Here is a 144,179-nt window from a genome sequence, read left to right on the forward strand (position 1 = left end):
AAATTTTGATTGAATGACCTTAATTGTTGATAGTCATTGCAAATATTGTTTATGAACAAATTCAAAATCCTCTCCGCGTTTTTCTAGTATAATCATATTCTCTGATTTTACCTACGTGAACCATAAATGTGTACAACATCGTAATCAATTATAACATGGTTTGTATCCAGCTTTTTACGAGCGCTAATGGCCGCCACAATCAGTCTCGCTTTCTGATAGGGATCAAACGATCTGACATTTGGGTTGGGTCGGATGACAGCTAATCGATAAGTTTTTGATCGATCTTATCGATTTGCTATCAAATGACCCAAGCCAAATGTCAGATCGCCTAGTCCCTACCAGAAAGCGAGCTTCTTTGTGGCGGCCATTGGCGCTCGTAAAAAGCTGGATAATTGTTTAATGAAAATGTGCTAAATAAAAATTGTAACATAATTTTAAAAGTTAATTCTCGCATAATCTGAGATAACGCCCTAAAAGCCATTGGTAACCACGTGTGTAGCTCGTTGTTTCTGAGTAAATGAATGAATAAGCATCCAAACCAACACCACCGGCAGGTAGAGAATGATCCTTTCTTCACCATAGAGTTGTTTAATAACGTGTAAATCTATTCAAATGCTCAAAAACAACGAGCTACACACATGGTTACCAATGGCTTTTAGGGCGAGATCATAAGTTATGCGAGAATTGTTTTCTTCCAACTACGTCATGGGTCAAGAAAGGATTGACAAAACCCTTTTTTATTTAAACAAGAACAAATGAAACAAGTGTGTGTGATGTGAATTTACTTAAAATTGGATCTGTAGTCGATCTAATTGAAGTAAGTTTCTTCCACGCGTCTTTATTTGTTTCATTATTTCTTATTTAGATAATTTATGAATGCTTCCATAATGGTATAATTATAACAGAACAGTGAAACAAAGGGTTGAAATACTTCAAATTACCGTAAATCAACAATTCTCGAAGACTTATTCAAACAGACTCAAGTCAGAAAAGTTAGCAAACTTACTTTATCAATCCTACGTGTTTCGCAGACGAAATTCTACACGTTCCGCTCTAAACCAACTCGATTTTTCTCTTTTAGAACGTTTAATTTCCGGATTTACAAAACGACGAATGTAAGATTCTCCACTTTCGCAACCTAACCGCTACTTTCGCCGCTCTGTTGTATGGGAGACAAAGTGACTTAACCACGAATCAAAACAAAACACTACTTGAGCCGATTTTACACTGGTAGAAAAACGTCGAAAGTAACTGAATGAAACGGCTTATCATTTTGTTATAATTATTTTTGTGGGAAATAATAGAAACTACCTAGTTTTTGAACGCGAGCTGATTGTATGCTAAATTTAAGTGATGTACACGGCGAAAAAATGTTAAAAAGATGATTCATTTTAAAACGGTATAAGAAAACAGGTTGTGATTCTTCTTAATTAATTTTCTCAAAACCGTATGAAAGTTACTTACGTCGATTTGAAAAAGTAATCGAGAATTACACATACGTTCTTCGCTTTCTTTCAAATGTATAGTTAACCTGTATCAAAACTGTTTGCTTTGCAGTGGATTGGACCAAAAATGGACAGTAAATCGACAATTACACAAATTGTGAACGTAAAATTTTGTTCGGGAAAATCGGCGTTTCTGAATGGTTACATGGGCGGGATGCTCTGGCATTTTTTTTTCCGTCCGTAGGGAATAATGTCAAACGTATTCCCAGAAGCTTTGATTCATAACATGTCGGCCAGGGTAGACGCGTCACGCGAAGCGACGCGAAAATCGCATGGGAAGGAATAACAATTATTAATAATGAAATGTCAAACTCCAAAGGATTTTCACGTCGCTTCGCGTGACGCGTCTACCCTGGCCGACACCAGAGTCTATGAATGGAGAGTTACGCGAAGAGAACTGGCAACAAGTTCCTCAATAACAAAACATTTAATTATTCTGGCAACCTACTTTACTGTTCGCGCTTTCCAGTGACTTTACTCAAATGTACTCTCAGCGCGAATGTTTGTTTCCAAAGTGTCGAAGACGACCAAAATTTAATATGATCTCTGGTATTGTAATGGATCATTGAAGGTAGTTTTTGTCAGTGCTCGCCGCATCAAAACAAAGGCGCCACTGTATATGGGATTTAACATTGTGACAGCATTGCTGTTCTATCAAACACACAAGGCTACGGTGGCGCTATCTATGCTTTCCAAAGCGACCGTTTTGGTTATTTTAATGATCCATTGAAAAGTAATCACAATGATTGTTTAGTGGAGAATTGGGTCCTAAAATTTGTAATGAAATCTTGTTTTTATTTAATAACACGAAAAAGCATGTTACTGTAACTACTTTAGCAATTTTTCCCGCTCAAATAATGGCTATATCATGTTTAAACTTTAATTTAATAATTTAGTTCATAAATGAACCTTGACACTTTTGATCATGTTTGACGTTCGCTTAGTCGACAAAAACACCACAGGGGTTTTAATTCGACCACTGGGGTTGTTCCTATCTGACATTTCGTGAGGGACACGGAAAACAAAATACACCCAAAATTTGAGTTTAAGCCAAAGGATGTGACAAAAACTAAAAAAAATTTTTTTGGGCTTAAACCAACGGAAAACATTAGAAAATTGAGTAAACATGTGTTTTTGGCCTAAACTTAAGCGTTTGGCACTAAAATTGGGACAGGGCTTTAGGACCCTATTGCAACAACATATACGACAAACACCATGTACTCAAAAACATGAGCTTTTATCAGTTTCCTCGCGGTGAGCAACTAAAAAAAACAGTGAATTTCTTTTGCCGCTCGACTGGGAATTGAAACAGCCGCATCTGCGGCGTATGTCTGGATTAAATAATTATTGCGGCGCTTATATTAAATCCACATCCAGCGGCGGCGGTAACGCGCAGAAGATATGCGCGCAATTCAAACGCAACGTCAAAATTCAAGTAGGCTTGGATTTTTTCGTCCTTCAAGGACACAAATGTTTCAAATTTGTTAAATCTGAAACATTTGGTGATTTTCATTATCACTACGACGGTATATCGACATTTTCAGATAATCGCATTACGTGGATTTATCTTGCAGAGCACAATATTATTTGTTTCCAAACTGACTAATTTTGTATGGTTTATTGAATTTCAGTTACCGTTCAACTATGAAACGGATTTATGTGTTTCCACTAATGGAGGGAGATTACTCACATCACCGTTAGGGTTTATTCACAAATTTTATAACGCTGAAATTGGCCAATTTTGACGCCCACCCACCCCCTCGTAATACTTTTTGTATGACTATTTTACAAATAATGTATGAGCTGTAACATCTGAAAGACACCGACCCACCCCCTTCAGCGTTATGAAATTTGTAAGGGCCCATGTAATGAGAATAGGATTCATTCACAAATGATAGGCCCTAAAGAGCTATAATTTCGTTACATCATCGTATTACACCGCATCCTAAAATGTACATTAAATAATCTTTTATTTTTACTTTCATTACGATAGCAATACTCCTCTCGTCCCAAAACGTGTTTGTCTATTTTGCTCGATAGGTAGACGATTTGACAGTTCTTTGCGCAACTCTCCATAGGCCTTTTCATGTGACAGATCCGTCTATGCATTTGTTTACATCGGTGGAGGACCGGTGCTAGCACGGGCCTGTCATTTTCATAGAACAACTGTCAAAGTGCTTCCCGATCAGCTGATTTGAGACGTCATGTGAATAGGCCTATTCATAAACTCTGAGTTCACTGCCTCTCATGGGAGCAGTGCTGCCGGAACAGTTATGTTCACTCAGAAATAAAAATAGTCACAGAATTATTAAAGTTCATGCATTAATGGCTATTTTCTATCTGCCTCTCTTTCATTCTGCTGTGAATTTCTACAATGAATGTCATTTCGCCTGGGTTGAAGCTTAGAGATGCTTCATCCCAGGTGAATTGACAAATAGGATAAAATTCCCTGCAGAATGAAAGAGAGGCAGATAGAGAATAGTCATAAATTACTCAAATTTAGTAATTTTGTGACTACTCGTGTTTCTGATTGTTCAGTCTGTGCAGCCTATGGCTGAAGACCGTGTACTTCAATTGTCTTTTAAAATGGCGCCGTGGACTGGTTGCGATCCGTGAGCCGTATCTTGGGAAGCACTGGCCTAAATAGTTAAGAATACGAAATTTTTGCACGACACATATGTTACAATTCTGCAGAATTGTAACAAGACTTTTGGCTGAAAACGACTTTTTCAATACAAAAAAGCATATGAGAATCGAAAAATAGGTGATAACACTGTATTCAAGTGTATTTGACAGGTGTGTTTGACAGAACATGGACATTTAAGGCCGCACGGGACGGTATTATAATCACCCTATCCCTTTGAGGAGGCAAATCTCAAGTACCACTGAATATCGGTGCGAAAAATGTATCACTATAATTCTATATACGTAGTGCACAACCCAATACATTTTCAGCTTAATCGGTTCACTAAAACTCGAGATTCGCTTCTGCAAAGTTTCGATGATAATTGTTAGGGCTCATTCAAAAATGTCATAACGTTAAAGGGGGTGGGTGGGTGTCCTCAAGATGTTACGGCTCATACAAAATTTGTAGAATGTTCATACAAAAAGCGTTACAAGAGGGTGGGTGGGTGTCCAAAATGGCCATTTTCAGCGTTATGAAATAAATGAATGAACCCTTAGAGTGAGACAAAAGATAAGGAAAATAACACGGTCTCCCGTGTCACCTTGATTGTTTTTTAATTGCAATTCCGTTTAAATTTCATTGAACATTTCAGAAAACCGCGTTTTTTCGGCTTTGGGTGCATTTTATGTGCCTGCTATTGTATTTTAACACTTGAGTCGTCGCGCTGTTGTATTTTGTACAACAGTGGTGAAAAACCCTCGCTTATTGTTCACAGCATCAGCGTGGTGGTTCTGACGGTGGCAAACCGCGCGACGACTGAAGGGTTAAAACAAAACCCCACTGTATCACGATACACCAAAGCCTGCGTTATGCAACATTTCCCCTTTGTCGCATCAGACGTGCATGCGACGCTTGTAGGTAAATGTTTCACCTACGACACGTTACAAGTGACTTCGGTAACATTTATGCATCTTCTCCACTAAACCAAATCCAACCATGGCCGGCGGTAGCTGTTTTACGTGCGCCAGAAAACCGGACAAATTCTTCGAAATCGAAGATCGTACGGAGGAATCTAAGCCCAACATCTGTCTCATTATGTGCCAGCATTTTTGGTTCAAGGTGAGAGAAATTGTGAATTAGGTAAACATTTGAGATATTCACCGGTTTATGTTCCAGGGCGAAGACCTTCTGAAAGCTATCATCTGTGAGGTCTGCTGGGATAAAGTCGAGCAATGGCATAGGTTCTACCAGGAGGTGAAGGACCTGCACGAGGATCGGCAGGATTCGAAGCCGCTGTCGGTTTTCATCAAAGAGGAGGAGGATGAGATAGATGAGCATTTGATTCGAGGAATTTGTGCGGATGTTTCGTTTGAAGAACCGATGGACGATAAGGAGGACTGTAAGTCTGAAATCGACGATCGATCGGACGAAATGCCATCGATGGTTGAGGATAGTCCTCCTACAACAAGAAAGCTTCGAAATACGTCCAAAAAAACTGCAAAGAGTAAGGTATCTGAACCCAAAACCGTCCGAAGGAGGAGAAAGGTGCCTTTGGAGCAGCAGAAAGCAGAGGACGATTACATCAAGCAGCATAGGCCATTTGTATGCGAGGAGTGCGGCGAGGAATTCGAGGGATTTGATACGCTTCGTAAGCACTCGATCAAGGATCACGATAAGCAACACATTATGTGCTGCAACAATCAGTTCAAAACTCGAACATTACTCCACCAGCACGTTCAGAATGTGCTTAATCCGCAAGAGATCAAATGCGAAATTTGTAACAGAACGTTCAAGTTCCAGAGTGGATACAATCGCCACAAGGAGGAGGTTCACGCTGATGAACATCTGCTGATATTCAAGTGCGATCGGTGCCCAAGGAGTTTCCCGAAGCAAAAGCTGCTAAAACGGCACCTCAAGGAGCACGAAACACTGGAGAACGAGAAGGCCAAATGTGAGGTCTGCGGCAAGTGCTTCCGGACGCGAATCCACATGAAGCGGCACGTCACACAGGTCCACGATAAGACTTTCGAATTCATGTGCGAGATTTGCTCCAAGGGATTCATGAAGCATTCGGAACTCAAAGCGCACCGCGAGTACCACGAACTGTCCCCGGAGGAAATGAAGAAGCAATGCCCCGTCTGCAACAAGTGGCTAAAGAACCTGAGATACTGGAGACGACATGTAACCCGACACCAGAATGAGGGAGCGCACAAGTGCGAGCACTGCAGTCACGTTTCGGTCAATTTGCTGTCGCTGAAGCAGCACATCGAACGCAAGCATGGCCCAAAGATCAAGAAGTACGTGTGCGATCTGTGCGGCAAGGAGTATTCGCGGCCGGTCACCTTGAAGGAACACATCGCCAATGCCCACACCGGGAAGCCCTTGTACCAGTGTCAGTTTTGCGACAAGAGTTTCTTCTCGAACGCCACGATGTACGCCCACCGGAAGAAGGACCACCCGCAAGAGTGGCTGCAGGATCACAAGGCCAAGTATGCTACTGCGGAGCAGGGCGATGGAATCGATGGAACCGTGAACTAGCATTTGTCATGGGTTTAGGTACCTGCTTGTTGAGGTATCATTTTTTTTATTTATCATTAATATTACATTGAATAAGAGAAAAATGTAGGTGTTGATTTTTAAGCACATAAAAATGAGTTTTATTGTTATGCGGAACAGCCGAAACACGTCATGTTTGTTTCACAGATTTTGAGCCAGAATTATATCAGGCCTGCCCAACCGTTTCGCAACATGGGCCGAATCTCAGCAATGATATTGGATGGCGGGTCAATTTTTAAAAGTGTACACCATACTTCTTCATCATCATTATCAATCATTTTTGTAAAAGTCGAACGAAAGGTTTTTTCGAAAGAACTAAGATAATATAATTTTTGCCAAGCATCCATTATTATTATCTTTTTCAGAGTTGATTTACGCCCTTGACGAGTTTATCAGTACCGTAAAATGGGGCGAATAGAAACACTCTCCAACATGTTTGAATGTGTACAACTTAAACTGTGTGGATAAAAACCAATTTTATTAGCCTCAAATATGGGTCGCCTCTACCTTTGCTAGGATCCCGATTGCTGTTAAAAAATAAAAATTATATCTTACAAAGATTTATAAAAATGTTGTATAGAAACTAGAGATGGGCAAAACGATCAAATAAGAGAGCGAATCGTAGGTGACTCACTCACAAAAGTGAAAAAACAATTTTTGAATGATAATATTTTTTGTACAACAACTTTAACTATTATCGATATTGTTTGATTATAAAAATTTCATGTCCGAATTGTTTGATTATAATAATTTCAACTCGAAAATATGATTCCAAGTAACTTTTTAAGCCCTCTTTCAAAATATTCGGTGCAAATGAATCATGACTCTTTTGAAAAGAACCGTAATTCATTCACTCATTTTCGAAAGTCGACTCCTTTGAATGATTCGTGAGTGAGTCGCCCATCTCTAATAGAAACACTGTTCAGTAAATATCAATACTTTTTCATTTTAATGGAAAAATAAACACTTTTTCAACTACATCCTGAAGAAATATCCAAATGTATTTACTTAGCGAAGAAAAAAATGAAAATTATTAAAAATAATTTCAATTTTTGAGCTTGTTGGACAAAAATGGCGGATGTTTCAAGCTATTGAGATTTCAAGGTTCAAGGTTGAGATTTCAAAATTTTCATCTTAATTTTTTTTATGAGAAAAGTTGAAAAAATTTCAATTTGACAATAGTCTAGCGATACTCTGTTGCTATTGAACTAATGGAAAAAAATATATTTCAGTGGGTTTTAAAGTTTAAAGTTTATCATAATACTCGCATTTCTAACTGTAGGTCGCTTTGTTTCTATTCGCCCTACTTTTTCTATTCACCCCGTTTTACGGTAATATTCTATTTTGTGATAATCCGACTATGTGAGGGTTGTTTTCAGAATTACTTTAGTATTTGTTCCACAATTCCCTGGACTCTGTGAGATTTTATAATTCAAAATTCTGACTGATATCCATATAAGATTCTGTCAGATTCCCATTTTTTAGTATTAAGCTAAGTATGCTGTTTCGCTCAAGAAAAGTAAAGAAATTCCTTGACGAAATGGGTCAAGAAATTTCCTACAGAGAGCCCCATTTGAAATGACATTTCTTCTCAACTGCGTACTACGATCAGAAAAATGTGATTTTCTGGACCATTTCTGGAAAGAAATTTTCCACGCATCGAGATAGGTGATTCCTTTTCTTGTCAGTAGCAAACCAGCCTTTATATGGAAGCCAATCCAAGGTTCTTTAAGAATCGCATCCCGGTCTTTTTGCGACAATCTTCAATGGTTCTATGAGAATTGTCCCCAAGATTATGTCAGAGTATCTTCCATTTGTATCAATTCTGTTCTAAAACTGGAGATTTTGATCCTGATTTTTTAAGAATCGTTAACCCTCCCCATGGTTATGCAACCTTGCCGCGATGGGAGGGCATAATCCATTAGCCCATATGATGGAAACCAAAGGCGTAACCTGTAGTGGTGGTATCACATTTTGGCATTTTTTGCTTAAAGCCGCGTCATAATTCATATGGCATAGACGCAATAATATCTCGGATGTGATCCAACGGACGTTCTGTGTCGTTGATAGCATTGAATCCCATTTCAAATAATTAATCTATTCGAAGTGGACATTAATACTATTCGAGACGTTCAGTTTGCCTCTTGCTAACCAGAATGATCCGTAGCCACTCTTACTATTAGCTAGCTAGACATCGTTATCATGTACGACGTAGGGAATATTACTCTGAGGAAAATGACTAGTAGATTCACTGAGTAGAAATAAGTGGCGACAATCTTTTTTAATATGGTTTTTACATTGCCATAAAAAGAAATATGTACCTCTTTTGTAACAAGGGTATAAATTGTTGGAGAGCAGGTACATCACACACCCTGTAGTGGAGATGTCGATGGGTAAGAATTGTAGAGGTAGTACTTTAAGTGAATGAATTGTAGATATCTTTACCCAGACATGAAATAAAAGAGAGGTGCTGACATGGTAGCAACATCAGTCAGTAGCCTGCGGTATGGAGCGGAATAGCCTTTGCGTAGTTTATTTCAACAGGTTATGGGCCCAGGAACGCCTGGAAGACGCTGAGGCAGCTTCAATGAGGGACCACGAGGAAGCACCTGGACGAGGAGACACGGCCTAGACGAGGAGGCAGAATCTCGGTGAGGAGGTAGAGCCTGGACGGAAGGTGGAGTCTGGACGGGAGGTGGCTTGGACGAGGTGCCCAAGAGTTGGAGGCCAAGATGCCGAGGCAGGTGCGGATACTGGCTGATCGGACGACGAGCTTGGAAGAGCTAGAGGAACTCGAGAGTCAGGAGGAACTCGTAGGATGGCGCAGTTGACCACGAGGACAATGGTGCAGCTGGCCAGGAGAAGCTCGACTAGGAGGAGTTCGGTAGCTGGAGCTCAGTGCCAGAAGGAGCTTGGTGGACAAGAGAGCTCGGGTGGCAGATGGCGGTTTGAAGGTTGTGTGATGAGGAGGAGTGTTGGAGAGCAGGTACATCACACACCCTGTCGATGGGTAAGAATTGTAGAGGTAGTACTTTAAGTGAATGAATTGTAGATATCTTTACCCAGGCATGAAATAAAAGAGAGGTGCTGACGTGGTAGCTATAATGTTCAAATTTTGGGGTTTTCTCGTAGCACTAATTTATAAAACACAACCACTAGGTTTAACGTTCAAAGTACAAGAGACCGACAGAGGCCTGCGTTTATTGTAATAACCGGTACATCGTATTTTATCGTTTTATCTCTCATCTCTCAATTATCGTTTACATATTCGAATTCATAACAAACATGCTCTTAACTTAATATCCTATAACTTTGAGCGCCAAATGTCTGACAATGAAATACATCTTTTTTTTTTCTTGTTGGCATGCTAGAAGTTGTAATCTCTGAATACAAATCCCAGGACTCAATATCAATTCATTGCTACTGGGGCTTTCAATTATTTCGATTTTCTTCTTCATCCTTCTTTCTTTTCGATCGCGAAAAACTTCGCGTTCTAATGGGGCTTGTCCTTGCATGCTTTTGTTTCGTATTGTCAAGATCCTTCCTAGCTGCGTTCGTCTCGTCCGAAAACCCTAAGAAGTCATCCTCAGAGTCAATAGACTCCCTACGTCGTTTCTGTCGCTGTATTGGTAGTCGTATTGTCGACCTAGATTGTCGCGGACTCACAATCTTTAGTTGATTCCGATGTGCATTGCAATTGTGCCTGCAATGGTGTGATTACGTTCTGCTTTTCTAACGAATCCAGATGACCAACAACCTTTTCTCTCAATTTGAACGGCACGTCGTAAGCTTTTTTAAATATGGGTCTATCCTCTCTCAGAACAAGGTCAGCTTCATATCCTGTGATAGGGTGTGAAAAATCACCGTCAAAAACTTTTGGAAAGCGAGATTTTATGTCCGATTCAATATTACCCATGTCTAGCTTCAAACTATTGTCAGCATCTTTGTTCATAGCATTGATTCTCATGGTATTTCCAAAAGTTTTCCTCCAGCTAGGATAAAAAACGTCTATCCAATTTCTGCCGAATAACGGGACAAAACGTCTTGTGCAATCAAGTATTATTAAAGTCATCTGATGCTGAATCTCATTAACCATCACCTTAACCGAAATTTCGCCAAAAATTGATAACTGCTGCCCGTCTACTACGACCAAACGACTACTGCATTTAGAAACCTTAATGTGGCTGAAATACATTCTATATACTGATAGACTAACAACTGTGACTGCCGCACCGCAATCTATTTCCATGCTTAGCTCAATCCCTTCTACTATAACCTTCACAAGACACGGCTCGCTAAAACGATTGCTTGCTATCATCATACAAGGATAATCATCATCTTCATCTTCTGAATCTCTTATCTGTAACCGCTTGAAATCGTAGCTATTGATCTCAACCGGATCAGCTTCCACAAAATTTACATTTTTGCGATTTTTCAATTTATAACAATTACGTTTTATATGACCTCTCATTTTACAAAAATTGAAAATTACATTTTGATGTGGATTTTCGTCTCCTTGACCACGATAATCTGAATAGCTGTTTCTTGGTTGGTATTCTTCGCGTTGCCGTTTGTAGTAATCATAGCGATTATGATTGAATCTCGTACGCTCACGATCCCTGCTAGTACTTCTACTTCTATTGCGAAAACGCCTACTGTAGTTACTTGAACCTTGCCTTCCATCTCTATTCATGTCATTGAAATTCGACTGACTTCCTAAACGGTACTTCACTGAGTTCACCTCTCTTGGATCCTCATTCTTTTCTTCTAGTTCTTTTGCACGGCACTTAGCTAATTCAGTTCGAATTACCATCTGCTCTACCTCTTCTAAAGTCATATCATCTTTCATTAAAAGCTTGTGCTTCAGATCCTGATCCCTTAAACCAAAAACAATTTTGTCCTTGATTGCTTCTTCTCTGTGTGCACCAAAACCACAATGACTAGCGAGTAATTTCAAAGCTAATACATAGTTTTCAGCAGGCTCATCAACACCCTGCACACGTGCATGGAATTTGTGCCTGTGCATCATATTAGGCTGAACTTTGTCCAATCTTTCTTTCAGTTTACTGATCATGTCACCATAATCAATATCCGCAATGTCTATTCCCGGGTAAATAAGTTCTATTTCATCGAAAATAACTGACCCACTTAGCGCCAAGAATAGGTTTTTCTTGTTATTATCTGTAACATTGTTCAACTGGTAAAGGATATTTATTCGTTTCATATAACTAGCAAAGCTTGAGCCCCGCACATAGTGATCAATGCTTCCGATTAACGCAGACATGCTGACGACTTCGATAAACACACCTGAATGAGATGAAATGGTCTAAAATGACTTACTTGATACACAGCTTAATACTCTTTTCTGCTCACCACAATCGAATCGTCTCACGAAGCTCGTCTCACCAATGTTATTCAAATGACTCTCGTCTCACCGATGCTCGTCCTAACCAATGTTGGTCTCGCCGGCAGTCCTCTCAGCCGTTGACTTCCAAATTCGCTCTTTTTTCTCACTAATTCAGCTGCCTGCAAGCTCTTTATGTTCTTTTGGTGTTCTCACTCTCTTCTATCACTTTGCTGCAGATCTCTCAACCACACTATATCACTGATGATCTCTCGATTGACTATGCTCACAACTGCCAGAACAAATCTGTGTTGTTTCGACAGTCGCTACACTCAGCTAAAACAGCCGTCTGATTTCAACCACTCAATATCACTTATGTTTCTTATACAGTACCTTTGAGTTCCTTCGCTCACTCTCTCTTAAAGCAATTCAATTAAAGCTCAACTCCACTTCTACACCTTGAAATGGCGGACCAAGCGGGACAATGAAAAATTGCAATGGCTATTTTGCTGAATATAGACCATGTGGCACAGCTTCCGTCCAATTTTTCTTTACACTTTTTTTTTTCGCAACAGTTTTTTTTTAACTTTTTCTTATGCCAGCTGCATTAACTACAATTCCACCCAGCTCACTGACTTTCCATACTGCCTGATACTATGGTTGTAAACGAAAATTATCTTCGCTGCACGGTCCACTAATGCACGCTTCCTGCTTTCACTGACCGATACGGAAAAAATGTTTTACAAAAGCTTCAATGCTTTCTGTAATGAAACTTTGAAACAAAAATCAAAAAAGTTTTCTACTCGTCGTCCACTTATAATGTTCAAATTTTGGGGTTTTCTCGTAGCACTAATTTATAAAACACAACCACTAGGTTTAACGTTCAAAGTACAAGAGACCGACAGAGGCCTGCGTTTATTGTAATAACCGGTACATCGTATTTTATCGTTTTATCTCTCATCTCTCAATTATCGTTTACATCCTTTCTCTCTGAGATGGTCTTGGCTATTTGTCCGAATATAACAGTAGCAATATCAGTCAGTAGCCTGCGGTATGGAGGAATAGCCTTGTTGTGTTTTTGTCGTAGTTTATTTCAACATAAATAATCCAATTCCAGCTTCATTTTCGCAAAATTTACAAGTAGAAAGTAGGCGTTGTGAAGCATTGCATTTGCCACCGAAAAGTGAATCTTGTAGGAGACTGTAATAGAAGCCTAAGGTAACTTTACTCTTTATTATTCACTATAATAATGACTATTGAAAGTAAGACGTTGAGATTGATCATTAGGTTACACTTGCTAGTTTCGAGAAATTGTTGAACAGACAAGGAAAGTGACTTTTTTTAAGGATATATGAACGTAATGGCCAATAAATACTTTTAACAACAAAAAACGAAAAAAAAACTAGAACTACTACTAAACAGCCAATTGTGTTAAGACTTAACGACAATTGACATTTAAGATTCTAATCTTACGTAAAAGACAGGAGTAATAAAAATAGCACTTAAATGACAAATTATTCAAAACCATTTCGACCTGACAGTATTAGTAATGTAAGATGTTGTAACGCCCTTTTCGTAATGTACCGCTTCTAACACAACCCTGGAATAAATTTGTCAGATCTAGTACTCCTTCCACTGCTTTGTCTACAAATCTCTCCACAACTCCGAGTGAGGTGTCACCTCTGCGACTTACCCTGAACTCATCCACTTTCGCTACAACCAGCCAACAGGGTTGCCACATATACAGATTTATCTGTATTTTACAGATTTTCGTGAATATTTTGTGACCAAGAATCTGTATATACAGATTACAGATATTTTCGAAAAATACAGATATACAGATTCTATGTACAGATTTTTACCAAAATTATACAGATTTTTGAGCAAATATGAAAATTAATAAAATTTGAGCTTAGTTGTGACTATTCAGCATTTTAAGTACAAATGTTAATTATTTTCTTGAATTTCTTGTTGAATTCTCATGATTATATAAATTTTCAGGGATGCAGATTTAAAATACAGATATTTTGCTCCAGGATACAGAAATACAGATATTTCAGGGAAAAAATACAGATTTTAATGTGGCAACCCTGCCAGCCAACCGTTAACAGCTATTGAGTGATAAACAAGTAATGACACTACTACACTACTATTTCAAAAAATTCTGATGGAGCTGCTGATTTTCACAATGCTTCCTTTTCTCAGAAGCAAGGGAATATGGGTATTTTTAAAAAACTACCACGTCACAATACACCCGATTCTGTTTTTGCACGGGGGATGCGTACCGTGCAAAAAAAGTTTTCAGTTCAAAATTTCAAAAACCGTGCAAAAAAAGTAACACCATTTCTCGACGTTTCATGCAAAAATAAGGTTTTGGGGGAAAAAAATGTATGGAAACTTTTTTTGCACGGCCGTGTAAAAAAAAATCCGTGCAAAAACAGAATCGGGTGTACTAATAAAAAACAGTGAGGGGAAACTTGGCAAAAGCCAGACCGAGGGTTCAGCCTTGACAAGTTAATCTGCCAGGCAGCTCCAACTGATAAACCAAAAAAATTAAGAATCGTTTCAGAATTCAGTAACCTAAGATTTTGTGAGAACATTGTTTTGGAATTCTCTTAAAACTTTTGTAAAACATTTTGCTCAAAGATCTTTGGGAATCTTTCAACAAGTTTTCCGGAAAAAAATCAATTCTATGAGAATCCGGCTATGTTGGATTTGTTGGAATTCTATCTTTGAGGCCCCTATCAACTAGTTGAGAAATCTACGAAAGAAAAAATATTCTGGTAATTATTGTTTTTGAAAATTAACTTTATAATTCAAAATTATTTAAATTTAATACATTGGACAGCCCTGATCTAGATTTACCGACAAAATAAAGAAATCTTTGACACTTTTTCAAGATTACGTTGCTACGAATTTTCAAGCAAGCTTCAATGGCAGAACTACACAAACTGAAGTGATTCCCAGAGGATTTTATGGATAAATGCCTAAAGAACTGGTAGCAAAACAAATGACCTTGAAAATAACAACTTAAGAAAAGTTTAGGCTCCAAACCGTAACCCAACAGGAATCAAATAAACAGAAACCAACAGGCAGATAAAAAGTTTATAAACATTTATCTGACAATTCGACCAGTTGTTTCATTAAGGATACTTCTAAGAAGTGTTTTCTAATTTCTTATGTTATTACAACAATTTGGGTGAATTTACACGAATTTCTCCAGGAGTCATTTATTCACCAGACATCTGAAACTTATTCAGGTATTTACCTATTTTTTTCCGATATTATTCATTCATCCAGTGATTCTTTCATCGATTTCCCAGGATTTGTACCAATAATTTTGTTTAAGCATCTTCAAGAATTCAAACAGTGATTTCTCCAGATACTTCTCCAGGAATGTCCTCTAAAATTGCCGTTCATGATTCTTTTAAGATTTTAATAAGAAATAGCTCTGAGGAAACTTTCAAAATTTATTATGGAGATTTCTTCAAATTCGATAAGTATTTCCTAAACTGCAAGGCCGATGTAAGCGCCATTGACGATTTTAGCATTCTGGCATTATTTAGTGTATATGCTTAAAAACATGCTGAAAATTTCAGTAGCGTTTACATGGACCTAGTATGCGAACCTGGACAGTAAAATAATCTATATAAATAAAAATGGAATGGTGTTTGTATGTCACGAAATAGCTAGAGAACGCGTCTACAGACTCACCTGATGCTTTCACTGTTGGATTCGATAGGGGATGCGACGTGTTCGTGCGTGAGAAAAGCTTAGGAAAAGCGCCGTAAAATCGGAGAAACTGGATAAAACTGAACTGTCATATTGTATGGGGTACTGCAGGGCATTTTTCAACAGCCTACTTGATGGCAAGACGAAGTTTGCCGGGACCACTAGTCTTCAATAAAATTGAATGATGAACTCCTGCAAGCATCTGAAAGAACTCCTCGATTCTCATGGAAGTAAGGCTGGGAAGTAAGTTTCGTCAAGGTCTACCCCCTTTCGTTGCGAAAACCCTTTGATCACAAGTCGCGCCTTGTGTCGATTAAGGTTTCCATTGGCATCCAACTTCGTTTTGTAGATCCATTTGCAACGGATCGCCTTCCTACCCTCAGAAAGTTCCGTCCAGGTCCACGTTTCGTTCGCCATATGAGCGTTATACAACCTTCCATCTGTCCGAATCGTCTCGACTCATTGCTTCTTGATGCATGGTGGACATCGCTCAAGGACATTTCGCTTCCTTAATCCTTGCAGACGGGCTTGAGTGCAGCGGTTCCTGTTCCCTCAATCTTCATAGCAGGCTGGACGACTTCACATTCTGCAACAGAGCCTTGCTTTGTGTCATGTGAGTCGTGGCTACTGAACGAAGTACTAGTCAGCATCAATGGCGGTTTCGAACGTAGACATGACTGTGCAGTAAGCGTACTATTTTCGTGCCCGTAGTTGTGACACTTCCTACATTTCGGTCCTTTCGATGATGTGGATTGCTTCGATTGATTTCCACGATTGTGGATGCGTATCGAAAACACAGGTACAGTTAATTTTTCATTCGTGATCTGTTCGAAGTGTTAACATCGTTTTGTTTTAATAAAGTTATCATTTTCTTGAAATCTGTTTTTCGATTAATTCTCGATGAAGATGGCCACCTAATCGACACTTCTCTCATGAGTATCTCTTGGGAAGGTCATCAATAGTAAAACTCCTAGCTCCGTCAACACGTAATTTACAATCAATAGCAGATCTTTATATAAATTACCTATACTCTACTCAATGTGACTTAATTCGACTTACCCACTGACTGCTTGGTTGCTTGCCTTCCTACCGTTTATGGAAGCGACTGGCCACCTTTTCCGCCCACTGCTCCGGATGAGCAACCTTTTTGTGGGTGTACATGTTGGAGCTAGAGTTACACGTTCGGGGACAGTATTCACATTTATACAACAGATCTCCGGTGTGACCTGCTTCGTGTTCCTGAAAGTTGATGATCACTCTAGTTAGAAGTTTGTTGCATAACTGATCCTTACATACCCTCAACCGGAGCAATCGCTTGAACGGTTTCGCACAGAACGAGCACGAGTACATCGGGGCGTTCGAGTGGACAAACTTCTTGTGACTTTGCAGCGAGAACGCATTGGAGCACTCCTTGCCGCAGATGTCGCAACTGACCGGGTCGGACTTGCAGCGCTTCAGATGGCTCCGCAAGCTGCGCACGTTTTTCATCCACAGGCTGCAGTACTTGCACTGGGCCTTCTGGGCCGCCCGTCCCTCTTGGGTGTGCTGCTGCCGGTGGAACTCCAGCGCCGACTTCAGCGGGAAACCCTTGGCACAGATGTCGCACACCCAGCTGGCACTGAGACCGTGCACGGTTTGCTCGTGCGATTTCAGCAGCAGGCTCGTCCCGAAGCTGTAACGGATAGGAATCAGAGTCAGAAAATTAAACTGCAGTTAGTTATGTTATTCTGTCGAAAATCATATCAATTTTGGAATAATTATTGAGCTGAGGTTTTCAGTAGAGAATTTCTACGGGATTCTAACATTGCTTTTCTCGCATGATTTTCAAGAGAATTTCTGGAGTAATTTCCCAGTATTCTAAGAGAAATTACGGGTTGTATTCTTGAAGAAAATCGAAGGAAATCCCCGGAGGAACTTCTGAAGAAATTGCTGGTTGGGATCTTAAAGATGTTTTAAACAAAATTCTTGTGGATCTCCTAGGGAAATCGAAGGAAGAATCACTGGATATATTTTTGGGAGACTGGACACTCTCTTGAAAAACTTCTAAAATATTTTTTGGAGGGCTTTCTGGTAGAATCTCCAAGATAGTTTCTGGGATTATCCTTGGAAATGATCCAGATACCTGCCATTCTTGCATGGAATAGCCAAAACCTAAATAGGCATACTCACAACCGATCGCACTCCTTGCAGGCGTACTTCTTCTCCTCCAGCGCCAGGTGGTACTCCATGTGCTGCTTCAGCAGGTAGTCCTTCCAGAAGCGATTGCCGCACACGTCGCACCGGAACGGTTTCTCCGAGTCGGGCGTGTGCTTCCACATCATGTGGTTCGACAGGCCGAAGCTGTTCTGGAACGTTTTGGCGCACACCTGGCACTTGAAGTGGTCCGGGTTCTCGTGGACGCAAACGTGCTCGTACAGACGGCTCTTCTTGCTGAACTTCCGCGCGCAACAGACGGCGAAGCCCTGGGCGTCGTGTTCGTTTTTGTAGTGGACTTGGAGTTTGCTGAAGGTGGGGCCTATGAAGTCACATGATTCGCAGTTTAGCGAGCAGTATTTGCGGATTAGGTCGTCTTCGACGACCGATTCTTCGGTGGTTTTTCGACGGATTGGCTTGGCTAGTTCTTGAGGCTTTTTAAAGGATGAGTCAGCTCCATCCGGGATCTGGGATTCATCCACTGAGTGTTGCTCTTGTAGATAATTGACGGCTTCCGGTTCCGTTTGATAAGCTTCCGGATCGAGCAACTCCGGATGATGAGTCAACGTATGATTCTCCAGCATTTTAGTGTTGGTGAAGTACTTATTGCACTTGTGGCAAATGATGTTTTTCGGTTCCACGGTTGCGTGCCAGTTGAGGTGACTCGTCAGAAGCAGTTCCGATGCAAAGGCCGTGTCACATTGATGGCACCTGAACCGTTTCTCTTCTTCCGGCGTGTGATGCAACAAATTGTGCATGTTTAACCCATCCACGTTCTTGAAGCATCTGTCGCATTCCTTGCAACGATACTTGAACAGATTCTTGTGCCGGCACACATGCTGATAAAGCCCGTTCAGCTTCTGATACGCCCTATTACAGCAAACCACATTGGGCGCCGAATCATGCTCCTGACGGCAGTGCTTTTCCAGCTTTCCGAAGCTATCGAATTCCTCGCTGCACTGATCGCATCCCAACTTTTCCAAATGCTGTAAAATAACCGCATCCTTCTGTCCCTGAGTGGATCGACGACCTCTTCGCCTTGGTTTCTTCACCTGTCGGCGTCTTGCCGCAATCGGCTTCGACGATTCCTCATCTGATTCCTCCTCGTCGTCCTCTTCACTTTCATCATCGTCATCCTCCGACTCTGCTGCCACAGTTTCCCGCTTTATCTGCTGATGTTCCACCGCAAAAACTTCCCGTTCCTCGAGGTCCGGTTCCGTTACTTCAAGCTTAACGTGCACTGGAACGGGAAACCCTAAATCAACGGCCGGCGGCTTCCACTCCTCGTCATCATCTTCCTGCTCCTCCTCAACCGCCTTTTTGCGTTTCCGGCCACGCTTTTTCTTCGTCTCCTCGCCTTCGACTTTGACGAAATTCAGCGCATCCACTTGATGGACATTGGCCACTTCGCAGTAAAATTTGTGGAACTCGTCGATCTTCTCCCAGCAGCTGGTGCACAAAACCGACAGCTCGTACTCTTTTCGCTGGAAATTGGAAACAAACATTAGTCCCAGTTTGCGTTTAGTTTTCCTGTTACTCACCTCGAACCAGAAATGCCTGGCCAGGATCCGATCGACGCTTTCGATGTTCGCTTCGTCACAGATGCGCAGGAAGTTGTCCGTCTTTCGCATGCAGGTGAAGCAATCGGACAAATCGGAAGGGTCATCCATCGTCGTTTGACTCGATTGTGACTAAAAACAATAGAAATTTTGGCTTAATCTAGCAAATTCTTGGGAAAAAATCTGTCTGGAAGTCTACGAAAACAAACACGGTGTGTTTACACTTTCGCGAGATGCACCGCACGATGCATTTCATTTTGACAGCAATGCATTTTTATATGCACTGAAAAAAAATATGCACGCCATATTTTTTATACTAGAGAGGGTTTTCCTCCCGGGAAAACACGAGCACGCAATTTGGCATTTCACGGCGAAATTATCTCTCTTTCGCTCTTCAACAAAACTTGAAAACAATGGTGACAGGTAGAGTGCCTGTAAACAAGAGTGACGTCATGTTCCAGTTTTGACAGCTCTCCTGCTCGATTGCACGGAGAAAAACGAAAATACTAGTTAGTGTACGATATATTATTTTCTCAAAATAATACTCTTTTAATCTTTGAGAAGCTTATTATTTTATACCTTGTCAAGCTTATCCGTGATTAATTTTTTGTCGTGCTTATGTAGTGAAACACGCTACCCTTGGGACTTTTCAAAATTTAATTTCATTTTGTTAGGTTCGGTATCAGAATCACATTGTCTTTCTTAGCATATCCTCGAGTAATACGAGTCCAAGCAAATTATTTTACATCCGAGTGTTGTTCAAAACCAGCATTCTATGTCCCAAGTGAAGCCCATAAAATAAAACCAGAATGTGGAGAAAATAAATGCTCGCAGCAGATCAGCACTCAGCTCTTATCAGAGACGCCATCCCCAAAGGAGATTTGTCTCAGGAAATTTGCCGCAGGAAGAGATTGGAAGCTCATATGGAATTACGATCATGAAGGTATGTTCATTTATCAGAATCGTATCGAAGTTTCGTCATCATCCAAAATTTTGCAGATTATTTTGTGAGAGAGCTCCATTCCGGTCGCCGTAATCAAGTCGGAAACAACTGCGATTTTGATCAACGCAGATCAGGTTGGAATAAGCATTAACCATGAGTTGCAGAGACACATTCACCAAGATATAATTTATATGAAAATAAATGAGTTGCATGTTAAAATTGTTTTTCTTACATTTTCATTGTCTTTATTTACTAAAATTAAAGAAAAATGGCCTTTATATTAATTGTGCATGATTTTAGAACTTTAAGCATTAAATGCATAATTCTCGAAAAATCATTTACCGATATAAAAACCGTTTATACTAAGCAAAGCTTAATACATTAAAATGCATGTAAATGAGTGAATAGACCGAATATGGTTTTAGAATGATATTTAAGCTATCTAGTATCTATTTTTTAAGCGTGTGGAACGCGGGTTTGTATGGAAATGACATTTCGCCGCTGTTCCAATTTTGATATTGACGCCACTCGTATCTTGATCTACTCTGGTGACAGGTATGAGCCATTTTACGAGACGTTTCGGAACAGCTGATCGCCGCAACGGCGTCAATTGACAGGAGACGTGGGATTAAATCCAGCGTTATTTTCAATAACGCCCGAGGGGGGCGACACATCCAGATTTGTTAAGATTTCAGAACATCATCATAAATCATTCACATTTCTAAACCAATAAAACGCAGCGCACTATATGTTCATCATCTGTGTTATCTCCATGCATCTTCTCCATCTTCTCGCATCTACTTTTTCGATGCGTATCCTGACTGTCACTAGTGCATCTTTCTGTTATCGCATCACCAAAACAACAAAATGTTTTTCATTCGGTCATACAAGTGCCTTCGAATTGGAAAAATACTAAATTTATGAGAATTGTTGTTAGTTTCCTCGTGAATAGTAATTGAAAACGGTCCCAGACAGGTCATACATAGGTTGTATAATTTGAAGGAGTACCGAATGCACTAGGTAAGTCGATTCATCCGTATGTTTCAGTGAGGTTTTTGTTTTCAATTTGATTTTCCATAATCTTTCAGACACTGGATTACAGATGATCTTCTAGGAGCCTTCACCGGATTACAGATCGAACCAGAATATGAGACGAAATTTTCAAAAGAGCAGAGGAAGAGTAAAAACATTCCTCTCGGATTCATAGACACGCAATTGATGATAAAGGCTTGACATGACATGAATGTCCCTGAATTATATTCGAAACATTGGTTCCCACAAAACTATTTTTTATTGATTAGAAATGCAGCAAACAAATGAAACAACTAATTACTCGTTTGTGTCTGAAATGTTTCAGCAATAAATTTCTTTTCCTCGAATGTGTTGACCAAAAAGTCCATTGCGTATTTCATCAGAAATATAAACTGGGTTTCAAGTTACCCATAATTTGATCACACCTATGTATGACACCATCAACCTTTTGGTGTTACGTCTCAACTGAGACAGAGTTTTCTTTTCAGCTTAGTGTTCTAAGAGCACTTTCACTGTGATTTGTTGAGAGGCTGTCTTGTGGTAACCTATTCCCATGCCACTCGGATTGAATTAAGTGAATGGAGTTAAGTGCCAATATGAGAGGGTGGACATATGGATACTTCATCTTCTTATTGGCATTACGCCCTCCGGGACGGACCGACCGGGAATCGAACCCAGACACCTTCAGCATGGCTTTGCTTTATAGCCGCGTACACTAACCACTCGGCTAAGAAAGGCCCCAGATACCGAAATTTGTACTTTTTTTCCTACCTCATTTCCCCTCCACATCCATTAGGGCTACTCATCCAGTGAGTAGTTTATTAATTCAAAATTATTTACATTGCATTGTATTACATTTTTATAGATATTGTAGAGTCAATCCGATATTCCGTATGTAGTCCTAACCGTGGTTCCGTAGTTCTAAACCTGGTCGATAACAATTCTTCAGGTTCTTCAGTCTTTGAATCGGTTCCGGTTCGGTTGAAGTTATCTGGAATGTATGTAGCGAATATTTTTAAATTCAACTAGTAATAATGCTTATAATAATTACCAAATGTGTCTGCCTTTTTCATGGTCTTAGCCGCTGGGGCGGATTATGTACAGTGCTCTGCTGCGATGGTTTGATTGCCATCGAAGATTTAAAATGGTTTTCGGACCAGGTCGATCGTTGCATTGTAAATATTATACTGCCGCTGTTTCGCCTAAAACAAGAGAATAATGTTTTGGCTAAATGCTCATTTTTGTCTCAGATTGCATGTTACTTACCAGATAAATTTTCTTTTTGTGGATTGAATTTACACGAGGTTACTATCATAAAAGCAGAGTGACTCTTTTCATTGGTTCAATTTCAACATAGATGCATGTCATCTGTTCCATCTGTTATAGCATCAGTGCACATCTTTTTCCATCCCATCCATCCCATGCATCATACGTCAGCGTCGCACAGGTAGGTGAAGATGCATCGATCCAAATTATCGACTTTAATCATAACGAACGCTAAACGGTGGATCTAGATGTGTCGTCCCCCTCGATAACGCCTCATCTTACCAAACGAGGACATGGAGAAAATGACAAAAATGAGATCCAAAAATGTTGGTTACTGCAACATTACACCTAGTTATTGTATCAGCTACCTCTTTGTTACCCATATTGCACATAAAAAAGCACTTTTGTGATCAGAAATATTTTAATAATTTTTCTCCATTTAAGTTTTCGCCTGGATGAAAAGCTACGCTAGAAATGCGCACAGTCATCAACCATCATCATCGCGAAAACTGACGCTGATGATTGAAAAATCCCAGGTCTCCTGTCATTTGACCAGGCTTCGTAAAATGGCTTATTAGCACTGCTGTTTTCAGATTTCCCGAAGGAGGGAAAGAGAGCGATTTTCTGATGACGTCACCGTGCAATGGGCAATGGGGTCCTAGAGACCTGTCCAATTTCAATATCAAATGCTTAAGTTTAGGCCTGAAACACATTACACCCGATTCTGTTTTTGCACGGGGGATGCGTACCGTGTAATAGTACCACAGACAAACAGACGTCACACTCTCATCGCTGTCTATCGACCAACTTTTTAACGATCGATTCAAATATTGGGTAGGTGGTCAATCGACCACCCGCAGCGCTCGCGTCGTTTTTGTTCTTGTTTGACGTTTACACACTACCACCACCTGTTGGTCCATCGGCCAACTACAGTGTTTTTATTAGCATTGGGCGTACATGATTTCGCGACTATGATTTTGATCGAGATTTGTTCTAAGTGTTACGTCTGTTTCTCTGTGATAGTACTTTACAGAGCAAATTGCAGAATGATGTAGCACGCGTCGTAGTCGAGGCTTGCCGAGTAGGATAAGTACGACGAGTGCTGTAAAAATCGAGTTCTGCAACGAGTTACGTACAACATTTTTTGCAATTCCGTAGAGGACCTTGAGAGTATCAGAAATTATATCTTAATGCAATCTTCTACATTATTCTACAATAGACCATTTCCGTCAGACCTTACCCCCTATTTTTATATTTTTCTTCGAAAGACGATTATTTTTAATGATTATTGACGCTTTCAGATCTAATTTATATGCACTCCTGATTTTATTGTAAATTTTTGAAAATTCGAGAATGTACCACATTTTGAGTAGTGCGGCACAGTTGTTTCAACCCTGTGGGTAAACAAAGTGGAGATTTTCCCACAACTTTCAAAACCCCTGCGCTGAGTGTTTGTAGATATGACGAAATGTCAATGTCAAATCAAGCACACGAGACGACACGACAAAATGGAGAAATCTGAGAGAAATCTGAGGTCCGATGGGCAAACCTCGTTGTAAATGAAGCCCATCCTTTACTATTGTACTTATAACAAAAACTTTTACCGGAAGACGACTGCTAATAGACCGTTTTAAGCTTAGAAAGTGATGGAATTCTCCTTGGAAGCATTTCTGCAACGCTGCGGAACGTTTTCTACAAGAGGGGCATATTGGCCGGTTTGTTTTGAAACGTCAAGAATTGGACCGTTTGCAGATAACGCCTTGTACTCGCTTTAGAAGCTACCTGGCAAGCAGGGATGCCAAGTCAATTATTCAAAAATCTGGAAGATTTTGAAAATTTGTCTGGATAAGTCTGGATCGCTTATCTCGTATATAGAGAACCTTACAAATTATTTACAAAACCTTACAAATTCGTTTCAAATTTCTAGCGTAACATTTGAAAAGGGCCTAACTGCAAAATGTAAACAAACTTGATTATTCATTATTCGTATCATTTTTTACGTAAATTACTCCTACATACTCTTACGGGCATGCAAAATGCATTATTAATGGTAATTTTATTCAAATTTAAAAGGGCCTATCTGAAAATGATAAAACTAAGAGGGCCTAACTGGTCATAAGAGGGCCTAACTGAAAATTTCCATCAAAATCAGATTGGCCCTTCCCTTTGCATTTTTAATTTTCCTCCATATTTTTCAATATTTAGCCATTGTATAGTGTTTTTCTCACATAGTGGAATCAGCATAACGTAAAAATTGAGAAATGCTCGATTGAAGATTCTGTAACATATTGATTGTTACTATTTTAAACTCATTGATATCTAATAGTTTGAAACTTTTGTTCGACACTCATAGTCTATTACTGGGCTCTAACATCCAACATAACATAAAAACTAGTAAAAAATGTTGAATTCAAACATCATCGGCAGATAGGCCTTTTACGAGTCTTCAAACCAGTTAGGCCCTTTCAATTAGGCCCTTCGATTGGACATGGTTTCAGTTAGGCCCCTCCAGTTAGGCCCTTTTATTTAACATAGTTCCAGTTAGGCCCTTTTGGAATTTGTTAATTTTATTGATTATTGAATAGATTTTCAAAGTTTTAGAACAAAATCAATCGATTATGTGAGAAAATCAACATTGAATATTGGAAATTCTTTATTGAAGATTCAGTACTATATTGATTATTCATAATTCAAATCCTTTCTCCTATTTACTAGTTTTATACTTGTGTTCGACACTCATGATAGTCTACTAGGTGACCCATAACGTTTTAAATCTTAAATAACAAAACAACTCGTGAAAATGGTTGAATTCAAACATCATCGGCAGATAGGCCCTTTTACGAGTCTGCAAACCAGTTAGGCCCTTTCAGTTAGGCCCTTTGATTGAACATGGTTTCAGTTAGGCCCCTCCAGTTAGGCCCTTTTATTAAACTTAGTTCCAGTTAGGCCCTTTTGGAATTTGTTAATTTTATTGATTATTGAAGTGATTTTCAAAGTTTTAGAACAAAATCAATCGATTAGGTATGTGAGAAAATCAACATTGATTAATAAAAATTCTTTATTGAAGATTCAGTACTATATTGATTCCTATTTCAAGCCCATTTTCTTTTTTACTAGTTTTATCATAATCTTAATGCGAAGTTAGTTGAAAAACTGATTTTTTATCCTGAAAAAAAAAAATCAATTACATTAAAAATTTTGAATAATTTTTATTTGTGAATTTTTATTTGTTGCCTCTAGTTGTGGATCGAGTTCCAAAAGTCGCGATTTTCACAAAAACAAATTCGTTTGTTTTTGTAACAGACCTGCAAGAATTCTTCTTATACTTCTTCTTGGCATTACGTCCTCACTGGGACAGAGCCTGCTTCTAAGCTTTGTGTTCAATGAGTACTTCCACAGTTATAAACTGAGAGCTTTCTTTGACAAGTTGCCATTTTCGCATTCGTATATCGTGTGACAAGTACGAAGGTACTCTATATTCAGGAAAGTAAAGGAAATTTCCATTACGAAAAAACCTGGACCGACCGGGAATGGAACTCAGATACCTTCAGAATGGCTTTGCTTTGCAGCCGCGGACTTAAACTGCTCGGCTAAGGAAGGCCCTCAAGTATAAAACAAGTAAAAAAGTGAATGGGTTTGAAATAGATATAATCAATAAGGAATCAACCGAGAATATCCAACATTTAGCTATTACATTGTTTTTCTCTCACTTTATTTTATTTAAGAACTATGAAAATCACTTCAATAAGCAATAAAATCAATAAATTCCAAAAGGGCCTAACTGGAACTATGTTTAATAAAAGGGCCTAACTGGAGGGGCCTAACTGAAACCATGTCCAATCGAAGGGCCTAACTGAAAGGGCCTAACTGGTTTGAAGATTCATTAAAGGGCCTAACTGCTGATGATATTTGAATGCAACCATTTTCACGAGTCGTTATGCTATTTGAGATTACTAACGTTCTGGGCCACGTAATAAACCATAATGAGTGTCTAACACAAGTATAAAACTAGTAAAAAAAGTAAATGGGTTTGAAATATCAATAATCAATATGTTAATGATTTTGTATAGAATAGTTTCCAATATTTAGCTTGTATGATATTGTGTTGTTTTCTCACATAATCATTCAATGTTGTCGAAGAATTATGCAAATCACTTCAATAATCAATAAAATTAGCAAATTCAAAAAGGGCCTAACTGGTTTGAAAATTCGTAAAAGGGCCTATCTGCGGATTATGTTTGAATTGAACTATTTTTACAAGTTATTGTGCTATTTGAAATTCAAATCGTTGTGAGCTATGTAATAGACCATTATAAGTGTCGAATACAAGGGGTTATCCGAAAATGACGTCCATCAATTGGGGCCTCCTCCAATGGGGGGATGTACGAAAATGTGACAGTGCATGGATTGGGTATTGGAAAAAGCGTAACAGAGGGGGTAGAAGGGTTCTAGAAATCCCGAAAAACGATGGACGTCATTTTTGGATCTTCCCCAAGTATGAAACTAGTAAAAAGCGAATGGGTTTGAAATAGGAATAATCAATATGGTACTGAATCTTCAACCGAAAATTTCCAATATTTAGCTATTATATAGTGTTTTTCACATAATCGCTAAATTTTGTTCAAGATTTATGCAAACCAATACAAAAATCAATAAAATTAGCAAATTATAAAAGGGCCTAACTGAAACCATGTTCAATCAAAGGGCCTAACTGAAAGGGCCTAACTGGCCTAAGATTCATAAAAGGGCCTATCTGCCGATGATGTTTGAATTCAACAATTTTTACGAGTTGTTGTGTTATTTGAGATTAGAAACATAATGGGCCACGCAACAGACTTTAATGGGTGTCGAACACAGGTATGAAACTAGTAAAAATGCGAATGGGTTTAAAATAGGAATTATAAATATGGTACGGAATCTTCAATTGAGAATTTCTCAATGTTTACGTTTTGCAGATAGGCCCTTTTCAAATGTTACGCTAGATTTTATCTGGATCTTCCAGATTTTTATAAAATGGGGCCTCAAAAATCTGGAATATTCCAGACAAATCTGGAAGGTTGGCAACGCTGCTGGCAAGAGAAAGTTGCATGCAAAGCATGATTAACTAAGTAAATAACACTTTGACACCAAAAACTGTATAAGTAATGGATTTGCCACTGCGATAGAGCAGTTTTTCCTTAGGGGGGCCTATACCTGTTTACGCTACCGTTTGATATCTGCTGCTTATGTCGTCAAGCTGTTCCGGAACCATATGACCAATGGATTATACATACTTCCCCATTTTACCACTCTCGTAGGTCTCCCCGAAAAATCTGCAAACGGTCCAATTCTTGACGTTTCAAAACAAACCGGCCAATATGCCCCTCTTGTAGAAAACGTTCCGCAGCGTTGCAGAAATGCTTCCAAGGAGAATTCCATCACTTGCTAAGCTTAAAACGGTCTATTAGCAGTCGTCTTCCGGTAAAAGTTTTTGTTATAAGTACAATAGTAAAGGATGGGCTTCATTTACAACGAAGCTTGCCCATCGGACCTCAGATTTCTCCATTTTGTCGTGTCGTCTCGTGTGCTTGATTTGACATTGACATTTCGTCATATCTACAAACACTCAGCGCAGGGGTTTTGAAAGTTGTGGGAAAATCTCCACTTTGTTTACCCACAGGGTTGAAACAACTGTGCCGCACTACTCAAAATGTGGTACATTCTCGAATTTTCAAAAATTTACAATAAAATCAGGAGTGCATATAAATTAGATCTGAAAGCGTCAATAATCATTAAAAATAATCGTCTTTCGAAGAAAAATATAAAAATAGGGGGTAAGGTCTGACGGAAATGGTCTATTTCTGAAAAATGGTTGTGTTATGATTCATTTCGCAAAGCAAAACAGTTGTGTAATGAGAAAGCGTTGCGCAATGAATCATTACAGCACTAATTTTAGTTGTGTAATGACTATTCTCGCACTGCATACTTCAGGGTAGGAAAGTAGGTCGTTTCATGACAGATTGGCGTGATGAAAAACAGCCTATTTCGATGAGAAATTGTAAAAAAAAGTTTTCAGTTCAACGTTTCTAAAACCGTGTAAAAAAGTGACACTGTTGGGGGGTAGTTTCGGACCTCGTTTTTGCAGCACGTCTCTTAGGGGTTAGACTGAGCTCAAAAGCTGTAATTCATATTACGTATGATATAAACATGATTAATTCGAATTCATACCTTATTTTCTACTTACAATTTTGGTAGAACACTAATTTCTCCTACCAACCAACAATTATAACTGTAGATTGAAATTCAATTTAACTCTGTCTTCTTCGTGACTTGAGAATAATGGATTGAAGATTTTGCCAATCAAGTTGTCACCACGCTTCGACTCAACTGCTGTCAAGTGAATGCAGCTGTCCGACTTCATCGGACAGAGGCGTAGTGCACCAAACATCCCCCGAACCGTAATGATGGTCAATGGTCTTCGTTTGTCCTACTTTACCAAAACCATGTTGCGAACTCTTATCCTGGATTTCCAAGATGGCAATCTTCGAAGTGGGTCTCCGTCAAGGTCTCCGTAGAACTCCGTAGTCTACGAAGTCTTGACGTAGGCTTGCCTAACTCGTCCATCGCATCCTTTCGCCACCGACAATACTCGTCCACGAAACCATCCATTTCTGGTAGATTCATCCACCACGATTACAGACTTGCCCTCCCTTAACTCTGGGGTTTTCAAACCACTTCGGGCGGCCAGCAATAGTTGGCAAGTACTCCTTTATCCAGTGGTGCCAGAATTCATCCACTAGACTCCTCATTAACGCAAAATTGTTGTGCAGAGCATCTGGCCGCTCAATGCGTGGCTCTGGACGCTGCGTCACTTCTTGAGAACTGAGCAGGAGAATATGATTATGATTGTCTTATCGTTAGGGTTTCTGGTAATTGATAGTGCAGTGAAAGCAACCTTTACGGAGCGAACCAGCCGCTCCCAGGATCCACCCATATGCGGGGCTGACGGTGAATTGAAAACCAACTTTGTGGTGGCATTGGTGAACACTGCTGACAGCTTCACGTTCATCTGATTCATCTGTTCTTGTAGCTCGCGGCTGGCACCCAAGAAGTTCGTCCCGTTGTCGCTTTAAATTTCCAGCGGATAACCGCGACGTACTAGAAAGCCAAGGCCACTCACCTCTTCACCAAAGAACGACAACCTTAAATTGAATCGGACCAAAATAGTCCAAACCAACGTACGGAAATGGTCGAACGAAAGGGCTCAACCTTGCTTCTGGCACAGGCGCCATTAGAGGGACAGAAAGCTTCGCTTTCTTTAATTAGCACTTCATACAGAACTTCGTAACTTTTCGTACCTGTGTTCGCAATGATGGAACGTGGAATCGCTGCCTCACTTTATTGACGATGGTTTCGTTGTTTCCATGAAGATAAATAGGTTCTGTGAAACCAATCCAACAAAAGGTTCGTCAGTGGATGTTTTTTTTTTTTTTGAAGAACAATCGGGAACTGGACGTCAAATGCAAGGAATTTTGCTGCACGAAGTCGAGAGTCCATCCGGATCACACCGTGTTCATCCATACATGGCGATAATTTGTAGATGCGACTCGGCTTCATCAGTTTCACTGACCGATTGTAATCGGCTGTCTTCTTCAGCAAAGCCACTTCATCAGGAAAAGCGTTCTCTTGAGCCAAACGCCACAGGCTGTTCTGAGCTTTGTTCAGCTCCTTTCGTGTAAGGCCCCAAGCACAATGTGAACGGCAACGCGGTACAGCGGCAAACCGGCACGCCCATTTTGATCTACACTTTACTTATTGTTGCCGAACTCACAGGGCACAAAAGTGATGCTACTGTCAAGTCCCCCGAACGCGGGTAGATCGAGGAATAACAAGAAGCGTGCATGCGGATGAAAAGGCCGCCCTGTAGCTAAATCACAATTTAGATAAAGTTTGAATCAGAAATCATTGGATTATACGTTTAGTTGATTAGTTTTCGGTAAAGCAATGAAATGAATTCGGAGAATGTGTTCGATACTTATTTTTTTACTTCTTTAAAATCACTTAGATCAAACTTGTTTGGACGCAGAAAACATAACCTCAATGTCAAAAGAATTCGAAAGTCACTGAAAATGTAAGAGTAAAAATGAAGGTTCTGTAAGTAATTGCTAACATTTCTTTAATAAAATTTCAGCTTTGTAGCTGCCGTACAAGCAACTAACAAATCGGTGTCCTTTCGAATATCGCAACAAACTACAAAGATTTTCAACCCTGTAGTAGGAGTGAAAACATTAGGAAGGATGCAAGGTGCATCTGGAAAAAACAAGCATTGCAAAAGGTGCAATAGGCCAGACGAAGCCGAAGACATGGTCTGTTGCGATGCTTGCGATGCTTGGGAACACTACGGATGTGCTGGTGTATCCGGTTCGATTGCTGGCTCGGACCGTTCATGGATATGTGAAGAGTGTCGGAGAAAATTACTAGCTGCGGCCGACTCGAACTCGGCACCATCGACGTACACATCCACATCCAGTAAGAAGTCTAGGCAAATCCAGCTTCGGTTGGATCTACTAGAGCAGCAAAACCAAATCAGGATAAGGAAGCTAGAGGAACAAGAGAAGTTTTTGAAGGAAAAGTATGAAATGCTAATGCTGCTAGAAGAAGAAGAGGCACCTAGCAACAGAAGTAGAGTAAGTGCAAGATCCAAACGCGACAGATTGGAAAACTGGCTGAACAACGAAAATAACGAAAATTCCGCCGGCGAGTACGAGGCTACACACACTGTTATGCCAGAAAGCGGAGTCCAAGAACAAAATGTGCTGGCCGCCGTCGTCGGGCTATCATTGACAAATCCTGCCTTGGAAACGCAGTCAGTTTCAAGGAAGTTGGAAGCTCCCGTCATGTTTGAGTTGAAACCAGTTTCTAATCCGACTCCGCTGAAGATTACATCTCATGCTGAATCCAGCTTGGTTCCTTCGTCTTCAAAAGCAACACGGCTTGAAGAACCCAGGCAGCAATACATTTCCTCAGTACAAACAATCAGACCCAGTGCGTCTGTCAGCAAGCCTTCCAGAACTCTCGTGCAAGAACGAACGAATGACGCTATTGCCTCGTTGCGAAAGGTATCGCACGAAGATAGCCAGCAAACGTGTAAGTATCGCTTGCCAACCGGTCCTGTGGAACCCGACATCGCGCAGTTCGGTCAGTCATCAGAGGGCTTCGCACCAACACAACCGATGCCTGTATTGAACCAAGACTTATGGCACAACCAAAGGAATTCCTACGTTGATCCAGTATTGCCTTGCCCCACAGCATCTCAACTCGCCGCTAGACAAGTCATGGCACGAGACTTGCCTGTTTTCTCCGGTGACCCGGAAGATTGGCCCATTTTTTATAGTAGCTTCAAAAACTCTACTGCGATTTGTGGCTATAGCGACGCCGAGAATTTGGCAAGACTACAACGAAGCCTTAAGGGGAATGCCCTCGATACAGTACGAAGTCGTCTGCTGATACCTTCGGCAGTTGCCAGTGTAATAGACACTCTCCGTATGCTATTCGGGAGACCCGAGATTCTTCTCAACTCACTCCTCAGACGTGTTCGATCCTCGCCGGCTCCGAAAGCTGACAACTTGAAATCGATAGTGGACTATGGATTGTCAGTTCAGAACTTGATTGATCACATGGTTATGTCGGAACAGCAAACCCATTTGACAAACCCGCTACTCCTCAACGAGCTTGTGGAGAAGTTACCTACGCACTTCAAACTACAGTGGAGCAGTTTTAAACAGACACAGGCAGACGTCAATTTGGTAACATTCAATTCTTTCATGTCGAATCTTGTCTCTCTGGCATCGGATTTGCTTGTAACCTCGGAAGCGTATTATGGAAGTACAAAGGGATATCGTCCGGACAAACATAAAGAGAAGCTGTTTGTTCACTCTAACGATCAGTCGGACGAAGCGAATGACGAAACCACAGAACGAAATCAAGAGCGCTCAATTAAAGGATGCAACTATTGCGAAGATGAGAGTCACCAAATCTCGAATTGTCATGAATTTCGTTTACTGTCTGTTGACGCTCGCTGGAAGACTGTTCGATCGAAGAATTTGTGCAGAACATGTCTAGTGCCTCACCGGAAATGGCCTTGTCGGTCGAAGAAGGAATGTGGTCTGGAGAATTGTCGATCGCGTCACCATCCTATGTTACATGCGCAGCATACACAACACGAGCAGATACAACCGCAAGTTGATGCCAACGTGCAAGCTCACCAAAATCACCACGGATGTCATTCAGCCTCGTTATTCCGTTACCTTCCCGTAAAGCTATTCGCTAATGGTAGAACCGTCACCATTTTTGCGTTTCTGGATGAAGGTTCTAGCTCCACGCTTCTCGAGGCTGAAGTCGCTGCACAGTTAGGGCTCGATGGACCATCAGCATCCTTTTGGTTAACCTGGACCGGCAATATCAAGAGGGAAGAAAAAGGTTCAAAGAGCGTTAGTCTAACCATCGCTGGCGAGAACTCGAAACAAAAATATGCCATCGACAACATTCTAACGGTCGAAGATCTGCATCTACCGAAGCAATCATTCAATTACGAAAGCCTAGTGGACCAGTACCCGCATCTTAAAGGAATACCTCTTCAGAGCTACTCAAACGTAGCTCCTCGGATGATCATTGGTTTGGAGCACGTGCGTCTGCTTACCGCTTTGAAGATACATGAAGGAACGAATGAAGGGCCAGTCGTCGTCAAAACCAGGCTAGGGTGGTGCGTGTTCGGAAAGGAGTCCAATAATGCACAGCTCGTTCACCTGAATCATCATGTTCAAGAAACCATGACGAATCAGTCGTTGCACGAAGCAATGAGAAGCTATTTTGCGGTTGAAGAAAGTGCGGTGACGGTTAAACCGGAGGCCGATGAAGACAAACGTGCAGTTCAGATTTTGGAGCGAACAACGATCAAGAGAGGCTGTCGGTACGAAACCGGCCTCTTGTGGCGGGTCGATAGCCCATCGTTTCCTGATAGTCTCCCGATGGCGAAAAGCCGTTTGAAAAGCCTCGAAAGACGCTTGGCGCGTGATCCTGAGCTGGCGAAGAATGTACAACAACAGATCGAGAGCTACATTGCAAAGGGTTATGCACACAAAGCTTCATTGGAGGAACTACAGGACGCAGATCCACGACACGTGTGGTACCTTCCATTAGGAGTAGTAGTCAATCCCAGAAAGGCCGGAAAAATCCGACTCATTTGGGACGCAGCGGCAAAGGTACAAGGAATCAGCTTCAATGATCTCCTTCTCAAGGGGCCAGACATGCTGGTTTCGTTGGTGGCAGTAGTTCTTCGATTTCGAGAAAGGAACATCGCAGTTTGTGGTGACATCTGCGAAATGTTCCACCAAATCGAAATACGATTGGATGATAAGCAATATCAGCGGTTCCTGTGGCGCAGTGATCCAAATAGCGAAATCGAGGTCTACGTTATGGATGTCGCCACATTCGGTGCTACTTGTTCACCCTGCTCGGCGCAGTACATAAAAAATGTGAACGCCGAAGCACACGCTGCGATGTATCCACGAGCTGCCAGCGCTATCACGAAAAACCATTACGTTGATGATCTTCTCGATAGTACCGATACGGTAGAGGAGGCCATAGAACTCGTGAACCAAGTAAAGATCATTCATTCTGCCGCCGGTTTCAAAATCCGGAAATTTAGATCAAATTCACCGGAAGTTCTCTTGGCCATAGGAGAATCGGAAGAGTTGTCAGGCAAACCGATTAACTGCGACAAGCAAATCATCGGTGATCGTGTTCTAGGATTGCTTTGGGATCCAGCAGAGGACGTATTCACGTTTGATGCTTCCAGCCTAAATAGTCAGCAGCTACTCAACGGTAATGTGATCCCCACCAAGAGACAAGTGCTCCAGCTCATAATGAGGATATTTGACCCATTAGGATTTGTATCCCACTTCACTATTCACGGAAAAATCCTAATGCAGGAGATTTGGAGGGCAGGAACGAATTGGGATGAGCCGATTGCCGAAAACCTTCTTGATGCATGGTATCGGTGGTCAGAGCTGCTGGCACACATAGGAGAGATACGTATACCAAGGTGCTACTTCGCAGACTTTCCATCGAACACACTACAACAGCTGCAAGTTCACATATTCGTGGACGCGAGTGAATCCGCCTACGCTTGCGTGGCATATTTGAGAATAGACTGCTCTGGCGGGAGGAGATGTGCATTTGTGGCCTCGAAAACTAAAGTAGCTCCTCTAAAACCCCTTTCTATCCCGAGAATGGAGCTGCAGGCCGCGATGATCGGAGCACGCTTAATGCAATCATTATGCTCTTCTTTGAGCCTGGCAATCATCAAAAGATGCCTCTGGACGGATTCATCCACCGTGCTAGCTTGGCTTCGTTCAGACAGCCGAAAATACCACCAGTTTGTTGGATTTCGCGTGGGTGAAATACTTTCACTAACCACCCTCGAAGAATGGAAGTACGTACCATCTAATTTAAATGTCGCGGACGAAGCAACGAAGTGGTCGTCCGGCCCAACATTCGACAACAACAATCGTTGGTTTTCCGGACCCGGATTTCTTATCGAGGATGAAAATGAATGGCCCGAGGAATTGCGTGGATCTTCGAAGAGCATCACCAGCGAAGAGCTACGTCCTGCGTTTTTGCATCGGTGCAGTATAATGGTTCCATTGGTGGATGTTACCCGTTTTTCCAATTGGAAACGTCTGGTCAGGACTGTAGCGTACGTTCATCGTGCGGTGAGTATCTTACGGCAAAAAATTCCAGCTGGCGAGAGAGGATCGCCACTAAAGGGTACCGAGATCCTGACGGCCGAATTCACTTTGCTACGACAAGCCCAGGCCGAGGCGTATCCTGATGAAATAGCAGCTCTAATCAATCACGAACCTGTCATTACATCTAGCCCTCTATACAGACTGAATCCGTTCATGGACACTTGTGGTCTCATCCGTATGGGGAGTAGAATCGAAGCGGCTCCAGAAGCACCGTATTCTGCTAAATATCCTGTGGTACTGCCCAAACAACATTCAATCACCACGCTCGTAACTGACAGCTTCCATCGACGCCTACTACACGGAAATCATGAAACAGTCCATAACGAAATGCGCCAGCAATATTACATCTCTGGTCTGCGTAGCTTGATTAGAAAGGTGTCACGAAACTGCCAATTTTGCAAAATAAGAAACGCCACTCCAAAGCCGCCGATGATGGCACCTCTGCCGAAAGTTAGGCTTACACCCTTCGTGCGCGCATTTACCTTTGTTGGGGTTGATTATTTTGGCCCTGTTGAAGTGAAAATAGGACGAAGCTTGGTAAAACGGTGGGTAGCTCTATTCACTTGTCTTACTGTAAGGGCTATCCACCTAGAAGTTACTCACAGTCTATCAGCACAGTCCTGCGTAATGGCCTTTCGGAGATTTATTGCGCGGCGTGGTGCTCCACGCGAGGTATATTCGGATAATGGCACGAATTTCGTGGGCGCCAACCGCCAGCTGACAGAAGAACAACAGAGGATGCAACAGATCAATCACGAGTGTGCTTCAACTTTCACTAACGCACATACCACTTGGCACTTTAACGTTCCAGCAGCCCCCCACATGGGTGGACCGTGGGAGCGGCTAGTAAGGTCGGTTAAATCGGCGATGAAAGTAATCTCGGATAGCACGCCGCATCCTAGTGACGAGATGCTCGAGACAATACTACTCGAAGCGGAAGGAGTAATCAACTCGCGACCCTTAACATACGTCCCTTTGGATCAAGCAGATAGTGAATCCTTGACTCCAAATCATTTTTTATTGTACGGGTCCACCGGGATAACTCAACCAGAAATCGCTTTCGTAGACAAAAGTAGCGGATTGCGTGATATCCACAAAGCTACACAAAGGGTTGTAGACAAGTTCTGGGCTAGGTGGGTGGTAGAATACTTACCTATGCTAACGCGACGCACAAAATGGTTCGAAAAGGTTAAACCACTCGAACCAGGTGACTTGGTGGTAATCATTGATGAGAGAACGAGAAATAGCTGGACTAGAGGGCGGATTTTGGAGACGATTACTGGAGCGAACGGCCAGGTTAGGAGGGCTAAGGTGCTAACCGCCAATGGAATCGTTTCTAGGCCGGCTGTTAAGCTGGCGCTTTTGGATGTAAATTCAGAAAAGACCAACAATACGGATAGCTACTCGGGGACTCCAGGAGCTCACGGGTTGGAGGATGTTGCCGAACTCACAGGGCACAAAAGTGATGCTACTGTCAAGTCCCCCGAACGCGGGTAGATCGAGGAATAACAAGAAGCGTGCATGCGGATGAAAAGGCCGCCCTGTAGCTAAATCACAATTTAGATAAAGTTTGAATCAGAAATCATTGGATTATACGTTTAGTTGATTAGTTTTCGGTAAAGCAATGAAATGAATTCGGAGAATGTGTTCGATACTTATTTTTTTACTTCTTTAAAATCACTTAGATCAAACTTGTTTGGACGCAGAAAACATAACCTCAATGTCAAAAGAATTCGAAAGTCACTGAAAATGTAAGAGTAAAAATGAAGGTTCTGTAAGTAATTGCTAACATTTCTTTAATAAAATTTCAGCTTTGTAGCTGCCGTACAAGCAACTAACAAATCGGTGTCCTTTCGAATATCGCAACACTTATCAATCCAGTGTCGACTAAATCCTTTTCAACATTGACTTGACAAGTAGAGTGTTGCTCAATATGGGCTTGCCGTTTTGCCGTTGTACCGCGCTGCCGCTCACATTGTGCTTGGGGCTTAAGGTGGCCAACGTTCGGTGCCAGTCCTAATCGTTTTCTGCGAAAGTTGCCAACCAGAGAACCGGCCCCAATCGACGCCAGGAAAATACGCTCGCAGTAGCCTGACCTTCTTGAGATCCTCGAATAGTTCAGTCCATCGTTTCCAGCGCTCTTGTATTTCTTCTCCAACAGTATCATCCCAGGCAGCCTTCGTTTTCCAGATGTCCTGGATTATTACACGGCCGTGGATAAGAAAATGTAATCTCAGTGGATCGTACTGACTTATAACGCAGCGAAGAATGTTCCACTTGGTGGGAGTAATTGTCGACAAATCCAATGCGGCTGCATAGACGAAAACGTCCAACCTGGGGTCCCACAGCATGTCAAAAACTCTCTCCGTTTGACTGGTTTTGTCGGCACCAACCGCCATCTGACGGCAATTGCTTGTTGCCCCGACCCGTCGCAGAACCTCAGAAGAATTGGACAACCAGTTCCGGTTTGTGAAACCGCCTCTTGAATGGATTGTCCTCACCTCTTCCGCTTACACGACATGCTTCGTCTTCATCGTCGAAGCTGTTGAGATAATCGTCAACGTAATGTCGACGCTCGATGGCCTCAGCTCCTCTCGGGTACTCTACCGCATATTCCCTTGCATTGAGATTCTTAATGTATTGCGCCGAGCATGGCGAACTAGTGGAACCAAACATAGCTACATCCATGATGAATACCGTAGGCTTCTCAGTTGGAGTTTCTCGATACAGGAAACGTTGTGCTTGCCGGTCCTCAAAGCGTATCTTTACTTGATGACACATTTCTTGCAGATCTCCCCCAAGAGCCACTTGCCGTTCTCGGAATTCATACAAAACAGTTGGTAAAGGCACGACGAGGTCCGGTCCCTTCATCAGCATACTATGTAAAGAGATTCCATTCACCTTTGCTGTCGTATCCCAAACGAGACGGATCTTGTTGGGATTCTTGGGGTTCTGCACTACACTCAATGGGAGATACCAGACTTTGTGGGGTTCCGCCGAATTCAGTTCCTCTTTCACAGCTTTGTGGATATATCCCTTCTCCTGGTATTCACCAATTTCTTCGATTTTAGGGTTCGCCTTCAGACGTCGCTCGAAGCACTGTGCCGTCGAACTGCCATTGGGTAGTGTGAGGAAGTAATGAACTGTAATTGAATTGATAAGCAGGCTTAGAGATATAAGAAATAAGCAGGCATAGAAAAATAAGAAACAAACAGACTATCAGTTGTTGGTCTAATCTTGGCTCGCAAAAACGTTGAATTACTACATTGGCGTAGTTGGTAGAACGAAAATAATCTTATTGACAAGTATCGAGTAACAAAATTCCTGTGAAATGATTTAAAAAATCGTCTCCAATGGACATGGACGAAGATGAAAATTGACGGTTTCTGATAGGAATAGGCAGAAACCAGCAAAAAAGGTCTCTGATGGACAAAGGCAGAGAACCGAAAACTTGGATTCTGACGGAAATGGGCAGAAATCCTGTATTAAACTGACCTCTGGTTAGACAAAGAACATCGATGAATGAAATCTTGTTTTGAACGAGAGAAGAAGATATAACCTTAATTCGATAAACATATTTGAAATACTGAGAGTTTTTTAAGTTTCATGATCAACATTTACACGACTGCAAGAGACAGCCCAAGTAACCACAAGCATTATAACATTGCACGTATTCTACTGCATATCAACACCATTGATGCAACATTGCTTTTATTCAACAAATTTCAAGAGCTGTCAAGCAATAAAGCATTAACCCAACATTACAAATGTATCAATGCACTAACATCACTTTATAAATTGTACTGCTGCATTAATATTACTTTATAAGTTGCTTCATTGCTTTATCGTCCTTTTTGCATTAATTTAACTGTAAAAGTGCCCTTTTCCACTTTTAAACTACTTTAATGGTAGGCTTACGGCAATGCAGCTGCATTATATATGCAATTATATAATGCTCCATGGTTTCTTGGGAGTCCCTTGCTGCACCGGTCCATATACTGCCCATCCATTCCGGGTAACCGAACCCGTCGAAGGTGCTGTAGAGCTCGAGTGTACACTGAGAAATAAAAATAGTCACAGAATTACTAAAGTTTATGCATTAATGACTAGTTTCTATCTGCCTTTCTTTCATTCTGCTGTGAATTTTCACACTAACTGTCATTTCGACTTGGTTGAAGCTTAGTGATGCTTCAACCCAGGCGAATTGACAAATAGGAATAAAATTCCCTGCAGGATGAAAGAGAGGCAGATAGAAAATAGTCATAAATTACTAAAATTTAGTCATTCTGTGACTACCCGTGTTTCTGAGTGTAGAAGTGTATGATGGCGAAGTTGACACCCTCGAATCTCTCTCTCAGGGTTAAGGCATCGCTAATGACGAATGGCGAAATGACGTATAAATTCACAGCAGTACGAAAGAGAGACTGATAGAAAATAGTCATCAATGCATTTTTTTTTGTAAATCTGTGACTATTTTCATTTCTGAGTGTTCACATTCTGCAAAACGTGTTCCGAAAAATAAAACGCGTCTGATTTTTGGTTCCACCCTAATGCTTTCTTTTGATAATCCCGGGAACGGAACCCATCTGTCAAAAATCGCCCGATCCGCAGGTCACACGTCATTTTTCTGTGTTTTTCCTCCACCTCCTCATCCAGAGTGCAGAATAATAAACATCACACACTTTTGTTCGACGACGACGAAATCCACCGCAGAAAAGTTGAAATTCCTGCAAGAATAATCGAAAAGTTGGTGGAAGTGAACATATTTTCCGCGTTAAGAATCGAAGTGTTTCAGATTCGGTATCGAATAGTTTAAAAGACCAGCTTCCGAACGCTGCCATCGGTATTTCGCAGCAGCAGCTTCGAGAACGGTAAGAATCGTTTTGGGGAAAAATCAACAGATTACGACTGATTCTCTTCTTTCTTTATCAGCAGGTTTCTCTCCCATCCAATGGGTGGTTGAAGTACACGTCGCATTTGCAGTTATTGGAAGTAATTGGGGGGAAGCCGGAAGATGAAGGCGGGTTGGGTTCTGTTCGGGGCGTTTCTCATCCTGGCCGGAGAGGTGTGGAGCGAGTTGGAACCTCCACAGGGACCACAGGAGACGAGCGCTTCCGGATCCGTAAGTAGTAAAAAGCGCGATGCTGAAGCAGAGGAGGAGACAGGTGAGGTGAAGGACGGTTCGAACCAGAGGAAATCGGCGGAAGGTTTGCTGGAGGAGCTGGTTCTGGAGCAGTCCGGGAAGAAAGGGAACGAAAAGGCCGAGTTTGACGGCTTCAGCGATGAGTTGCACTTTATGCGTTCGACGATCAAGATTGTGAAGGCACCGGATTTATCGCAGGATAAGGAAAGCAGGAAGATGTCGGAGATGTTGAACGAGCTGCTCGATAGTCACGAGCGGATGATCCAGAAGATCGAGAGCGAGATCGACGAGATCAATCGGCTTTCGCCGGAGGACGAAGGGGAAGTAGTGTTGAGTCCGGAACAGTTGGAAGCCCAGGAAGCATTCGATAGGGCGATGGTAGTGCTCAACAGGACCAAGGTAGACAAGCTGCAGGGCCATAAGTTGATGGTGGAGGCGGCCAATAAGGGTCATCCACTGGCAAGGAGTCACGTGGCTTGGGCTCAGCTGCTTGGTCATCCGGTGCACATGGACACGGAGGCTGCGAAGAAGACGTTCTTGGAACTCGCCGAAGAAGGACTCCCCGAAGCTCAGATGGGCCTAGGGTTTATGTACGCAACGGGAATCGGATTCAACGTGAGTCAGGCCAAGGCCCTCGTTTACTACACTATGGCAGCCCTGGGGGATAATTCGTGGGCTCAGATGGCCCTCGGTTATCGGTCCTGGGCCGGAGTAGGAGTGCCGAACAGTTGCGAAACGGCGTTGGATTTCTACAGGAAAGTAGCCACGAAGGTGGCCAATCAGGTGACGTTTGCAGGAGGACTAGCTGTCCACCGAATCCGGCTGCTGGATGAGATCGAAAACACGGGCCCAAGTTCCGGAATCTTGGATAACGACTTGATCGATTACTACCAACTGCTCGCGGATAAAGGAGACGTGCAGGCTCAGGTGGGATTAGGGCAGCTGCACTATCAAGGCGGTCGCGGCATCTCGCTGGATCACCAAAAAGCTTTGCAGTACTTCAGTCAAGCTGCGAATGCGGGCAATGCCGTGGCCATGGCTTATCTGGGCAAGATCTACCTGGAAGGAAGCGACAACATCAAAGCGGATAATGACACCGCATTCAAGTACTTCAAGAAGGCCGCAGATCTGGGAAATCCAGTTGGACAGTCCGGATTGGGCGTCATGTATCTTCACGGCAAAGGAGTCCCCAAGGACACCGTCAAAGCGCTGAAGTTCTTCACGCAAGCTGCCGACCAGGGTTGGGTCGATGGCCAGCTGCAGCTCGGAAACATGTACTTCAGTGGCATCGGCGTGAAGAGGGACTTCAAGATGGCCAACAAGTATTTCAACCTAGCGTCGCAATCGGGTCACGTGTTGGCCTTCTACAACCTGGGTCAGATGCACGCCGTGGGCCTCGGAATGATGCGTTCCTGTCCCACTGCCGTCGAACTGTTCAAAAACGTGGCCGAGAGGGGGAAGTGGGCGGAAAGGTTGATGTCTGCCTACAACGACTATCGGTCCTACCGGTTCGAGGAAGCCTTCATGCAGTACACTCTGATGTCCGAGTTGGGCTACGAGGTGGCCCAGAGCAATGCCGCGTTCCTGCTGGACCGAGGGGAAATCAATCTGTTCCAGAACCGCGACGAAGAGCTGATACGGGCGCTGCAATTCTGGGGGCGAGCCGCAGCTCAGGGCTATTCGGCCGCGCAGGTCAAGCTGGGCGATTACCACTACTATGGACTGGGCACGAGCGTCGACTTCGAGACAGCTGCTTCCCACTACCGGTAAGATTTTTGTTCATTGTACACGGTGTGTCCATTAAGCGTTATTAACAAAAAAAATCTATTCTGCACCCACCATAGGAAAGATATGGTATCATAGCATCCACCCAATAATTTGGAAAATGTTTCATCGAGATAAATGAAAGTTATATTTTGAAGATTAGGGGCCATTTTCAAGTGATATTTGAACCCTTACATAAGGCTGGTGGCAGGCCTTTTTTAAGAGAGTTGATCTTTATTTCAATGCAAGCCTCTATTTTTAGTAGAAGGTTTTTGAAGTCTCTTTTTTAACAAAAATGGTTTTAACAAATCTTCGACTTCGACTTCATCGAGTAGAGTAGAGTCTAGTACACGACACTGAAGACGGCCTTACAGTTGAGGTCGAAATACGCGTATCTGTCAAAGGATACAAACTCTAGTGGAATTAAATGGTATAGCACTAAATTCGGTTTTTTCATCTACTTAAAAATGGTTTTTCAAGTCAGTATTTTGCTTCTCTCTTAATTTTTTAAATACTATTCTAGGATTTCTTTCAGAATATTTCCATCAACAATTCCGCCGTTTTTCCCAGTACATAGTTACTAGACCTGTTCATTTTTGAAAAAAATGTCTGGAAATCTTCCGGTCAAGAAGGAATCCGAATTCTCATGCTAAGAACAATGTCTGGTCAAATTTCCAGCTCATTTGATAGAGATTTAACTATGCTTCAAGTTGAAAATGTGTTTTAGGTTTATTTTAGGGTTTGAAAAATCATAACTCAATACTAATAAATCAAAATCACTTGCTTCTACCACCTATTGAAAGCTAATTCTATTCTGTTGAAGTTTGTCGAACACGCCAATAAGATTAAATTTAGTTTAAACATCGTTTGATCGAGATTTGTTCTCCACAGTTTTCTGAATATATATGCTATAAAAAACACACATTGGCATTATTTTTCCAGGCCCTAGTCAACAGGAAACAAACATAATAAATTTATAAAATCATTAACCATTAACAGCTTACATGTTGCTTTAGGAAATAAATTACAAAAAATGCCCGAAGATTGAACAACCCATCCCAACCTGATGATAGTTAAATCGATCATGACCATGTGCCGTCGAATGAATGAATTGAACAAGTTAGCATTGCTTTTTCTTTCCGAGTAATGATTGTTTTGATCGTATTTTACTGACTATTCAGAACGATTTGAAAACAATCATTATCATCGACAGTGCTAACGTTTTCATTTTTTACATTCCTTGAAGCTCACGGTGGTGTTCTTGGCTCACTCTGAGTGGATTTACGAATGTGCTTCCTAATTACCTATTTTTTACAATTTATTTTCGCAAGATAAAAGGTATCTTTAAACAGGATTGAGTTTTGGAAATACATAGAAATCATGTTCTGGAAATTCAAAATCCGAAATTTTCATGCATGTATGTTTTTCAGGGAGAACACTCCCTAAAAATAGTGATTTTCAAGAATCTTGAAGCACAAAGCTCAACCAAACTATGTTTAAACTTGCTCATAAGACCGTGTTCGACAAAAGTTCGTAGAATTGAATAAACTACTATGTAGAGGTATTTCCGATTTTGTTCCGTTCAGTAGTTATGAATTTTCAAAGCTTGAAAATAGTCCAAAAACACATAATTGATTTGATGCACTTCTAAATTTTCTCCAAATTGACTGAAATTTTGACCAGAAGTTCATTTTGACATGAAAAATCAAAATGTTGGTTGACTGAGGAACTTTCAGACATTTGAATAGGTCTAATAGTTACTCTAGCAGATGTTTCAAAGATTTCTACAGGAGTTACCCTACAAGGATTCCTCAAGGTGTCCCTACGCGGATTTTTTGCGTTACTTTTCTAGCTTATCCATAGGCTGACCATAATCTAATCGGATAAAAACGGGACAAAGGACAAAAATAGAAAAATCTTAAAAGACGAAGTTAATGCTCTCCTAGAGAAATCTCTACATGATTTATCAAATGAATAAAATAAAATAAAAAAAGCTTTGGAAACTGCCTAGGAATGTATTTAATGACTTCTGGGCAATGTTTATCTTTTAAAGCTCGACTTAAAAACTCGTTATAATTTTCAATGCGAATTTAGTAAAAATTGCCATTGAGAAAAGTTCGATGCAAATGTTTTCGTTAGGCTGATCAAATCATAAACGTAAGTTGTTCTAATACTTTATGATTTATTAAAAAAAATCACTCTTTCCAAATCAATTGCGTAACAATAATAAAAGTATCTCTACATGATATATATAAAAAATAGATAGATTTAGAAACTACCTGGCAATTTATTCAATGATTTCTGAGCAAAATCGATCTTTCAAAATTCCAATCTAGAAACTTGTTTCGGTTTTCTTTTTCAAATAGGTTTTCCACAAAACAGCCCAAAGATTTATTATCCTAAACGTTAGTTTTGCCCTTAGGAAAAGTAAGACGAAAATGATTTTGTTACAACGATATCAAATCGTTGAACGTTAGTTTTCTTAATTTTTTTTAATTCAATATTTTCTAAAGATAATCTAATCAATTGCGTATCAATAGTAAAGATAGAACTGTTGTTCAATATAAATTTACAATTTTTGTTAGATAGTATACCTATGGGGTTTCAGAAATTAATTTGAAATACGTATCAAATACAGAAAACTTCATCCTTTTTTTTAACTTTTACTCTTTTAGGTTTATTTGAAAAAATTGAGTAGTACATGATATCGATAAATGACCTCCTGTCTGTTATATACTAGTTTGAAGTTAAGGGGTTGTAGATCTTTCTCGGTACTGGCAAAAGAATAACTGTTTTCAGGTCGGTAGCCGAAATAGGAATGACGGCTCAAAGCTTATTTTATTATTTCGAAACCTTCCAATGAGAAGACAATATAAGAGAAGACTATCGATGTCTCTTTCATGCAATGCCATTTGACATATATCTCAACTCTTCCCTCTCTATAAATTTTGCTTGATTGATAATATTTCAGACATTTTAATATAAAAACTTTAAAAACTTTTCAACTATAATTCAGACAAGTTAAAATTAATTTTGATACTAAATGCCTAACAACTATTATATTATTCGATAACACTTCATGTGTATTTATCCATAATGAAAATCTGAGTCGACCTTTGCCGTACGCTTTCGTTTTGATCGTCGTACAATGGGAGTAGAATTCAAGGATGCTTCAGACCTCTTCCGTTTCCGAATCCTAGTTGATGTTGCTTGTTGCATCTCTGACAGCCCTTCTGGTTCTTCCTCATCATTGCTAACACGCAACCCATCGGTATAGTTGGTCAGAGACAACGTCAAAGTCGGTTTACCAAGCATTTCATTTGGGTCAGTAACCAGACGCAGCTGATTTCGGTGGGCCAGTAGGCGTACGTTTCCAGTTTCCACCTGGAAGATATTTTTGGAAAATCGTTTTAGAAAGATGCTTTTAGTCCACCTGACATGGTGATGTGGATTGCTATTTTTGTACCAAATCACATCACCAGCCTTCAGATTGTCTATGGGTTCATGCGTTTGATTATTAGCATTTGAGATATCAATCAACACTTCTTCATCATTTGGCAATGGTTTTAATTGGTTTTTGAATTGCTTCTTTGGGTTAATGAGGTCAATTAGTATTTTAGGGTTATATGAGAATATTTTCTCCGATGGAAATTCTCCATCCGTCGTCAAACAACTATTTCTGTAATTGATCAAGAATAGATTTATTTGATCCTCCAAATCTAACCGTAACATGGCAGGTTCCAATAGGTATTTCTTCAAAACCTCTTTTACCGTACGAGCTAGCCTTTCTGCCTGCCCATTACTAGATGGATTATATGGCGGACTTTTCAGCACATTAATGCCCTGTTTCGTCAAAAAGTCAACAAATGCATAGGAATTGAAGGGAGGACCTCCATCGGAGACTAGAACGTCAGGTAGTCCAAAACGAGCAAAAAACTCTACCAATTTTTTCAAAACTTTACTGCAGTCAGTACCCTTTTTCATCCATTCTATTTCTAACCATTTAGAAAAACTGTCTACGATGAGCAGAAACGTGTGATGATTGAAATAAAAAAAATCAACGTGTACTCGACTAAATGGTCTATTGGTAGGGATCCAATGAGATTTTTCTTTTGGTTTATTGACAATCGCCATCCTATTGCATTCTTCACAGCTTGATACATATTTTTCAATATCTTTATTTATTCCGAACCAATATACTGTTCGTCTTGCTAACTGTTTCATCTTAACCATGCCAGCATGGTTAGCATGTAATATTTTCATAACTGCAGCTTGAAGTATTTGTGGTATTATAACTCTATCTTGGTATAACAAGCACTCGTCTACGGTTTCTAGATCAATTTGATTGGAGGAGACATCAACAAAACGTGTTTCAAGTTTTTCTGGCCATCCATTGTGCATAAACGACAAAATTTTTTGCAAAAACTCATCATCTTTTGTCGCCTTTGCAACCAATTTAAAATCTATGGGAAAATCGTTACTGAAGTTTATGCTTCTCACATGTTCTATATCATATTCATTTGGGACTAATTGCTCAAGGGGAAATCGTGAACAGAAATCCGCATTTCCCATTTTTGTTGATGGTCGATATTGAATATTGAATTCGTAGATTGATAGCTCTAAAATATATCTTTGCAATCTTGTCACATAAATAGAGTGCTGCCCTTTCTTTCCAAAAATCCCTACCAATGGTTTGTGATCTGTATATACGGTAAAACTTTGTCCATACAGAAATTTATGGAACTTTTTAATAGTACATACTAGTGCCAAAGCTTCTAAATGGAGGATTGGGTACTTCCTTTGAGCCTGATTTAAAGAGAATGAGGTAAAACAAATAGGTTTTTCTACTCCATCTACGATATGTGCGATTACGCCACCTAGACCATAGCCTGATGCATCCGACACAACCACAATCGGTTTTTTAGGGTCATAAAATTCTAAAAAATGCGTTTCTAATAAGCATTTTTTGCTATCCTCAAAAGCCTTATGACAATTCGCATCCCAAATGAATCTCACACCATGTTTCAATAAATTGTATAAATGATAAAGCTTTGCTGACAAATTGGGAATGAATTTGTTGTAGTAGTTTATAAGTCCTAAAAATGATTTAAGTTCGGTTGTGTTACTAGGTACCTTTGCATTTTTTATAGTTGCTATTTTGTTTTGACATGGCAACAGCCCATCCTCACTTACTACATGCCCTAAAAAATCTAACTTATTCACAAAAAATTTACATTTTTCCCAATTAACCTTGATATTTGCATTTCGCAACCTTTCCAAAACGAGATTCAATTTTGATTTACATTCTTCAATATTCTTTCCGGCGATAAGGACATCGTCTAAATAACAATGTACGTTTTCCATATTCGCTAATACTTCGTCCATTACATGCTGAAAGATTGAAGCACTTGACGAAGCACCTTGAGGAAGTCTGTTATATGTATATAAACCCTTGATTGTATTGATTGTCATAAAATGTTTCGATCTTTCATTCAAAGCCAATTGAGTATATGCGCCTTCCAGATCTAAAGCGCAAAATACTTTACAGCCGGCAAGTTTGGCAAATATATCTTGAGCAACAGGAAGAGGGTATGTGTTCGGGACAATTACTCTGTTTATTGACACCTTGCAATCAATCACTAATCTTATTTCATTGTTCTTTTTCATCACTATAACCACTGGAGATGCCCATTCACTGGTCTTAATGGGCGTAATAACTTTCTCTTTTTCTAACTTATCCAGATAAACCATAACTTTCTCCCTTAGTCTATAGGGAACGTCATATGCCCTTTTAAAAATGGGAACGTCTGATTTAAGAACCAATTCGGCTTCAAAACCCTTGATTGGTGATGAAAAATCTTTAATAAAAACGTCTTTATACTTTTGTTTGATTTCTTCTGCTAAATTATTCCTCTCAATCATTTTATTAACAGTAAACGTACTTGAAAAAAAATTGTCTCCATTTGGAGAAGAATACATCTAACCATGTCCTGCCCAACAAGGGAATAAAACGATTTTTGCAGTCTAATACCAATAACTTTAAATTTGCTTCTATTCCATTAAATTCCACAGAAACAGTTGTTTCACCTTCAATTTTCAACTTTTCTCCATTTACAACAATAAGTTGTCTGTTATATTGCTTTAGCGGAGTTTTAAAAATAGAAAAATATTGATTTTTGCCGATTACCGACACTGAAGAGCCACAATCTATTTCCATTTCCAAAGGGGTTCCCTCGACCATCACCTTAATCAAACATGGATCACTAATCTTATTTATAGAAGAAATCATCATGCAACTTAAATCACCTGTATCGCCATCGTCGCTATCCGTGTCATCAGTTCGCATTTGTGTTAGTAGATTTACGATGTGCTCATCCGCACTTGGTTCTGGATCATAAGCGTCAACTAAGTTTACAGTTTCGCGGCGCATGTTCTTCAGCTTAAAACATTTCCTTTTAATATGGCCTTTTGCGCCACAAAAATTACACGTCATGTCGGCGTAGCTGGGCTTTTGCCTCCATTCCCCTGGACGAAATTTCTCCGTTTCTCTCCAGCTCTGCCCCTTGAACCTTCTATCATCGTATCTCCTTACGTATGGTTTATATCCTAATCTCTCCTTTACCGGAGTCCTATGAGAACCACTTTCACCATCGTTCCTCGCTGCATTATAAGTTGCCAATAGTTTTCCCATAGTGGATCCAACTTTAGCAGCCGGATGAGTCAAAGAAGCTATTTGACCATAATGGTCGTCGTCATTGTTCAAATTCTTTGAATTTTTCCCTGCTAGTTCCCAGGTTGCGATTATCTTCTCTGCCGTTGCAAGAGTAAGCTTATCTTCATTCAATAATCGCTCCCTAAGAGACTTTTCACGGACTCCTGCTAATATACGATCCCTTATTGCAAGTTCTTTGAAATCTCCAAATGAGCAGAACTCCGCTTGCAATTTGACGGAGAGGACAAAATCTTCGACGGTCTCATCCGGTTGCTGTGTACGGTTATTGAACTTCAACCTCTGAATTAGGTCAGACTCGGTTTTGTCCAACCTAGTTCGAAGTTTAGCAACCATGTCTTCATAAGACACCTCGGACAAATTATTCGTCGGAAAAAGAAGTTTTAGCTCATGGTAAATTATCGGACCACTGAGCGTTATAAAGCAGGCTCTTTTTGCTTCCGCCGTCACATTATTGAAAGAAAAATAGAATTCTAAGCGTTCAACCCACTCGCCGAAAGGGGTTCCTTTGCGGTAGGGTTCAATGGTTGTGCTCACATTAACAGCCATGTTTCAATAGCAAATGGCCCAAAAAACAAACAATTATGCGATCGTAACAAATCAGCATCAACCGAATTACCAATCAGCACCACGGGATGTCTTGATTTCGATCTGGTGCGAGTGTCTTGGCTTGGGAACTACTGCAACTGTTGTTTGAATGGGCTCCTAGAACCTTCGGATCGAGCTTAGAATTGCTTTATGCCGCTCCACTTTCCTGGCACCAGAACAACCGCTACACCGTCTCAACCACCAACGATATTAGCTTTTGCTGATTTACTTTTTTTTTTTACCACGCAGCTGTTACAGTCGGTCGGACTTTATATTTTTGGTTGGGGTCCGCTCCTTATCGAATATGGTTTTGCTGGTGATTTTTTTCTCTTGGTGTTTCCGATGCTTGTATCCAAAGAAAATGGCAGGTATACAGTGATGCGATTCCCGACAAAAGCAGCTCCGTCGGTGGTTTTGGACACTATCAACACGTCGAATGCGTATTCAGCTAGTCGCTCGGATGAGGATAACTGCTTCACTTTTTTCACACGAGGACGCGAGAAACAAAGTTTTTTATCCAATCGTCGCCAACTTGTTATATACTAGTTTGAAGTTAAGGGGTTGTAGATCTTTCTCGGTACTGGCAAAAGAATAACTGTTTTCAGGTCGGTAGCCGAAATAGGAATGACGGCTCAAAGCTTATTTTATTATTTCGAAACCTTCCAATGAGAAGACAATATAAGAGAAGACTATCGATGTCTCTTTCATGCAATGCCATTTGACATATATCTCACTGTCAAAGACGAAATAAAGACCTTCATGTTTCTTACGGTTCCCCAAAACTTTATGGCACATGAGTTAGAAGAGCAAAATCTAGAATGTCATGAAAAGTGTGCTGCAATCTGTAAAACTTGGGTACCTTTTGCAGTACCAAGGGACCAAATGCAGTACTAGAAGTGGTACCCAATCTGAATCCGAGTGGAACGGACCTCCACGTTATGGCCGATAATATAAAAAAAAGTGTTTTTTGGATCAACTAGGTCCGAGTACTATAAAGAAAGCAAAGGAAAAAAAGCGTTTCAAGAATATTTTTTTGAAGTTTTGTAAAAGAAAATTCGGAAAGAGATTGAAAATAGGTCCAATTACTGGACTCATCTCCAAAATAAATCTTCCCATTGTGTTGAACTTGGATTTTTATGTAAATGAGACCCAATCATGTTTAGAAATTCGAACAAGAATTGGCATATCTATAAGCACAGGGTGTACATTTTAAATCAGTTTTCCAATTCCTGTTTTTTTTTTCAAGGATGTCCATACAATTAAAAACGAATGACACAATGATCTTGCGCCTTGATAGTTTTGTTTTTTTCCATACAAAATGGTCAAATTTGGAGGACTTCATTTAAATTATTTATTAATTATTTTTGATTAAATCGCTAAAATAATATGAGCTCAAAACGGTTTGAATTTCAAAAGAGTTTTGGGCAAAAATATACAAACTACCTATTTGTTGATTTTAGATATTGCACGATCTTGGAATTATATGACCAAATTTTGAATCTGTGTTTCTAAATTATTGCAGATTTTCACAAAACAGCAAAGTTAAAAATCCAACCCGTTGCCTTCTAAGAATGCCTTCGGAATTATGTACTAGACATGACTCCTTAATAAATTCTTTTTGAGAAACTCATGTTAGATCCAAGATATTTTAACAGAATCTCGCCAAAAAGCATTTTACTTTTCCCCTATGAAACTAACAAATTTACACAAAGATTCAAAAAATCATCTTTCGAACAATATACCAAAAATATGGCCAAGAATCTCGTCAAGAACTTAACAAAAATCAGCCAAAGAATACCTTAAGGACCTCGCTATTTGTTTATCCATTAAAGATCTTCCCAATAGGTCGAGAATGATTGAAAGTATTAACTGCAAATCTGCAAAAATCCATAAAAAATCTTGTTAGGGGCCCACAACAATTCTGTCATAGATAAGGGACTAAAACTAGCAATACAGACAGGAAACAGTAACATCGGAACTCCAGAAATCAACATTGGTTTTGACTCCAACGGCATTTTTCCAACCGCTACGAAGCTATAATACAGTGGGATTCCGTTTTTGGCAACAAAGTCGAAATTTTCAGTTGCTAAAAACGGAACCGTGCCAAAATCGGAACCCGGAATGAGTGGATCATGTAAAATAAATAATCGCAAAAGTGACCTTTATATAAGAACTGAGCATTTTCCTAAAACTGTGTAAGAATACGAAAAAAAAAATTAATACTGTTCATACAAAGACGTATTTACAAAACAAATGCGCTGGGTATTGCAAAACGGCATGAGTTTTTTTTATTTTATCAATATTGAAAATCAGTTTATTTTTAAGGGTATAGCGTAAACTTTTACAATATGGGATCATGCACAAATTACGTCACGCTCCAAGGGGGGGAGGGGGTCAAGCCAAGCGTGACAAGTCTTACAAAATTTTCGGAGGACTCATACAAAAAACGTGACAAAGGGGGGAGGGGGTCCAAAAAGTTGAAATTTAGCGTGACATAATTTGTGTACCATCCCTGTTCGGTAAGTTTAGAATACCCTCCTTTAATTTATGTTTCTGATAAGTAAAGCATTTCATAATTAATGATTGACTGCAATCAAAAGGGCAAACATAAACAACTAATCAAAAAAGTAATCTACAAGAAAACGCTAGAGCTCTGAAGCATTTTGTTAGGAATATTGCTTCGATATTTCCGAAAATTCTCAAGTCTTCAATAAAAATTTTCAAAAATTCATTATACTTAGGCTACCACTAGCACTCCTCAAATTTCTCTGGAAACCTTTGCAAAATCTACAAGATTTTACCAGAAATATTCAAAATACCACTACAAATCCACATTATCCAGCTAGGAATTACCAGGATGCCATAGAAAACTTAAGAGCTTATTAGGAATCACAAAATTTCGGACTTAATCCTCAATAACCAATTATATATTCTCATGATCCCGCAAGAAACCCTCAGTGTTCGCTAGGAATCTGCAGACATTCTCAAGAATCCGTTAAAATGTCTGAGAAGTCCCTTATGAACTAAGAACTCCCTAAGGATTCTCCAGGGTTCAGTTAAGAAATTCATAGTCCCAGCTCGCAAGGAACATTTTAATTATATTGAGACCCGTATCCTTGATTAAAAATCTTGTATAAAACACATCTCTTAACAAATCTAACGTCTTAAAGAATCTCCAACAAAAAGGGAAAAAAGCTCACAGAAAGATTAATATACACATTAAAACCACAAACAAAATACTCTTAATCGTTTTTATCGCATGCTGCAATGATATTTTTGAGAATAAAGTTTAGTTTGGACTGTGTTTGCATTCGTTTTGGTGTCGGTATTGAATGGAATATTAGAATTCCTAAAAAATAATATACAATATAGTAAAATATATACTTTTTTATGGATTATATGTTGACACTTCTGCAATTCACTAGAATAACGCAATTTATTCAATGAAATTCCTCAAAAAATATGAGCACGACATTTTGCAGAACAGTGAGCTAAAAAGGTAAGACAAAATTTAAAGTGTGAGTCATAAACTTTTTTTTGCCCTTATGTGCTTGTGTTTTGTTCAAACAAGCTGTTCCAAATCTGAAAAAAAGTGTTTTTTAGTGTATCACCAACTGGCAGACTTAAGTGGGCTGGTCACTCAGTATGAATGCCTAAGATATTAATCTCTAGTTGAGATGCTGGTGGAGATTAATGGCCTCATGAAACGCTGCGAATGCATGACCAATGACCATTCTGAAGTAAATTAGTACGTACGGGAGCTCTTAGTAGTTAATGATATTTGGAGGAATATCGACGAAAATAGAGCTCTAGAATGTAATCGGTGCGTATTTTACCTGTCATTCAGATAAATAAAGCAACAGACACGATAATATTTACAAAAAATTACAAATTTTTATGGTATTCAAAAATGTTGCCAAAAACGGATCCATTTTGTTGCCAAAATCGGGGGGTGCCAAAAATGGAGCATGCCAAAAACGGAGCATGCCAAAAATGGAATCCCACTGTAATTAAAAAAAATAGTTCTCCTAGAATTCACCAAAAACCTTATAAGCAATCTACCAGTTACCTTTTTAATGATCTCTCAAAGAACTTTCAAGAAATTGAATAATTATTGCCGCGATTCTGTGGAGATTCCTGCAAAGATCTCATTAAAAATTTGCCATGAATCTAAACGGAAATCTATCAAGCATCTCACCATGAACATTGCCAGAATTTCTTCTAAAAATGTGGATATTCTATACAATCTCCTTTGAAATATTTTAATATCCTTCCACAACAATCTACAAAGCAATCGGTAAGAATTGTTAGAATAATCTACCAAACAATTCCATAGGAAACCAACGGATTTTGATGAAACAAATAACTACTTACGTCAATAGGGCACTAATATTCGACCCATAAGAATTCTGTGCCAATTTTCGGATTTCCATACAAAGTAGGCAAAAACCAATTGGTGCTATTCCCTAGACAGTTTTCTAGTTTTGCCCATAGGCTTGAAATTTAAACTAATCGGTAACCTTATGTTTGAAATACATATTTTCCCGGTGTGTTGTTCAAATTCGCGCTTTTTCGGATTTCCCGGATGAATGGACACCCTGATAAGCATAAAACACAGAACGTTAATCAGAAGCATAAACTGTGTAAAATTTAGTTTTACTTTGAGAAACTGATTACTATTCAACAAAATATTCATAGAGACAGAAAACTCTGCAAGTGAATAAATACTGTTTATTATACTGCTGTTATTCGTTTTAACTGTTTCGTAATATGCAGTATATTCTCAATTAAAAAAAACTGGACAATTAGCACATTTTCAATTAAACGACGGGACAGCTCGTCAAGGTGATGAAAACGGTACTGTCCCGTTAAATACGGGACGTATGGCCAGTAGAGTGATGCAAATTTTGAAATGTTTGCTCCCCTATGCTTAAAAGATTTTAATTATGGTAAATAGCATCCTCCCAAAGTTTGAAGTGATTCGGAAGAAATTTGACTGTGCACACGCCATTTGAAGTTTATATGGAGATTACTATGGAAAACGCCAATCTTTTGTGTTAAGCCCTCTATCTCTTCGTCATAATATTTTATGGAAAAGTGAACAAATTCTTCTAATGTGAAATCCTCCCAGCTACAACTTTGCCGAAGACCACTTTTTGATTGGACCTCAGGATAAATTGTTATTCATCATCATAAAGTTGGTTTGCATTCTTCTTCTTCTTTCTGGCGTTACGTCCTCACTGGGACAGAGCCTGCTTCTCAGCTTAGTGTTCTTATAAGCACTTCCACTGTTATTAACTGAGAGCTTACTATGCCAATGACCAGTTTTGCATGTGTATATCGTGTGGCAGGTACGATTATACTCTATGCCCTGGGAGGTCGAGAAAATTTCCAACCCGAAAAGATTCTCGACCGGTGGGATTCGAACCCACGACCCTCAGCTTGGTCTTGCTGAATAGCTGCGCGTTTACCGCTACGGCTATCTGGGCCTCTCAGTTGTGGTTTGCATGTAGCATGCTTCTCCAACTGTTCGGCAGGCAACAGTGGTGCTCCTGGCGGGAAGAATAGATCAAAGTAATCCAGGCTACTATGTTCTACAGCAAAAAAGCAGTGTTGCTCCGAAAGTAATTGAATGATCATCTCAGCATGATTAAGACTTTGTTATCAATAATAACAAATTATCCTTTCGTCCCATCGAAATGTGGTCTTCGGCAAAGTTGTAGCTGGGAAGTTTTCACATGAGATGAGTGTTTTCACTTTTCCATAAATTATTTTGACGAGCAGTTAGGGGACTGAACACAAAAGGTTTGCCTTTTCCATAGTAATTTCCATATAAACTTCAAATAGCGTGTGCACAACCAAATTTCTTCCGAATCACTTCAAATTTTGGGAGGATCATTTTCATCATAATTGACATCGTTTAAGCAGAGGGGAGCAAAAACTTCAAAATTGGCATCAGTCTAATGGCCAGCCTACTTATCTACCTTGTATCTTAATGGCGGCTACAGCGTAGCGTCACACCATTACCCGGCATATTGTAGAGCTCCATCTTCGTCGGTCTTGGGCGATACTTCTTCAGTTGTCCTGAACGTTTAGGGTCGCCAAGTCCTCTTCCACTGCATACAGCCATATACTGACTAAAGACACCTACACGTTAATGCTTCCATAAAGTCGTCTACTTCTACCTGAACATTATTTTCGCAATTCTTTCTTCTAACTTTCGCCGCACTATTTTCTAGTTTCCCACCCAGTATTGTCCGCACTTCACGCTCGAAAACACCGCCTCTTTCAACGTCCACGCTTCGTACCCGTAGAGGGCAACCGGAAGAATCAATTTTTTATTCAGGGCAAATTCTGTTTCCGTTTGCAAGCTGCGGGACCTATGCTGGTTACGTAGTCCGTAAAAGGCCCTATTCGCAGCCGCAACACGTCTTTTCACTTCCCGTCATTGTCACATGTCACAAGTGTTCCAAGGTAAAAAATTCTTCAACAACTTCAAACATATCCTCATCAAACACTACCTACACCACCAAGCTTGACTCTATCTCTACCTGCAACCATGTACTTCGTTTTGGTAGAATTAATGGTCAGGCCTATCCTCGCTGTCTCCCGCTTCAGAGACACAAAAGTCCTTTTCCACTGAGCTGCGATCTATTCCCATTAGGTCCGCAAAGCCAAGGAGCATGTGCGACCTTGTGATAATAGTCCCATTTCTCTGCACGCCAGATCTCCTAATAGCACCCTCGAGTGCAATGTTGAACAGTAAATTCGAATGTGCGTCAACCCGTCTAACGTCACGAACGAGGTTCACACCTCGTATGCGATCCGAACACTTGAATTCAAATCAACATCCAGCGTAGCACGTATCAGCCTAATTAGTTTCGCCGAAAAACCATGTTCAGATATTATCTGCCACAGCTCATTTCTTTTCACTGAGTCGTACGCCGCCTTGAAATTAATAAACAGATGATGAGTCTGCAAGTTATACTCCCGGAATTTGTCTAGGATCATTCGTAAGCTAAACATCTGGTCCGTTGTCGAACGGCCCTCACGAAAACCAGCTTGGTATTCGCCGACGAAGTACTCCTCGTGCGGTCTCAGTCTGTTAAACAGGATGCCCGACAGTATCTTGTACGCCGAATCCAGCAGGGTAATTGTTCTGTAATTGGCACACTTCAGTCTGTGCTTTTTCTAGTAGATTGGGCGTATGAGGCCATCCAACCAGCCGATGGGCAATTCTTCGTCCACCCATACCTCCAGAAGTACTCGGTGGACCGACTGATAAAGCTGCTCACTTTCGTGCTTGAGAAGCTCGACCGGGATCTTGTCCTTTTTAGCAGCCTTACAGTTCTTCAGCTCACTGATAGCCTTTCTAACCTCACTTATGGTCGGTGGGTCTACAGCTTGATCGTTATCATCAATGTTCATCCTGTTCCTCGCTACATTTCTATTTTCACCGTTCAGCAATTGCTGAAAGTGCTTCTTCCACCTGGCAGGCACCGCCGTGTTATCGGTCAGCAAATTCCTTTCTCGATCATTGCACATGGCGGGCACTGGTACGGTATTGTGCCGCGCACTATTGATCGTTGCAAAGTATCTCCGCATATCATTCCGGTCCATGCTTTCTTGAGCTTCAGTTACCACACTTTCTTCGTGCTGCCTTTTCTTTCTGCGGTGAATTCGCTTTTCTTCGGCTTTTGCTGCCCCGTACCGCTCTCTGTTTTGTCGGACCGGCCACAAGCATACGACTTCTGGCGATATTCTGCTTGTCTGGCACTCTCCATCGAACCAGTCGTTTTGTCTTTGTCATTGACCAGTGCCAAAAACTTCACACTCTCCGTCCGTAGGCTCTCATAGAACTTATCAGGCTTATAATCACCTTAATTCTCAACACACAGATTCGATCGCTTACCGATTCGATCGTTTATACCAAATAATTCGTTTCATCTGTCTCACAATCACTATAAAGCCAACACAACATTTTGCTCTGCTTTGTTCCACGACGCTGTAGTAGATGTGGTATGAAGTGTTGGCGATGGGATCCACCGGTTGGAATTCACGTTCGCCGGTTTTGGGTCAGCGTATTTTCTGGATAGCTGCCTCGTTCACACCGACATTCCGCAGTTCACGAGCCAGTTGACCACGTTTATGGCAACCCTAATCCCACCTAATGGATTTACCAGTAGCCAAGATCAATGGACTGATGTACGAGTTCACTATTTGACGTTTGAGAGGTGCCGTGTTATTTATGTGGCCATAGCAACTAGTGAATTTGACGTTTGGGCGGTGCCGGATTCACTAGTTCCCATGGTCACATAAATAACACGACACCGTTAAAGCGTCAAATAGTGAACCCGTACAAAGGTCCATGGACCAGTGCACGAGTTCACGGATTTGACGTTTGAGCGGTGCCAAATTAACTCGTTGCCATGGTCACGTAAATAACACAGCACCGCCCAAACATCAAATAGTGAACTCGTGCATCGGTCCATTGAGTATCAGCATTGAAATGCATTTGAGTATGAACCGATGCACGAGTTCACTAATTTGACGTTTGAGCGGTGCCGAATTGTTTGGTTTCCATGGTCACATAAATAACACGGCACCGATGAAACGTCAAATAATAAACCCGTGCATAGGTCCATTCAACGGTTGCCATGTTGGATTCGAAAAGATGGCGGCGGCGCATACTGTTGCAGGAGACCAACACGCTCCGGTTCATTCAAAGTTTTCACGTTCCGATATCAGACTTTCCAATCGTTTTCCTTTATTCGTTGTTGGGTCTGTTGCCGTAAATTCAATCCGTTTGCCCTACTCTAGGTTAGTGATGAGTATAGACTGGCCTAGCTTAGAATGGGAGAAAATAAAGTTGTATAATTCCACAGAGCACCCTCAGGATTATTCCTTAGGTTTTGAGGAAGTCTTCCTGAGTTTATTAACCCATATCCGCCCAGCGTCCTAAAAATAGGACAGAAGCCCCGAACGCCCAGCGTCCTATAAATAGGACAGTACTTGTAGAGCAAATATCTTGAAAATAAAGAGGTTTAGGAGAAAACTGTCTTCAGCAAAGTTGATCACAGGACTGCTGACTTCCACTTGGTAACTATTTTAATTCAGAATTAACTCACCAGGTGGCGCACAGACGCCAACAAATGTCGCATTTATAAGCAACATATGAAACAACTTTCCAGCGTACAAATATTTGCTTCGTTTATATCTCTGTCCAGCGATGAAATACAAAATTGGTGTCTTCGACAAAGTTCAACAACTAAATAATACCTATTTGCATAGAACCTTACAAATTCGGAAAACACTCTCAAGATGGCGCTAGTGAGCCAAAACTTTATTTGCTTATATCTTAGCCCAGTTATGAGATACAAAAATGGTGTCTTCGACAAAGTTGAACAACTAAATAATACCCATTCGCATAGAACCTTACAAATTCGGAAAACACTCCCAAGATGGCGCTAGTGAGCCAAAACTTTATTTGCTTATATCTTAGCCCAGTTATGAGATACAAAAATGGTGTCTTCGACAAAGTTGAACAACTAAATAATACCCATTCGCATAGAACCTTATAAATTTGGAAAACACTCCCAAGATGGCGCTAGTGAGCCAAAACTTTATTTGCTTATATCTTAGCCCAGTTATGAGATACAAAAATGGTGTCTTCGAGAAAGTTGAACAACTAAATAATACCCATTCGCATAGAACCTTATAAATTTGGAAAACACTCCCAAGATAGCGCTAGTGAGCCAAAACTTTATTTGCTTATATCTTAGTTCAGATATGAGATACAAAATTGCTGTCTTCGATAAAGTTGATCAACTAAATGAGAACTATTCACCTAAAACCTTATTTGTTCGGAAAACACTCAAAAGATGGCGCTAATGGTCGAACATTTTGATTGTTTATATCTCAGTTCATTGATGATATACAACGTTGGTGTCTTCGACAAATGTGTTTAACTGAATGAGATCTAGTCACCCGAAAACTTATTAGTTGGGAAAACACTCACTATATGGCGCTAGTGAGCAGAGATTTTATTTGCTTGTATCTCAGTCCAGTTATTCGATACAAAATTGATGTCTTCGACAATGTTGAGCAACTAAATGAGACATATTCGCCTAAAACCTTCTTTGTTCGGAATACACTCTAAAGATGGCGCTAGCGATCGAACATTTTGATTGTTTATATCTCAGTTCAGTGATGAGATATAACATTGGTGTCTTCGACAAATGTGTTCAACTGAATGAGATCTATTCGCCCGAAAACGCTAGTGGGCAAATACTGTATTTGCTTGCATCTCAGTTCTGTTATGAGATACAAAATTGTTGTCTTCGACAATGTTGAACAACTAAATGATACTTAGTCACATAAAACCTTATAACACTCACAAGATGACGCTAGTGGGCAAAGATTTTATTAGCTAATATCTCATGTGATTAGATACAAAGTTTGTGTCATGGACAATGTTGAACAACTAAATGAATTCTATTCGCCTAAAACCATATTAGTTCGGAAAACACTCACAAGGTGGCACTAGTATTTAAATATTTTTTTTTATATCGGTCCAGCGATGAGACTGAAAAAAATCGAACTCTCGAAAGTGTTCAACTGAATGGGATCTATTCGCCCAGAAACATAGTAGTTTGGAAAATTCTCCCAAAGTGGTGCTAGTAGACAAACATATTATTTGCTTTTATCTCAATCTAGAGATTGGATACAAAGTTAGTGTTTTTGACCAAGTTGGAGAACTGAATGAGACTTATTCGCCTGGAAACTTATTACTTTGGAAATCACCCAAGTGTCACTACTGGGCACACATTTTTTTCGCTTATATATCAGTCCACTGATTAAATCCAAAGAAAGCTATTCGCCTAAAACCTTCTTAGGCGGCATCCACATATTACGTAACGCTCTAGGGGGAGGGGGGAGTAGGCTTAAGCGTTACGGCTTATACGAAAATTTAAAAATTTTCATACAAAAAACGTTACGGAGGGAGGGAGGGGGTCAAAAATTTCCAATTTCAGCGTTACGTAATAAATGGATGCTGCCTTAGTTAGGAAGTCATTCTCATGATTGAAGTCTAGTGATGAAAAATTTGGTATCTTCGCAGGAGAATTTTCGCAAAAAAAAACATTAGCTGGGATTTGCTTTTATGTGCGAAACATCAAGGAAACAACCTATAAGAAATTGGTTCTGCCTAGATCAAAACAATGGATACTTACTATCGATTCGAGCAACAATCGCTTATTTCGGATGCAATGCTCCTTACATTTTTAGATGAACCTTGACACCATTTATTGAAGGCTAAAAGAAGAAAACACATGTTTTCTAGCCGTCGAATGAAAAAGATGGTCTTTTGAAGGGAGTGAAGAACGAAAAAACCGACAAATTGACTTATCCATCCATGAACTGAACTCCTAGGGTGAAAGGCGGCTGTCAAATGAGAGTAAAATTGAAGAGCCGCCAACCTAAGGAAACAATCAATAAGAAATTGGTCTGCCTAGAAAAAAAAAATTGAAATCTAATGATGCTAGAGTTAAAAGTTCTTTGTATGAATTACTGGAATAACAATATTTTATCACGTTATATTATTATGCTTTCATCTTCAAATCACTATAACTTTCATTTCCCTCGATGAAACTCTTTAAAGCTAATGGAAAGGATGCTAGGATACCATATCTTCCAAATGGTAGCTGCAGAATTGATGCTCTTTTTTTCGTTAATAATACAGTTAACTCTCCCTTACTCGATATTCCGTATCTCGATATCGAGTTAGAGAACCATAGTACAAGTTGGTTTTCATGTCTAACTCGATGGTCCCTTGGAACGCATTTGCACTGCTTTTGTGTTCTGTAACTCGATACCTCCCTAACTCGATGGTCCCTTCAATATCGAGTAAGGGAGAGATGACTGTAATTTTAATGTGTAACGTATAATGACTCAATTTGGCGCTTGCAGAATGGCTTCGGACCAGCAGCACAACGCACAAGCGATGTTCAACCTCGGTTACATGCACGAACAGGGACTGGGCATGAAGAAGGACATCCATCTGGCCAAACGGTGCTACGATCTGGCGGCGGAGACCAGCACCGATGCCAAGGTGCCCGTTGCCCTGGCACTGATGAAGCTGCAGCTGATCTTCAAACTGGAAGCACTCCGAGATGTAAGTCGTAACCTTGTACTTTTTGATCAAATGATTTTTGTTTCATAACGCTCCAGTTGTCCATTTTGGACACCTAGGGCCAGGCGGGGCAAGATGAGCACCCTAAGGATAAGCGCAATTTAAGCCTACTTAAACGTTCTTATTTTGGTAAAATTGGTAACCATTTTTTTCGGGGGTTTGTGCTAACGTAAGAACTTCATGTAGGTACATTCACGGAACGCGACACGAGACCGGACATAACACATACAGTGGCACAATTTCATTTTCGTACGGGGCACTGTTTTCATATCAAGTTGGTATGAAACTATTAAATGGTGCATGGACTTCGATATACTTTATCAATAATGAAGGTCATAGGTGTCATCTATTGTTTGGCAATGACAAACTGTATTCATTTGCTTAAATCTTTGGAATAATGGAAAAGTATTGAGATTGTGTCTATAATTGACCCAATTCCATATTCGTACACCTAACAAAAAAGAAATATACAGCATTCAAAACTAATTTTTAATGGACTAGATGACTACTCAAGCTCTTCGTTGTGTTGTTCAGATGCAGTAGAATACATTTGGAAAATTTATAAACGGATATATTTGAAACTTAAGTAAATTTAAAAAAAATACCAGTTTTCCCATGTTTTTTGCTAAAATATTCGGTAAGTCGAACAATAAATTGCATTTTTTCATCATCACTTCCTTAAGAACGATAATTGCGAATATTGCACAAGTTTCAAAAAATTATAATCAGTTTTAGGGTAGCTAAGAGTGGATATTAGAGTGGTTCAAAAAATCGTTTTTGCTCCACACCGCTCATTCGATTCTAAATTAAATTCTGAGTGTCCTCCCAAAATTTGAGCTCATTTGGATGAAAACTGAGACTGCACAAGCCCTTTAAAGTTTATATGGGAATTACTATGGGAAAAGTAATCAATTCATTCAATCGGTCATAGTGTTTGCCCATGTGCTCTTGGGGATTAGAACTATGTTGATACTGTGAGATACAATAATCAGCTACAACTTTGCCGAATACCGTTTTTACATCGGACGCCCCAGTAATTAGTTATTGATTTTTGAATGAGTTGTAAAACTTTGGCTATAATTATTGGGCTGATCTGCAGGCATCACTTGCTATATGCAGTAAAACATAGTAGCCATGATTTGTGCGTGCTATCTTTCGCGCCAGGTGCAGCAATGTTGCCTGTTCAGAAGTTAAATGAGCACTGCTGAAGAATTTGTGACTGGATATAAATCAATAACTAATTACTGAGGCGTCCGATTTGAAAACGGTCTTCGGCAAAGTTGTAGCTTATGAACGAATCTCACAGTATCAACGAAGTACTAATCCCCAAGAGCACGTGGGCAAACACTATGACCGATTGAATGAACTGGTTGCATTCCTCATAGTAATTCCCATATAAACTTTGAAGAGCTTGTGCAGTCTCAGTTTTCATCCAAATGAGCTCAAATTTTGGGGGGGTACTCCGAATTTGATTAAGAATCGAATGAGCGGTGTGGAGCAAAAACGATTTTTTGAATCATTCTAGTGGATATCGACAACTTATACTTTTGAATCTTAGGTAATATAATATTTATAACAAATCCAAAACCAAAAATTTTAGCCAATTTCTTTATGTTTGGCTCCTAAATGTATATACATAATCCATAGTTAATGTTCCTATAAAAACATTGCGTAATTATCATTTTTAATTTACATTTTACTACCAAACATGATTATAGAGATTTATAGAATAAATATTATTGCCATAACCGCAACACAAACGTGTTTTTAAAATTATGAAAACAACATGATATATTCTATTAAATAGTGTATCAATGCTTTCTGCTCATTCAAGTTATTTTGTATTTTTTTTTTATTAAATCAATAAATTGCAAAATAGGGTGCTATTTTGAATATAATTTAAATATTATTTCAAAGATAATTGAATATTACGATGACATCAATTATGTGGAGGTATGTACAGCGTAGTTTAGGGTACTCTATTGTAAAACGAAATTCGTAGTTCAAATTATTTTTACAGACAAATTCGAAATTAACATTTACCTGTTGTTTAGAATGAAAATTTGGTTTACATTGATTAAAAATATCATTTTAGAAGAGTTTTGAACTTATGGCACAACAATTTTCTGAACTCAAAAGGGATAAAAACTGTTTATGATTTCTGTAAACTGTATATATTACAACTAAATTTCTATCAGAGCTTACGAGTATAATCTATAGATTGGATCCAATGACAAAAATAAACGTAATTGTTCGAATTATTGGATTTTATAGCAAAAATCATTGGAAAACTGGCATTACTCATAATTTTACCTAAATTTTATATATGTCCACTAATAAATTGTCCAAATGTATTTCACTACATCTGAACATCATAACAAAGCACTTCAGTAATCAAATAGAGCTTCTTAATTTAGTTTTGAACGTTGTGCGTTTGAATTTTGGTAGGTGTACGAATATGGAATTGGGTGAATTTTAGACATCAATTCAATACTTTTCTATTAATCCAAAGATGAATGTAAATGGAAACATTTTGTGATTGGCAAACAATAGATGACACCTATTACCTTCAATGTGGATAAAGTATTTGTAGCTCAATACTTCATTTAATAGTTTTTTACTAACTTGATGTGGAATCAGTATCCTGTACGAATATGAAATTGGGCCACTGTATTGTTCTTACAAACGATTAAAAAAGGGTTTAAATTTACCTTTTTAGTCGACCGGTTTCGGTATCGATCAAGCCCATCTACGGGACGATGTCCGACTAATTACGATGATTCACTCATACTTATTCGTACTTTGCACAGTACACGTCGTAAACAAGATTAAAACATTTCAATGTGTTCGTGATTTTGTCAAACCGAGGAGAGAGGAAACTATTGGAGCCTCATCTTCATTCATCAGGAGAGAATCAGCAGTGGCGATATACATTGATTCCCATGCATTCAGATGTGATGATTTTCTAACATTTTTTATTAGTTTCGCATTCTGCCAATCAATGATATGATTCTCAGCTACCGCATGCATTGCCTGAATGCATGGGAATCAATGTATATCGCCACTGCTGATTCTCTCCTGATGAATGAAGATGAGGCTCCAATAGTTTCCTCTCTCTTCGGTTTGACAAAATCACGAACACATTGAAATGTTTTAATCTTGTTTACGACGTGTACTGTGCAAAGTACGAATAAGTATGAGTGAATCATCGTAATTAGTCGGACATCGTCCCGTAGATGGGCTAGATCGATCCCGAAACCGGTCGACTAAAAAGGTAAATTTAAACCCTTTTTTAATCGTTTGTAAGAACAATATGTGTTATGTCCGGTCTCGTGTCGCGTTCCGTGAGTGTATTGGTAACCATCCTTATCATTTACATTATTACTTTGACCTCCAACCATTAAAAGTTTTAAAAAGTGATAAATAGTTTTCCAAATAATACGTTAAAAAATAGCTTTTTTATCATCGGTCAAAAAAACTGCGGGGCAAGATGGGCACCCCCATAAAAAGATGCAATTTACTAAAGAAAACTATTATTTTTTAATGCTTGCAATATCCCAAGATATTATCTTTTATATCTGATAGTATTTATCTTCAACTAGCTTAGTTTTTGAAACTTTTATCAAAAAATAAATAACTTTTCATAGATTGCTAAGGTTTTACTTAAAAATCGATTAAATTTGTTGTTTGTTTATATTTTTTTAGAAAAAATGTTTTGTGCAAAGAGGATACCGTAAGTCAAGCCCACAGCTAAATGTGGTTCTATAATTTCACACTTTTACTTAATTTTGAACATGGTGCTCATCTTGCCCCAAGGGTGTAAATTTATTGATATAATCAAAACAATTGAAATATTTTTTAAATTTGATGAAAGTTTTGCTCCTGATTATCTATAATAGCTTATCTATAACTATACGGTCAAAAACATATGAATTAAATTGTTTATGCAACAAAAATATCACTTTTAAATGAACAAATCTTATATGAAAAAGTAATTTTTTGGACTTCTATGTATTTTTGGCAATATTTACGTTGTGCTGTTGATTTTTTAGCTGAAATGTATGGCCATCATATCAATTTAATGATATTCATCAGAACCCCAAATAATTAATTGAAAAAAAAAATCGGTAGGAATGACACAAACTAGGGGTGCCCATCTTGCCCCGGGTGCTCATCTTGCCCCACATTCCCCTACGCTCTTGTAACTGATTTTCTGAAAGGAAGAATGCTTAGATATATCTGTAAAGAAAAACTAAATAATTGGAAGGAATTTTGGAGGAATTCTTGAAAACTTTCTGATGTACTTTCTCGGGATATCTCTTGAGGAATTACTAGAAAAATACTTGTAATAATTCTTGGAAGGATCCATAGAAGAATCTCTAGATGAACTATGTATATGAGAAATCTTTAAGAAAATTTCTCTATGAATTCTTGGAATTATATTTTAAAGGGTTTTGAGAAGTATTCAATCAAATTACTAAAGTAGTTCATGAGAAATTCTAGGAAAATTCACTGCGGAATTATTTGAGAATATGTATATCACCTGAAGAAAAACTTGGCAACGCTTACGAACATCCGATTACCAGATACTGATACACAAATGCATTCCTTTTCCTTTTCCAGTCCCCGTTCACCATTCTGCTGGATTTGGACGACAACATCGCCTCCAACTGGGATCTCTATCTCATCACGATTCTGACGGTGGTGCTCGGGGCAGCACTGTACTTCCGAAGACCGCTTCCCCCGGGAGCGGCCAACTACAATCAACCAGCAGCAGCCGCCCCTGTGGAAGCGGCAGCACCAGCAGAAGAGGAAGCTCCCCTTTTGGATCGACCTGCCGCACCCAGCAATACGAATCCACGCCAGCAACAGCAGCGCGAAGACGCGCCACAATGATCGGATGAATAAGTTAGCAAGCGAAGAATGCTTGAGGTGGATATACATCTTGATTTTCCTATACTTTAACCCATCCATTTTAGTCTGATTCCGTGTTTGTTTTAAGAATCATCCGTTTTTTTGCGACTTCGGCGAGAAGCGAGTCAATGCTGTAAAGTTTGGTAAAATCAGAAATTTGTTTGCACTTTCGATTTGCTTTACTCTACTACTGCTTCGACTTTACTTGAAATGCTTGACGAGTGTGTACAGTTCGGTTCTATGAAAGGAGTGGGTTGCGTTGAAGTTGGTATGTTGGTTACACATTGAGATGTAGCAGTCAGTATCTGCTGTGAGAGCGTACGTAGTAGAAGTTTATGTGAAATATACTTAGTGTACGATACGTGCCGCTGGCTATGCTGGTTGTCGAAACAAGAGAAAGCCCTGGTGATCGAGTTTTTGGTGTCTGCTGCTAAAGATCCCTTACTGTACCTTTGCAATACCTACAACTTTCTTGATTAATATCTACTACAGTCTCTCCACGACAGTAACTCGATATTGAAGGGACCACCGAGTTAGGGAGAACACAATACCTGTGCAACTGCGACCCAAGGTACCATCTAGTTAGCCAAGAAAATAACTTTTACTATCATAGCACAGGGGGAAGTCCTCTATGGCCGGACAGTTTGAATTTTCCAAAAACGAATAATGATATTAAGATTTTAGTATTCCAGAATTATACCAAAACACATTTTTGCAGTGTATACAAACTATGACGTTTTCATGTCCAAACGTAAACAAACAGTTGGGTTTATTCTACGACTAGCGTGAGGTGACAATTGACAGTCCCATATTATATGGGTTTTCCTATATAAATGGGACTGTTATGCGAGTATGGGCAGTATAGCGAGGTGACAATTCTCGACTCGAGTGAAGTGACCCGCCGTGTAAATCAAATGGAGAGTCACTTCACTCGAGTCGAGAATTGTCACGCCAACAATTGTCACCTCACGCCAGTCGTAGAATAAACCCAAGTAGCTCTTAAAAGTTTCACTCTGATACGATCTACCAAAAAAAAATGTGAAACGAGTAAGTTTCATACAAGTGTAGCAACAAATGTTACATATCATTTAAGCTGATTTGTTTCCGTACGTTGACTTCAGTAAGTTTTTCATCAATCACAATGCAACATTTATTAGAAAATATAGAATTTCAAAGAAAAGCAACCTTTTTTGTAAACCATTGCAAGTCCTCTATGACCGGACAGTGAAAATGTTAATCTAATTACTGGGATCTAATTTATAATTCGCTTTTTTCATAAATGTAGGGTACAAAAAAAAACAAACAGCAACAAAAATAAAGCATAAACAATAAAACTTTCGGTCCTTGGAGGACTTATAAAGTACTATAAACATGATGCTTTTAAGGCAAATGAGCGCACGAGAAGCAGCTACAAAATATGATGTACAGTCATCTCTCCATAACTCGATGATGAAGGGACCATCGAGTTAGGAAGATATCGTGTTACGGAATATACTAAACCAGTGCAAATATGCGATTCAAGGGATCATCGAGATAGCCAACCTTGAGCGTCTGTACTCCATGTTAGGAGCGGCTCACAACAGCGTCTGATCCCCATGTCAGGGGCGGCTGATCATCGTCCGAGTGCCAGAGAAGAACTTTAAGCTAAACTGCGCACTATGGCCCTCCGAATATTTAGGAGGAATAGTCCTCCGAAAACCTAGGGGGTTGGTGTCAGGCCCTGCAAGCCAGCCATAAAAATACACCAGCACAGGAACGTCAACGAGAGAATACGGACCAGAACAATCGGCAAAGACCACAGCGACGAAAATGGACTAGCGATTGGAAACTCGGTACGTGGAACTGCAAATCTCTCAACTTCATTGGAAGTACTCGCATACTCTCCGATGTACTGAAGATCCGCGGTTTCGACATCGTAGCGCTGCAGGAGGTGTGCTGGACAGGTTCGATGGTGCGAACATTTAGAGGTAATCATACCATCTACCAGAGCTGCGGCAACACACGTGAGCTGGGAACAGCTTTTATAGTGATATGCAAAGGCGTGTGATCGGGTGGTGGCTGATCAACGAAAGAATGTGCAAGTTGAGGCTCAAAGGCCGGTTCTTCAACTTCAGCATCATAAACGTGCATAGCCCTCACTCCGGAAGCACTGATGATGACAAGGACGCATTTTACGCGCAGCTCAAACGCGAGTACGACCGCTGCCCAAGCCACGACGTCAAGATCATCATAGGAGACTTAAACGCTCAGGTTGGCCAGGAGGAGGAGTTCAGACCGACGATTGGAAAGTTCAGCGCCCACCGGCTGACGAACGAGAACGGCCTACGACTGATGGATTTTGCCGCCTCCAAGAACATGGCCATTCGCAGCACCTACTTCCAGCACAGCCTCCCGTATCGATACACCTGGAGATCACCACTGCAGACGGAATCACAAATCGACCACGTTTTGATCGATGGACGGCACTTCTCCGATATTACCGACGTCAGAACCTATCGTGGCGCTAACATTGACTCCGACCACTACCTGGTGATGGTGAAACTGCGCCAAAAACTATCCGTCATTAACAATGTACGGTATCGACGCCCGCCTCGGTATAACCTAGCGCGACTGGCCCAACCGAACGTCGCTGCCCCATACGCGCAGCATCTCGAAGTAGCGTTGCCGGAAGAGGGCGAGCTTGACGAAGCCCCTCTTAAGGACTGCTGGAGCAACATAAAAGCAGCCATCAACAACGCAGCCGAGAGCGTCGTCGGGTACGTGGAAAGGAGGACATGTGATGATTGGTTCGACGAAGAATGCAGGCAGGTTTTGGAGGAGAAGGATGCAGCGCGGGCTGCAATGCTGCAGCAAGGAAAGCGACAAAACGTGGAGCGATATAAAAGAAAACGAAAGCAGCAAACCCGCCTATACCGGGACAAAAAGCGCCGCCTGGAAGAAGCGGAATGTGAAGAAATGGAACAACTGCATCGTTCACAAGAAACGCGAAAGTTCTACGAGAAGCTTAACGCATCCCGAAAAGGCTTCGTGCCGCGAGCCGAAATGTGTAGGGATAAGGATGGAAGCATCTTGACGGACGGACGTGAGGTGATTGAAAGGTGGAAGCAGCACTACGATGAACACTTGAATAGCACGGATAACACAGGCGCCGAGGGTCACGACAGCGGAGGAAGTTGCTACGTCAGCACGGCGGATGAAGGAAACCAACCTGCCCCCACATTGAGGGAAGTTAAGGATGCCATCAACCAGCTCAAGAATAACAAGGCCGCTGGTAAGCATGGTATTGGAGCTGAACTCATCAAAATGGGCCCGGACATGTTGGCTGCTTGTCTGCACCGGCTGATTGTCAGAATCTGGGAAACGGAACAGCTGCCGGAGGGGTGGAAGCAAGGGGTCATATGCCCCATCTACAAGAAGGGCGACAAACTGGAATGTGAAAACTATCGTGCGATCACTATCCTGAATTCCGCCTACAAAGTGTTATCCCAGATTATCTTCCGTCGTCTATCACCGATAACAAATGAGTTTGTGGGAAGTTATCAAGCTGGTTCATCAACGGCCGCTCGACAACGGACCAAATCTTCACTGTACGGCAAATCCTCCAGAAATGCCGTGAATACCAAGTCCCAACACATGAACATTCCAGTTCGTTCGAATCCCGCCGGGGACTTCGACAGGGTGATGGACTTTCGTGCCTGCTGTTCAACATCGCGCTAGAAGGTGTCATGCGGAGAGCCGGGTTCAATAACCGAGGTACGATTTTCACAAGATCCAGCCAATTTGTTTGCTTCGCGGATGATATGGATATTGTCGGCAGAACATTTGGAACGGTGGCAGACCTGTACACCCGCCTGAAACGTGAAGCGATAAAAGTCGGCCTGGTGGTGAATGCGTCAAAAACAAAGTACATGCTGATAGGCGGAACCGAGCGCGACAGAGCCCGCCTGGGAAGCAGTGTTACGATAGACGGGGATACTTTTGAGGTGGTTGATGAGTTCGTCTACCTCGGATCCTTGCTAACGGCTGATAACAACGTTAGTCGTGAAATACGGAGACGCATCATCAGTGGAAGTCGCGCTTACTATGGGCTTCAGAAGAAGCTGCGGTCGAGAAAGATTCACCCTCGCACCAAATGTACCATGTACAAAACGCTTATAAGACCGGTAGTCCTCTATGGACATGAAGCATGGACCATGCTGGAAGAGGACCTGCAAGCACTTGGAGTGTTCGAACGAAGGGTGCTTAGGACGATCTTTGGCGGAGTACAGGAAAACGGTGTGTGGCGGCGGAGAATGAACCACGACCTCGCTAGGCTACGGTGAACCCAGTATCCAGAAAGGTTGCGAAAGTCGGAAGGGTGCGCTGGGCAGGGCATGTTGCAAGACTACCGGACAACAATCCTGCAAAGATGGTGTTCGCGTCGAATCCGGTTGGCACAAGAAGGCGAGGAGCACAGCGAGCGAGGTGGCTTGATCAGGTGCAACAAGATCTGGAGAACGTGGGCCAAAATCGAAGTTGGAGAGACACAGCCATGGACCGAGTAAATTGGCGTAACATCGTTAACGAGGTTTTATCAAATTAATTGATGTAACACCAACTAAATAAATAATCGAGATAGCCATGGACACCAAATTTTACTATGGTTCTCTAACTAGATATTGAGATACGGAGGTCGACTAAGGGAGAGTTGACTGTACCTAAGAGCACACTTCAACCTTCAAGCTGACAAATAAATTGTGAAGAACTATAAACGCGTTAAATTCCCGAAGACATTTTCATCTGAATACGAGCAACCGCCAATGTAAGACTGATATGGCGAATCGATCTATGGCGCTGATCAAGAAGGAGTTTATGGAACTGACCTAACATCTCGCTAATATGCTTCATGCGCTGTACACCATGCAAAGATTGAACCTACAAGGTATGTGCTGGCATACGAAGCACCCCTTGACCTTCCTGTGGGTTTGTTGTAAATTTTGACGGGTGAAAATTATAGAGGACACCTGGAATGTACACCATTTTTGGTACATAATGTAATCCATCATAAAAATGAATTGTGAAGGTTTATTTTTGTTCTCATGTGAGTTTTTACTTCAAATAATGTGAATTTTTAATACTGTACAACAATTACCGGTAAAACTAATGTTGATTTTTAAATAATACCAAAAAACAAAAAGTGTCCGGGCATAGAGGACTTCCCCCTATCATATGCAGCAAAGGTTCGCAAAAATCGTCTGCGTAGAGCAAGTCTGAGATGGTCCATAATTGTTTGCAGAGTTCCGGGAAGATCTAAGGTTTTAAAAAATTTGTCGAAGGTCCGAGTAGTCCCGTAACGAAAGTCGACAATGGTTAGCGAAGGTCCGCAAAGACCCGTCAAGGTCAACTTGAATATACCGAACATGCCTTTAGAGGACAGAAAAGGGATTCAATTTTGTTCTAAAAACATAGACCAAACATACAATCTTTTCTGATACTCAATCTTCTTTATTCTTATACCATTCCAAGAAAACCTTTCATCCATCCACCCAGCAACGCATTATTCTTTCAGAACTCCGGTCGGCCACACTATCTGCTCAATCCAATCAATATACTTCGCCACCCGAGTGTAAACGCTGGGCGTATTCGAACCGCAGCCGTTTCCAAACGAAGTCACTCCCACCAGTTGGAACTTTCCATCGACCACGATTTGCAGCGGGCCACCGGAATCTCCCTGGCAGGTATCGCCCACCTGCTTGGTGATGATGTTCTCACGTCCCGTAGCGCAATACTGCGTATCAATGATTCCCTGGGGTAACCTACGGTTGTTGGTCAAGAGGTTGTTGGCCGCGAAGGATTCATTGCACTTGCTGAGGGCCACCGTAGTGAGATTGACCTTCATCATCTGCGGCGAACGCATTTGTTCTGAAAATGGAAAGGCGTAATTAGTTTTCGGGGTGTCGAACATACGCACTCTTCATACTCACTGTCAACATCAATAATGCCGAAACCTTCGGCAGTTAGAACCACGTCGCTGCTTAGATCTTCGGTGTCACTCCGGACGCAGATGGGATTGACGTCCGGTTCGTTCAGCAGTCTTTTCTCCAATTCCACCAGGGCAATATCATTGTAGCTGCGACTAGCTCTGTATTCGGGATGAGGATAAAACTCCTGTAAAATGTTAGCATGAACCAACCCACGCTCCGGAAACCATCAGTTACAGACATACCTTGATTTTAACGGTGACTCCATTCATGGAGTTGAGACTGGCCGTACCAAGCAAGGCCACAACCGGTCGCCCCTGTCGTGGAATGCAATGTGCTGCAGTCAGCAAAAAATTTGGCGATATCAGACTCGCACCACATCGATAGTCGTATCCGTCCTTGATTTCTTCGTTTTCATATCCCAAGACTGCCATGAAGGGGAACTCCCCATCGGCGGCGTCCTCTCCGTCGATGATGTGGAATGTCAGCCGATTGTCGGCATCCGGTATGTTCTGGCAAGCCAAACCACTGCGTACACCCGGCTTGAACGTGACCGGTTGGTCCATCTTGCAGCAAATGACCTCGGTGGTACCGTCGAACCCACACGTTACTCGTTCGCCGAAGCGTTTCTTCTTAACGATGTTTTCCAAGAACCAGGGACAACTGGTAGACTCCTGGCAAAGCCCCGGTTCCCCATCCTTCAAGGTGCATACGTCGCCCTCTGGAAGAGATAGAATACTTGATTTTGATGATCGCTTGACTGTTCCTCTAGGACTTGTTCGTGGATAAGCAGTGAGTGAGGAGTTGAAGTTTTTAATTCGGAAGCTTAATGAATCCCGTAAAGTCCGACGTGAAGAACGCACAAGAGATAAATATCTCATGTAGAATAATATAACAATGTTCAAAGTTTTAACTACAATTTCAGGTTATCCATCAGCTCCTGTGATTATAGGTCCTCAGATATTGAATCACCATAGATGTTAATGAATGGTTAATGAATGAGGTTTACACCGAAATATCTTCAATAACATGTGTCCTTACATTTGAGTCCAACGATTGATTGTCCAAGAACTCAATTGTGAACAGATCTCCAGATCTACAACCGTGAACCAGTCTTCCCATGAACCGCAACTTGTGCTGAACCACAAACGCGCTTCGTCTCTGTACCAATGTATCAAACCGAACCCGGTACATGTGTACTTCGGTTCAAACTTTGGTTCAAACCTGGGTTTAAATAATGGCACAAAGCAAGCAGGCAGAGAACGACTGAAATCCACGCGGATAAATTTCTACGATCATATATGGAACTTTGCAAGACCCTTGAGGCTTGAATAAAATTAACATTTAATGTTTTATTTAAGCAGATCAATTGAGATCAATACTTTGAATAACATTCAGTGGTAACTTCATGAAAAAACAAGGATTTTACTAAATCAATCACGATAAATAGAAATCGATAAGCGTGGATATTAACAATTTTCTGTCTCTCCGTTTGTGTCATCGTTCTGAACCTCGGAAGATTAGCACCAAAATATGAACCACGGTTGCAATCGAGGTACACCAGTTTTTGAACCGGCATTTGCACCGATGTCACTTTACACATGTTTGGGTTTACACTGAAATCAATATTATTGTAGAAACTACTGAATCCATGGTAAAATTAAGAACTGCACCAACGATTTTCAACCGACTACATAAATCTGTCAACATTACCAAAACATAATCAACATCACTACACAAAAAAATATGTTCGGTTCATTTAACCAGATTGGCAGTATTTATGACTAGAAACATTCTTGATTTGACAAGTTTGGCATTATACTTTTGACCACACTGTGTTGTAAGGTGTGTGTCACGGATTGAGATACAATGCTATGTGGTCGAGGCTACTATGGACATGGTCACATTTACTGCACTGCTCAGTGATTGTTACCAGATTTAGTAAACTTAACAGATTTTTGTAGTCGGTTGAAAATCGATGGTGCGGTTCTTAATTCTTCAATGGATTCAGTAGATTATACAACACAATTTGTTTGCGTGTAGGTTCGGTTTCGAGCGTTTCGGTTTGCACACGAAAACAGAGTACAAGGAGAGTACCGAAACCGCCTGAACCAACGTGTTCGGTGTTCGTTTGGGAAGACTGCCGTGAACTGTATTGTCTCGGATGGTGATGAATATGGTTAAAACCCCAGTAGGTTCAAATAGGGTAAATGATGACTTCGGTACCCTGAGGGTATTTTCGGCAGCACTAACTTATCGTCCGTGTCAAAATTTATCTACGGAACAAGAGTTAACTTCAATGTACTCAACATATTCCTTGAACTATAATCTTCCTTGTGAATCTAATCTTTCACAAAAATATTATATAACATGGGTTTAATCATTAAATGAAATAAATTCATACGAAATTATCGTCATTCGTGAGCTGCCGAATAAAACAACACAAGAACTGCTTAAGATAAACTCACCACTTTAAACGGTCCATTTCTCCGCTCCAATTCCAATTTTTTTCACAAAAACTGCGCACCGATCACTTATGCACTATTGAACTTTAGATTTGTATATAAAGCACTCGGAAATACTTAATTTCAATGCTTCAAATCACAAATTAAAATTAATGCACTTTGATTTCCTCGGCAATCACTTTTTATTACTGGACAAGGTTGCCAGGAAACCATATTCAATTGCGGTGTATTTATTATTCACAATTTAAATTCATAGAAAAAGTCAAACACAACTCATTAATTTATTGGAATTAGGCAACAAAGCATGCATTGGTAATAATTGAGCCTTTCAATACTTTCCTTATCTGCTTTCCAATATGATGGATGATATGATGGGCAGGAATGTGAGATTTCTAAATAGTATTCGTCCACCTAAAAGCGAGATTATCTGTGAAGCCTTAAAAGTGACAATTTAAAAAGCCCTTTTTCAAGCTTTTTTCGATGATTTATTGAGAATAAACTACTAGTTCTATGAATCTAATATGTTGATGATACAGTCAACCTTCATTCGTTGCGCTAAACCTGTAGCCCCCCTAAACCTGTAGGCCCTGACGGGTGCCTTTGTTTTAGGTGGGCTATAGCCCAACTAACGGGAGCCCAATTGAAACGTAGCCCACTTAAAGATAATGCAACGAACGAATTTCGACTGTAGTTGTACACTCAAAAAAATCCAAACGTCATTGCTACGTAAAAAATCACGTAGATCATTAAATTCATTTTGCCTCCACTTCACCTGATCACTGAGCCATTCATAACCACCAAATAGTGACTCGGTAATTGTTACTGAGGTTACCTATCGCACTTACGTGAAATTCACGTAGGTGCCTAAGTTCATTTTGACATCTGCATATTGTACGTATATTCGGTGTTGAGCGCAAATTCTAAGATGGCGCCCGCTTGATTTTTGAATAAGCTGCTGAACTTTAAACCCTGTGTTAGATTGATTTCAAGGTAAATATGCTTTAAATACCGAAGAATCCCTGCATTACTTCATATTTTATACCTGATTTATAACCTCTATATCAATTATAGCACGCGAAGGCTACAACAAGGCAGAACAAACTCACAACACTTGGGAAACAGGATTCAAAATGCTCAGATTAAATATAAAAATATCACAATCTTTTAGGTTTGTTTACATTTTCCAATTGGGAATTATTTTTCTTCGAAAGCTTATTAGAGATAAGGTTGGTCTTTATTCCAGTTAAATTTAATGAAAAACCATCTAGGTCCTATTGAAACGCTTCGTAAAGGCTACCGGAAAATGCACGTAGCACTTACGTGTAGCGCCGGTGGAATGGGCGAAGCTCAAAAGTTCATGCGTTCATTCTGAGTTACCTATGATTAACGTAAGAGCTACGTGAAAAGTGCGATGGAAAAAAACCACGTATGTTTTTACGTAACAATGACGTTTGGATTATTTTGAGTGATAGATAATTTCAAGGATTACCACGGTTACTATATTGAGAAGGTGATATATTCCAAAAACTTACAGCTACTTGATGACGTCATTTCTATGCATCTCGAACAAATTTGTGAAAAAATGATATCTCGAAAACTTATTCAAATAGTCTCAAGTCAAAAAAGTAAATAAACTTACTTTATTGATCCTACGTGTTTCGCAGACGAAATTCCACATGTTCCGCTCCTACCCAACTAGATTTTTCACTTTTAGAACGTTTAATTTCCAGATTTACAAAACGACGAATGTAAGATTTTCAACTTTCGCAACCTAACCACTACTTTCGCCGCCCCGCTGTATAGAGAGACAATGTGACTTAACCACGAATCAAAACAAAACACTACTTGAGCCGATTTTACACTGGTAGAAAAACGTCGAAAGTAACTGTTTGAAACGGCTTATCATTTTGTTATAATTATTTTTGTTGAAATTAATAGAAACTACCTAGTTTTTGAACGCGATCTGATTGTATGCAAAATATGAGCGATGTACACGGTAAAAATTTTTTAAAAAGGTGATTCATTTTAAAACACTTTTAGAAGACAGGTTGTGATTCTTCTCAATTAGTTTTCTCAAAACCGTATGAAAGTTACTTACGTCGATTTGAAAAAGTAATCGAGATATAGTGATCCTGATGGTATATAGTACGAAAGAAGTGAAACCAGTGTGCAGCAAGTGGTGAGTTACAGTCGTCGGCACTAACCAGAGGACGGTGTGTCCATCTTTTTCTCTTTTGTGATTTCTTCCAGAAATACCGTAGCGGTAAACGCGCAGCTATTCAGCAAGACCAAGCTGAGGGTCTTGGGTTCGAATCCCACCGGTCGAGGATCTTTTCGGGTTGGAAATTTTCTCGACTTCCCAGGGCATAGAGTATCTTTGTACCTGCCACACGATATACGTATGCAAAAATGGTCATTGGCACAGTAAGCTCTCAGTTAATAACTGTGGAAGTGCTCATAAGAACACTAAGCTGAGAAGCAGGCTCTGTTCCAGTGAGGACGTAATGCTAGAAAGAAGAAGATTTCTTCCTTTCGTAACGACAAAAGTCATGCGTGTTGTTTGAATGCGGACGGATGGTGTGGATCAGGAGCGAATAAAAGGGATAATATTCCGGCGCTCATTTCAATCAACATCCAGCGGTGGCAGTAACGTGCAGACAATATTACGCGCAATTCAAACGCAATTCTGAAATACAAATTATCCAATAATTGCGTTCCGTGGATTTTCCTTGCAGAGCACAATATTATGAACCAATTAACAATGACGTCACGCTGCACGTTTTTGGTTGGTTGGTTGGTTGTTGGTTAGAATCGCACCTGCTGCAAGTTTATAACGATGGCATGTCAATTTTCACAGCCGAAATGCTGCCACAGTAAGACTTGATACAAAAAATATTCGTCATTGTCAGCACATGTGAAAAGTAACCAATACATAAGCTTTAGTTTTTGCACAGGTTTGGATTGCCGAAGTGAACATTTTTGTTGCCGACAATAGTACTTGCATTGCCGATAATAGAACAAGTGCCTCGTGACTTTGGCGAGGAAAAACAGATAATTTAGAGAACAAAATAATGTTATGTGTATAATAACCAATGAATAAAGAGTGCTCAAGTGTATTTCAGGTGTCTCCTGCTAATTCTTGTGCTTAATGGTTGTGTATAATTGCCTTTTTCAAAGTCCAGCTGCCTAGCTTGCCGAGAATACGTAAGTTCCCCTATTATAATTTTTATTATTTCCCAAGTTGCATGTTTTGCAGATATTCGTTCGAGGAGGATAAATATACCGTCAACACATTCACGCCCTGGAAGACTAGACTATGACGGGGAAAACTAGATTCAAGAAAACCCAATTTTGTAGCTAAAGTTGACCCAACCGTATGGGAAAAAAATACCCGACAGGATATTTTAAACCATCCAATTCCAAAATCATAGCCCAAATATTGAACATTTTCGTAAAAATATCCGAGGAACAATAATAATAATAATAATTGAGATTTTGACACCGTGTGTACAAGACTCTTAAAAACTGTGTTATATCATCCAACATAACATCGAAACATCATAACGTGAAGAAGAAAACCACCTTCAATCTTGAGATCAGTCTTAAATGAAACTCAATCGGTTGGTCGCAACCAACGAGTACTAATCGATCATATATCATTGGCACAAATTTTCAAAACTGTCACGGAGCACAATATGAAAACCGCTGTTCTAAGCCATTTAAGGCCGTTTGGGAAGTTTTATGCCATCCTAAGTAGTATTAAGCAGTTTTAAGCTTAATTGAGTTGTTTAAAGCTTCGATTATGCTGATTTATGCCATTTAATGCTGTTTCAAGTCGTTTTATGTCATTTTTATGCCGTTTTATTTCTATGGCATTTTAAGCTATTTTAGCCATCTTTAATGAATATGTATTGCGCATTTCTTTCACCAATGGACAGTTTTTACAAGTGCGTAAATCCTAATAAAAGTGCGCGATTGCATCAAATCGAGTCGGTGTCTTCAGCGGGCTTATTCTTCGCAATTCAAAGAATAAGTGCTCTGAAGACACCAACATGATTCGATGCAATCCCGCAATTTTATTCGCACTTTTGCACATATGAAAGCGGTTTTGCAGTCCAGTAGTGAAAGAAATACACAATATTGGATACGGCTACCAGGGTTGGGAAAAATCTTGAAATTCACTCTACAGTACTGCCCATAACTGCATATTTGTACCATTCGACAAAAGTAGGCATTGAGTAAATGGAATACCAAGTAGGGTAAGTGTTCCCTTAGTTGTGGGTGTTCCTATAGTTGCGGTAGTGCCCTTTTTCACTGATTTTATTATATTGGCCACAGAATCGACACTGTCAATCGACGTATTGGCTTGTTGATACACGGAATAGTTGAAAAGAGCGTTCAAATTGCTTCAAAACTGATGAAATCTCACTAAATTTGCTAAAACTTTTCTTACTTGTACCAATAGTTGCGGTAAAGTGTTCCTATAGTGGAGGATCCCATAAGAAAACCACGGATACCGCAACTATAGGAACACAAATTAAAAATATACCGCAACTAAAGGAACAGTGTATCAATAGTGGAGGTATTATTTTTCACTGACATGCCGTGGATTACTACGATGAAATCATTTTTCTCATTAAGTCAATGGTCGTTACTTCCCGTTACAACACTAGCATGTACATTAATTGCGCTTCTTGAATTTAGGCGGTTAAATGAAGTTGAATCGTGCTTAGTACCTCCACTATTGGTACATCTACCCTATGCATTTTATGGCAGTATGGGAAGAAACTAAAATTTCCAAAAATTACCAGGAACTTAAAAGTACTTATTTGAGGCTGATATTTTGTGCAACTAATATCGCATACTAGGTGAATTGTCAGAAAATAATTCTGATAGAAATTCAACTGCTATTACATTACGAAGCTCATTTATAATCTCAATGTGACTGTCTCGCATAAAAATGGCATGTTGACCCAACTACAGCTGCTGTGGAGCGCACTTATTCTGTTTGTTAAGGTCTGGAAAGGCTAGGAATAAGTACCATCCACTCATTCAGAACCGCTTCCATAGAAATTCAGCACGATGCGATTTGGTTGTTCTTCTTACACTGGAGTGAATTACTCGAAATTAGATACGGGTTGCCATTTACGTGAAATATGCGATATTAAACAATCAATCGGGGAAAATCTGTATCAACAGCATTGCAAACCTATGAAACGTTCCGACGGCAATTTTTCTTAAGCAAAATTTATTGGAAATCTGCGATGTGATAGGAGAGGACCCCCAACCTGAGACGAGACTCGCGAAGACGGTCTTCTTTTTCTGTGATTGCTGAGTTTTTTTCTTATTCCACTTTGTGTTTATACCAATTATGCGCATGCTGTTCAAACTCGCACATGAACCTCTCAGCAAAATATGATTGAATTTGCATCACATCGAATCATAAATATTCGTTTGAATGAAATTTCATGCCAGCAAACGTACACTGAGCCAATGATTCCGATTATATTTATCTGGAAAATCATATACACGCATCAGAATTCATATTTGATAGGTTTCATTAACACCCAATAAAGACTATATGAAGGTCCAATGAGGTTTAAATAATAATCATATGGAAATCGTTGGAATTTCACATATAACTTATTGGACATCATTTACCCATTAAGTCATTGAAAAATCAGATACATGGTATATGATTTTCTATTGTGAAAAAAATCTGTGTTTATATTTAGTGATACGATGGCGGCCACTGCATTCATTTCGCTAGCAGATAAAGGATTTACGACGAATTCTTGCAAGTTTTTAAAAGTAAGTGGGTAAATATCAGTTTTTCAATAATTATATAGTTTTTTGTAGGGGGAGATCCCCCAGTACCGGACACTTAAGCCACTAAATTCATAATTCGAAAAATATTGATTTGATGGGCTAGTGTTACCCATTTATGATAAATATTATCATTTTTATAGTGTACAAACATAAATTTGAAAATATAAATATGAATTTTGACATTGAGTTTTGATGATGTATTTTAGTACCAAATTGATCGATCTTGAAAGGTGGCACCCAATACCGGACACGGTCTGGAAATGCCTCGTATTCTGTAAATTTGAACATCATTGAATGTGTAGGCTATAGAAATAGTTTATAATTACCAATTCAATGCAATTGCAACATTTACAAAAATAATTTGAGTTTTTCTTAGTTTGTAAGATGCCTATCAAAAACCTCTTTCATATATGATGAAAAATAGCACATTTTACGATGTTGTTATGAATGTTCATTCTTCTTAATTTTATTGCATGTTTGATACCATGGTCGACGGAACCCATGAAAAATGAAAGTATTTTGAGAAACTGATGTAATAATTACAAAGATATCATATAACAAATCAAGCTGTCCGAAACTGAGGGACAGGAGGTGCTTAACCAAAATTGTAATTTGTCCATATTTACTTCAATTATGGTACAAAATACATTCATACTATCAAATTAGGATTATGTTCGATCATTCTTGCGGGATCCAAAGTATTTTTTCATATTCAAAATAATTACTAAATAGGCTCAAAATTAAGAAGATACGTCAATTTTATAAAGATTTCCAAACTTTTCTGCTTTTTTAAAAAGGGATGCATATTTCAAGGATGTGTTATTCTACGTAAACATTAGTCTACATAATAGCTTTCTTTTCTACTAATACACCATCTTGATTGGACCATGATTTCTCAATGTTTCGACTTCCGGCACTGGGGGATCTCCCCCTACATATTTTAGAATGTGGAACCATTATTTACTTCTCGTTGAAGAATGTAGCTTCTAATTCCATACAACTGAGAACTTGATGAAGTTCTGCTCGACGATATCTATAGGTATAGGTGAGTTATTTTATTCGGCAGTTAGATTTGAGCTTAAATTGTGTTAAGATGGTTTTATTGTTTTAGATTTATATACCGACGATGCTGCAACAAAAATCCCTTTTGTTCAAGTTCCAGTAGTTACTGTGAGATGGCTTTGCAGGTAGTGGATCCAAATACCCGAATGATAAAAAAATTGAAGACTGGAGAAGTACTCAAACCATGTCAACGAATAAATCTTTTTCGGTTATTCTAATATTATCTTAAATAAATAATTTTAAAATGTAGTACTTGAACGTATTTTTATTTTTGAAAATTTATTTCAAATAATCTTGTAGTAAATGCCATTTGAAAACCATTTCAGTTTTATTAAAGAATCAATTATTATCTATATTAGATTCGGACGAAATTTATATGATTTTGTCTATGATACCAACTTCCATTGGATTCCATATCCATCGTCTTTATGCTTGAAAGGTATGTGATTTTCATAATGAACTCTATCTATACGATTTGTAAATAAGAGTTATGTGAAAAGCATTATGGAAAAAAGCTATATGTTTTTGGTAATGACTTGAACATGATTACTTCTCAGAGTGTAGCAGACATTAGAAATAATTAATCTTCTGCTTAGATTTTTCAGCAACTTTGGAAAAAACTGCTCCGCCAACTGAGGTTTTTAATAACAGTTTACTTTGAACACAATACTTTTCACTTTTTCAGCCATAAAAACGGTGGGCTGCATTTGACGTTTCATGAGAGGGGAATCTGGGCTGCATATGACGTTGATATTTTTCCTCTTCGCGAGTCTCTCTCAGCCCCCAACTAATGACTAATTTGATGATGCTTCTATCAAACAGCACGCAAAGCACACTTTGTGAATTTTGTTCTGTGCGGAAATAGCTCGGTGCGCGTTACTTCCGCGAGCCTATCCAAATTTTTAAATTTCCCCGCAATGGACCGATGCACGAGTTCACTATCTGACGTTTGAGCGGTGCCGTGTTATTTACGTGACCATGGCAACAAGTGAATTTGACACCGCTCAAACGTCAAATTCGTGAACTCGTGCACAGGTCCATAATGATTTGGGAAATTCACGCACCTAACAAAGGCTACTTGATGAGATTCACGTTTTTGAACTACTGTATGTACTGGGAAGCGCCACGTGATTTTCGCGAAATTCAAGCCTACCGTCGTTGGGGGTGAGAATGGGTCAAAAAGGGATATGCACGATTTATTTATTGAATAACTATCGCAATTTAACTCCAATAAACTTCAAATTTGGTGTGTATGTACTTTGATGGTACATTAACAACTGTTCAAAAAATTAAGGAAAAATATTTATTCACAGCGGCACCAGAAGTGAATGAAAAATGACCCAATCTCACCCCATAGAGGGGGTGACATTGGGTCACTGTAATTGAAATAACTTGTTTTTGAGAATATGATTGCAAAACCATTCACAGCTGAAAAATATTGATGAAATACGATGCAAACAAGACGAAAAGATATCTAAGATGTTTCACAGGCATGATAAACCCACTTAAATAAACAATTATACCATAAAATTGAAGAGATATGAGAAAAAATATGTAAAATCAACATTTATCGTCAAGTTTACATAAATTTTCTTATTTTTTCCCTCAAATTATCTTCAAAGTCTCATCACCATTACCATAAAGCCTATTCAGTTTCCCCAATGGTGTACTGAAACAGTGATTATTTTAAACCTTCACAAACCGTTAAATTTCGGTGCAACATTCCACGATCAATACATTTCAGGCAGATGTTGACGTCATAATACCAGTATTTCAGCGATCCAACTCATTTGTACTTCCGTGAGATGTTTCTATAATATGAAAACATTGATAAATAATTAAATTAAAAAAAATCCATTTGATAAAATTTTACGATGTAGCTGCGCACGAAACACAGTTGCTGGTTTGAGAAGTTGTCAAAATGCGTTGCATTGTTATTCAATGCACGGAATACTCAAGATGACTTGTTTGATGTTTCAGAGATGCTGTATTTAGAAAGAATAAACACATCTTAATGAAAAAAGAGTACATCCGGCACCGTAAAATGTCAAAAAAGTGGACTTGCAATTTCATTTATTATCATTCTTGTTTGACCCAATCTCACCCCCATTTTTGATGTTTTAGACACTGTACGGAAAAAAAATATTTTTTTGTGGAAAAATCAAATAGATTCCGGAAAATACGTGTGAAGTGTAATGAAAAGACATCAACCTTCTACTAATATAACGATAGAGGTTAAAGTACATGCGTAATTCTTGGCACAGGAGAAATTTAATGTGGTAGATTTTATCTAGTTTCAACATACAAGTTTATTGGTAAAGTAAACGCAAACTACTATTTCTAAAAATGTATATTGTGATGAATTGCATGTAATACTATGTTCCCTAACATATGAATTATTAATTTTAGTAATATTAGCGTTATTAGATGAAATATTTCATAAATCATAATTTTCCGTTTTGACCCAATCTCACCCCCCAGACCCATTGTCACCCCCATCGACGGTACTACTATTACCATTCCCAGCACTGATGGCTACTGCCGCTCTGTAGTCAAGGGTACTTTTCTCTCTTCGGCATTGTTAAATAAAAATAAAAAAAAGTAAGTAAGTAATTTTAAAACTAATTCAGAATTTACACAACACTTCAAATATTGAATGTAAATTTTGTATTATGCACGAAGTCTTGTTGCCAGTGCTGTTAAATGTCAAAATTTTAGTAATAGAAAAATGCTTTTAACGCACTACCATGAGGAATATAGAATCTGTAAATATGGTCAACCGATAGCAATTCAGAATAGGAAAAAACATTTTTCGATTTTTTTTTTCATGGAAAAGGAAGATATTCGCAATATTCAATTGTCAAAGTTACGTTGCATTCATGACATTTAACAGCACTGATTGTTGTCAAAAAATAAATAAAATCATTATTAAATCAGTTGAAAGTATACAAATAAAGAGCTTATTATAAAGAATAATCCATTTGCCTTTTTAGCTATGAGTATGATTTTGAAGAACCTCGTGGAAACCAAACTTTTTGGAACACAAAATAATCCAAAATCATTATCACATATCTGTAGGCTAAATTTTATTTAAAACGAAACTTCAACATCCTCTTTGAAGGAATTAAAATTTAGATCTAGAACAATTGTTTTCAATCTATTATTTTTTTTTGTTTCCAGATTATAATAACTAGAATTCTAAGCCCTCGGGAAGCAGCAAGGTATGTCTTACCTTCTGAAATAATGCTCACTGAATAAATTCGATCCATATCACATGTTCCGATTAATATTATGTTATTGTAATTTCCCATCAAAATTCTCCTTTCCCCTTTTCCAACTTAGAAGAGTATGTCATCCTCTTCATTTGCTCACATTCTATACAGATCGCGTCTTGTCGACCATAGATTAGCGGTAGCTCCAGATCAAAAGGTTATCTCAAGCCATTCGAGCAGAACTTACAACGGAAAAAAAATTCACAAACACTCTAATTTTCTACTTGCATGCACCGAGAACGCTCGCCGCCGCAAAGCTTTCATCAATGATGCGACTTTCTTACAAACCACTCCTCCGAAAGCCGAAAGCCACGATCAGGGTTCCCTAGAACAGGCTCTTACCGTACAGGGTTTGGCCGCTCACGGAAGCCACCAGTACCGTGCCGCCAATCAAAAACAGCTGTAGTAGTAAACCGGCACCGACGGGTTTCCCTAAGGTCATCATCATCGCCGCCGCCGCCGCCGTTGCCGCGTTGCTTCACTTTCTGGTTTAACCGCTCTTCGGTTTTTGTTTACAACCGCGAAGAGGAAACTCGCGATCTTCGCATTTGTAAACACGGCACTGCTACACTGAAACTTGCTCACGATCGCCACTCTCGGTCACTCTGAAGACGGGATGGTCACCGCTCCAGCGAAATAAAAATAAAAAGCACAACGGCAGATTAGCTTCTTCTCCGTAGCCCCGCAGTGATCTTCTTTGGAAGTAAGTGATGACGATCGGTGATCGGTGATCGGTGTCAACTATTATCCGCTTTAACCCGGATGACGTCAGGCTTGGTCTGCGTAGATCATTGTCTTCAAGCGTTTACTACACCGACGTTCTAGGGTTCGATTTGGTTTAACCCCAATGATCGTATACTGTTGTAGTTCCGCAGATTAAGATTTGCAGAAGAAGTGCGAACTGTCCACAGTACGGGGGTTCACTGACAGAGTTATTATCAACCGGTTTTTTTTTCGAGTATGGCGAGAACGGGCGCGGATTACCGGACCGGACCAAATGCGAACTGCGCGATCAGAACATCAACGGACAACTGCTGGGAGATGCTGCGCGCAACATCAAGAGCATTCGCGGAGATGTTCGATTTTGGGTGATCGCGCTCTCTGATCTGAGTGGGATCGCAGTGATCGTGCGCGATCATGCTGCATTATGGAAGGTTATGGAGCGGAAAGCATGACGACGGCGAGAGTGAGTTCCACCACAACAAAGCAACAAAGCGTATCAAATCGAGCGAGAAATGCATCATCGATGGTCGTCCAGTTGAAGAGAATCCCTGCAATCGAGAGTTTGATTATGATCGAGCAGTTCTGCATTCGTAAGGTGATTATTTACGATTTCAATATGAATACTGTGCATTGCGTGATTATTTATCGCGACAATGACGCGTTACTTCAAATTGCTGTGGTGTCTTTTGCGCGATTGTTCCTGATTGTCCAAATAATGATCGCGCAGAAGACACCGATGCGACGATCTAATGCTTGTGCGATCTAAGATCGCCAGCACGAGAATTTTTTGCGCCACGCTTGATGCCTCTATGATAACAGGTTTGCGAAAAAAAATCTCGCATTACAAGACATCCAGCTGTGAAACACAAAAGCAACAATAACTACACTTGCTTTGATATAGGTTTCTCGTGTCTTTCTTTTATTCGCTTATTCTACGGGGCTACGCATTATTGTCTCATGTTTTGTGGAATCATTCTCTGCATAGAGGTGTAACCTCAGACAGAATAAAAGCATGAAATACTACATGAGTTTTCTGGATCACAAATCTGTAGGTGAATTCCGGCGAACGATTTCGTCGAAGAGAAGAAATTTTCTACTCACCAGCAAGAGAATGTACTTTTCTTCGAAGAAAATACGCGCCGGAATTCGCCTACTTGAGAACTAATCTCTCCGATTGTTTGCAATCGATCAAATTTTCAGCGTAGGGTGTCGTCCGGTTCGCTAAATTTGAACTCAGGACGGTTTGAGATCTCGATTCATTTTTATCTTCCAAATGAACAATAAATCGTGAATGGGTTGGCCAGCAAATTCTTGTTTTATTGAAGAAAATTTCGGTTGCAATAATCACTGTTTTTTTCTACTAGTTCCATGGAATTATATTATTTAAAACAATAAATAAATCAGAGTTTGTAGATATTCTGATTTAGTGATCCTTTTCAAACTACTGCATAATACGGTTATCATTCATTGAAATCATTTATACTCCAGGAGAATATAATTTTAAGCTGGTGAGAAGATTACAAACTGAGGGTGGTCTAGGAGCACAATCAGACCTTTGAATGTGCAATGTGGGTTAGTATATCAGAATGCGATTGACGGTTTGCACTCTTCTACGAGATTTTTCGAGTCGTTACATGAAATTTCCGAAATCGAATTTTATTTGATGCCAGATGTCTTAGAAATGCATGAAACATCGAGATCTGGTGTTATTTGGAAAACAAAATTTTTTTTGAAAATATCGACCTTTTGGGACTTAGTAAATTTTTGAGTCGGGGGAGTGAATTGAATTTGAAATGAACGATTTGAATTCAATTGCTGAGAAATTCAAGGCAATAGTATTGAAACATATCCTATATCATTGTTGGCCACTGAAAGCATATTATATGTGATATTTCATTAGGGTGGTTCATTTACTTTCCATTAGTTAAAAAATTTAATGGAATTTACTTTCCATTGTTAAAAAATTAAAAATAGAATTTTAATTGAATAATGAAGACAATAGTATTGGAACATCTCTCACATTATCGTAAGCCATTTTCTACATTTAATATGTGGTATTTTATTAGGGTGATTTACTTATTTTCCATTACGGTGGGCCTTTCTGTCGAAAAATCATAATTTGAATGAGATATTAAAAAAATAGTATTTTATCACCTCTTTCATCATCGTAGGCCATTTCCTTCATTAGATTCGTGATATTTCATTGGGAAGGCTCATTTATATTCCATTACGGTGGTCCTTTAAAAAAAATGAGAATTTGAATGGAATAATAAATACAAGAGTAATTAAACATCTCCTATGTCATCGTAGGCCACTGTTAATATAATAAGTGATATTTCATTGGGGCTATTGTCCTCAGTTTTGCATAAGGGTGATCATTTAATTTGTAAATTTAAAAAAACATATTCTCAACTTTGTTTGTATAGTTTTGAATCATGATTCTTCATTGGCGTGCAACTCTTCGTTAAGATATTTTCATTAAGGTTTTCTTTTGAATAGTTAAAATAACATGTTCCAATAACAATAACACAGCGTAACAAAAAAGACACTTTCGCGTGTCTCAAGGATCAAATTATGTGTTTCTTGTAGATTTTGAGTCACTGAATCTGATGCCGTTCTCAGAAATGCTCCAGCACGTCACAATTTTTAGCTACAGGTCGCCAAAGTTGTTTAAAACACTGGTTTTATTGATGTTTACATGAAATTTAAAGTATGATTTATCAAACTTTTTTGTGATATAATTTACCAAACATGCTTAATAGAACTTGAACTTTCAATTTAGATACAAATGAGTTGAAATTTTACGATAAAATTTAGGTTAAATCGATTTTTTTCAACATGCTTGCAGTCTTCATATAAAATTCTTCGTTTCTCTTATATGGCATAATACAATACTTTTCTGAACCACCAAAAAATAACATTTTACCATCGAAAATATTATGAACTTCGTTGATAATTTTTAACGGAATTTTCTTTGGAGTTTCCTTTGGAATTTTAATCGGAATTTCCTTCGAAATTCCTTTTAAATTTTTTTATTGGACTTTTCTACGAAATTTCCTTTGAAATTTTCTACGGAATTTTCATCGAAATTGGAAATTTATCCTGAATTTGCTTCGGAATATCCTGTGGAATTTTCTTCGGCATCTTTAGAAGTGCCCTTTTGAATTTTCTGTGGTATTTCCTTAGAAATTTTCTATGAATTCCTTTGGAATTCCTTTATTACTTCCTTAAAAATTCTCTTTGAAATTTCTTTCGGAATTTCGTTTGAAGTTTACTTCCAAGTTTGTTATAGAGTTTCCTCGGAATTTCCATTGGAATAACCTTTGGAATTTCCTATGGAGATTTCGGAATTTTATTTAGAAGTTTTGATTGGAATTTTTTACGGAATTTTCCTTTGGACTGTTTTACGTAATTTTCATCAGAATTTCCGTTGAATTTTCTCAGAATTTACTTTGGAATTTCCTTCGAATTGTTTTTTTTCGGAATTTTCTTAGGAGTATTCTTTAAAATTCCTTTGTATTCTTCGGAACTTCATATCTCATTTACTTCAGAATTTCCTTTGGAATTTCTTCATGAATTTCTTTCAGTAAGTTGCTTCAGGAAGTTATTTTGGATTTCTTTGGAATTACTTTCGGAATTTCCTTCTTGAGCTCTTCAAAATTTTCTTCGGCGTTTCCTTTGGAATTTCTTTCGGAATTTCTTCTGGAATTGCCTTCGGAATTTCCTTCGGAATTCGCTTCGGTAGTTCGTTTGAAATTTCTTATGGAATTTCCATAGCAATTTTATTTAGAGCTGGCTTCGGAATTTCATTTGGAATTTGCTGCGCAATTTTCGACCGAGTTTTCTTTGGAATTTGCTTCGGAACATCCTTCAAAAATCCATTCGAATTTATTTTTATGGAATTTCTTTTTGAATTTGCTTTGGAATTTCTTTCGGGATTTGCTTTGGAATTTCGTTTGGAATTTCTTTTGGAGCTACCTTCGGGATTTGATTTGGAATTTTCTACGTTATTTTCGTCGAAATTTACTTTGCAATTTGTTTCGGAATTTCTTCTGGAATTTCCTTCGGAATTCCTTTTGGAGCTTCATGATAAATTTGATTCGGAATTTCATTTGGAATTTCTTTTGAAGCTTTGACATTATTTCGGAGTTTTCTTCGGAAATACCTCTATAATTTTCGTTTCCTCTGGAATTTCCTTCGGTATTTCCTTCGGAATTTTCTCTGGAATTTCCTTCGGTATTTCCTTCGGAATTTTCTCTGGAATTTCCTTTGGAATATCCTCTAGAATTTCCTTCGGAATATCCTCTGGAATTTCCTTCGGAATTTCCTTCGGAATTTCCTCTGGAATTTCATTCGGAATTTCCTTTGGAATTTCCTTCCGTATTTCCTCTAGAATTTTCTTCGAAATTATCTCTGGAATTTCCTTTGGAATTTCCTCTGGAATTTCCTTCAGAATTTCCTTTGGAATTTCCTTTGGAATTTTCTCTGGAATTTCCTTCCGAATTTTCTCTGGAATTTCCTTCCGAATTTTCTCTGGAATTTCCTTCAGAATTTTCTCTAGAATTTCCTTAGGAATTACCTCTGGAATTTCCTTCGGAATTTCCAGAGGAATTTCCTTCGGAATTTCCAGAGGAATTTCCTGCGAAATTTCCTCAGGAATTTCCTGATAAATTTCGTCTGGAATTTCCTTCGGAATTTTCTCTGGAATCTCTTTCGGAATTTCCACTGGAATTTCCTTCGTAATTCCCTCTGTGTTTTGATAAATTACGCGCTTTTTCATGTTTGTCCACAGTGACAATTCGTGACGGCAGAAATCTTGGCTCACTTTGATGTACAGAAATTTTGTATCGGTTTCTCCCTCCCAGGTCGTAACTATTGTCGAATTATGTGTTGTGAAGTTTTATTCGATAAAGAACGCTTATTTCTAAGAAAATAATCTAAAAATTGCAAAATCATGTACGGTGCAGTATTGACAAACACCGATAAACGTGTAGTACTAAACAAGGATTTCAACATGGTATAAGCCTGAGAGTTTGTGAAAATGCTTAGGACATATCCACAAATCAGATTTCCTCACCAAAACTTCGGTTAAAATTATTGAATTTATGTTAGATATCACGAAATTCCTTAGGAAATTGCATACATTTAGGCATTTTGCACGTAATTCTTGAAATTTAATCATTCATTATTTCTATAAATATTGTATTGTATAATTTATTATGTAGAGTTGTTTTGAAAACTAACGACAATCGCATTGACAAGTGATCAATATCACCCTGAAATGAGATCCCCCGATTTTTTATTTTAGAATTTTTTCTTAGCACTAAAATGACATTTGTACAAAAATTTAGATACATGAGCCAATGAGGCTCAGTTTCGTACTTGTTTTCCTGTATTCAGTTGTTTGGCATTCTCAACATTATGTAATACAGACAAGGAAAACCGTGAAAAATGATCAATTTCACCCGAAATTATGGTACGCATGTTTGTTTTTTTCCAGCTTACCGTTCCTCCATTTATCTTGAAGACGTATCCACTATTTCAAGCGTGAGCTAGAATAAGGACGTAAGTCGCATGATCGATTTCTCTCCATCGATCCTCTCTTCTGTGAATGAAAGTGACAAGATGCAAGTTTGGCAGCATTTTTACACTTCAAACCGCTAGGCAGCGATGCAATCTTGCGTTCTAAGGTGAGAAAACGCTGACAAACTTGCATCTTGTCACTTTTATTCACAGAAGAAAGGATCGATGAAGAGAAATCGATCATGCGATTTACGCCCTTATTCTAGCACACGCTTGATTTGATTTTCGATCCCTTCTATTTTCAGCCCAATGAGCATCCGAATAACGTACAATTCTTTCTGGTTCCGTCAACTTGCTTAACCGTAACCGATAGTTGTTGGTGCCCTTTAAATACCGGATAACCCGCTTCAGCTATTTATGCTGATGACAGTTGTTTTTGGACGTTTGTCAAAAAAAAAAAAAAAATAATTGTGGAAAAAATATTTGCAAACTACATTGAATAACCTTATAAACTGGGCCAATGATATAGGATTTACGTTTGCACCAAATAGAAGAAAAATTTTAGTCTTCTCAAGAAAACATTTCCCCGCAAAAGTTGAAGTACAACTTGGGTCAGAAAAGATTCCTACATCAGCAAGCACAAAATATCTTGGAGTTGGGTACGATCAGAAATCTACATGGAAAACGCACGTTGAATATCTGTCAATCTTGTCACGAAATGTCAAAAGCGGATAAACTTCCTTCGAACAATATCTAGTCAGGCGTTGCAGAATTCGCTCTCATTTGAGAATGAAGCACGATCAAAGCAAGCAAAGAAAAACATCCCATCTGTTGCGGTCCACGATCGTCATTGTATCGCAAGGTGTAACAAGTCTGATAAATGGAAGCAGCGAGCGAGAGCCCCAACGAGAGAGCGATGATAAAATCCATTTTTCTCGCTTGTTTACCGTTGGGGGTAGGTATTTTTCTTTACTGGCACGATAAACAATCCTCGAACTTTCAATAGCAACAGTCTCCCCAGGCTTAGAGCATGTTTAGAGGGGTTTTATCATGCACTACTATCCCCCCAATCTGATCAAACTTGTAGCAGTATACGATAAACAGTCTCTCATAATGTGCAGCATGTTATGATAGTTACAGAGAGCGATACGTGAGAGATTCTCTCAATTTTCTCAGGATTCAATCCCTGTATCTAGTACATTATTAAATATCAATAAGCCATTTTACGAAGCCTGGTCAAATGACAGGAGACCTGGGATTTTTCAATCATCGGCGTCAGTTTTCGCGATGATGATGGTTGATGACTGTGCGCATTTCTAGCGTAGCTTTTCATCCAGGCGAAAACTTAAATGGAGAAAAATTATTAAAATATTTCTGATCACAAAAGTGCTTTTTTATGTGCAATATGGGTAACAAAGAGGTAGCTGATACAATAACTAGGTGTAATGTTGCAGTAACGAATATTTTTGGATCTCATTTTTGTCATTTTCTCCATGTCCTCGTTTGGTAAGATGAGGCGTTATTGAAAATCACGCTGGATTTAATCCCAGGTCTCCTGTCAATTGACGCCGTTGCGGCGATCAGCTGTTCCGAAACGTCTCGTAAAATGGCTCATATCTAGATATGATTAAACTTCACAAGACAACCATTCCGTCAGTAATAGAGTATGGTTGCTTCGTGTTCCATCAAACAACGAAAGTCCACTTTTTGAAACTAGAAAGGATTCAATATAAAAGTTTTCGGCTATGCTTAGGACTAATGACTTCCACCCACACAATGACAGTCGAAATACTAACAGGAGTGCCTCCGATCGATGTAAGATGTCTAGAATTGAACTCGAGATACCTTGTATCCGAGCACATATCTTCGTCATTTATTCTCAATAACATTGATAAACTGTTTGAAATGATCCCGCAGTCCACTTATTTGAAATCATAGAGACTGCCCAAGTAACATTAGTTGAACAATAGTCTATTAAACTGAAATAAGCTTTAGAGTAATTTGTGCAACTCTTATTCAACAAAAATGTTTGTTGGGTGTTTAACGATCCCTTCTGGACCTCAAGAACATTTACATTATTTTGACATCTGCCTTCCCTGATATACCAATCTATAAGACTTTGATATCTGGCAGTCAGAATTGTGCCAAGCGTTGGACGTAGGATGATACTAGCTATCTGCAACGAAAAAATATCTGGTTTTGAAGAACAGAACATATTCTACACCGATGGATCGTTGTTGGATGAACATGTAGGCTTTGGAGTTTACAATGTTAATCACCAAGTGTATTTCAGGTTGATTGAGCCATGGTCAGTGTATATGGCTGAGCTTACAGTAATATGGTATGTATTAAATTATGTTGGCTCCTTACCACCAGGCGCATTCTTAATATGCTCAGATAGTTTGAGCTCTTTGGAAGTCATTAACAATATTAGATTATCCTCCAAAACTAGTAACATGGTACTTAAGATCAGAAATAGTATTTCTGAATTACAAGGAAGAAATTTCAAATCTTTATTCCTTTGGCAAAAGAAGGCACAAGTACAAGGAGAGGAGTTTAATCGAGCCTTGGAACCTCATGATTTCAATACTGTTATAAAGCACTCTATGATACCAATGGAGTCACAGCGATCTGGGAAGATTCTGTTATGGTATTCTTCCTAATGTAAAATTAAAACCTTGGTACACTGGAACCAAATGCGACAGCACAGTGGCGTAGCTAGGGTTTTGGGGGCCCGGTGCGGAGATAGATTTGGGGGCCCCTCAAATAGAGATTTGCTAAATATGCCTTATTAGCTTACACATACCTACATATGTTTGTCAACAACGTTTAATATTAAAAAAAAACGTGATTTAAAGGTCAAAATATATTCTGCTAGTAAGAATTTATCCATACGAGGACTTAGCCAGGAAGTCCGTCAGGAAGTAGTTTTTGATGTTATGTCTGTTTTTGATGTTATGGAAGTAGTTTTTGAATATATCTATGAAGTAATTCTTGGATAACTTTCTGTTATGATGTATAATATTTAGTAGTTTGCTTACGGTTATACCTAGACGAACGCTTTGAAGGCTCGTGGAAAAATATCTCAATTCATTGGAAAATAGGCGATGAAACGGCTCTATTTTAGTATTGCGCAAATAATTGATTTTTTTTTGTGTTTTTTTATGCAGATCTAGGAGGCAATCAAGATAAAATGTTTGATGTTATTATTGATATCTCTTTATGAGGAATCCCAGTGAAACTCATAGAGGTATCCTGAGATAAATTTTTGGAATATACCTTGAAAAAAACATGCAGGAAATCTTCTGAAGTAAAAATATTTTCCTTGAACTCTGTCAAAATTCCAGAAATGTATGTATTCTTTTTTATTTTGGCGAAACTCCTTATAACAGAAGTCTTGTAAGAATATATAACAAAAATCTAGAAGAAACTGGTAGAATCGCTTAGAAGTTTCTGGGAATATTACTGCTTTTATCATTTGAAGAACTCATTGTAGGAATATGGCCGGATTTACAAATGTGGGGGCCCAGGGACCAGGGTCTTGTGGGGCCTTAAAAAAAATTTCCTATAGTATATTTGATTGATTAAAGTTTTCATGATAATTGGTAGAACGAGATAAAAAATGAGGAATATAGCACGGAAATCCCGTATTACCTTAATGTTTTAGAAAAGGTTTTAATTACCAGAAGTTACACGGATAAAAATCTGATCCCCAAATCATGATTTACAAATCATAAAATTTATAAATTGCTCAGGTCATAATATCAGGATCACAAATCATGGTTCCTTGAGTCTTCTTCTTCTTCTTCTTCTTTCTGGCGTTACGTCCCCACTGGGACAGAGCCTGCTTCTCAGCTTAGTGTTCTTATGAGCACTTCCACAGTTATTAACTGAGAGCTTTCTTTGCCAATGACCATTTTTGCATGTGTATATCGTGTGGCAGGTACGAAGATACTCTATGCCCTGGGAAGTCGAGAAAATTTCCAACCCGAAAAGATCCTCGACCGGTGGGATTCGAACCCACGACCCTCAGCTTGGTCATGCTGAATAGCTGCGCGTTTACCGCTACGGCTATCTGGGCCCCTGGTTCCTTGAGTCATAATCATGATTTTTCATAAGCGTAACATCCAGTATGAAAACACTAAGTGGCGCAATTTGCTTCAACTCATTCGTATCGATAACCATTGGCGTAAATAGGGTTAGGCCAGGGGGGGGGGGCTGCCCCCCCTCAATCATGGGGTTGGCCCCCCCGAAAAAAAAACAATGGAAAAGAAATGACTATATAGTTAAAATTAGTGTTCAAAATCAAAAATGCCTCTTACGTTAAATGAAGGTTGATTGAATATACATTTCTGGATGGTCATTGTTTGACAGGTTATAACAATATGTAGTTGTAAAATGTCACATACTGCCATACTGATTCCTTTATGCCCTTTCCCGATTTGAAATTCATTGAAGAACGTTTTAGAATTGGCAGACCTGGTTCGATCCATTTGTAGTCCTATTGTCAATTAGAAAACTGAAGTCTCTTCAAATTTTGAAACAAGCTGCGATATTTTGTGATCCATTATCTAGAACGAATTGTTGTTACTGGGAAATATTTGTTTATGAGAGTTATGGTAAATTAAAACAAAAGTGTCTCAAAAATAAAAATTGATGCATCAAGCCAAGTTTATATTTTCACGAACTTTAAAATATGTTGTATTCAAATTCAGGAGCCATTCGATAAGTTTGTATCTGAGCCGTTAGGAACTGCTGGTAAGAGGACGTCATAAGTGATTATCTCGGTGATGGGATTCGATACCAGGTTCTCGGCGTGTGTTCTAACCACTACACCAGGTCCGTTCCCACATCAATCCTGTTCAGAGTTGTTTTAAATATATCTGCATTCATGTAAACTTTCTGTAATTAGAAGACGTTGCGTTACTTAGATAAAACTTGCCTCTAGATTGATGACGAAATATCGACGATGTACTGCTTTGTTTTTTGTATATTATTTTATTTCAAGTTTGAATAAATCCAGAAAGACTAACTGCAAACGGTTTTCTGTAAGTTACACTAACATTAAAATTTTATGCATGTAAAATCACAAAATATGTTTTCAGTTTCTCTTGACTCAGATTCCTTATTTTACCAAGTCCAACCACACAGCCGTTTGTTAGACCTTCACTTCTATCTATGTCAGTCTCCCGTATGAAAATTGATTGTTTTTCAAGAATGAGCTTTTGTATTTTTCAAAATATGTATTTTTCAGTCGTACATTTATATTTTAAAGCCGGATTTCTTTTTCGATTTTTAGTAGCCCAAAATTGAACAATAGAGTAATGTGGGCCAAAGGTTCGAGATTTGGAAAAATATAGCTATTTGTTATTTTTTAACGTAAAAATTGTATTTTTTGGTCAAACTTCTTTTGCATGTGAACAAATAAGGATAAAATCTTCTACGATTTTTTATGTAAAGGTGTTTCTAGGCCTAGCATCAGGATGCTCTTAGGTATATTAGTTACTACATAAATGCTTGGAATCAGTGTTTGGGCCATAGAGGGGCCAAAACCACATATAAACTCGGGGAGAAATTTACAAATTTTTCCAAATCCATATATTATCTTTAAGTTTAGCAACCTGATTGTGTGGCCAGCGGTCTTTTGCCTTACACTAGATTCTAACTCTTGCCCCACCGGTGGGGCAAAATATCGTTTAAGACAATCAATTTTGAAACTGTTATGGGGCTGTCCATTAATTACGTAAGACAATTTTAGCGGTTTTCCAACCCCCTCTCCCCCCATGGTAAGATTTTTTCTATGAAAACCAAAAATAATTTGTATGGCACGTAAGAAATCTTCAACCCCCCCTCCCCTCATAAACCCTTACGTAATTAATGGACCATCCCTATAACTAAATATGGCTAAATATGTTGATACAAGTTTGCTCAGCAAAATTATAAAAAATATGTTGAAGGTTTACTGTGGGTATTTATTTATTTACAACTCCTATCGTTCTTATGAAAAAAAAAAATGATTATACCACTAAGTTTGATCTTTTGCCCTACTCTACTCTAATTGGATATTATAAAATCTTTGAGCAAAATACCTTCCATTTTGCTTTCTTCAAACCACTGTAATCGTACGAGTTTAATAACGACAGTTATTTTGAAAAAATAAAAAAACAACTTTCAATCCTTCAATATGATGATAGCCAAGCAGCTTTAAGATGTAAAGTCCTTAACTCTAACAAAAAATGGTATTATTCAATTCTATGTTAAAATTTTGGTTTCGAGAGGTTAAGAGAAATGAAATGTCGAGTAACAATAATCCATATTTTCAAACTAGCAAGCGGTTTTTTTCTTCAAAGGGTAGTTTTTTTTTGGATTTTCGGCTTCAAGAGGGTAGAATTTCACATTGATCTTGAACCTTGATTGAGATTGGGTTGAATACGTCATTTTGGAAATATAACACAAAAAATAGATTTTTGAACACGTTTATTATTTTTCCATAAAAGTGACATTTGGTAGCATGGAAAGTTGATCAATCAATTTTAGACGATTTTTAGGTTTTGGTAGAGGTAGATCTGTATGAAAGTGCGCCACTCTAATCAGTTCACTACCCGAGCAGAAGAAAATAACTACTGAATACCAAATTGAGGTATTCCATACCAGACAATTTCCAATACTTACAACCTGAATGAGGTATGAATGAGCCTTGCATAAGAGGTAAAATACCTCAAACAATACCTTATGCATATTCTACAAATACCAAGCTGATAACAAAATCAGGTATTGTAATACCTACATAAATAATACTTGATGGATTTTCATATAAAAGTGAAATTTTTCAATACCTCCAGCAGTCCTCAAAAGCTATCGAATACCAAAATGAAGTATTTTTAATTATTTTTTCAAATACCATTTTAATACCAAAATGAGGTATTGACAACTGAATAATACCTAATTACGGTATGATACCAAAATATGGTATGCATAAGTTATTGGAGAGTTATTTGTTCCTCCTCGGGTAATATTATCGAAACAAACACTGTAAACTTATCTAAATCCTTTACGACTTTTATCCCGTGACCCCCTCAAGTCTGACGGCTATTTACGCCCATGTCGATCACTCTTAATTTAAGATGACGAAGAGGTTGAGTGGTAGAGTAGGTGGCTTACAATCGTAAGGTTATTGGCTCGAATCTCTGTGTATGCTATTTTTTATTATTTTTATTTTGTCGATCATAAACGGATGCGCGACTTAGCATTTTTGGCATTTGAATCATGATTCCGAGCAATCAGCAATAAAAACCTTACACGTGTGTTGCGTTACGGCAATCATGATATCATGAGTCCAAATCATAGTGTATTTCCATAAGATTAAAACACACTGGAATCATGATATTATGAGTCATAACCTTGTTTTTGGATTCTGATTTCTACCCGTGTAGTTTTGAACTGCTTTGAACCTTCCATAAGCGCGAGTAGAGATCAATGGGTACACTAAACCTACCTTTGAGGAAAAACGGTTTTGAAATTTTCCAGCCATAGCCACTCCGTACAAATTGTATGAGAGCCAAGAAGAAAACCAATCTTCTATAAATTATGTCTTTTTCAAACTGAAAAATGATTTAAAAATTCCATTGGAAAGCATGGAAACAGTACAATATTTTAGTACACCCAACTCAAAATCTACTAAAGTGTCTTTTGCTTTTCAATTATAATTCAATATAACTAAATTTCAAATATATCAAATTTATGTTGGATTCCCTTACTTTTCGACATATTTATTCTGTACAATTCAAAAAATATGTACACCGCATTTTTTTTTATTTTTCAATTTCGATTATGTTTAGATTTGTGTAAAAGAATACCAAACCAAAAACTTTTAGAAAAAAAAACAAAAACTGAAGCTCTCAAATCGAAAACAGTAGGTCAAATATGCTGCACGCTTTAGAAAACCCTAAAAATCATTTGAATTTAAAGCAAAAGTTAGAACGATTTTATCGGTTTGTAATAATTCTTAAATGTTCAATAATAATTATTTTAGACGCATTTTGTGGGGGGCCCGGAGGCCATGGCCGGGGGGTACATACGGCCCTGAATGGATGAACCCATGAAGATCTCCCTGGGAAAAATGAGGGACGTATCTAAAAGAGTTCCCAATTATCTGAGGAATTCAAACTTCTAATATAAATACCAGAAGAAAAATCATCAATTAAATTTCAGAAAGTAGGGTAAAAGCACCGGTTTTGGCCAGCCTAAGAGAAAATGTCAATAAAAATTGAATGGAAAGCCGTATTTATACTACAAATATGTCAAATGCAAGCTTTCAATCCATATTATTTGTGTAAAATATCAAAACTGAGCTAAAACCATGTTTTCGCTTTGAAAATCCCGTTGGTTAATTTAGGCCAACGGAACCAGTTTCGGCCAGAGATTTAACTTCGGTTCCTAAATTGGCCAATCGCATTGATTTCTCATAAGAGTGGCCAAATTAGGAGTGCCCTGGCTAAATTAGGTGTATGGGAGTTGAAATTATAAGGAAAAGGAATTGTTTTTCTTATGTTATGAATCAATTTGGACAAGTAAATGAATGTAGCTTTATCATGTGAATGTGATCTACTAAAACAAAAGGTTTCATGCTGATTGGCTATGTAAAACGATGTATAATCCCCTATGGCTACAACTGGCGTATGGCCAAAACCGGTGCTTCTACCCTATATCTATATAAATAAAAATGGAATGGTGTTTGTATGTCACGAAATGGCTCACGAACGGGGCAACGGATTTCGATGATTCTTTCTCCATTTTATTCATCAAGGGTTCCGACGTGTTTGTGTGTGTAAAAGTTCCAGGATGCTCACCGGGAAAGCCGGAAAAACCCGAATGAACGGAACTGTCATTTTGTATGGGACGATTCATAGCTATTTTCAACAGCCTACTTGATGGCAAGACGAAGTTTGCCGGGACCACTAGTTTGAAATAAATAAAACAAAGAATCCCTGAAGCTAGTGGTAAAGGAATACTTAGGGAAAACACGGGATTTCTTGGCCAACGGTACGCCAAGAAATCCTTCAAATGGTTTTCAGAGGGCTCAGAATTCAAAGCCGTAATTAGACTCAACATCTTCAACATAGGTATTTGAGCCTACTTAAGTATCTACATCAGGGCCCCGTTTAGCTATTAGAAGACTCGTATTAGAAGACTCGTACTATCGATTGAACTACAACAAGGGAAATAACTTACAATGCAAATATTCGTGGAGGTCCTTAAAATGTGGGATAGATTAAGGGTGGGCTGAGGGCCCCGGTAGGAACGTGACTGTGGGCCCCACATTTTAGGGGCCCCCAGTCACGGTCCTCCCGGAACCCTCAGCCCACTCACTCTAATAGTGGTAAGCTCCATCGAAGTTAATACGCCAATCGCGTATCATCCTCGATTTTACTATAGATATCCGTACTGTAATTTTGGGGCCCCTAGAAGCTCGGGGCCTGGTGCGGACCGCACCCACCGCACCCCCCTAGCTACGCTACTGCGACCGCACGTTCATCAAAAATATGTCTTTTGTCTGGGTCATTACTCTAGAGACGAATAGGGATATTTCCTTCTGTTTACTGGTTTTGCTGGAGTTGACATACCGTTTTGTCTCAAATTCCGAACAGACTCATATTCCGAACACCCGCTTTTTGTATGGCGATTTGGTTGAAATGTGTCGCTGAAATATGTCAGCAAAGAACAAGGAAATGGCAGTCAATTTCAATTCAATTTTAACGTCTCCAATATAATTTATACCGCGGGAGTAGGAATGATTCTCTAGTTTGAGACCAGTAGAACGAGCTCAGATAAATAAATTTGCGAAATTATTCATTTGAATATGATTTATTCGTGCTGTTCGGAATTTGAATCAAGGTGTTCGGAATATGAGACAGACTGAACACAGTGTTCGGCATTTGAATCAAAATGTTGTTCCATATTTTTACGTGAAAACAATACTGTAACTAATTAATTCAACATTATTATTGGTACACCCAATAGCTAAGGGTTAGACTTTGCGAGGAAATTAAAATTTACACAAATATCAGCCAATTTATGCCAATCAAATGCATTTGAAGTGACTGTTGGTCTTAAGTGTTCGGAATATGAATCAAAACGGTAAATGTTTTCCACATTTTTATTGCCACTTCTATTACTTTTACAAAGCAATCTCATTATTTCGATCACAGGTGGTAGGGCTCGCATTCGTCGTCATCAATCCAGCAGAGAGTCTTCGTCCGGCCATACGATCGGCACAATCCAATCCAGGTAGGAAGCCACTCGGGTGTAGACCCCTGCCGATGCACCGCACCCGTTCCCGAAGGACGTAACTCCCACCAGGTAGAACCGATCCGCCGTTTCGTTCTTAAAATGCAAGGGACCACCCGAATCTCCAATGCACGAGTCACCCCGGTTGCCAGACAGTCCCAGCTTGCCAATCGCACAGTACTGCCGATCGGTTAAGCCAGTGGCCAATTTACCAGAAAGTTTGCCAACCTGACTTCGGTAGTGGTCCGTGCATTGGTCCAGCGGTTCTGTGTTCAAGTCGACTTTGAGCAGAACATTCGAAAAAGTTGTGTCCGCTGAAATTTATTAGAAGAGTGGTAGGGTAAAAGCACCGGTTTTGGCCAGCCTAAGAGAAAATGTCAATAAAAATTGAATGGAAAGCCGTATTTATACTACAAATATGTCAAATGCAAGCTTTCAATCCATATTATTTGTGTAAAATATCAAAACTGAGCTAAAACCATGTTTTCGCTTTGAAAATCCCGTTGGTTAATTTAGGCCAACGGAACCAGTTTCGGCCAGAGATTTAACTTCGGTTCCTAAATTGGCCAATCGCATTGATTTCTCATAAGAGTGGCCAAATTAGGAGTGCCCTGGCTAAATTAGGTGTATGGGAGTTGAAATTATAAGGAAAAGGAATTGTTTTTCTTATGTTATGAATCAATTTGGACAAGTAAATGAATGTAGCTTTATCATGTGAATGTGATCTACTAAAACAAAAGGTTTCATGCTGATTGGCTATGTAAAACGATGTATAATCCCCTATGGCTACAACTGGCGTATGGCCAAAACCGGTGCTTCTACCCTATTAGATGTATGTTCGGGAAATGATGATGTCATTGTGCTTACTTGCTGGCACGCCCCAACCGGATGCTGTCAGAACGTGGTCCGGGTCCAGATCGTGAGTATCCGTGTACAGACAAACTCGGTTGGAATTATCGTCATACTCGAAAGGAGTAGCCAGTTCAATCAGAGCGATGTCGTTATATTTACTTTTCGGTGTGTACTTCGGATGTAGATAAATTTCCTGAAGTTGAAAAAGGTTGGATCAATAGGTTGACGCCTTAACGTCCTCAACAGAAGCCATACCTTTACTTCCGAATCTTGAAAACGTGTCCGATCGGTCTCGTCCAAGTTGATCGTTCCGATGCGAGCCACGACCGGTCGGTCATTCTTCCTCACACAGTGGGCTGCGGTCAGAAGGAACTTCTTCGCAATCCAGCTGGCTCCGCAGCGGAAGTCGTACTCCTTGGCCGGGTCCAACGAGCTGTAGCCCAGTGCAGCGATGAACGGTATTTCTCCTTCGTCGGCCTCCTTGCCTTCAATGATGTGCTGTGCGATGTAAGTGCTTCCACGTGCAAAGTTCCGACACGCTTGGTCGGCCTTCCTGTATGGAATGAGTAAGACTGGAATCAAGTTCCGTGAATCAAAAGATGCAAATAGTGAATACATTTCAACCAGAATAGATTCGACGCCTTTAGAAAGTTCTATTGCCGGATAACTCGGAGTTCCCGGAGCATTTTCCTTCCGAAATGAGTTTCGTTTAAATCTGTTCCACTCAAAGGATCTTATGTGATGCCGTTCCTTCAACAGCACTTTGTCGCTTCCGCCAGAGAGAGGTGACCAGAAATGCTGACATCAAGATCTCTTTTTAATGTATTCAAATCCTCTGAGCAGAATCTCGATAGAGAAAAAAAAAAGAAGTACCTTGTACCTTTTAACTACGCCCTAAATGCTTATTTTTGACAGATACGCGTATTTCGACTACCACTTGCAATCTTCTTCAGTGTCAGTTATTCGTATCCACTAGTAGACGAGTAACTGACACTGAAGAAGACTGCAAGTGGTAGTCGAAATACGCGTATCTGTCAAAGATAAGCATTTAGGGCGGAATGAAAAGATACAAGGTACTCCAATCTACTTTTTAGTTTCTCTATCAAGACGATGTTCCACCTCTAGACCGAAAGATCGTCGGGTTCAGCGATTGTGGTGAAATCGCAAAACGTACCGAAATTTTCTGGGAAGTTTCTAAAGTCCTCCATCGCAGTTCTGGGAAACCATTTCTTCGGCAAATACGTGCCCAAAAAACAAACAACGGGTTTGTACCAAACAAATATTCTTTGAATTCATCTAATTGTGTACGTTTTTTCGGTAAAGCTCGTTTGAAATACCGAAACATCAATTGAATATTTATTTACAGTATGCTTTCGGTAACAAAATTTACCGAACAACGAAAGAAAATCTTAAGTGTGTAATGCAGCCCACAGACGCTCAGACGGTTTGGCCAACATTGACTCCGCCCCTCAGGTTGATGCTCATGTTGGTGCTATGTTAGACCGTGTGTGATGCTGCTTGACGAACCAATTTGACGAGTTTGATTTTGCTCAAACCACCGGTGGGCGGAGCCAAATGTTTGACGAACCGATCGTACCGTCTGTAGGGATGTTGCACGAACATCGACGTCATCATGTCAAATTGAAGCTTCGACGTCCCATGAACTACCGATGCAGATGGGTGGAAATTTAAAATGCGTGAATTTACGCAGCGTCGGTGCCATAGTGATCTATCAAATACGCGCTCTTGAGTCGTTTCTAAATAGATAGTAAAATATCGTTTCCATCTATCTCTAACCGTTTTCTTTAGCAAATTCATCAAGGATTCTTTAATTTTTCCTGAACCAATTTCTCCAGAAATATCTTCAGAGAATCCATCAGCAGTTTTACCTGTGATTCAAAAATATCCATCCATGGATTGTATTTGGATTTGTACTACAGGGATTCCATCAAGAATTTTACCAGGAATTTCTCCAGGTAATTCTCTTGTAATATCTTTAGGAATTCTTCCAAAACTCCTTCATGATTCCACCAGGTGTTCCTCCAGAAATCCAATCAAGATTTTGTCTAGTGATTTAACAAGAAATTTCTGTAAGAGTTCCTTTATAAATTCCTACCGAAAGTTTAACTGAAATTCCTCATGGGATTCTATCAGGAGTTCCTACAAAGATTCCATCAGTGATTCCTCTGAGAATGATGAGTTCTTCTTCTTCTTGACGTTACGTCTTCACTGGGACAGAGCCTGCTTCTCAAGAGTTCTACTCTAGAGTTTCTACAATTTTTAACTGAGAGCTTCCTTTGCCAAAGTTGTCGTTTGCGCATTCATATATCGTGTGGCAGGTACGATGATACTCTATGTCCAGGAAAGTCAAGGAAATTTCCATTACGAAAAGATTCTGGACCGACCGGAAATTTAACCCAGAAACCTTCAGCATGGTTTTGCTTTATAGCCGCGGACTCTGACCACTCGGCTAAGGAAGGCCTCTAGAATCAGGAGTTTTTCTAGGGAATTAAACACAATCTCATCCAGGCATTCCATCAGGAGAACTTCTATAGATTCAATCATAAATTTCACGAAGGTTGCATTTAGCAGTTCCTTCAGGGTTTTTATCAGGACTAGCTCTAGGGATTCTAGTTCCTCTAGGAATACCATCAAGAATTCTTCTGGGGGTATCATCAGATGTTCGGCTAGGGATTCCATCAGAAATTCTTTCAGGGATTCCACCAGGAATTCCTCCAGAGATTCGATCAGGAATTCTTTCAGGGATTGCACCTAGAACTCAACTAGGGAGTTCCTCAGAAGTTTCTCCAGGGATTCTATCAGGAGACATTTCAGAGATTCCACCTGGAATTCCTCCATGGACTCTGTCCGTCGTTGCTCTAGTTCTAGGAGTTCTTCTCGGGATTTCAACAGGAATTCCTTCAATGATTCCATACAGAATATCTTTACAAATTCTTCCAAGGATTCCTTCAGGAGTTCCCCCACGGATTTCATCAGGGGCTCCTGTATCTATATTATCTGTATTTATGTATCTGCATCTGGATTCTATCGGGAGTACCTTTAGGGCTTTCATCAGAGTTCTTCTGGAGATTTCATCAGGAGTTCCTCCAGGGATTCCATCAAGAGTTCCTTCTGAGATTTCACCCGGAATTTTTCAAGAGATTAAATCAAATGTTCCTCGAGGAATTCCATCATTGTTCCTTCTAAAAATATTATGAGGAGTTCCTCTAGGGATTCTATCAGGAGTTCTATCTGGAAACTTATCAGGATTTCTATTAGAGATTTTATCAGAAGTTCCTAAAAGGATTCCATCAGAAGTCCCTCCAATGTTTAGGAGTTTTTTCAAGAATATTTATAGATAGGAGTTCCTCCAAGGACTCCATCAGGAGTTCCTATAGGGATACTATCAGGAATACCTTTAGGGCTTCCATCAGAGTTCTTCTGGGGATTGCATCAGGAGTTCCTCTATAGTTCTTTTAGAGATTCCACCTGAATTGCCTCTTAACATTCAATCAGGATTTCCTCCAGAGATTATATCAGGAATTTCTTGAGGATTTTCAGCAGGACTCCTTCTAGGGATATCATAAAGAATTCTTCTAGATTCTTACAGGAGTTTTATCAGAAATTTCTTCAGGGATTCCATTAGGAGTTCCTTCAGCGATTGTAACTGGAACTTCTCCAGGGATTCCATCAGGAATATATCTAGCAATTCCATCAGCAGTTCCTTCAGAGATTCCACCTGGAATTCTTCCAGAGATTCTATCAGGGGTTCCTCTAGGGATTCCATCACTAGTTAATCTACGAATTTCATCAGAAATTCCTCCATCAGGAGCTCCTCCAATAATATATTTAGGATTTCCTGCAAGAAATTCCTCCAGGGTTTCTTCTGAGATTTCACCCGGAATTCCTCAAGAGATTCTATCAGGAGTTCCTCTATAGATTCTATCAGGAGTTTCTCTATAGATTCTATCAGGAGTTCCTTCAGGAAACTTATCAGGAATTCCTCCAGAAATTTCATGTGGAGTTTATCTAGAGATTTCATCGGGACTCCGGATTCTATCATAATTTACTCTTTGATTACTTTTTGATTTATATTCTGAATTTGTCGAAATAGTCATTTTTAGAATCATAGAACAGGTAGAAAATGAGGTTACGATTCGGCACTGATTCCTCCAAGGATTCCATCAAGAGTTCCTCTAGGGATTCTATCGGGAATTCCAATAGGGATTCTGTTAGGAGTACCTTTAGGGCTACCATTAGAGTTCTTCTGAGGATTTCATCACGAGTTCATCCAGGAATTCCATCAAGAGTTCCTTCAGCTTTGCAGTTGTGGTGATCGATCGAGTACGGAAGATTTCAGGCCACTTGGAGTAGGCATGCACAATGATGAAATAGTAGTACTCATCGACTAGGCCAGCAAAATCGTTGTGGACACGTTGACACGTGGCCACGATTTCAGGGTTGCTTTCGTCGGAGATTTTGCTGCTTCAACGCATGCGGTGAACTAATTGCGCTACATCGTCGTCCACATTAGGTCTGTAGATGTAGCTGCGGGCCAGAAATTTCATCTGGTCCATTCCTGGGTGTCCACGATGCATCTGTCGAATGATCCGTTTGTCGAATTTGAGTGGCATGACGATTCGATCGCCGAAGTCCATCTCGTCTAGCGAAGTACTTCTTGACATCAAGATCTTCAATTTGCTTCACATGGACCGGCCAACCTTCTTGGAGAAAATTCACCAACTTCACCACTGGAGAACTGGATCTTTTGCGTTTCAGTCACTATCACCTGGTGCGTGACTGGTTGGTGTCGTCGAGAATTGCTTTTGCTTCATAATCTTCATCTGGTCTACGTTGTGTCGGGACAGGAAATCCGCGTAGCCGTAGTTCATTGTCGAAACGTGCTTGATGTCGAAGTCGTACAGCAGGAGTGTCAAGGCCCAGCGTTGCAAGCGGTTTGCTGTGTTTACTGGAATCCCTTTATTTGAACCGAAAGCCTTGAGGAGTGGTTGATGGTCGGTCTGTAAGAGAAAGTGGCGTCCGTAGAGCATTTTGTGGAAACGAGTGACCGCGAATATCAGAACCAATGCTTCCTTTTCCGCTTGGCCGTAGTTCATCTCTGCTGGTGTCAGTGAAAGAGAGGCATGAGCGATTGCCTTCACCTTACCGGTCGGGAATCGATGCATGATGACTGCGCCAAGCCCGTACTTCGGTGCATCCTGCGACGATGATCTCCTTGGAAGGGTCGTAGTGGGTAAGCAGTAGCTCGGAGAGGAGAATGGCCTTGAACTGATCGAAGAAATGCTGGCAATCGTTGGTCCAATTCTAGCGGGCATTCTTCTTGAGCAGATTGTCCAGGGGTGCCCGGAGCTTCTGCTGTATGAACCGACCAATTCACAGCACCGAGGTAAGAACGGAGCTGCTGGACATCTTTCGGAGGCTGCATCATGGTAATGGCTTCCGTTTTTGATGGATCGGGTCGAATACCATCCTTTTCCACAATGTAACCGAGGAACTCGATCTGGGAGAGTGCGAAACTGCATTTTTCGAGACGTAAGTGAAAACCATACTCACGAATACGCTCGAGAACGGCGTGGAGATTGCGATCGTGTTCCTGCTTGGGAGCGACCAGCGATGAGGATGTCATCCAGATACGGCTGGACTCCAAGTATGCCGGCCACCATGCTGTCGATGATGCGCTGGAAAGTGCCGGGTGCCGCCTTGACTCCAGGAGACAGTCGGTTATACTGGAAAAGACCACGATGAGTGTTCACAGTGAGCAGTTTTCGTGATTCCTCCTCCACCTCGACCTGCAAGTAAGCGTCGGATAAATCGAGATGTGTGAAATAACTTGCCCCAGCCAGTTCCGCAAAAAAAAAATCATTGGGATGAGGCAGTGGATGGCGATCACATTCTAGTGTGTTGTTCAGCCCCATCGAACTAACACTTCACACGCGGACTGATATGTTGTTCGCCTTGCGCACGACAACTATTGGAGCTGCCCAGTCCGAGAATCGAACCGGAGAAATGATAACGTTGTTCTGGAGCCTACCTTGGGAAGTGCAGCGTACGCCAATGGTCTCTTCGGGCAATAGGAAGGACGTGCGTCAGGTACAGCTTCATTTGCGCTTTGGTGCACTTACCCAGCATGTTTTGGAATACCTCCGGGAAGTGTTGCTTGAGTTGACTGACGTACTGATCGGAATGTTGGTCGGGACGATGCTGCACGGCGTTGACGAAGCTGGTGATCGGTACGGACCACAGATCAATCAGATCCGTAGTCTCGATTCCAAGAACGTTGAGTTCGGCGCTGTCCGAGATGAAAATGTGACCGGTTTTGGTAACATTCTTGATGGTGATCTCGGCTTGGAACTCAGCGAGAAGGTTGAGATTGCCACCAGAAGCCGCGATAGCAGATTCTTCCGTCCGATGCTGATCCAAGTATTTCTCGATATGATGGTGATGTCGGACGCCGAGCCGTGCTGAAGCTTGACTGCCCCACCGTTGAGCTCGACCGGGATGGACTTCCGCTTGCTTCCAACGTTGCGAACCGTGTGGAAGCTTCTCGTCTTGACGTTCTCTTTGGGCTTCGAATGCTTCAATGGTTTCGAAGCTGTGGGCTTGTTGTTGGAACAGTATCCTTCCTTGTGTCCCTGTTGCTTGCATCTTGAACAGGTGTGCGAAGCAAACGGACACTCACGTACATAGTGCTGGTTACCACACTTCCAGCATGGTGTTTAGGATTCTTCCGGTTGCGAGAGACAATGTTGACGTTGCGTGCTTCTTTGTTCTCCACCATCAGTGTGTCCTGCTTGATGTTGGCCACGCGGTGGCATTCTTCCACGAGATTCTCCAGGGTAACCTTGCTGGTGGCTTCTCCTAGTTCGTTGACTGCGGTTTCGACGGCTTCCAGCTTCGAAACCAAACTAGCTCGGATGCCCGCATCCCGTGGCGATTGAAGTCCACAGATGAAACGGAGCGCTTTGAATTGATCCGCGGTGAGCTCGGAAAGTTGAAAGGCTTCAAAGTGTTTTTTTACCAAAGCAGCATATGAAGTGAAGTAGTCCGCGTCACTTTTTGCGTACAGAAGGCACTGGTAGCCGGAATGTCGACCGAACAGTTTCTTCAGCTTCGTGACGGTCACCTCCAGCGTGTAGTCTCGGGGCTGATTGGAAAGGATCGTGCTCATGTACTTGTCGTGCAAAGGTATGCTTAGCTTGCGAAGGAGCAACCTCACACGGGCGGCATTGTCCAGAGATTGGCCGTCCTGCGTGATGACGTCCTCATACCTTGCGTACCAGCCATCGAAGAAAACGCCTCCGTCCGGATCATACTGGAAATCCTGGATTCCGCTTGCCAATGACTCAATGCTGCTCGTCTTGGTCCCAGTACAAGCTCGTGGTCTTGGGTGTGCTTGAGGTACCGGAGGATTCGTTTTGCCTCCATCCAATCCGCTTGTGACGGGTTGCTTACCGATCGCCCAAGAATCGATACGCTGACCGCGATGTCCGGTTGGGTGTTTACCACGTACAACAAACCACCAATCAAATTTGCATACCGGTGATTGTTCGGCAATTTCTTACTCTCTTCCTTTTGTTGCAGGTGACCAGGGTCCAAAGGAATCTTTGACGATTTCGCTTCAGTCATCCCAAACCGCTCCAGCAAATTCTGCTTCTCGGTGCTTCGCACTTGGATGCCCAAGAAATGCCAAATGTCTCCCAACGATGTCACCGTAAAGCTACAGTTTAAAGCTACGGTCCGACATACTCCTTCTCGATGTGACAAGCGATGACCATGTCGTTTACATATACCACCAGATAGGTGAACTGTTTGCCTCATTGCCGAACGTACAGACACGGATCGTTTGCTGATTGCGTGAACCCTAGTTGGTTCAGCACGCCGTCTAGGTTCCTGTTCCATACGTGTCCCGCTTGCTTGAGACCGTACAGACTCTTCTGTAGCAAACATATGGCGCCTCCACCACCCACTTCGTAGCCAGGCGGTTGCCGCATGTAAATCGTTTCGTCCAGATCATCGTGAAGGTAGGCCGTCTTGACGTCGGCATGTTTCACCATCATGCTCTTCGCACTGGTGACTGTAAGCAACGCCCTAAACGTTACCTGCCGCACAACGGGGGCAAACACCTCGTCGAAATCTGTGCCAAACTTTTGGGAAAATCCTTGCGCAACCAATCGAGCCTTGTACTGCGCAACGTTGCCGTTCTCATCGAGCTTGCGCTTGAAAATCCACTTGGTGCCGACTGGCTTGCGATCAGCAGGCAGATTCGCCAGCTTTCAGGTACCGTGCAGCCAGTGTTGTGAAAAACTCAATTTCTCACAACTCACGCTTGAGATTTTTCATGCGTGAGTTATCAATCATGCAACTCAGCAGTCAAAAAATCATGGTTGAGTTGGCTCACCTTTTTAACTCATTGTCTCGTATTTCCACAGTTTACTCTCACATGGCAATAATTTCTTGTTAGTCTGGTAAAATTATGTTAATCCTTTTTAACGTAAACAACAACATTCAAGTTTCACGAGTTTTTGCCGGGTTTTGCGACTGAATCATTTTTACGGTTTGAGTTGATTGAGTTGATTTTGCATCAAAATCTCAAGCGTGAGATTTGCAAAGCAGATCTCTAATGAGTTTGCTCTCACGGGAGAGCGTATTGATTGAGATTTTGAGTGTGAGTCTATCAACACTGCGTGCAGCACGCCACTGCGCTGCCTCTGGACCGTTGATTGCTTCAGATAAAATTCGCGGTTCCGCCACAAACTTGCGCGCCATGCTGGTTGTGACGGCGAGCAACCCTAGCCTCCTTGATCAGACTGCCCTGTTGCATATTTTCTCTCATGCGTATGTTTGACACTGACAGTTTAACCTGACAGTTCGGAAAATGATATGAAACAGCACTATTGAATTCGCTACTAAAACAAACTACTCGTCCGATCGATTTGGTGAATCATCTCTTCATTGAATTTATGAATATTTCTTTTATAAACCCGTGAAAATATTGTCGGTTTTGCTGAAATATTTCCGAGTGAACAGTAAGACATATGAATTAAAACACAAACAATTTGCTACTATTTATTAAAAATTACAGATAATTTACACGTGCGCTGAAGTCATTGATATTATTGAAAACTATTGTCTAAAAGTTTAAAATATATTTAGTAGAGCCAAAACATAAAGTAAGTACACATAAAATTCGAAAACGATAGTTAAAATGTCTTAAATTAGTCATGCAATTTGTTCTTATAGCCTACAGTTAAAACTTAACCTAAGAATCCACACGCTAAGAAAGGAATCGGAAGAAGATAAGAAAACTGAAGATTTGTAAGTTAAAGTTTATAATGATAATTTGAAGTATAATCCTAACACTGAAATATATTACAGTTAAAGTTGCCCTGACACTACAACCCGTGGTACCGCTACTAGGAAATTCAGTCCGAACACTGGTGGTCTCCCGGAATCGAGCTGGCAGCTGTCCTTTCGTGCTTCGATTTGAACGCCGGAGGGGTGTCTTCTCTTCTTCGTTGCCATCATCATCGAGCACATCTTCAGACGGTGAATCATAATATGAGGAGTTGGATTCGCACTTCTCCTGAACCGACGCGTCATCGTCGGATTCATCTTCCACAACTGGTTGTGAAAGCACTGACTCGTACTCCACCATCGTCGCTGACGGTGACCCCGACGTCGAATCATCGTTCTCAACGTCGTCTTCCATCTCCATGAAACGTACATCACGGCTAACGACCACTTTCTTCGTTGCTTGATCGATGAAGCGGAACGACTTGTGGCAGTCCGAGTAGCCAACGAAAGTCAACTTTTCCGCCTTCAGTGCCAACTTGCTTCGCTTCTCTTTGGGAACGTGAACGAACGCAGTGTACCAAAAAATGTGCAATCGTCCGTAATCCGGTTTCTTGCCAAACCACAGCTCGAAAGGTGTTCTCTCGACGGATCTCGATTGCAGCATATTCTGCAAATGAACTGCCGTGTTGACCGCTTCCGTCCAGAACGCATAGCCCATCTTCGCGTTGATCAGCATGCATCGAGCCATCTCAACGATCGACTGGTTTTTCCTCTCCGCGACTCCGTTTTGCTCCGGTGCATACCCAGCCGTGTACTGGGGAGCGATTCCATTTTCACGATAGAACCGTCCCAAACACTTCGATTTGTATTCGCCCTCCTGGTCAGAACGAATAACGGTCGGGCATCTTCCAAATCGAGTTTTGACCATACTCACGTAATCTTCTATTACATCCGCAGCTTCCGACTTCTTCTTCAGAAAATACACCACGGTGTATCGGCTGTGGTCGTCAATCATCGTGAAGAAGTACCGCGAACCACCCGGCGACACGGTATTCATCGGTCCACAGATGTCCGTGTGGATGATGTCCAGCACCTTCGCAGATTGACGATGGTCCTTTCTCGGAAATGGCAGCCGAGCCATTTTACCTCCGACGCAGCACTCGCATGTCTGGAACACGCCACATTTCTAAATGCTCACGCCAGTCACCAAATCATCACGCATCGCTCGATGTATCACATCAGGATCATGGTGGCCTAATTTGCGGTGCCAATGATGGATGCAATTGTGCTGTGACGCTGCTTGGTAGCCAGCTGGTATAGCCCACCAACTTTCTTCGCAACCGCTGCGACAACACTGCCACGTTGGATAACGCAACCACGGCGATTGGAGAAAATAACCTCGGCTCCCTTGGCAACCAATCTTCCTACCGAGATCAGGTTCGACTCCAAATCTGGAACATAGAACACTTCGGACAGGATTACCTCTTGCTGCTTACCTTGTTCGTCTTGGCAAAACAGACGCCCAGAACCGACACCTTTCATCAACGTCTTGTTTCCATAGGCCAGCGTGATGGAAATCCCCGAACTTGGCTTCAGCTCGTCGAAAAACGAACGGTCACAGCACATAGAGGTCCCCAAGCAAACTGCCACGAACACCAACGCACAATCAATCTTACACAAGTCGATTTCCTCAGAATGAAAACGTATCGATGTTTGTTTGACGTTATTGAGCTTTCGGTCAACAGCAGGCCAACAAGGAAGTGGTTGTTTTGCAGCAATTCTGGTTATATTTGGATTCTCACAGCAAACAAAAGCAATGTTGTGACAGTTCTCACAACAAACAAAGAAAATTTTGTCAACATTGTACTACTACGCAGGCAACTGGATTGGTCTATGTGCGACGTTGCTCCTGAGTCGACGATCTACACATTTGAATTCGCGGTCGTAGTAGCCATGAACGCGAATGGCGTTACCATGCCAACCGTCGCCTTCGATTTTCTCTTAGACACGTGGCTCTTGGTAGCCTCGCTGCTGATTGGCTCTCTTCCGGCTCTTGATGCTGGGCACTCTCGCTTCATATGTCCGGGCTTGTGGCAGACAATAGACTTTTTGTCCCCACCAGCACGCAGAATGGACTCACCTCGATGGCTTTTTTCGGCTCGCTTTTCGGCTTCATCCAGCAGCTTCCGCTTCACCAGCTCCATGTTGAGCTCCTCTTCAGAACGGCTCTCCAACGCTGTCATCAGGGTATCAAACGAGTCGGGCATACTCTTCAGCACCATCGCTACCTTCAGGCTAGGTTCCAAGTCTTGTCCAGCATTCGCGAGACTCGCAAACAGCTCCTCCATGTGAAAAGATGGCCCTCCATGTCCCCGTCGTCGGCGTACTCAGCTTTGCACAGATTTTTCAAGTACGACACGCGGGTCCACTTCGTCGTTTTCTGGTGATGTTTCCGCAACGCTTTCCAGGTCTCCTTGGCGGTCTTGCAGTTCCGGATCAGCGGGTGCTGGCTGTCGTCGACCAGCAAAACGATGGTAGCCCGTGCTTTGGCGTCTCCTTCCTGCCACGCGTCCGTCAGAGGTTCTGGGGTGGACTCCGCAACGTGTTTCCACAGGTTTTCGTGCACCAATAGCATCTCCACTTTGAATTGCCAGCATTCGTAGCCACCGCTCTTCAATTTCTCCAGGCCGAACTTGCTTTCATCCATACCGGGAACGTGGACAAATCTAAATGGCCCATAACCTATGGGATGTGACCGTAGGTCGGACCGAAAGCAATAAAACAACTGTTTTGCTTGACGGTCAAATTAAAACAAAATCAATTTATTGCAATTCAAAAATACATTCAAAAAGTCATGGCATGCTGTGGTTTTCAGTCGCATCAACTTCAACAGCTTTGTGGTTGGTTGATCATTGACAATTCTATTTCTAATTTGCAGGCACGGCCTACTAAGATGGTTTCAAATTAGGCTAGCTCTGTTACAGTAACCTTTGCTGCTGCTAGAGGGATGGTAATCAGCAATATCTACATCGCCCGCAAGAATATCCGCAAACACAAATTATTATTTCGTTGTAGGTGAAATTCGGGCGTGGTTATCCAGCGTCTCGTGTCCCAGAACCAGTTGGATTAAATGTCAAAATCTTGGTAAATTTTGAACGCTTATAGCAACTTACCATGAGAAATATCGCATCGGCATATATTGCCATCCGATAGTAATCTGGAAAAGGTCACCGGGAAAAACATTTTCCGATGACTTTTTCGACAGGAAACGATGATATTAGCAATTGTCAAAGTCACGTGATATTCATGACATTTAACAACCCTACCCAGAACTAACAGAACGCTGCCGTTCAATATCCAACTCTTGATGAATCATCTACACAGTACCGCTAGCAGTTAGACCAGCAGTGAACTAATGTACAATGACGTCACTCTGATTCTTCCACCGGGAAGAAAACGTATTGCTGCGGGCCGTGCTTACAAAAAATGAACGATTTCGTTGTGCATTCATCCACTACATGTTCATCCGGTGAACATTCGTTGTCCGGATGTTGGTCCGGATGTCATTTAATGTAAACATTGCCCGCATTTAGAGCAGAAAAGAAAAAGAAAGTCTAGGATAAAAGAAGACCGTGGATAAGTCCGTTGGGAAGAATCAACGTTATTGGAGATGCCAATAGTCTGTGGGAACCTATCTATGAAGCTGTGACAACAACGGCGCGGAAAGTGATTGGCACTGGTCAACGACGAAGACAAAATGACTGGTTCGATGAAGAGTGCCAGAGAGTGACAGAAGCTAGAAGCCGTATGCCTGTGGCCGGTAGCCGACAGAACAGAGAGCGGTACAAGGCAGCAAGAGCTGAAGAAAAGCGAATTTATCGCAGAAGAAAAGGCAGCACGAAAAAAGTGTGGTAGCACTAAACTTGGCTAAGGTGCGAATTTTACGTTCCCAAAGCTAACACAAAAAATTTCTCCAGAAGAGTCAAGAAGTATATCACGGAGTCGAATTGTAACGTTACCTGATAGAACTCTCGTTGGGGCAGCAAACTAGAACACTTTGAACCGTAAAACCACACCTCGGAACAGCTTTAATCGGATAGAGCCGTTTCTGGTTTACATTCACTTGTATCCAGGGGCACTCGTTAGGGTTCCTGCAAGTACCGGGCACATCTTTCATCGACTTGCAACTGTCGCCCTCTGGAATGAAAATAAAAATATGAAGGACAGTTTATTCGACATTCAACAAGCATTCGCAGATTTTCTACTGTACAAAGGCGTTGCAAAAGGTTTGAGTCAATAGTGCGGCTCTATGAGACTGTCCACTAAGGGAGCACTGACCCTAGATCGGATGCAATTTACTTCGAACAAACCGGTTGGAAAATGCCTTTTTTGAATAGTTGATTGAAGATGTGATAATCCCCAAAAAAGACGGTTTTGCAAAGGTTAACTATACAAAAATACCGAATGTTTAACAAACTTGACCTACCATACATTTCCGCCGTTACTAGATTGGGGAAAACCGTCAGTAGTCCGCAAAACAGCACAACTAACGCCGGCAAAAGTCTAACTGAACGCTTGGGTTGCATCTTGCTCTGTACTTATTTAATCCTTAAGCGTTGCTACGAGAACAATTGATCCAGTAATTTTCTTCGTATGCAACTTCCGACTGCAAAATACTATCATGCGCTACACTTCGATTTTGATCGCATTTTGTTGTTCTCTTCGAAACCGGAACAACAGACACACACACATACACCACCATATACGCCAATAATAATAAATACGCGTGGGTTGCGCTCCTAGGATGCAACGCCTAGCGCCTGAAGAACGCAAATGTGTCGCGAAGATGATGCTTCTTGTTCTGCCACTGGCTGGAATACGAAAACCAGTTTATGTGGTTTTCTGCGGATTCTGCAGTCACTCTTTGTTACAAACTCTCAATAAACGATGTTCACTGGTGTTTAATAACTTCACTAATAATTGTATCGACAATACAGAATCATTGGGGATACGTTCACAGATTTACGCGCGCGCCAAAAAAAAAAAACCGCCGTACGGGGAGACCTGCCTCCAACCAATTACCGCCGTGTGATGGGCCTCGCGGCAATCGAAACGTAATGATGTTTCCCACTTGCTATCCTAACCGAGACTGGGGAGAATCTCGCGCGTTCCAATGATTATTATTACATCTCACAGAGATTACGATCGTTCTGAGATGCTTTAGTTTGAGCATCTTGAGGAGAGAGACGAATCTGAAGATTCTCTTCAGAACTGCTCGATCATAAATTCATGGCAATTTGCCAGTGGCAAGTAGATAAGGGATAGAGGGGCTTGAAGCCCCGCTTCAATAAATGTTGCATGTATATTTGCAAACCATGATGTTTTTTATAAGTGTGATTTGTCAAGTTGAAAAGAATTTTACGCAAAAACAGCGAGAAAAGCGGTTAGTGTAACTGTACATGGGGTTAGGTGACATAACGTCGAATGCCAAAACGTCGAAAGGACAAAACGTCGAAAAAAGAGAATTGGAAGAAAAGCAATATATCTTGGAAGAATGATTCTTTTCCGAATGAATTAATACTTCACTTTGTGCCAAACGCACATTTCATCGAACAAGCTGTGTAAAAAAATCTTCCAAAACAATTCCACCTGTTGAAATTTTACTTTCGACGTTTTGTCCCTTTTAGGCAGGAGTTGACGTCATAATCCCAGTATTTCAGCGATCCAACTCATTTGTACTTCCGTGAGATGTTTCTATCATATGAAAACACTGATAAATAATTAAATTAAAAAAAAAAAAAAAATCCCTTGGATAAAATTTTACGATGTTGCTGCGCACGAAATACAGTTGCTGGTTTGAGAAGTTGTCGAAATGCGTTGCATTGTTATTCAATGCACGGAAAACTCAAGTAGACTTGTTTGATGTTTCAGAAAGCTGTATTTAGAAAGAATAAACACATCTTAATGAAAAAAGAGAACACTCGGCACCATAAAATGTCAAAAAAGTGGACTTGCAATTTCATTTACTATCGTTCTTGCTTGACCCCCATTTTTGATGTTTTAGATACCGTACCGAAAAGAAAATGAAATTTTTGTGGAAAAAACAAATAGATTCCGGAAAATACGTGTGAAGTGTAATGAAAAGACTTTCAACTTTCTACTAATATAACGATAGAGGTTAAAGTAAATGCGTGATACTTTGCACAGGAGAAATTTAATGTTGTACATTTTATCTAGTTTCAACATAGGGGTCATGCACAAATTACGTCACGCTGCGAGGGGGGAGGGGGTAAACCCAAGCGTGACAAACCATACAAAAATTTCTGAGGACTCATACAAAAAACGTGACAGAGGAGGGGGCGAGGTGGTCAAACAAGTTGAAATTTAGCGTGACATAATTTGTGTACCATCATAAGTTTATTGATATAGTAAACATAAACTACTATTTCTAAAAATGTATATTGTGATAAATTACGTGTAATAATAAGTTTTTTTTTTTTTTTTTTTTTTAAATCTTTATTAGAGTGTATTTTAACGCACGAGGGCTAGTTCTACACTAATAATAAGTTCCCTAACATATGAATTAGTAATATCAGCGTTATTAGCTGAAATATTTCACAAACCATATTTTTCCGTTTTGACCCAATCTCACCCCCTAGACCCATTGTCACCCCCATCGACGGTATCATTTGTTGCAAAGAATTCTTCTTAAACTAGTTTAATAAGGAATTTGCATTTCTTCAGGAATTACACTCGGACCTTATCTAGAAATTATTTTGGGAGTCAATTGGCTTGTTTGGGGATATCCAGTTTTTAATTGAGCCAGAATCCAAAGTTTCATAATTTTCCGTGCCCTGGAACTATTTTTAAAACACGTTTGAAGTTAGTATGGAAATCGCTTTTGAATCACCCCTTGGCAAATTTTACTACGGGACGAGCTGTCATTATAGGTCATTATGAAAATTGAAATGTCATTGAGTGCACAGATTGAAATTTTCATTAATAATTTATTATGTCAAAATTCTGATATTGAAGCGCAATAAAGTTGTGTTATACTTAGTAAAATGTGCTCTTCCGATTAAGCTATGAAAAACTGTAACTGTAACTGTAAAAAAAACTAGACGATATTTAAGAAAAAATGATGTAACCTGGAATGAACGCTGTAAATAATTTGAAATTGGATTGTTAATTCCAAATTATTTACAGCGTTTATTCCAGGTTACATCATTTTTTAAATATCGTCAAGATTTTTTTTGGACATTACTTTTTAAATTGACACCTCTAACTAACAAAACTCCTCCCTGTGAATAAAATAGTAGGTTAAGAATTATTTTAGAATAATATAATATGGTAATGAATTCAGAATAAATATAGTATAAAAAAATATGTTAATCATGTCTTCTTTATGCTCTTTCAACACCCTTCATTTATAAAACAGAAATCCCGTAAGCAGAAACAAATAAAAGTTACCAAAACCATAAGGCACAATAAATCATTGTAACTAATGGGGCGATCCATGTCCAGTTGAGACTTCCCTTTCTTTGACTGCCTCAGGGTCGGTGTACGCGCTTGAATACCGTGATCAAGAATACACCGAACTACCTTTACTTAACACAAACCCACTTTACATATTAATCCGCACAATCAGGTACCTTTATTCCTTCCACATTCTTAAAGGCTATGTTCTACCTCATTCATCTTCTTCTTCTTTACTACTGAACTACAGGCGTGAACTCTACCGCAGGCTACTGACTGATATCGCTACCAGCCAGCACCTCTCTTTTATTCCATGCCTGGGTATCAACATATTCATATTTACAGTGTATTTCAACTACCTCTACAATTCTTAAGCAAGACATCTCCACTGCAGGGTGTGTGATATACCTACTCTCCAACACTCCTCATCATCACACAACCTTCAAACCGCACATCTGCCAGCCAAGCTCTCTTGTCCTCTAGGCTCCTCATGGTACCGAGCTCCTCCTGGCACCGAGCTCCTCTTAGCTACCGAACTCCTCATAGTAGAGCCTCTGGCCAGATGCACCATCGTCCTCTTGGTCAACCACGCCGTCCTCGACGCTTCTCCTGACTTTCGAGTTCCTCCAGCACTTCCGAGCTCATCGTCCGATCAGCCAGCGCTGCACCTCGTCCAAGTCACCTCCCGTCTAGGCTCTACATCCTCACCGCGATTCTGCCTCCTCGTCCAGGCCCTGTACCATCGTCCATGTGCTTCCTCGTGGTCTCTCATCGAAGCAGCCTCAGCGTCCTCCACGCTTTCTGGGCCCATAACCTGTTGAAAAATCTGTCTGGTTTGCTTCTGCAAACCTGAAGCGTCTATACTCCATGTTAGAAGCGGCTCACAACAGCGTCTGTTCCCTATTTAGAGAAGAACTCTAAGCTAAACTGTGCACTATGACCCTCCGAACATTAAGGGGGAATGGTCCTCCGAAAATCTAGGGGGTTGGTGTAAGGCCCTGCAAGCCAACCGTAAAAATACACCAACGTCAACGAGAGAATACGGACCAGAACAATCGGCGAAGACCACAGCGACGTAAAGGGACTAGCGATTGGAAGGATTCATCGGGAGCACACACATACTCGCCGATGTGCTGAAGAACCGTGGATTCGGCATCGTAGCGTTGCAGGAAGTGTGTTGGAAGTGATCAATGGTGCGAATGTTCAGAGGTGTCCATACCAGAGCTGCGGCAACACACACGAGCTGGGAACAGCTTTTATAGTGATGGGTGATATGCAGAGGCGCGTGATCGGGTGGTGGCCGATCAATGAGATAATGTCAATGTTGAGGCTCAAAGGCCGGTTCTTCAACTTCAGCATAATACATGTGCACAGCCCTCACTCCGGAAGCACTGGTGATGATAAAGACGGGTTTTACGCGCAGCTCGAGCGCGATGGTATCGGAGCTGAACTCATAAAGATGAGCCCGGAGAGGCTGGCCATTTGTCTGCACTGGCTGATAGTCGCAATCTGGGAAACAAAACAGCTACCGGAGGAGTGGAAGGAAGGGGTGATATGCCCCATCTACAAGAAAGACGACAAGTTAGATTGTGAGAACTTTCGAGCGATCACCATTCTAAATGCGGCCTACAAAGTATTATCCCAGATCATCTTCCATCGTCTGTCACCTATAGTAAGCGAGTTCGTGAGAAGTTATCAAGCCGGCTTCGTTGACGGCCGATCGACAACGGACCAGATTTTTACTGTACGGCAAATAATCCAAAAATATCGTGAATACCAGGTCCCAACGCATCACCTTTTCATCGATTCCAAGGCGGCATACGACAATATCGACCGTGCAGTGCTCTGGAAAATCATGGACGAGACAGCTTTTTCGGGAAGCTCACGAGACTGATAAGAGCAACGATGGAAGGTGTGCCAAATTGCGAGAAGGTTCCAGGTGAACATTCCAGCTCGTTTAGGTGCAGCCGGGAACTACGACCAGGTGATGGACTTTTGTGCCTGTTGTTCAATATTGCGCTAAAAGGTGTTATGCGGAGCCGGGCTTACCAGCCAGGGTACGTTTTTTACAAGATCCAGTCAATTTGTTTGCTTCGTGGATGACATTGTTGGCCGAACATTTGAAAAGGTGGCAGACCTGTACACCCGCCTGGAACGCGAGGCAGCAAAAGTGTTGGCTGTTCAGGAATATAGAACGATAAACCGTCGAAAAAGCGATATTATCACGAAACCGATATATAAAGTGCGGAGCTGTTACTATGGCGAAGGAATAAATCATACTGTTTATTATCGTTCTTAGAATACATAAATGTTGATGTATTAGTAATATTAAGAAATGTCACATATATGCAGGGGTGTGCTCGCGTATGTTGGCAATAGGGTCGTCTACGCCAACACTCCTCCTCGCGAAAACATCCCTGCGTTGATCCTACAGATCATTCGAAAAAATGCAGTCAGTTGGATTGTGCTGTAGATGGCTAGATTTCATCCACAGAGCACGCCTTAATATCATCATGAAGTACAACTGGTTACTGTTGTTTCTTAGGAAACGGACTGACGACGTAATCTTTGTGCTGGTAAAACTCCCCTTGTAGATCTACCTGGACGAGACGAATCGGGTTGGGGTTCAATCGCCTTCTCAGTTCCAGTTTGCACCTGATCGTCACTATAGAGAACTTCTTCACATGATTCGAAACTCAATGTATCATCTGCTTGGTATTCCAGATCATCCTCTGGGTGGACAGATTCGTCTGCCACCTGCTTCACCCGAACTCGTTGCTGTGATAGCTCCTCCTGTCTCACTAATCGCTCTTCATCAGGAATCAAAGGCTCCAATATGACAATCGATTCCTGCAGACATTCATCAGGAGGATGACCACGCTTGATTCCAGCTCCCTCCATGAATTTGACGCTAGGACTGACGAATATGCCTCCACTCTTCAGATCCAGAAATCGATATGCTTGATTCTGGTTGGAATATCCCACAAAAATTAACGCTTTTTCTTGCATGGTGGCCGAAATGCGAACCAACGCTTTTGAACCAAATCTCCTGAAATTTCCAATATTCGGTTTCTGACCGAACCATCTTTCGAAAGAGCTAATGCTCTTGAATTTGGAAGTCGATCGATTCTGAATGTACGTTGCTGTCGATATAGCTTCACCCCAATACTTCCGATCAAGTTTAGAATCAATCAACATACACTCCGCGATCTTCTTCAAATAACGACTCTTCTTTTGCGCCACAGCACTATGCGGAGGTGAAAATGATACAGATATTCCTTCGTTGTTTAGAACACGTTGTAGATCGGTATCCATGAACTCCTTTCCACCATCCTGCAGGATCATTTTCGGCATTTCACCACACTTCGTCTTGCAAAAGTCAATAAATTCCATCATCTTGAAACACACGTCTGATTTCTTCCGGAGAAAGTAAACAAAAGTCATTCCGGTGAACTCGTCAACAAAAGTAAGATAGTGTTTGTTACCACTAGGCGTGTTTACCATCAAGTCACTCAAACTAATATGCACCACATCCAGTCTTTTCTGTGCCTTTTCAACCTTATTCGTAACACGGCTTTTCCTCGAGTTTATTTTCATTCCTTTTCCTTGATCACACAGCATTCGATCCGGGGTACACAAACGATACAAGCTTCCACAACGATCAGCAACAACCACAACAATGCCTGCTTTGTTTTTGATCTCACATTGATTTGCACTGAAATCGACGGAGAATTTCTTTCTTGCTAGTGCACTAACACTTATCAATCCGCTGGTCAGATTTGGAACAAATAGAACGTCATTCAACTGTATGTCAACTGGAGCACCAACACTGTCTATTCCGACAATACAACCACTGCCAATTCCCTTAGCTTCTGCCTTCTCTCCGTTGGCTAACAACACACTCACACCAATCGTGGATTTCAACTCAGCGAAAAAGCTTTCGTTACCTGTCATGTGACGAGATGCGCCACTATCAACAAACCAGTCAGACAGTTCTCCTTGACCAGTCATGGAAGCAATTGGACCTTCCATTACGCTTTGTGCCTGCTTCGCTTTCGCCGTTTCTTTCTGCTGCAATCCCGAACATAGTTCTTCATCCTTTCGGCTGGAATCCTGACTAGACGAAAGCTCTCTCTGAAGAATCCTGCAATTCCGCTTAATGTGACCAGGCTTTTTGCAATGGAAACATGCCCGTGTATCCTTGCCAACTTCTCGATCACCTCCACGGTTTTTCCAGTAATCCGCTCGCAGTGCCTTTTCACTTGATCCAGCAGTGTTTCCCAGCGGGGCCCAGATAGCCGTAGCGGTAAACGCGCAGCTATACAGCATGACCATGCTGAGGGTCGTGGGTTCGAATCCCACCGGTCGAGGATCTTTTCGGGTTGGAAATTTTCTCGACTTCCCAGGGCATAGAGTATCTTCGTACCTGCCACACGATATACACATGCAAAAATGGTCATTGGCATAGTAAGCTCTCAGTGAATAACTGTGGAATCGCTCATAAGAACACTAAGCTGAGAAGCAGGCTCTGTCCTAGTGGGGACGTAACGCCAGAAAGAAGAAGAAGCAGTGTTTTATTTGCACGTCGTTTCTCGGCTTCCGAAAGCAGTTTCGACTTCACCAAATCGATGGTAAGCTCGTTTCTTGGCCTCTGTTCCAAAACGGTTGCTAAAGAATCATAGGAATCCGGAAGTGAACACAACAAAAGAGCTACTTGCAATTTCGGTGGAACCTCATCACCTACATCCGCAATCCTTTGCACTAGATCCGTAAAACTCTGAAGATGCTGCTCCATGTCTCCGTCCTCCGATAGCTCAAGACGAGTAAGCTTTTTCAACAGGTAGACTTCTGATTCTTTGTCATGGTAATCTTTCAAGGACTTCCATGCATCCTTTGCGCAGGTACAACTCCGTATCAGGCTTGTCTGATTATCCTCCATACAAAGACCTTTTGTGGCTCGGGCTTTCGCATCCGCCTTCTTCCAGGTATCAGTGACTGGATCAGGCCTTTCCTCCGCTATCACGTGCCATAGCTCCTCACGCACTAACATCATCTCCATCTTAAATTTCCATGATTGGAAATTATGGTTATTGAGCTTCGTGAGTGGGAATCCTGGTAATCGTTGTTCCGCCATCTTATTTTCTTCCACTCGCGGTAATCACTGATCGAACAATCACGATATTTTCGACCGAAAAAAAAAAATTCTAATGGTTTCGAGAATTAATATTGGCGCCCATAACCTGTTGGCTGTTCAGGAATATAGAACGATAAACCGTCGAAAAAGCGATATTATCACGATACCGATATATAAAGTGCGGAGCTGTTACTATGGCGAAGGAATAAATCATACTGTTTATTATCGTTCTTAGAATACATAAATGTTGATGTATTAGTAATATTAAGAAATGTCACATATATGCAGGGGTGTGCTCGCGTATGTTGGCAATAGGGTCGTCTACGCCAACAAAAAGTTGGACTGGTGGTCAGGGTTGCAAATATTTGAAGAAACAAATTGAATGTGAAAACAAAATAATATCAGTGTGGGCTTTCAAAGTTGCAATGATTTCCTCTCTCCATCTTCGTTCTCACGACGACGAGATACCAAGTTCATCTTCTCGCTTGCTTTGTTTTGGCTATCAGGGTTGTCATTTTCGATGATGATGAATGGACTGAGTTCATTCATCATTTTCATTTGGATGTTCCTTTTTGTTACATTCATCCGCAAACGTCTCAGTTCATGCGCGATGTCATTGAGTGCATCGAGCCGCTAAAGTCATAATTCATTTTAATCTAGTGAAATTTTCACGCGGAACGCCGGTCTTGTTTTGTGGAATTTTTAAAGTGTTGTGCGAAAAATGGCTTCTACTTCAAGCAATTTGAAAAGAAAACGGTCCATGATGGAGATTGCTGCGTCCTTCATTATACGAGACGACGATAAAGCCCGCTGCAACATAGAACCGAACGGAGGATGCAATTATGTGCAGTCGAAGTATGACCCGGGAAACTTCATACGACATTTCCGCTTGAAGCACAGCGAACTCGCGAACGCCAATGGATTGCTGAAGGATTATGTACCACCTCCTAAGAAACCTCGGGTTGTTGCAAAACGCCCCATCGCTATTGATTTGCAGCTACTGATCGAAGCGGTTGTCAGGTTGGTCACCGATCATGGATTGCCGTTGTCGTGTTTCGAGTGGGACGGCTTCCGCTTGCTGCTGGAACCTATTTGCCAAGCTGTTGGGTGCACGTTGAACAGGGAAACCGTCAAAGAACATCTGCGGATTATGTCCCAGCGAGTGAAAGAGATTTTGAAGGATGAGATGAAGGAAAAACTTATTTGCCTGAAGGTGGACTCTGCATCCTGTCACAATCGGCACATTCTTGGCGTGAATGTACAGTACGCCCATGGGGAAAAAGTAGTAATACGTACTCTCGGTAAGTGTAATATTATTAGGAAAAAAAAAACGCAAATATTGCATCACAGATAAACAGATGTCACTGTACTGTGTCTGTGGTATGTAATCAATCTACCAACCGCAGCGCTCTCATCGCTTTTGTTCGTGTTTGAAATTTACACACTACCGCAACCTGTTTGCCCATTGCCCAAGTACAGTAATTTTAGCATTGGGCGTACAAGTTCTCGCGACTATGATATAAGTATAAATGCTTTTGAAGAACAAGCTTTTTTTCAAAATAAAAAACATGAATTGTCGAATTTTCCAGCCTATTTCTAACAATCATTGATTTTGATACCCTCCAAAAATCGACCGTTCTAATCGTTGTTCCATATTCGTGTGAAACTTAATTATTTTGGAGAATTTTTATTATCACAACATTGTAAAATACTAGTCGAACTATGTACAGAAAACCGATTGAAATTTCAATGATAATTTAAAAAATACAGCATGCACAAGGTGTCCACTTTATAAAATGAACAGTCCTTATTTTGCTGAATATTTTCAGCAAAAAAGAAACTTGAATCCATTCTTAATTTGGAGATATGAACATTTTTATTTTATTAGGAATGCAAGTAAAAGATGAGACACTATTATTCAACGGCTCAATTTTATGAATATAACCTGAACAGATGTAATCAAGCTCATTAAATTTTCCTTCAAAACCTACCTTTGCTCTGCTATTATTTCATACTAGGTGAACCACTTCCCCTGGCCTATGTAATATCATTCGTTTGGCATGAACTTATATAAATTTAGTGAGCATATACGGTGAGTAATAGTTATTTTTGGAAACGTTAAAAAAATATTTTACTAAAAAAACTGAAAAACTTATACATATTAATACCTGTTTGCACATAAATTGAATTCCAAAGCGATAACAAGTACTAAATCTGATTGTACAAGGACCGTAATTATATAAATTTGATTATACTTAAAATTTCATTTAGCTACAAGAAAAATAAAATTTTAATACCACTCAAAATTTATTTTGCTTAAGGTGAAGATGAATCCAGATCCGTGCTCTTGAAAATTTGAACTTTGGCTTCGAAAAGTTCAAATTTTCAAGAGCACGGATCTGGAGAACCGAACATCCGTTCAAGCTGAAAACTTAATCGATTGGTCACTAGCTGATGGTGACCAATCGATTATATTTTCAGCTCAAACGGATGTTTGGTTCTCCAGATCCGTGCTCTTAAAAATTTGAACTTTGGCTTCGTTGCATCTTCACCTTAAATTAAAAAAAAAACTCATTGTTTTAAACTATTCGCTAGTAAATTCAAACTTGAAGCAATGATATTATTATATTTTTTTCTTTCGACATGAATATCATTATAGAAGTCTAGTCAATATGTTTGAGTAGAAATAGAAAATTTGGGAAACACTCAAAATACCTTTTACCTAAAAAACTACTAAAAATCTTGTTATGTAAAACCGTTAATAATTCATAAATATAGTGTAGTTAACCGTCAGAGAAACACAAGGTTTTAGATTGTTGGCCCATAAACAAAATGCAAAGCTATAATATATTTTTTGACAAAAATTTGCTTTTAGATTTCCAGTGAACATGTTTGAAGAAAAATAAAAATTTTAAATAGAACTCAAAATTGATTTTACCAAAAAAAAAAAAAAAAGAGCTAGAAAACATCCTATTATTTCACCATTTTTTTATTGTAAATCAAAGCTCAAAGTGATGATATGTTGTTTTTCGACCTGAGTTTGATTGCATAAGACATGTATGTTTTAATTTATGATTTGCTGGCAAGAAGCCCTTTTATGTAGTTATTCAATAAAAATAAATTTTGAAAGCAATCAAAAATTTCTACTTCTACCCAAACATGTTTAGTTCACTGCTATAATAAAAACTTATGGCGAAAAAACTAGATGTCATCGCTTCAAATTTTGATTTATTGATATTTAATTTAAAAATAGGGTTTTTGTAGTTTTGAAATTGAAATAAATTTGAAGAGTAAACAAAAAATATATTTCTGCAAAAACATATTCAATACACTTACTTCAGCAAATATGATTCGGTCGAAAGAATCACCAGTTATCACTTTGAATTATGCTTTATCAACAGTTTAAAAAAAATGAAGTTTTCCGTAGTTTTCTAATTGAAAGATATTTTCAGCGTAAACTATTTTTGCTTAAGCATGTTCGCTGAGCTTCTACAATCAAATTCATGTACAAAGAACTACATATCACAGGGTCAAGTTTTACCACTTTCAATTTTTTGTTGTTTCTTAAGTAAAACAAATTTGAAAATTATAATTTATCACCTTAAAAATAATAAATTGTTTAATTTATGCCATAAATCCTAAACAAGTAAAACGAGGAAGTAAATTTTGTTAAATAACTTTGGGTATACTATGTATATAAATAACTTTTCAAAGGATAACGATCATGAATAATATCTGATTCCAATGCTGGAAAATAAATTGAAAATCGCTTGAAAAACGACGGAGCCATGCATAGTCAAAGTATAGTTCATTATGGACACTTTGTAGTAAGCGTAAATTTTCTCCCCTTGGTAGTTGAACTTTTCCAACCGATATTATTTTTTACAATACTTACTGCTCCTAAAGGTCTGAACAAAATGCAAAATTTACCCCTTGTGGAAATGTCAGATAGCGATGACATACTTTCAACTTTTTTTTTAGAGCTTCACCATAGATCCATTTTTTTGCTGAAACTGTGTTTATTTTATGGGAACATAACTATTGATAACAACTTCGGGACTTAAGTACAATTGTGAAATACCTTAGGCGTTGAGGGGTGCCCATCTTAATCCGTCTTACCCATTATTTTAAAATCAATGAAGATACACTCCCCCCCCACCCTCTGTTACACATTATGTAACTTTATGTAACATAAAAAATTACGTATGAGTCATCAGCTGCCAAACTTCTGAAAAATCAGCCAGAAAGCTTAACGTAAACTATTGACGCATTCTAAATAGATCACATATGCACTACTAACAAAATACATACATTTTTTAGGGATGGTCGAAGTCAAACAGAGTCAGACCGCGGCATTTCTTAAAACTAAAATATTGGACACATTAGCTGAATACAACGTGCCAATTGAAAATATTTTCTCGGTAACAGTAGACAACGGGGCCAACATGGTGGCAGCTGTTAAAAAGTTACGCCAAGAATTGGAGCAAGCGTTGTTGGAGAAACTAGATGATGGAAATGAGGATTTTGAGAAGACAACAGATGACCATGAACCGGAACGCGATATTTCCGCTGAACTGTGCGTTGAATTCCAGGAGCGCATCAATCTCGTGAGATGTGCGGTGCACACTCTGCAACTGTCGATACTGGATGTTGTGAACAAGTCCCACGAAAGCGTAAAAGGTCTAACTGAACTGGCGAGAAAATCAAAAAACATGAAGTACCAGACAAATTTTGACCACCACAATGCCACACATCCTCAAATTTGGTGCCAAACCAGATGGGGTGGAATCTTTGAAATGGTGGAGGCATTTAAAACTCAGAGGACTTTCTTCGAACAACTGGCTGCTCAGTTTCCAGAGCTTGGTACGTATCTCTTAATCTTTTCAGAAAAGCACACCATGAAAAACACATGAAAGTCTCAAATAACCATACATGCATGACACTCTAAACGTGAAACATTTTCAATATTCACAGATCTTACCAACCATTGGAAATTCATAGACGACTACTATGAAGCATTCAAGCCTTTGTACATCTGTACCAAGAGGATGCAAGCGGAGCATGTTTCTTTGCCTGACTTTTACATGCTTTGGCTAAGGGCCATAAGCGAAGTGCGAAAGGTCACCGGTAATCAATTCGTTCCTGGCTTGCTTACTTCGCTCAATACAAGGCTAACAACCCTTCGAGGATCAAGGGCCTTCAAAATGGCTCTTTTCCTTGATCCACGATTCAACTATCGTGGATCAAAGTTTTTCTCACCTGAGGAGAAAATGGAAATTATGGTAATCTATTTTTCAAACAATCTTACTTTTCATGTTTGTTAACAAACTGTTCCTATTGACTCACCATTGATTGACTAACTCAAATAAAAATGGAGCAAATTTTTAAAAGTGAAATAGTAGTCTCCGCCCTTAAAATCAACAAATTGAAAAGAAAATGAAAACAGCAGTTTTATTTGCAAAAATAAGGCTGTGCGTTTTATTTTTTCGATTTGTTGATTTCAAGGGCAAAATGCTTTTTCATTTCATTTGCCATTTGCTCCATTTCTACTTGGGCCTTAAAGATAAGTCATTGAATTAATTCATTTTTGAATCCAATCTCCAGGGGTACATCAACGAAACATGGCAGCGGATTCGCCAACTACAATCGCCAGCATCCACTTCAAGCACAAGGAACGAATCTCTGTCAGAGTCCGAACGAAATGATGATTTTGATGAGTATCTCACTGAGATGTACGGTGGCTCTGTCAATACTGATGGAGAACCCAGCGAGACGAAGTTTCTACAACAACTACAGTCACTGGACTTGGAACCACGCCAGAATTCTAACTACAACGTTTGGGACCACTGGTTGCGACGTAAGACAACACATCCCGAGTTGTATGCTGTGGCCATGGTTGTGTTGTCCACACCATCAAACCAGGTCTCAGTAGAAAGGGCCTTTAGTGTTCTTGGTCTAGTGTTGAGCAACCTTCGCACCAAACTCGCCGAGGATACATTAACCAACATACTATTAGTAAAGTTGAACAAAGCTCTATTCCCGCAGGCTATTGCGACGGCCTACAACTGGAAAGAAGTCGAAAGAAATTAGATCACTGTTTGATGATTGAATGTTTTTTTCACAAACCCTTCATAAACCCTCGAACATATATAAAATATATTCAAACACACCCCAGCATACAACATTATTCCTCGATTATTTTTTCAAACCTTTTTTTCGTCGTGTACATCGCGTAAAACTTGTATGCAATCAAGTCGCATTAATACATTCAAATAGTATTTAGGTTTCGAAAATTGAAAATCTTACTTACGTAGTTTTGTGAATCCGAAAATAAAACGTTTTAAAAGCGAAAACCGAGTAGGTTCAAAATGAAATGTGTCAAATTTTGTTTGCGAAATACGATAAATCGATAATTAAATTTTGCTTTTCAGAAAGCCTTAAGTATATTCTAACTCTTTTTCGAGATTTCTCTTTCATAAACGCAATATGCACATTCAGGTCCCTTACGATTATGCTTCGTATTTGAATCTGATGGTCCGTGGTATGATGAGGACTGGTAAATTTTGATAGATGGCATTGTGTTGTAAGAGACATGTCTGTATTGTATATAGAAAAGTACAGTATTGGACAATAGATTTGCAAATTTTTCGATTTTCGACTTTGGTGAGCTGGAACTCAGAAACTTTAATTTTAACATATATTACAAGTTTTCTTCAATTACAAGTTTAAAAGAAATAACAATTTGACTAAATTGAAATTTTCGACACAATAATCAAAACAGTATACAGTGAAACCTCCATGAGTCGATGTTCCATGACTCGATATCGACTCATGGAACCATACTAAAAACAAAATTTCATGGTTACTATGATGGTCTCCTCAAACAGTTTTCCAAGGCATTCGTTTCCATGACTCGATATTTCCATGAGTCGAAGATCCCTTCAGATATCGACTCATGGAGGTTTGACTGTATTTAAAAAATTTAAAAACCCTTAACAAAAACTGTTTTTAGCAAGCTCGTTAAAATCTAAAACTTTGCTTAAAAAATATCATAAAGTTATTCCTTCCATTTGTTTAGGTTAAGTTAATTAAATTTTATGTTGATATTCAAGTTACACCTGAAGAACTGTGAAACTATCATTCATAGTAGGTCATAAACAACTCAGATCTAACCCTCTAAAGTTCATCATTTTGCATGAGAAAACGAAAAAGTTACAAATATTCTGTCCAATACTGTATATGCCTGTAACATCACCATTATTTATTACACAAAAAAATATAATAAGTTTGTCAATACAATAAAAGTCGTATTTCTGCTCGCAGTAAATCTCGAATAACTCCAAAACGCATAAAATTAGGGGTATGATGTGTTCGGCAAAAATTTGCCTTACAAAATTTTCCATCTTTCTAGAAAATGATTCTAGCAACAAGTTTGATACCAACTTTTGATGATATCAAAAAATGTGCTAGAAAAATCATTGTTTTCGATCATTCATAAAATCAGTGTGCAAAAATTTCGTGCAATATATGGTGAATGATTTTACCCAGATAGACCTCAAGGGAGCTGGAAAAATAATAAAAAACCGTGGGTTTTACGAAATTTTGCTGAACTGGAAATATTTCACTGACATATCTTACAAAAATCGAACTTTTTATAAAAATCTCAACATGGCAACCTCTAAAAGTCATTTCTTAGAGTTCCTCCCTCGTACAAAAGTTTTATTGTAACATTCTAAACTGTCATTGCACCCTCAAATTATCTGACAAATTGTAATTATGAGACACCCTAATGGTTATGTTTTTTGGTTAAGTCAATTATATGGTAATATATAAGATAAAACAAGACGAATAATGCACAAACATTGAACATTTTTATGAAATTCAAATTAGGGAAAATACTGTTTGAGCAATTCCATGATTTCCATTAGCTTGGGTTTTGACAGTAGACTTTTCTGAAACTAATCTAAAAGAAAACCCTGTGTCCAAGTGGGTCAAGTGGGTCATTTGTCGCAAATTTTCAAGTCCTTCATACTCAATATATAAAAAGCAGAAAAATCGAAACAAATAACGATCAGAAATGTATTAGTCCCTCATTTTTTATCCACAGTATAAAGTAACAATTACATTATTTATGTTATCTGAACATAAATATGAAGTTCACTATTGATTTCACTGTATCCACTTACCCCACTGTACCTTAAATTCATCATGTTTGAAAATACGGGACAACTAAAAATTTATGTTAAAACGGGGAACAGTCCGCCGGGATCTGAAAAACGGTACCGTTAAATACGAGACGTATAGTCAGCCAGGAACACTATCCACTCTGAGTGCCTGATAATCCCCACAATCACCTAGATAGAAACACTGATCTCAGATTACTACTCTGTTTGTCACTATCAGTAACAGTAAACCATGCTAATGGTGCGGTAGATGGGTTGGTAAAGTATTTCGAATAATATACATGGTATAAATGGATGACTACATGTATTTATTTGTATATTCACATCACAGTTTATAAAAATGTTATAAGTACAGTAAACTTTACAAAAAAACGAGTTAAACTTTTTTTATTGCAGCAAGTGGGAAGTCTTGCTTTGTGCAGACTACAAACCCCACGCTTTTAAATATATTTTAAGGTGGCAGGTGAAGATTGAATTTCTGAACTAGCGTTAAGTGATGGCAGATGACACTTTTCAAATGCTAATATGCAGTGTATGCTGACCATCTGATCCGTTCATTACTCGTTTCATGACGAACACTCTCACCTACCGAACTTTTCCCCAATCTTTGGCACATACCAACGCCACTCGTCGTGGTGGCCTTATTGATAAATCCGCTGGAACCGTTACTACACACTTTCATGCTACCTTCACTTCACATTCGTCGCCAGTGGCACCGAAGCTAACGAAGACACTTGATTCTGATGGAGGATTCGTTTGGTCCAGCCGGGATACGACCATCAGATACCGTGTGCGACCAGTGCGTAACGATTTAAGTTTGACGGTCATTTTGGGTGTTTTCTCCGGCCGGAGTAGGTAGAAAATTGACTGCAGGTGTCGCTGCCGCTCCCGGGGGACGAAGCGAAAGATTCGGTGCTACACGTCGAGGTGAAAAATTCCTGTTCGTTTCCACTGTCGGAACGGGACTGCGGCGGCTGACGATGTGGGCTGGAGCTAGTTAGAGCTGTTGGTGCAGTTGGTTGGCCATAGTTGGGACTCCGTTTAGAAAGCCGTGGGATGGGTACCCGTCTTGGTACTGATCATAAGGAGTTTGCTGAAGCTGCTCACTGGCTGAGGAGTCCTCTTTGCATCCGAGCAGCGTCGTTTCGGGCAGGGAAGCACTGGAATATAATCATATTCATCAGAATAATAGCAAATCCACCAAGTAACAAACTATCACCTACCTTTAATATTGTAACTGCTTCGAAAACGATGGCGGAGCCGATAAGCACAAATTTTTAATTGAATCAATTCGAGGAAGCCAAAATAAATTATCAAACAACCGAACCGAATCAAAACACTGTTGTTGTTGTCATTTGAATGAAATTCTTTGGACTGAACTTTTGTTTTTGTTACCTGTGCTTGCAACTGAATGAATATGACAAATTGCTGGTTCATTTTCAGTGAGGCCGATTACGAATGAGTGTGGGCAAGAAATAGAAATGAAAAATATGAAAATGAAGCAGTGCTAGAATCATGAAGATGAAATTAGTTCATTTGCAATGTGTTGTAAAGCATGGGTGAATGAAATTGATGTTGTCTCAATTCCGTAGATTGTCAGTAGAATGAGGATGACTTTTTCAACCCTGCTGGTGGTAAAAGAGACGAAGACAAAGTACATGTTTGATGGTAGAGACGAGCGTGACAGGGCTCGCCTAGGTAGCAGTGGTGTTAGGATAAATGGAGATACATTCCAGGTGGTCGACGAGTTCGTCTACCTTGGATCCATGCCGACGGCTGACAATAACGTTAGCCGTGAAACAAAGAAACGCATCATCAGTAGAAGCCGGGCCTACTATGGCCTCCACAAGAAGCTGCGGTCAAAAAAGATTCACATCCGCACCAAATGTACCATGTACAAAACGCTTATAAGGCTGGTAGTCCTCTACGGGTATGGAACGTGGACGATGCTCGAGAAGGACTTGCAAGCACTTGGAGTCTTCGAACGTCGGGTACTTAGGACGGTCTTTTGCAGTGTGCAGAAGAACGGTGTGTGGCGGGGAAGGATGAACCACGAGCTCGCCCAACTCTATGGCGTACCCAGTATTCAGAAGGTGGCCAAAGCTGGAAGTAAACGATGGGCAGGGCCTGTTGCAAGATGGAAATACTTCAAGAACTCTTCAAGTGTTTCTTCCAGAGATTTAATCTGAGATACTTTCAGGGACTCATACTGGGATCCCTCTAGAATTTGTTTCGAGAGATTCCTCTACCAATACTCCCTGAAACTCTTCCAGCGATTTTGCAAAGGATGTTTAGAGGATTTTTTCCAAGAAAACTTTGAGCACTCCAACAATTCACCTCCAGTTATTTCCTCAGGGATTACTCCGAGTTTTTTTTTTCAAAGACTATACTAGAAGTTTCTCCAGATATTGTTTTTTTCAATCATCTTTCAACCGAATTCTACAGTTGCTACTAAGGAAATCGATGGAAGAATCACCTGATATCACCTGATCGAGGACCTAGGCTTTCGTTGAAAAATATCTGAAAGCATCTTTATAGAAATTCCTGGGTAATTTCTATTGTTATCCTTGTTGAAATCAAGGTATTCTTGAGATATCCGAAACATAATTTTTGGAGAAATTCCTTAGAAAAATTCCACAGGAAATAATAACTTAATCTTAGGAATTACCTCTGAATCTCTGGGAAAATACCTAAATTCTCACAAAATTCCTACACAAAAGTCATGAAAAAATGCATACAGTAATACGAGCAGTAATACTATCGAAATGTTGTAATGAAGAATTACAAAAAAAGAGAAATGTATGGCCTGATTATTTTTTCTTCTGGTTCATTTTAGGTTACATTTTGTTTTCCTGTTTCCTGTTTGATCCATTTTCGGTTTTTTTTTTAGGTCCTGTCTGGACTCTTTTTGGTCCATTTTTTCAAGCTAGAATTCTCTAAAGTTTCTTTATTCAAAGCACTTAAACGCTACCAGGTCTGCAATGTAATCAATAGAGTTATTATCAAAATAAATAATAAAATAATTAAATTGAATTCGAACTCAGTCTTAAATTTCGTTGAGAAAGCTTTCGTTGTAGTTGGAAAAGTAATGCTAGAAAATCGTTAAAAATTAATGCAAAAGGATGGCACTCCACTTGTTTATCCAAATCGTTTTTGGATCTTTCTTGATTTTCTTGTTTCTCGTAAAGTCAACAGAATCCAATTCTAAATGTTTGAATATTTTGTTCTAGTAATTTTACGTATTAAAATTTATTTCCAAAAATTTCGTAAATTATTCCGGATTTATTAAAAATAAATGAATCTCTCAAATGCGTTTCCGAAAAGTATGCACTATAGCATTTATTCTAATTATTCTTGAAAGTTTGACTATAAATATTTTTGGCGACTTTTGTGGGGGCTTCTAAAATGTGGGGGCCCGGGGCCATGGTCCCCCCCCGTAAATGCGGCCCTGAATATACCACTGGTTACGCTTATAGATCTGGAGGCCTATAGTCGAAGAAGTATTTGGAGGACCAAGAACATTCATACGAATCAATGCAATACTCTGTTTAGTTATATGAAGGGTTAAGAGTCTATGTCATTATTATATACCATCAATATACAACTGCTTATGCTTGTAGATCCTGAGGCCTGTATTCCATTGAGTCTCTCAAGGATAAAGAACATCGATATATATTCAAACAATGCCCTATTCACTTATTTGAATGTTGAGGGGTTTGTGTCGTATTTAAAACTTAAGATTGCTTATCATACCAGTAGATTGAAGGTATTTATTTCAGGAAGTTTTTGGATGAACTTGAATACCTGTTGTACTCCCTTAAATACTAAACTGGGATCTTGGCGATACAGATGGCTCTTTAAAATATGGAAATCCTCTGGGGTCCAGTATAGTGAGATATTCTTTTACTTAGAAATGATAAATTGATTTCTATTCACTCATGTAGAGTCATATGCCCAAACTCCACGCTGTTCTTGGAAGACCTTAGCTTGTACGTATTTAGCCTGATTAAGCACCAAACAAATCAATAATATCCTTAGGAATACTAAAAATTGATTTTCTTCGAGTAGACTCCGAAAAGCAGAACCTAGTTTTACGAATTAAGCTCCCTCGTTTTCCGAACTGATTCAATTTCCGAACGCCCGATCTAGTTCGTAAATTGAGGTTACAGTGTACCATTTGTCTTGGTTGCGAGCGATGGATAGCAGCGTAGGAGCACACGGGATATACCTGTGAGATTCATCACTCAGCTCAGTCTCATCCGGAGAAGCAACCTGAGAGCATCGTTTCGTTTCCGTTGCTGCAGCAACCGCGTCGCCGCTGATTGGTTGACTCTGCTGGTGCCCAGTGTAGCGAAATGCGCGCGCGCGTGAATCTGTGAACGTGATCCAGCAGTCTGGTCTACTGAGTTCCCCAGGAGCCGAACTCTTCCCGGAAGAAATTTTCGAAATTATTGTAGTTAGTCGTGAATTTTCGTCGAGGAAGAAATTCCATCGCGTCTAGAACAGTAACAATTGCGAAGGAACAGGAATATCAGTGCTGGAAGATCGTTAATCCACGGAAACCGGTTACCGCCGAGTCAGCGAGAAACGTGTCGCCGTTGTCATCGATCGCGACACATCATTTGCATTAGACAGTAATCGCGGGAAGCGCTTTACAACGTGAGAAGAAGACGGTGTGCAGTATGCGCGTGTAGTTCCGGTTTCGGGTGATTTTTTTTTAATTCGCAATACGTAAGCCAAAGTTTAGTGACCAGAGAGCAGATCGATAATAAGTGTGAAATTGCGTGAATAATTGATCTGGCGAATAATTGCAAACCCGGCGAGGATCGTCTTGGAAGATGCGATCGGTTCGTTCTACTGTCGCTGCGTTGATTGGCGGACTGTTTGTACTTTCCGGTGCCTTCGATCTTTCCCACCGGCTGGTGGAGGAGCCGTCCGGTAGGTTTCGCGCCGCGTTCATCGGTGGATAAACCAAGAACCTTATTACAGTGAGATTCCGTATTTTGCATGCTTTGCTTTTGAAATGCTTACGGTGCTCACCATACCGTTATAATCAGGAAAGAATATAAATCAAAACTGTGCTCACCAGTTGTTTCCTGTATAGCTTTCGATTTTGCCAAAAAAAAAATCATGTTGCTTAACCCTTTGGGGCCGGCGCGGTCATATATGACCGCAGTACAAAAAAGGCTGTAAAAAAATTACCAATGAACAAATGTATATACTGTCTTCGGCAAAGTTGTCCCAAATATACTCTTTTATCAGAGAAAAATATGAAGTATATGCCTTTATGACCTAATTGACAACCTAGAACATCCTGAACATCCTGAAGTTTGGAAAATTTAACTATAAGGACATACGAAGCGTGAAATGCTGTTTGTGATCATAAATGATGTTCAGGCTAGATAATACAGAACTACTCTTTTAACGAAAACACTATTTCACTTGCTTTGCTAGGTCCTGGGATGTTCTAGGACGTCCAAACTGTCCTGAAGCACACTCTTTGAACAGTAACAGTAATTGTTTGGGTTAAAAACAATAACATTACAAATTCAAATAGAATCTACCAACCTCTGAGAATCTCAAGAGCTATTTCAAGGAACGTTTGGGATATTCCAGGCCCTCCAAATTACCCTGGAGTTCAGAACTTCAGGTCTACACTTGTTCCAGTAGTTATTCTCGCTAAACTGAGTGAAGTTATATAATCTACAATGTTTACTGAACCTTGTCACGGAACAAAATGCTACTTCAAGAAACGTTTGAGGTATTCCAGGCCCTCCAAATTACCCTGGAAATCTGAATTACATGTCTACATTTATTCCAGTAGTATTTCTTGCTAAACTGGTGAAGTTATATAATCTACCATGTTCACTGAACTTTCGCACGTACCAATAGGATGTTTTAAAGAACGTTTGGAGTATTCCAGGCCCTCCAAATTACCCTGGAGTTCAGAACTTCAGGGCTACACTTATTCCAGAAGTTTATCTCGCTAAACTGAGTGAATTTATAAAATCTTTCCTGTTCACTAAACCTTCTCATGCATCAATAGGCTGTTTCAAGGAACGTTTGGGATATTATAGGTGCTCCAAATTACCCTGGAGTTCAGAACTTGAGGTCTACACTTATTCCAGTATTTTTTCTTGCTAAACTGAGTAAAGATATATAACTTACCAAGTTTACTGAACCTTGTCACGGATCAATAGGCTAATTCAAGGAACGTTTGGGGTATTCTAGGCCCTCCAAATTACCCTAGTATTCGTAACTTCAGGTTTACATTTGTTTCAGTAATTTATCTCACTAAACTGAGTGAAGTTATATAATCTTACATGCTCACTAAACCATCTCATGGATCAATAAGCTCTTTCAAGGAACGTTTGGGATATTCCAGGCCCTCCAAATTACCCTGGAGTTCAGAACTTCAGGTCTGCACTTGTTCAAGTAATTTATCTCGCTAAACTGAGTGAAGTTATAAAATCTAACATGTTCACTGAATTTTCTCACGGATCAATTAGCTGTTTCAAGGAACATTTGGGGTATTTTGAGCCACCCAGATTACCCCGGAGTTCAGAAATTCAGATCTTCAATTGTTCTAGTAATTTTTCTTACTAAACGATGAAGTTATTTAATGTTCACTGAGCTTTCTCACGAATCAAAAAGATATTTCAAGGAACGTTTGGAGTATTCCAGGCCCTCCAAATTACCCTGGAGTTCAGAACTACAGGTCTTCCCTTGTTCCAGTAATTTTTCTTTCTAAACTGAGTGAAGTTATATAATCTACTATGTTACTGAACCTTCTCATGGATCAATATGCTGTTTCAAGGAACGATTGAGGTATTGCAGATCCTTCAAAATTTCCCCAGGACTTCAGAACTTCAGGTCTACTATTTTTCCAGTAATATTTCCTTCTAAACTGATCGAAGTTATATAATCTACCATGTTCACTGAACCTTCTCACAGACCAATTGGCTATTTCAAGGAACGTTGGTGATATTCCAGGCCCTCCAATTTACCCTGGAGTTCAGAACTTCAGGTCTACCCTTGTTCCAGTAACTTTTCTCGCTAAAATGATCAAAGTTTTCCCTTTGGGGCCGGCACGGTCATTTAGGACCGCAGTCGGAAAATGGCTGTATAAAAAGAACCAATGAATAAAATTTACTGTCTTCGGAAAAGTCCTTGCATATATACTTCCCTGTCAAAGAAAAATTTTAGGTGTATGCCTTAATGTCCTACTTGGCAACCTAGAACATCCTGAACATGCAGAAGTCTGACCAATAGAATAATTAGTATAAAAGTAGCTTAAAATGCCTTTTGTAAATACAATTGATGTTCGTACTTGGTAATACATACCTATTATGTCAAGAAAAACGCTGCTTCACATGCCTTTTCATGTCCTGGGATATTCTACGACGTTCAGACTATCCCGAAGCTCAATTCTAGAAATTTACAGCAGTAGTTGCTTGCGCTAGAAATAATCAGCGATGCCAGATTTCTTTGGAAATCAATCCGTAGACGAAAAGTGATAAGCGGGGGGAGAGATCCCCGGCATTGCAATTCCGTAGTTTTCCGTTGGAAAAATCCGAAAATTACCGTAGAATAATGAGAATTTTCGTAGCTTTCTGTAGAAAATATACATTTTCCGTAGAATTATCTTACGGATCCGTAGAAAGTGCGCAATTCCGTAGATCTTCGGAAATTTCCGTAGATCTGGCAACGCTGCAAATAATAATATTTTCAACTCAAACGAAATCTATTGACCTCTGAGAATCTCAAAAGCTTTTCCAAACTATCCTGGAGTTCAGAACTTCAAATCTGCCCTTGTAGCAGTGTTTTTTTTCGCTAAATAGAGTTCAGTTATATAATCTTCCAGGTTATATAGGGCCCCCATAGCCGAAGCTGTAAAGACGCGGGTATTCATCATGACCATGCTGAGGGTTCCGGGTTCGATTCCCGGTCGGATGTACCATGAGCTTCTCAAGAGTGTTATGTCTGTTTGTCTGTGACAGTACAGTAGTGACGCCTCTACACGGATAGTCGTGTTGCACGATTGCAAAAAAGAAGTAGAGCTTGAGATTTGTATGACGATTACCGGATCTTTTCGTAAAGGAAAGAGTCTTGACTTCCTTGGGCACAGAGTATGGGTCATTAGCTGAGAAAGATCTCAGGTAATAAATGTGGAAGTGCTAAACTAACACTAAGCTGAGAAGCCAGCTTCCTCCCAGTGGGAACGATATGCCAAGAAAAAAGAAGAAGATTCGTCGACAAACACATATATTCAAAACGTGTTTCTACTCGTTTACGCATTTAGACTCTACTGACGTTTTCACAAATTGTTCTCGAACAAAAGTGAAAAGCAGGGGGGTTGATAATAGTATATTTTTACGTGACATAATTTATGGATGCTTCCCAATAGATGTCGCTAATTATGACTGGAAACTTTGTCGAATACACCATGTTTCGGAAGTGCTTCGTTTCGTGGTTATTAATTTATTACCACTAAATCCTGACTCTCATCGCGTTGTATAACTTATGTACTGAACATCCCGACAAGTTAGATAATCTAGAACATTCGAAATGATCTGATAATATTTGCTGAACACTCAGAAGGTTCAGAATATACGATAGATTACAGTTTATCACCTTGTATGATGAACAAGGTTGTTATTACAAGCATAAACTTCAAGTTATGAACTCAAGAGCAGTTTGGAAGACCTAGCACCTCCTAAAAAAATATTTGTCATCATTTCTTGTTATGTTTAGCATTTTGAGCACCAAAACTATTGAAAGGCGTTCAAAAAACTGTATATTAGTTCTTGGAAAAAATCAGGCCCCAAAGGGTTAAATCAAATGAATGTTTTTCTTACAACTTTTATCACCGTAATAATTAATTAACCTATGATTATTTTTTTGTATTTGCATTTCCGTGTTGCCTAAATTGAACCGTCCCAAAATCTGAATGGTACACTCAGAAACACGGATAGTCATAGAATGACTAAATTTTAGTAATTTTTGACTATTTTCTATCTGCCTCTCTTTCATCCTGCAGGGAATTTTATTCCTATTTGTAAATTCGCCTGGGTTGAAGCATCGCTAAGCTTCAACCCAGTCGAAATGACAGTTAGGCTAAAAAATCACAGCAGAATGAAAGAGAGGCAGATAGAAAATAGTCATTAATGAATAAACTTTAGTAATTCTGTGAATATTTTTATTTCTTAGCGTACTGTGTGACATATGGTCTGGGAAAAATTGAATCACTGGACTCGTTTTGATTTTAGGCCTTTTTTACGATGTAAGTCCGCAAATTCAAAGGAAATCGGAGATGTTTAAAATCTAATTACGTCCTATTTGTATTGTAACCCACTGTATAGTGAGCCGGTTCTTCGTTGAGACTGAGACGGTGAGAATCGCCGTATGTTTAGCACGTCTGATGAATGGATTTTGATTAGCTGTGGATTGGATATGTGTTGCGATAAACGGTGAGATTCAGAATGTTGCCAACTGTTGTGCGTCATCTGATTGCAATGATTGGAAAGGGGGAAGTTGATGCACATGCAATGCAACGGGAGGATAATGAACTCAGCGTCGTCTCGTGGGAGAAGATTGTTTGCACATGCACATTCTACTTCAACGATGACGTTTTACTATAGATGATGTAATTATTTTATCATTGCTTTCGTTCAATCGGATATTTGTGTTTGATAAATCGTCGATCAGTGTGATCATTCATCCACTTAAAGTATCCCTACCCATAACGCGGGTAGATCACCTTTTCGAGATGCGTTATGGTGTCCAGTTGACCAAGAAAGATCTTGAGACATGGAAAAATGGATTAGTATTAAGCTATTTGTTTTCTAATCGTTTATTTTTTTTAGCTCTTCAGTTTGAAGAAGTAAGCCTACTATAGACATTCGCATAGACCTCTACAATCAAAATATTTCAACAATATTTTTTAACTTCTTCTTCTTTCTGGCGTTACGTCCCCACTGGAACAGAGCCTGCTTCTCAGCTTAGTGTTCTTATGAGCACTTCCACAGTTATTAACTGAGAGCTTACTATGCCAATGACCATTTTTGCATGCGTATATCGTGTGGCAGGTTCGAAGATACTCTATGCCCTGGGGAGTCGAGAAAATTTCCAACCCAAAAAGATCCTCGACTGGTGGGATTCGAACCCACGACCCTCAGCTTTTTTTTTTTTATTTGGCTTTACATCAATTATCTTGATAAAGCCTCGCCAACAATATTTCGCCAATTCCCTCGGTTCATGGCCGCTTCTCTCCATCCTCGACTGTGACCCACGCTCTCCAGGTCCTGGTGTACCTGGTCAATCCACCTAGCTCGCTGCGCCCCACGCCTTCTTGTTCCGACCGGATTCGTAGCGAACACCATCTTTACAGGGTTGTTGTCCGGCATTCTTGCAACATGCCCTGCCCAGCGTATCCTTCCAGCTTTAGCTACCTTCACGATACTGGGTTCACCGTAGAGTTGAGCGAGCTCGTGGTTCATCCTTCGCCGCCACACGCCGTTCTCCTGCACGCCGCCGAAGATCGTCCTTAGCACTCGGCGTTCGAAAACCCCAAGAGCTTGCAAGTCCTCCTCGAGCATAGTCCACGCCTCATGCCCATAGAGGACTACCGGTCTTATGAGCGTTTTGTACATCGTGCATTTGGTGCGGGGGTGAATCTTTCTTGACCGCAGTTTCTCCTGGAGCCCATAGTAGGCACGACTTCCGCTGATGATGCGCCTTCGTATTTCCCGACTAACATTGTTGTCAGCCGTCAACAAGGATCCGAGGTAGACGAACTCGTCCACCACCTCGAAGGTATCCCCGTCTATCGTAACACTGCTTCCTAGGCGGGTCCTGTCGCGCTCAGTTCCGCCAACCAGCATGTACTTTATTTTCGACGCATTCACCATTAGCCCGACTCTTGTTGCTTCGCGTTTCAGGCGGGTGAACAAATCTGCCACCGTTTCAAATTTTCTCCCAATAATATCCATGTCGTCCGCGAAGCAAACAAATTGTCCGGATCTCGTGAAAATCGTACCTCGACTGTTAAGTCCGGCTCTCCGCATGACACCTTCAAGCGCAATATTAAACAACAGGCACGAAAGTCCGTCGCCCTGTCGTAGTCCCCGCCGAGACTCGAACGAACTGGAGTGTTCGCCCGAGATCTTCACGCAGTTTTGCACACCGTCCATCGTTGCTCTGATCAATCTTGTGAGCTTCCCGGG

The 144,179-nt window shown here is 40.0% G+C and overlaps 6 protein-coding genes across 8 annotated transcripts in view; 4 read left to right on the forward strand and 2 right to left on the reverse strand.

Annotated features, from left to right (window-relative positions):
• The first annotated feature begins 5,077 nt into the window (after positions 1 to 5,077).
• On the forward strand, positions 5,078 to 6,782 carry LOC5570769 (transcription factor grauzone). Its single transcript, XM_001659309.2, has 2 exons — positions 5,078 to 5,250; positions 5,308 to 6,782. Exons 1-2 carry the CDS (start codon positions 5,128 to 5,130, stop codon positions 6,667 to 6,669), a joined length of 1,485 nt encoding a protein of 494 aa, XP_001659359.1. The 5' UTR covers positions 5,078 to 5,127; the 3' UTR covers positions 6,670 to 6,782.
• Positions 6,783 to 16,608: 9,826 nt separating this feature from the next.
• LOC5570770 (transcription factor grauzone) lies at positions 16,609 to 19,770 on the reverse strand. Its single transcript, XM_021838232.1, has 4 exons — positions 19,498 to 19,770; positions 17,933 to 19,440; positions 17,060 to 17,435; positions 16,609 to 17,002 (listed from the first exon to the last, which is right to left on the reverse strand). Exons 1-4 carry the CDS (start codon positions 19,624 to 19,626, stop codon positions 16,850 to 16,852), a joined length of 2,166 nt encoding a protein of 721 aa, XP_021693924.1. The 5' UTR covers positions 19,627 to 19,770; the 3' UTR covers positions 16,609 to 16,849.
• Positions 19,771 to 40,173: 20,403 nt separating this feature from the next.
• Positions 40,174 to 67,237, forward strand: LOC5570771 (protein sel-1 homolog 1). 2 transcript variants are annotated; one of them, XM_021838239.1, is made up of 4 exons: positions 40,174 to 40,415; positions 40,477 to 42,453; positions 61,737 to 61,941; positions 66,583 to 67,237. In XM_021838239.1, the coding sequence occupies exons 2-4, from the start codon at positions 40,559 to 40,561 to the stop codon at positions 66,853 to 66,855; spliced, it is 2,373 nt and encodes a 790-aa protein (XP_021693931.1). In that variant the 5' UTR covers positions 40,174 to 40,415; positions 40,477 to 40,558; the 3' UTR covers positions 66,856 to 67,237. The 2 variants fall into 2 exon arrangements, with proteins under 2 accessions (XP_021693931.1, XP_001659361.1); XM_001659311.2 differs by having other exon boundaries at positions 40,480 to 42,453.
• Positions 67,238 to 72,334: 5,097 nt separating this feature from the next.
• LOC5564984 (serine protease persephone) lies at positions 72,335 to 117,319 on the reverse strand. The gene is made up of 7 exons (XM_021838247.1): positions 116,648 to 117,319; positions 116,181 to 116,358; positions 103,102 to 103,399; positions 102,862 to 103,039; positions 73,079 to 73,554; positions 72,837 to 73,020; positions 72,335 to 72,774 (listed from the first exon to the last, which is right to left on the reverse strand). The coding sequence occupies exons 1-7, from the start codon at positions 116,745 to 116,747 to the stop codon at positions 72,410 to 72,412; spliced, it is 1,779 nt and encodes a 592-aa protein (XP_021693939.1). The 5' UTR covers positions 116,748 to 117,319; the 3' UTR covers positions 72,335 to 72,409.
• A 10,024-nt stretch (positions 117,320 to 127,343) lies between these two features.
• On the forward strand, positions 127,344 to 131,573 carry LOC110674206. Its single transcript, XM_021838259.1, has 3 exons — positions 127,344 to 129,634; positions 129,746 to 130,053; positions 130,376 to 131,573. Exons 1-3 carry the CDS (start codon positions 129,094 to 129,096, stop codon positions 130,859 to 130,861), a joined length of 1,335 nt encoding a protein of 444 aa, XP_021693951.1. The 5' UTR covers positions 127,344 to 129,093; the 3' UTR covers positions 130,862 to 131,573.
• A 5,624-nt stretch (positions 131,574 to 137,197) lies between these two features.
• LOC5564988 (serine protease persephone) overlaps positions 137,198 to 144,179 on the forward strand; it is a 17,356-nt gene continuing 10,374 nt past the window's right edge. For both annotated transcript variants that reach the window (XM_001649272.3, XM_021838271.1), the window contains exon 1: positions 137,198 to 137,892. In XM_001649272.3, the coding sequence (XP_001649322.2) occupies positions 137,793 to 137,892 (100 nt within the window). In that variant the 5' untranslated portion in view covers positions 137,198 to 137,792. The remainder of the gene's footprint in view (positions 137,893 to 144,179) is intronic.

The sequence above is a fragment of the Aedes aegypti genome, chromosome 1, assembly GCF_002204515.2.
Source record: "Aedes aegypti strain LVP_AGWG chromosome 1, AaegL5.0 Primary Assembly, whole genome shotgun sequence".
Lineage (NCBI taxonomy): Eukaryota > Metazoa > Arthropoda > Insecta > Diptera > Culicidae > Aedes > Aedes aegypti.

What these genes read in the sequence shown, in the direction of transcription:
- LOC5570769 (XM_001659309.2), top strand. Translation starts at nt 5,128, where the DNA reads ATGGCCGGCGGTAGCTGTTTTACGTGCGCCAGAAAACCGGACAAATTC. An exon ending in GCCAGCATTTTTGGTTCAAG is followed by an intron (nt 5,251 to 5,307) that starts GTGAGAGAAATT and finishes TTTATGTTCCAG; the next exon opens with GGCGAAGACCTTCTGAAAGC.
- LOC5570770 (XM_021838232.1), bottom strand. Translation starts at nt 19,626, where the DNA reads ATGGATGACCCTTCCGATTTGTCCGATTGCTTCACCTGCATGCGAAAG. An exon ending in CCAGGCATTTCTGGTTCGAG is followed by an intron (nt 19,441 to 19,497) that starts GTGAGTAACAGG and finishes TCCAATTTCCAG; the next exon opens with CGAAAAGAGTACGAGCTGTC. An exon ending in TGCAAGGAGTGCGATCGGTT is followed by an intron (nt 17,436 to 17,932) that starts GTGAGTATGCCT and finishes TATCCGTTACAG; the next exon opens with CTTCGGGACGAGCCTGCTGC.
- LOC5570771 (XM_021838239.1), top strand. Translation starts at nt 40,559, where the DNA reads ATGAAGGCGGGTTGGGTTCTGTTCGGGGCGTTTCTCATCCTGGCCGGA. An exon ending in ACAGCTGCTTCCCACTACCG is followed by an intron (nt 42,454 to 61,736) that starts GTAAGATTTTTG and finishes TGGCGCTTGCAG; the next exon opens with AATGGCTTCGGACCAGCAGC. An exon ending in AACTGGAAGCACTCCGAGAT is followed by an intron (nt 61,942 to 66,582) that starts GTAAGTCGTAAC and finishes TTCCTTTTCCAG; the next exon opens with TCCCCGTTCACCATTCTGCT.
- LOC5564984 (XM_021838247.1), bottom strand. Translation starts at nt 116,747, where the DNA reads ATGCAACCCAAGCGTTCAGTTAGACTTTTGCCGGCGTTAGTTGTGCTG. An exon ending in TTCAAGATTCGGAAGTAAAG is followed by an intron (nt 103,040 to 103,101) that starts GTATGGCTTCTG and finishes TTTCAACTTCAG; the next exon opens with GAAATTTATCTACATCCGAA. An exon ending in CGGTTGGGGCGTGCCAGCAA is followed by an intron (nt 73,555 to 102,861) that starts GTAAGCACAATG and finishes TATCTCTTCCAG; the next exon opens with AGGGCGACGTATGCACCTTG.
- LOC110674206 (XM_021838259.1), top strand. Translation starts at nt 129,094, where the DNA reads ATGGTCGAAGTCAAACAGAGTCAGACCGCGGCATTTCTTAAAACTAAA. An exon ending in TGCTCAGTTTCCAGAGCTTG is followed by an intron (nt 129,635 to 129,745) that starts GTACGTATCTCT and finishes CAATATTCACAG; the next exon opens with ATCTTACCAACCATTGGAAA. An exon ending in AGGAGAAAATGGAAATTATG is followed by an intron (nt 130,054 to 130,375) that starts GTAATCTATTTT and finishes TCCAATCTCCAG; the next exon opens with GGGTACATCAACGAAACATG.